Source organism: Nicotiana tabacum, chromosome 20 (assembly GCF_000715075.1).
Source record: "Nicotiana tabacum cultivar K326 chromosome 20, ASM71507v2, whole genome shotgun sequence".
Classification (NCBI taxonomy): Eukaryota; Viridiplantae; Streptophyta; class Magnoliopsida; order Solanales; family Solanaceae; genus Nicotiana; species Nicotiana tabacum.
The window spans coordinates 73,157,976-73,302,154 of record NC_134099.1 but is presented as its reverse complement, the minus strand read 5'-3'; the positions used below and the strand labels follow the sequence as shown (position 1 = coordinate 73,302,154).

At 40.5% G+C, this 144,179-nt stretch overlaps 2 protein-coding genes and 1 long non-coding RNA gene across 10 annotated transcripts; all 3 read right to left on the bottom strand.

Annotated features, from left to right (window-relative positions):
• Positions 1–77,465: 77,465 nt before the first annotated feature.
• On the bottom strand, positions 77,466–122,591 carry LOC107828636 (uncharacterized). 8 transcript variants are annotated; one of them, XR_012703666.1, is made up of 8 exons: positions 122,294–122,590; positions 120,124–120,180; positions 119,649–119,834; positions 119,466–119,555; positions 118,943–119,062; positions 118,749–118,827; positions 110,694–110,757; positions 105,231–105,639 (listed from the first exon to the last, which is right to left on the bottom strand). XR_012703666.1 is itself a non-coding variant. In XM_075240659.1 (7 exons), the coding sequence occupies exons 1-6, from the start codon at positions 122,459–122,461 to the stop codon at positions 118,804–118,806; spliced, it is 645 nt and encodes a 214-aa protein (XP_075096760.1). In that variant the 5' UTR covers positions 122,462–122,591; the 3' UTR covers positions 105,231–105,639; positions 118,779–118,803. The 8 variants fall into 8 exon arrangements, 4 of the variants coding, with proteins under 4 accessions (XP_075096760.1, XP_075096759.1, XP_016511472.1 ...); XR_012703667.1 differs by lacking the exons at positions 110,694–110,757; positions 120,124–120,180 and adding an exon at positions 77,466–77,563 and having other exon boundaries at positions 105,329–105,639; positions 122,294–122,568; XR_012703665.1 differs by lacking the exon at positions 110,694–110,757 and having other exon boundaries at positions 122,294–122,589.
• On the bottom strand, positions 120,964–122,287 carry LOC107828637 (uncharacterized). The gene is made up of 2 exons (XR_001657764.1): positions 121,886–122,287; positions 120,964–121,728 (listed from the first exon to the last, which is right to left on the bottom strand). It is a non-coding gene; the product is annotated as an uncharacterized LOC107828637 (long non-coding RNA).
• A 5,858-nt stretch (positions 122,592–128,449) lies between the features above and the next one.
• Positions 128,450–128,962, bottom strand: LOC107828635 (zinc finger BED domain-containing protein RICESLEEPER 4-like). Its single transcript, XM_075240205.1, has one exon. The coding sequence runs from the start codon at positions 128,960–128,962 to the stop codon at positions 128,450–128,452; it is 513 nt and encodes a 170-aa protein (XP_075096306.1).
• Positions 128,963–144,179: the final 15,217 nt, after the last annotated feature.

The window sequence follows — 144,179 nt, the reverse complement described above, 5'->3', positions numbered from 1 at the left end:
GTCTCCGTACCGATCCCTCAAACTCTACTAAGCTTGTCTATGAATTGTGAGACCTATGTAACCTAGGGCTCTAATACCAACTTGTCACGACCCGGATTTCCTGCCCTCGGGAGTCGTGATGGCGCCTACTAGTGAAATATAGGCAAGCCAACCAACTGAACTATTTACCTTATTTCCATTTTTAATCCGATAACAGTTAAGAGCCAACAATTAGATAACAACAGAATTGAATAAGCGAAAGGTTGCATTGTAAAGTTTTAATAATACTACTAATACCAATCCATAACAAATCCACCCAAGACTGGTGTCACAACTTCACAGACTGTCTAGGAGTGCTACAAATAAAGGTCTAAAAGAAATAAATACAACACTGTCTCCGGAAATACATGAAAGAAACAGGAATAGTAGATAGAAGGAGACACTAAGGCCTGCGGACGCTTGCAAGATTAACTCGGGTCGCCTGATGAACAAGAAACATCAATATCACTGCGGTCCGAAATCTACAGCACTGGGATCTGCACAAAAGAGTGCAGAGTGTAGTATCAGCACAACCGACCCCATGTGCTGGTAAGTGTCTAGCCTAACCTCGGCGAAGTAGTGATGAGGCTAGGACCAGACTACCAAATAAACCTGTGCAATATAGCGTACAAAATAATAGGAAACAGATAACAATGATGGCAACAATGATCAACCAGTGATATAAATAACAGACAACCAGAACACCATAAATTTTTCTCAATAAATAATAAATACAAGTGCAATCAATTAATCATGTCCTTCAAATATAAATCTTTCGCCTATAAATCCTTCAAGTAATAATCTCTAAGATAATATGCTTTTCAATAAATATATTTCGAATATATTTCCTTCAAATAAATATCTTTCAGATAAGCATCTTTCGAATATAATTCTTTCGAGTAAAGGTCACCTTGTGACACCTCATTTCATAATCATAAATAGTATAGGTCCCAGCCCACTTTCATATTTTCACGGCACCTCGTGCCCATATTTATGTCACAACCGCACGAACAACTCACGTGCCATTAAATAAGACCATAATATTTTTCCCGGCACCCCGTGCCCACATATTTCTGTCTCATATTGCACAACGATATTCTCATGTTACTCAGCTCATAGGTTCCATAACCCAATGCAATTAAGAATGTTCAAGGAGCCTCCTTCACTTAACATAAAGTAGAGTACAACTTCCAACTCAATTAGGAAATCAACAAGAAAAGATGAAGTTATTTTTAGAAATCATTTGATAAAGAAAATACCATTTTCAATTAAAGTACAATATCGAAGGAATCATTACCTTTAATACAAGAAACTAATAAATCAAAACATAGTAGAAATTCCCTTTTAAGTAAAGTACAACCTCAAACGGTTTAAGGAAACTTTAGTTGAGAAATCAATTGAGTTAAAAATGTAACAATTCTTGAAATTTGAAGTATTGAACATATTAAAAAAAATAAGGCGAAGTATTGTAAACACTATGGATCCCAACACAAAGGATCACAACAGTAAATGGATCTAAACAGTTAATATACTTGAATTGTTAATAATAAGTAAACACATCAAACAGAAAGTGCATGGCATCACCCTTCGTGCTTTAACACTCTCTCACCAAAACAATATACGGCATCACCCTTCGTGCTTTAACACTCTCTCACTAAAACAATACACGGCATCACCCTTCGTGCTTTACACTTTTCCTCACCCAAGCAACAAATACAAGGCAAATAGGGTAAGGGAATCTATAACATCGAAATAAAATCAAGTAATAACGGAAAATCAGTAAATAAACGTACAGGACAACATAACTCAATTAGAATCAGGAAAAATCAAGGACAAGTGCACGACATCACCCTTCGTGTTTTTACTCTCGTCCTCACCATAAGAATCAATATAAACTGCACGACATCACTCTTCGTGCTTTACACTCTTCCTCACCATAAAATCAATATAATCGACACGGAATTGTATATCGTGCAGCACGACATCACCCTTCGTGCTTTACCCTCTTCCTCACAAAATCATACACGGGATCATCCTTCGTGCTTTAACACTCTTTCTCACCCAAACAACAATCACAAGAAGTAAGGGCAAGGAAATACATGAAATCACAATAAAATCACGGTAAGGGAACAATAGTACAACAATCAAATCTCGACAAGGAAAACAACATCAAAACAATAACATCCCAGCAAGGGAGACAATATCATGATTCTCTCTCTCCTTTCTTCTTTCACGTTTACTTCCCAATTCTATTCACAACTTGAGCCAATGCTCTACAATGTTCAAAAATTCAATTCTCAACTTGAGCCAATGCTCTACAATGTTCAACAATTCAATTCTCAACTTGAGCCAATGCTCTACAATGTTCAACAATTAAATTCTTGAGCCAACGCTCTACCATGTTCAATTAACAATAATACTTCCACAAGTCATATTCCTCAATAGAAATTATCATATAGAGCATATACAATACGAAACGGAGTCATATTAATCAAAGTATAAGACTCACGGGCATGCTTGACACCAACGTATAGATACTCGTCACCATGCCTATACGTTGTACCAACAAATAACATATAACAAATAGGACACAACTCCTAATCCCTCAAGCTAAGGTTAGACCAAACACTTACCTCGCTTTGCAACCAATTCAAAATTCCAACAAGCCTTTGCCTTGCGAATTCTTGCCCGAAATTCTCAAATCTAGTCATAAATAATTCGATTCAGTCAATAAAAATTATAGGAATTAATTCCATATGAAATTCTACATTTTCCATTAAAAATCCAAAATTGTACTAAAAATTTGCTCGTGGGGCCCACGTCTCGGAACCCGACAAAACTCACAAAATCCGACAACCCATTCAACCACGAGTTCACCCATATAAATTTTATCAAATTCCGATAACAACTCGACCTCCAAATCTAAAATTTTCATTTTGGAAGATTTTGCAAAAAACTTGATTTTCTTCCATTTAAATCCGAATTAAGCGATAAAATAACCATTGATTTATGTAATATAAACACTTTCGAGTATAGGACACTTACTTGAGTTGAAATCGTGAAGAACACCTCAAAATCGCCCAAGAACCGAGCTCCAAAAATCCCAAAACGAAAATGAAGAAAATGAGCATTTTTGGTCCTTAAGTTTCTGCCCATCCGTCACTAAAAGTCCATTTTCGTCACTAAAAGTCCACCAAAAACAGTTTTACTAGCCATATTCAATCGATCATAAGTTTCTGTACAAATGTCCGAACGATGAATGGTTTAACTTTATGAAAGTAGAATCCAAGGGATACAACCTTTATGTTTTGCATATTTTCGGATTCCCTATATATTTCGAGATATAAGTTTCCAAAGTAGCCTCCTCGCATCGGAAATTTCTAGGAAATTTCAAAATACCTTTACCAGCCCTTATTTAATCGATCATAACTTTTTGTATAAATATTCAAATGCTTAATGGTTACAGTTTCTGGAAACTAGAATGCAAGGGCTACAACTTTTATATTTTGTATATTTTCAGATTCCTTATAGATTGCTAGATATAAGCTTCCAAATTATGTTCCTCGCATCAGAATTTTCGAACCTTGCTGTCAAAATCCAGCAAGTTAAATTGGCCTAAAAATGGTCCGAAACCACTCCGAAACTCACCCGAGCCCCTCGGGACTCTAACCAAATATGGCAACATGTCCCAAAATACAATACGAACTTAGTCGAGGATTTAAACCACACTAAACAACATTAAAATTTCGAATCGCGCCATGAATCGAATTATGAGTTTTCAATTCTTCTAACTTCTATATTCGATGCAAAAACCTATCAAATCAAGTCCGACTGACTTCCAATTTTGCACACAAGTCATAAATGACATAACGAAGCTATAAAAATTTTCAGAATTGGATTCCAACCCCGATATCAAAAAGTCAACTCTCGGTCAAACTTTTCCAAAAATCTTCTATTTTCCAACTTTCGCCAAAATGCGCCGAATTGTCCTACGGACTTCCAAATCCAAATTCGAACATGCTCCTATGTCCAAAATCACCATATGAAACTATTTGAATCATCAAAATTCCATTCCAGGGTCGTTTGCTCAAAAGTCAAATCTCCGGTCAAACTTAAGAAATCTTTAGCCTTAAATTTCTAGATTCCGTTAAATGGCGATAATTTGATCTAGGGACCTCCGAATTCGATTTCGGGGATATGACCAAGTCCCAAATCACGATACGAAACTACGGAATGGTCAAAACTTGGATCCGGGTTCGTTTGCTCAAAATGTTGACCGAAGTCAACTCAGTTGAGTTTTAAAGCTCTAATTCATAATTTAATCTATTTTTCATACAAAAACCTTCCGGAAAATTCTACGGACTGCGCACGCAAGTCGAGGAATTATTGATAGCGCTTTTTTTTTCAAGGTCTTAAAACACCGAGATGATTATTTAATTTAAAGATGACATTTTGGGTCATCACAATAGTAATATTAAATAATAAATAACACAATAACTATAAGAAAAGAATAAAAAGAAAAGAATTTGCGTAAAAATGACGTGATGAATCAGACATATTTGACTTTCAGATAAAAATAAAATGATAGTAAGAATTTTGTTAAAATAATATGATCTAATGTGCTCAAACAAGATAGATCACAAAAGGGCATGTTTAGTATTCTTTAATATTGACAGAAAAATGAAATGCAAGTACTAAAATCAAGGGGTTAGGTTAGTACAAATAAAAATAAAATAGGTTGTCCACTACGATTTGAACAATAATTTAATATCTTGCTTCATAATTAATATCTAATGTTATATAATTTTCATCTGAGAGGTTTATATTTTAAGGTTATTCACACATGATTCAAACAACCTACATACAATTTGACATGATTTATGTTCGCGTATCGCGTGGATACTAATACTAGTATCTTCTTAAGAGGTAAATTATTTTAAATGCAAATTTATCATAAACGTATATAAAAGAGAAAAAGACATTTTTAAGATCGAAATTCTAATTAATTTTGTTATGGATTTTTTTGAGTCATTCTACTCCCCAGACTCCACTTATGGGATAACACTGAGCTATTGTTGTTGTACTGCTTATCAAACAAAAACTTAGGAATTTTTTCTATTTACCCCTTTTTATTTACATTTTGAATTTTAAAAATGCTATAGTTTTACTTTAGATACAATTTAATTTATTTGAGAAGTGCCAAATTCATTTTAATTTGACGTAAGAAGAATTATTCTTACTTCTCTATAAAATTATATTTAGCGTTAATTTAACACCAAAACTAAGAATATTATAACTTATAGAAATTATTTATGGATGAATATATTATTGATAGATCTTCTTATCCTTCAGTCATGTACTACTTTTCAAAATATTATACATAAAAATTAACAAAGTTATACAACTGTTTTATAATGAATAATAGGTAAAATTAAAGTATAGCCATACCCACGCTATAATTGCGATGATCCTCTTTGTTATTCTATCTTCTTTATATTGTACAAGCTTGCTACATCAAAGATTTGCCTTTTTAATCTTCAAAAAAAAAAAAGATTTACCTTTTAAAGTTATTTCCTGAAAAGAAGTGTAAATATCTAAAATACTGTTCAGAAATATTAATACAAATAACACATTATGCTTACTCTGTTTGAACATCTAAATTAAATACAAAACCCACATACCGGTATTTCAATAAAGCATATGAAAACTTATTTGGGACAATATTTTTTTCGTTATAAAATTAGCTAAACAGAATTAACATTCATCACTTTTAAGAACTTACACTTTCCTTTTAAATTTTTATTTTGTAACTCATGACACATTTGTACTAATATTTATGTAAAAAAAAGTTATTCATGACAAGAGATACATGCGCATCGCGCATACCCTTAAAAAGATTTAGGCTTTATTAGCCCTAGAAAACACATGAGATTTAGTGGTACTAGATTCCACTTTCTATGTACCCCCGATAGCATGTACCCTGAATATGGGCGATTGTTTTAAGCTATTTATTTTTAACAATGTTAATAAAATATTTCCAAAAGTAGTATTATGGAGTTTGATAGCTTCTCATGGGCTCGATAAATCTATCTAGCAGATAGATATTACATGTAATCGCAAATAAATATCAAATTGGGAATATACGGCTAATTGACTATTACCCATTATTACTGAGCTAAAGAGAAAAACAATATTTATTAGCATATATAGTCTCTTTATAGTGATAATAATCAAATATACCTAGAAAGGATGACGTGAGAACCTAAATCTATCCCAAACCGAAAGTCTAAATAAAAAGGTATTTATTGTGAGCACGTGATTTTTGCCCTATATGAATTACTCCCATAAATTAAAATAAAACAATTTTTCCATTGTTTGCAATTTTGTGGATTTTTGAGGCATTTTCTGTTAATTGTTTACATATTGCCTGGGCATGTTTATTTTATTTAATTAATGAAAAAATACAAAAATACACTGCATTTGCATTTAGCATCTAATTTTGCATTCTTGAATTAATTGTTAATTTAGTGTTTTATAAAAATGGAAAAATCACAAAATAGTTATTTTTGCACTTTTAATTTTAATTTTTGAACTTTGTAGTTTTTCCTTTAATTAGTTTCATAATTATTTGGATTTAATTAATGCACTTTGGTAGGTCAATTTGATTTTTAATTTTAATTTAGGGTTTCATGTTTAATTTTGAAGAAAAAAAAGAGAAAAGAAGAAAGAATTAAAAGAGAAATGAATTAAAAAGGAAATTGAAATAAGAGGAGAAAGTCTGTTGGGCTAAATCCAATCAAAACCCTCAAGCCCAAGTTCTGAACACCCAAAACTCGTCCGATCCAGCCCAAAACCAGCCCCTCTACCCGGTCCACCCCGCCTGAAGGCTAATCGACGTCGTTACATCCTTTTGATTTGGACCGTTGATCTCCATTAATCTAACGATTGGGAACTATCTCCCCTAGCTATTTAACTGCCCTAACTCGTTGCCCCCTCCTCTCACTCATCTCTTTCCTTTCCCTTCCGTTTCAGAGAACACATCTCAACCCTAGCGCCGCCCTAGCTTCCTCCGGTGGCGGCGCCACCACCAAACCAACCCAAATTTACACCACAGAACCCCCTTCACCTCTTCATCCCGAATCCATAATCTTTTGCCCTCGAATCACCCTATACCTCGTCGAATCTTGAATCCAAGTTTGAACCCTAAAATCCCAAAACTTCTGAATCAAGATTTCGTTGAAGATTTTAGGTCTAGTTTGAGTTTATTTGTATGTTCTTGATAAGAACACACGATTGATATCAAATTAAGCCGAGAATTGGAAGGTTTGAAAACTCAATTTGAGTTCCTACTGTCCGAGTTTTGTAGGTACCTCCTCTTTTCTTTTGTTTAATCTTTCCCTCCTTTCTTTTTCATCATTTTTCTATCTTCTCTTTCTTTCTTTTCTTCTGGTTTCTTTCTCGTTTCTTCCTAGTTCTTCAGGGTCATGTCCTTTATGCATGTTAGTATTGACTTGCTTAATTAACATGATTCCATTGTTTGTGTTAGATTGGTTCGAACTTCTTTTATTTTTCCATTGAGCCCAAGACCTCATGAATCTTTATGACTTGGTAGGTCATTTAGGCCGATAAAATTTGTTTGTTGATTTCGGAATTTGGGTTTGTCATAATTCAATTGGACTTGGACCCTGAAAATTTGAAGTCCAAGATCTCAGTATACAGACCCATACCAAATTGATTTGGATCAATTTGACCCATGCTCTGTCCGGTTTCTTAAGGTAAAAAACGGGGGTCCTAAGAGGTAAATTAGGAAATCTAGGTGAAAGAATCTCATTCAACTGAATAGGAAGCTTCCTAGAAGTTGGGGAATGGGACTAGATTGAAAATCTGATTTTTACACTAAGGACTCTTAAGCAAAAACCAAAATGTAAAAAGGGTCTAATTGCAAATCTGACTTCTTTAAACTGCCCTAATGCCTTGCCTATAAAGGCACCTTTGCTTGGCATTCAAGGCGGATGGGGGAGGAGATTAAAACCACTAAAAAGGACCAAAACGACTGATTTTTTGAAAAAACTCTGAATTAACACTGAGATTCATCACATTTCTCTGTTGAAAAATAGCTCAAATGCTGCTTGGTTTAGGTTTTCTGATCCTCCCTATCAGCTAGAATTTTTGAAGCTGTTTGGGTTGGAAAAATTGTTTGATTCTGGGAATTTAAAAGCTTGATTTGAAGCTGTTTGGTTTCCGGGTTGCTGTTTCATTGCTGGAAATCAGAACTAGGTTTTGTTGCTGCTGCTTACTGAATCCTCATCTCTTTTTGCTTCCTTCTTATATTCAGGTACATGATTTCTGAATTCTACCTCCTCACGTGAAGCTTGATTTGAAGAATGAAATAAAAATGAAAGTTTGGAGCCCAACATTAAACCAGCTGTTCATAGTTTAGTTTAGTTCTTTTCCTGCCCACCGAATCCCTCTGTGCTTGAAATTACTTCATCTATTTCTGCTACTCTTTCAACATGTAATGGTGAATCTTGTATTACATTTTGTTACTTAAGCTCCTTCTGCTGCTAGTCATGTATTGTGAAAGTTGAAATTATGTCTTGGAAAGTTTAGTATCATGATTGGATTTGAGTGATAGGGAAATCCATGTAGTAGTTACTTGTTGGCTTCAGTTTTCTTTTCCATACTCATTTCGTAAAATAACAAATCCATGAGGTTGAAAATCTTAGTATGATTTTGGAGTTCAAGTAATTTGTATGATGGTTCTTTAGATTTGTTATTGTTTAGTATTTGGAAAGAACTAATTGGTTGGAAGTTCCAGGTCATGTTCGTAAGTTAGTTTTAGGTTTGAATTCAAGCATAAATAGGTGTTGATTTTATTGCCAGTGTATTTTAACGTTGAGCATATGTTTTAATATCTTTGGAAATTTCTTTACATCCCAACTAATTAGGGAAGTCTAAAGTTTATCATTGCTTCGTTGGGTGTAGTTGACGTCTTGTGGCTGGTTGGGGCTCGACCCTGAGTCTTGAGCCACAATTCTGACTTTGACAAAGATCTGGGCTTTACTGGGCCAATGCTTATTTTTCAAATAAAGAGGCCATATGAGTCTAAGGCAGACTCAGGTCCAAATCACGTTAGAAATTTAGAAATTCAGCTTTAGTTAATTTACTTAAATATTCAGTGATTCAGAAAATAAAATGTTAGTTTAATTACGAGTTCCATGTAATTTCAGCTGATGGATATCTAATGGTTTGTCTATGATTGTTGGCTTGTGAACGTTGGGCCTCAAGCCAGACCCAATTAATGCCCTTTAAATAATCCACCCTTTCTTTGAAAAGGTCTTTTTATTTTAGATCATAATAGAATCTCTGCACCATTAATATTTGGATGTTTAAGCTTCTTAAATAGTTTGAGGCGAGCCGTATTAAATAATACAAATAGTTATGGACCTCTAAATGCAGTTGAATTCCTTTTCTTAAATTTCGAATTGAGGCGCGCCACGCCAAACAAAAATCTCAAAATGCGTGGCCCTCGCTTAATTAACTTTAATCCTCTAAAAATTGAGGCGTGCCATTTAGCTGAATTTCCATGGCCCTCGCAGAGTTAAAAAAACGCGTAGTTGCTTTAAGCGCGTTATGTTAATAATTTACCTTCCTAAACTCGGGTGCGCATTTATGTGACCCAAATCCAAAATCTCAACAATGTTAAAATATGTCGAAGACCACGGGTGCATTTATGTGACATGGTTCGAGACGTGTTTTAATAACGTTGCAATCTTCTTAAAAATGAATAAAAGCGGTTAAGGTTGAAAATGCACATAGGTTTGAACATGTACTAAAATCAGATAATTAAGCCGAATATAACAGTTGAGCGACCGTGCTAGAACCACGGAACTTGGGAATGCCTAACACCTTCTCCCGGGTTAACAGAATTCCTTACTCGGATTTCTAGTTCGCGGACTGTTAAATAGAGTCATTCTTTCCTCGATTCGGGATTTGAACTGGTGACTTGGGACACCATAATTTATCCCAAATGGAGAATCTGAGTTTAATAAATAAATAATCCCATTTTCGATTGTCACTTTAAGTTGGAAAAAACTCCCTTATATACTCCCTTTCGGGGGTGTAGTGAAAAAGGAGGTGTGACAGCTCTGGCGACTCTGCTGGGGAACGAACCTAGAATCTCTGGTTCAGGGTTCAGAATTCGAGCTTAGAGGAATTGTTATATTTGAATTTATCTATTATCTAATTTTATTACATGTTTGGGCCTAATGTGCTAAATGTTGCTTTTACCGCTTTGATATTATCTGAACTGTATATAAACTGTTACGAAACCCTTCTCTTCCCATCTTCGGGGATGTGCTCGCTGGTCGAGACTCCCTATTCTGTTAGTGTCATACCTTGAAATAAGAAAGAGGCTCGGACAAGTTACTAAGCCGGATGGCCTTTTGATTCCCGGTACGTAGCCCCCTCCTCAGCTCAAGTTGCCCGCTCGGGTACACAGTCTAGTACAACATACCCAGGTTTTGAACTTAGAATAACTCAGCCTCATGCCGGATCCCTAGTAGGCACGTTTGTTTGCATCATGTGCATTTGACTTTGGAGACTCAACATCGGGGTTGGGTCTGTCTAGGACAGATGTACCCGAAATGTAAAGACAATTATGATGCATCTTACTTGCTACTTGTGCATTCATTTGCTTCGGATTTGCATGTCAACCGGCTTATAAGGAAAAATTAGAAAGGTTAATGAGATGGTTGAGAGGGATAAGTGCTCATTTTGAAAAACCAATGTCCCAAAACATACCAAAACTCTACTGAATTTTTGAAAAAAAACGAAAAAAAAGAATTTTGGGGTTTTAAAGAAAAAAAAGAAGAAAAGGAAAATCTTTGTGTTTTTTGGAAAAGGAAAAAAGAAGAAGTTGGTTTGTTTTTTTAAAAAAAAAATTGCCCGAACTACGCCAGTTTGATTCTCATAGGGTGTGAGATACGTAGGCAACCCTCATCGGGTCCAACTTCTTTTTGCAAAAATAGCCCAAAAGAAACAAAAATTTTACTTTTATTTGAAAATAATTAGGGTGATGCCATTCTTGTCAAAAATAGCCGAATGTCCCTAAAAGGGCGCCGAAAAGCTGCTTTTGCAAGAACAACCGCCTGTGGCCATTTTTCAAGGTTTTCACTGGTTATCCAACACAGCCTTAAAATTCTCGTCTCTGAGGTGCTGAAAGGCCGTATTTGCAAAACCGGATTTTATTTAATTTGAAAAAAAAAGTGTCAATTTGTTTTTGAGTCAATTGAATCGTGATTTTTGCTTAACCACCCTAATAAATGTGCAGAATGAGCACAAGTCAGAATTTGCCAATAACAATCGTGAACAAGATCCCTTTGGAGTTGCATATGTGGTGGGATGATCTGGGTAAATCGGGACAAGACACGGTCAATCTATACTTGGGAGGCCTCACTAGGTTGCTGAAGATTAATCCTAGGGGAGACATCATAAAGGCGTTGGTTACATTTTAGGACCCATCCCACAACGTATTTCATTTCTTAGATTTTGACCTTACCATAACATTGGAAGAAATAGACGGATATATTGGGAATCCCAAAATTCCTCTAAGACACCAGTACCTGATTGCTCCAAGGGCCGTAGCCGTAGACAGGTTCCTAGACTCTTTGAAAATAAGCAGGGGGTCCACAACCCAGACTTGGCAACTGGTTTTTGTACTTTGCAGTTTATATACAACAGATATGGTCATATAGAGGAGTTCAACAAGCCGAAAAATAAAATCTGCAACAAAGGAAACCGCCTTAAGTGGGAAGAACAAAGATGTTTTGCATTTATGGTGGTCTTTTTGGGACTTCTGGTGTTTCCTAGAAGAGATGGGAATATTGACATACGAGTAGCCGGGGTTGTCAGCACTTTGCTCACTCAGGCCAACAGCACCCTCGCACCCATGATAGTAGCTGAAATCTTCCGCGCTCTCACACCCTGCAAAGCCGGAGGAGACTTTTTCGAGGGGTGCAATATGTTGTTGCAGATGTGGATGATCGAATACTTATGCCATCGTCCACAATTTATGAGTTATAGGTCAACAGAGAAAACATTCATAGAAGAATTTTACACGAGGGCTGATGGGATCAGCTTGCCAGAGGGGGTCACAGAGTGGGTAGCGCGCCTCCGTTCCGTCACTGCAAACCGAACAGAGTGGACATTTGGATGGCTGCCTGTGGATGAGGTCATATACATTCCAGCCACCGGGCCGCATTTCCTCTTGATGGGACTCAGGAGTATCCAACCTTATGCGCCATATCGGGTTTTGAGGCAGCTGGGGAGATGCCAGATAGTTTTGAGAGATGAAAATCTTAGTGCCCAAGTAGTCGAGATCGGACTTAACGGTCAGTTTCATGAAGCAGTAGTCCGCCAAATTTGGAGCGAATGTCAATACTTAACAGCCAATACCTATGTACGTGATCGATCCAAAGGTGAGGTTTCACCAGGGTACCTTGCTTGGTATATGAGAGAAATTGAGTTTGGGAGGCCGGCCAAAAGACCTCATCTTCAGGAATTCGTCGAGGCGTCACAAGTGCAATGAGACTGGTTGACCAAAGAAAACGAGTACAGGGCTACCACAAGCAAATTGGAAAAACAAGTCAGGGACCTTCAGTTTGAAAATAGCTTGCAAGCAGCGGCAGACGAAGGTGAAAAGAAAAAGCTAGCCAAAGAAAATGAGGCCCTTCGAGCCCAAATTCAAAAAATGAAAATAGAGGCAGAGAACCCCGCCCGAAGTGCCAAAGATGAAAAACTCATAAATAACCTGAGGCAGAAAGTGAGTGACTATAGTTTTGATTTGAACAAAACAGAAAGTGAACTAGCTAGAGTTCGAAAGGAATTGGCTAAAAATGCAGATGAACGAGCATGCCTGGTTAAGCAGTTGAAAGAAAAGTACGATAATGAGGTCGCGAGATTAAAGAAAAGGGTCATCGCCACGGAAAACAAAATGATCAAATAGGCGAAAGACTTCAAGGTTGAAAGGGAACATTGTTATACAGCATTGGCACAATTAGAAATAGATTTGCAACAACTTCAGGAGCAGAATCATGTGGCTGAGCAAACTTTGGAAGCCAGGGCCCAGCAGATCGGACACTTATTGCAAGAAAAAGGTGTTATAAGAGAGAGAATTAGAACTATCGCCAATTACATTGTTGTGAAGTGCCAAGTCTGTGAGGATATGACTCGCACCACCTTCTTCGCGGTAGTGATGAAATTTGTTAAACAGATAATGAGTGACTTGGACCGACTTCAAAGGGATCTTGCATATAGGCCCGCGGTGAGACCGAATAATGTCCCGCAGGCACCAGGAGCATTAATGTATTCATGATTTTTCATTTGAGTCTGTATTTTCTTTTCCATTAGAGTCTGTCAGTTGTTTTGAGTCTGTATTTTTCTTTCTGCTGGAGTCTGTCAATTATTTTCGAGTCTGTCTTTTCTTTTGTTGGAATATTATAGTTTATTTTTGGAGTCTGTATTTCGTCTTTTCATCAGCGTCTGTTAGTTTCCTCTGGAGTCTGTTAGTTTTGAGTCTTCGTAATCAAAGCATTTGCTTTTTATGAAAATTGAAAATCCCAAAAATGTTTTATTTACTTTCACACTTATCTCCCAGAACTATGCTCGGTCTGATTCATGCGGGGTCATGATATGTAGGCAATCTCTATAGGATTCGACTATAAACAAAAGGAAAAAGAAAGTAAAAACAAGAGAGAAAAAGAAAAGAAAAGAGAGAATAAAATAAGAAAACTAAGAGAAAGAAGCAATAGCAAAACAAGAGGGAAATGAAAGGATAAAAACAAAGAGAAAGAAAGGGCAAGAGTGAAAACACGAAAAGTCGGGATGATGCAAGCATCCGATCAAATGCATAATAGAAACGGTTAACTGCTTAGGTGCATTCATTCCCCAAATGTGCAGTTACCAATCTGTTAAAGCCCTAATCGCTAACAAGGTTGTTGTTGATATATTGAGTCCAGGCAGGTGGTTAGTTAATTGGCATTCTGGCAACTCACTCCTACAACACCCAATCAAAAGACAAGTTGAACATGGCCAACCAAGAACCGGAGACAAGTATTGTTGATCCGTCAAAAGAGGCGGAAGAATTGGATATTAATGCGATGAAGGAAGAAATGTATAAGTTAAAACAGCAAATGACTGAAATGTACCAGGCCTGGGCAAAGGGTCATCCACCACCGGTTTATCCCGCTAACCCTGCGTATATCCCACCATCGGCCCAACCTCAGGAGCCTCCCATTGTGAACTCATCTCCAACCTTTCCCCTCTACCAACAATGCTATGGCACCATTTCTCATACTTCTCAAGCTCCACCACCCAAACAAGTCCCATACCCTCCTCCACCAGTCACTCCCGTTTTTGTAGCACCTCCACCTGTTGTATTATACCGATCTTCCAGTGAACCTCTATTCCAAACTCACGACAACCAGTATTATCCCCCTGAACCCACCTTCAAAGTTTCAGAACCGTACTCTTACACCCCTCATCTTGATCTCCCGGCAGAGACCGAGAAGCCACCCAAAAATCCCGAACATGAGGAGATGATCAGAAAGGTCAAAAGCTTGGAACAATTGTTTAGATATATGAGGGGGTTGGGAGGTCAAGTAAGTGTGATCTATAAGGATTTATGTCTGTTCCCAGATGTTCAGTTACCAGCAGGGTTCAGATGCCTAAGTTTGACCTGTACGACGGCATGGTGACCCAGTAGCACACTTAAGAGGATCTTGCAGCAAGATAAGAGGGGCAGGCGGAAGAGATGAATTATTGATGACATATTTCAGCCAAAGTCTGAGCAGATCGGCATTAGAATGGTATACCAGACAAGATCACAATAGGTGGTACATATGGGACGATTTGGCTCAAGCCTTCACCTGTCATTTTCAGTACAATCTTGAAATTATCCCAGACCGTCTGTCATTGACAAAGATTGAGAAAAAGCCTGGTGAGAGTTTCAGGGAATATGGATTCCGTTGGATGGAGCAAGCAGCGAGGGTTGACCCTCCGATGAAAGAAATGAGATGGTTGATTATTTCTTGCAAGCCTTGGAGCCCGCTTATTTTGGTCATTTGGTGTCAGCAGTGGGTAAGTCCTTTAATGAGGTTGTAAAAATGGGAGGCATGGTAGAAGAGGGACTCAAGTCTAATAAAATCATGAGCTACTCAACAATTAAAGCAACCACCCAGGCCATTCAAAACTGTACTGGGGTGTGCTCGGGAAGAAGAAGAAAGAGGATGTTGAGACAATTGAGTCGGGAGCTTGGGTCGGATCCAGGAACCTTCCATGTTACTACAACCCGCCTCGACCCTATTACCAAACTTACCCCCACACTCCATATAGTCCACCACAACACTACTACCCACCGCCAGATCCCTATTTTTCCGTCCATCACGCACAAACCTATACCCAACCTCCTGCTTACGCACAATGGCGTGCGCCAGCTCCACAAAATCTATACCCAGCTCCACAAAATACCCATCCACCCCAAGAGCCTATATAAATCCCCCTGGAACAGGTTTTCGGCCAAATCAAGCCTTTAAGAATGAGAGGTTGCAGAAGCAGAAGACTTTCACTCCATTGGGAGAATCATATACTAGTCTATTCCACAGATTGAGATAGTTGGGTATGTTGAATCCGATCGAGGCTAAACTACCAAATCCCCCTCTCAGAAATCTTGACTGCTCGGTGAGTTGTGAGTATTGTTCAGGGGGTCCGGGTCATGACACAGAGAAATGCTGGAAATTAAAAACAACTATTCAAGAGGTCATTGATACTAATCGGATTGAGGCCCAAGCTCTGGAGGCACCCAAAATCAACCAGAACCTATTGTCGGCCCATCATGAGACAAATATGATTGAGATAGTTCATAAAGGAAGGGAGCCTAAGAAGCCTTCACAAACTGTCATGATGATTCGGGCTAGTGAAGCCAAGCCGTTTGAAAAATAAACAAGTGAGAAGTCTGTGATCAAGTTGAACAGGGCAAATAATGAACCATCTGTGGAGGTCAAGAAAGGGTTCTCAAGTGACATTGCAGGAAAACATGAAAGAGCAAAAGTGGTTGTGCCAAGAGTGACGAACAAGCCTGTGGTAATTGTGAAGGGTGCCCGCACATATCCTGTCATTATCAAACCGGTAGCTCAATTACCGATAGTCAACAGCAAGGCAGTCCCATGGAATTATGAACGAGTGACAGTGACTTACAAGGAGAAAGAGGTTAAAGAAGAAGTGTGTGAGACCTATGGTTTGACTCGATCGGGGAGATGCTTTGCCCCCGAAGAGTTGAGAAAAGGTAAGACCTCCAAAGATAACCCTTTGGTAAAGAAAGTTGTGACTGAGGAAGAAGCAGAGGAGTTCTTGAGAAAGATGAAAGTGCAGGACTATTCCATTGTAAAGCAGTTGAGGAAGACACCGACTCAGATTTCATTATTGTCATTATTGATCCATTTAGAAGAGCACCATCGGGCTTTGATGAAGATCTTGAATGAGGCTCACGTTCCTGACAAAATCTCAGTAAACCATTTGGAAAAGATAGCTAACAAGATATTTGAGGTAAACAGAGTCACTTTTTTTTATGACGAGTTGCCTGTAAAGGGTACCGAGCACAATAAAGCCCTCTATCTTATGGTAAAATGCGAAGACTCCATGGTTACTCGTGTACTGGTTGACAATGGGTCTAGTGCGAACATTTGTCCCCTCTCCACATTGAACAAGCTAAAAGTGGACGATGATAGAATTCACAAGAACAACATTTGTGTTCGGGGGTTCGACGGTGGGGGCAAAGATTCAGTGGGTGATATAATACTAGATCTAACCATAGAGCCCGTTGAGTTCACTATGGAATTTCAAGTGTTAGATGTGGAAGTCTCTTATAACCTTTTGCTGGGGCGCCCCTGGATTCATGCTGCCAAAGCAGTTCCATCTACTCTGCATCAAATGGTCAAGTTTGAATGGGATCGACAGGAAATTGTTGTGCACGGCGAAGATAATTTGTGTGTTCCCAATGATGCCATTGTCTCGCTCATAGAGGTTGAAGACGACAAGGGACCATGGGTTTATCAGGTTTTTGACATGGTATCGGTAGATAAAATTCCAGAAGGGAAGTGCGTTCCAACTCCCAGGGTAGTTGCTGCATCAGTCATGGTAGCCGTTGAAATGTTGAAAAATAGTTTTGTGTCGGGCAAGGGGTTGGGTGCATCTCTGCAAGGTATCAAACAACTGGTTTCTCTTCCTAAAAACTTGGATACATTTGGTCTGGGGTTTAAGCCCACAATTGTAGACGTGAGAAGAGCCAAAAAAATGAAACAGAGAGCATGGGCCCTTTCGAAGCCAGTCCCGCATCTTTCCAGATCATTTGTCAGGCCTGGTACCAGAAAGCGCCCGGTGATGACGATTCCCAGTTCAGTGATTGATATGGATGGAGATTTGATTGAAAGGTTCGAGAGGATATTCGACGAAGTGAACATGTTGGAGGCTGGAGAGGGTTCGAGTGAGGCAGATGTGCAATTTGTTGGGCCCAGTGCAAAGATTAACAACTAGGAAGCTACTCCTCTCCCCACCCGGAAGGAGTTTTGGTAGTTTGCTTTGATTTTCTTTCAGTTTATCTGGATTATTCCAGGGTTGTAATTCAAATTCTATGTTCCGTCCGTTTGGATGTATAAACCTTGTTATCCTTAATTTCAATGAAATGCAATTTCCCTTTTTTCTTCCTCCCTGATAGCTTTATTTTTGTTTTTCTTTTCTTCCTTGTACAGTTCTTTTTGTGCTGGCTTCAATGATATGACATGCATGAGTAATCTCCGGCCCAGTCTTAAAAGCTAATCTAATTCTGAAATAGTAATTCAAGAAATAGAATGTGATGTTGAATTGGAATATGACGAGGATGAAGCCTTTGAAGAGATTAGTAAAGAATTAAGTCATTTTGAAGAAAAACTCAAGCCTAACCTGGGTGATACAGAAGCAATCAATTTAGGGGTCCAAGATAATGTCCGGGAAACTAAAATAAGTGTCCATCTTGAACCAAAACTCATAGAGGAGATAATTACAGCATTGTTCGAGTATAAAGATGCTTTTGCATGGTCCTATGATGACATGCCGGGTTTAAGCACTGACTTGGTGGTTCACAAATTGCCCATTGACCCGGCATGCCCTCCTACCAAGCAGAAGCTAAGGAAATTTAAAACTGATATGAGTGTGAATATCAAGGAAGAGGTCACCAAGCAGTTTGATGCAAAGGTCATTCGGGTCACTCGGTATCCCACTTGGTTAGCCAATGTAGTGCCTGTGCCGAAAAAGGATGGCAAGACCAGGGTGTGTGTTGATTATCGAGATCTCAATAAGGCAAGTCCCAAGGATAACTTCCCACTGCCGAACATCCATGTATTGATCGATAATTGTGCCAAACATGAGATTGGTTCTTTTGTGGATTGTTATGCGGGCTACCATCAGATCTTAATGGATGAGGAGGACACAGAAAAGACAGCATTCATCACGCCATGGGGAATGTACTGTTATCGGGTCATGCCATTCGGTCTAAAAAATGCTGGGGCAACCTACATGAGGGCAATGACGACCATATTCCACGACATGATACACAAGGAGATCGAGGTTTATGTAGATGATGTGATTGTAAAGTCCAGAAAGCAGTCTGACCATGTCAGAGATCTGAGAAAGTTCTTCCAAAGGCTTCGCAGGTACAATCTCAAGCTCAACCCTGCAAAATGCGCATTCGGTGTCCCGTCTAGAAAGTTGTTGGGATTCATAGTCAGCCACCGAGGTATTGAATTAGACCCGTCAAAGATCAAAGCCATCCAGGAACTGCCACCCCCAAAGAATAAGACCGAGGTGATGAGTCTGTTGGGGAGATTGAATTACATCAGCCGGTTTATTGCTCAGCTCACGACAACTTGTGAGCCCATATTCAAACTGTTAAAGAAAGATGTTGCGGTTAAGTGGATAGATGAATGTCAGGAAGAATTTGATAAGATAAGGGGGTACTTGTCAAACCCACATGTGTTGGTCCCGCCAGAACTAGGGAGACCTTTAATTCTGTATTTGACGGTCTTGGAAAATTCATTTGGATGTGTCTTAGGACAGCATGACATCACCGACAGGAAGGAGCAGGCCATATATTATCTCAGTAATAAATTCACATCTTACGAGGTTAAGTACACTCATCTTGAGAGGACGTGTTGCGCCCTAACTTGGGTAGCCCAGAAGCTGAAACATTATTTGTCATCTTATACTACTTACCTCCATCTCTCGCTTGGATCCGTTGAAGTATATCTTCCAGAAGCCTATGCCCATGGGAAGGCTCGCAAAGTGGCAGATTTTGCTCATAGAATTTGACATTGTCTACGTGACCTAGACTGCAATGAAAGCACAAGCGTTGGCCGACCATTTGGCTGAGAATCCTATGGATGAAGAATACGAACCTTTGAAGACATATTTCCCTGATGAAGAGGTAATGTGCATTGAAGAGTTGGAACAGTGAAAGGACAGGATGGAAACTTTTCTTTGATGGGGCCGCTAATATGAGAGGCGTTGGTATAAGAGCGGTACTTGTTTCTGAAACAGGGCATCATTACCGTGTTACGGATCAGCTTCGGTTCTACTGTACTAACAACATGGCTGAGTACGAGGCATGCATTTTGGGTTTGAGGATGGCTGTGGATATGGGTGTCCAGGAAGTCATGGTCTTGGGTGACTCGAACCTTCTGGTGCACCAGATTTAGGGAGAGTGGGAAACACAGGATTTAAAACTCATACCATATCTACAATGTTTACATGATCTTTGTCAGCGATTCCAATCAATAGAGTTCAGGCACATTCTAAGGATTCAAAATGAGGTCATTGAGGCTTTGGCTACTCTGGCGTCAATGTTACATCACCCAGATAAGGCTTATGTGGACCCTTTGCATATTCAAGTCCACGATCAGCTTGCTTATTGTAATGTGGTGGAAGAAGAGCTCGATGGGGAGCCTTGGTTTCACAATATCAAGGAGTACATCAGGATGGGAGTGCATTCAGTACAAGCCACAGGTGATCAAAAGAGAACAATTAGGCGGTTGACAAGCGGTTTTTTCTTCAGCGAAGGGGTTCTGTACAAAAGGACTCCAGATCTTGGACTGCTGAGATGCATAGATGCTAGGTAGGCTACATTTATTATGATCGAAGTGCATTCTAGAGTCTGCGAACCGCATATGAGTGGGTATGTACTGGCAAAGAAGATTCTCCGAGGAGGTTATTATTGGATCACTATGGAGCGAGACTGCATCAGTTTCGTGCGTAAATGTCATCAGTGCCAAGTGCATGGAGATTTGATTCATTCTCCACCATCTGAATTACATACAATGTCTGTACCATGGCCTTTTGTTGCTTGGGGAATGGATGTCATTGGACCAATAGAGCCAGCAGCGTCCAATGGGCACAGGTTTATTCTGGTGGCCATTGATTATTTCACCAAGTGGGTTGAGGCTAAAACATTCAAGGCTATAACCAAGAAGGCGGTGGCTGATTTTGTGCAAGCAAATATCATTTGCCGAATCGAGATACCGAAGGTAATCATCACAAATAACAGTGTTAATCTCAACAGTCATTTGATGAAAAAGGTATGTCAACAGTTTAAGATTGCGCATCGCAATTTCACACCATATCGTCCCAAGGCGAATGGAGCAGTCAAGGCAGCTAACAAGAACATAAAGAAGATACTTCGAAAAATGGTGGAGGGTTGTAGGCAGTGGCATGAAAAGCTGTCATTTGCATTGCTGGGTTATCGCACTACTGTCCGTACTTCAGTGGGGGCGACTCCCTATTTGTTGGTGTATGGAACCGAAGCAGTGATACCCGCAGAAGTGAAAATTCCATCCCTTCAAATTGTTATGGAGACTAAGATCGATGATGATGAGTGGGTCAAAACCCGCTTAGAACAATTGAGTTTGATCGACGAGAAAAGACTGGTAGGAGTGTGTCATGGCCAATTGTATCAACGAAGAATGGAAAGAGCATATAATAATAAGGTGCGTCCACGAAAGTTTGAAGTGGGTCAGTTAGTATTGAAACGTATCCTTCCTCATCAGGCCAAAGCAAAAGGCAAGTTCGCCCCAAATTGGCAGGGGCCATTCATCGTAACTAGAGTGTTGTCAAATGGAGCTGTGTATTTAATAGATATAGAAGGCAAGTGTGTAGAAATGGCCATCAATTCCGATGCGGTCAAGAGATAATATGTATGATTTTCTTTGGTTAATTTATATTTGTTTGTACTTGGCATATTTCTGAAGATTTGGAATGACGAAGGCATTTTGTTCTGCTATCTAAAACACTCTATCCTTTGTTGTCCCCCTTTAAGCCTATTTATTTTCTTTCATACCCCTCTTTCGGAATCAGTAGCGAATATCGGAAATACAAGCGTGAAAGATAAGTAAAGGAAGAAGAGAAAAAGAGAAAGAAAAAGAAAAGAGAAAGAAAAGAATGAAAAGAGAAAGAAAAGAATGAAAAAAAGAGAGAAAAGAAAAAAAGAAGAAGAAAAACAACAAAAAGAGAAAAGAAAGCAAAAGATGAAGAAAAGAAAGAAAAAGAGAAAACCACAACAACAAAGTAATTTCTATGACATGAACTATGTTCGACCTGATTCCTTTTAAGGATATGTAGGCAGCCTCACAGTTCAGTCCCATCAAAATAAAAATCCAAAAGTCCCCAAACAAGAAACTGGGGCAGAAGTTGTGGTTGTTGTAAGAAATCTGATTTCGAAAGTTGTAAATTTGAACCCATTAGAATTGTTTTTAGCCTTTTATACCCTTTCTATCTAATCCCATCCAAAAGTCACATTACGGTCCAAAGAAAGACCTTCCGATCAGTCTTCGAGAAATGCCAAGTCGAGCAGGTAGAGATGATTCATATCAGGGGCAACACTCTGGTCCAAACAAGGAAAAGAAATAAAAAATGAGAGAGTCTTATTGGTGAAAACCCTTATGGGCACCGTAAGGCGACGGGAGCCGAGAGAAATAAAAAATGAGAGAGTCTTATTGGTGAAAACTCTCATGGGCACCATAAGGCGACGAGAGCTGAGAGAAATAAAAAATGAGAGAGTCTAATTAGTGAAAACCCTCACGGGCACCTTAAGGCGAGAGTGAGTTGACAGATGAACGAATGAGAGAGGTCTGCTAGTGAAAACCTTTCAAGGCACCGCAGGATGAACAATGTCAGGATTTGGGTGAAGAAATCAGGTTATGGAAATTCCGGAGCAACAATGTATGGTAACTGAAAGTTGATTGGCGGGACAGATTAGGCCGATTAATCCGAAGTGCATGTCATGATCATTGGTGCCAGCTGCTCCACTCAGATAAGTCTCTTTTTCTTTTTCCTCTTCAGACAGTCTTCCAGTTTTGGATTTTCTTATCCTTACTCTGAAAATCATTGCATTTCATTTCTTTTGGGTTTATCCCTATAAGATGTTCCCAACGTCAGTTCTGTTTAAGCAAATGATAATGAATTTCAAAGCTCACTACCAGCTTCAAGATTACCAAGCACAGTAAGGCTAGAGCATACCAAAGATAGCATGATGTAAAGTGGGATAAAGTGCCAGCAAAAGTCCTATCGACAAAATGATTTAGTAATTTCATGGGAGATACAGAGGTTCAGTAAAAGGGGTCAGAAGAGTGAAATAACAGTTCGGGTATAGAACACTCGGGTCATCTAAAGTTATGGGGTTTTGAAATTCAGTCGGAAAGTCAAGCGGTTCAGGGCCAGTTTGGGGAAGCCAGTCAAAACAAAACAACGCAGCGGAGAGACTTTCAGCAAGAATGCCATCAATTAACCACCACATTTTAAACTGAAATTTTTTTTCTTAAGACAGGGGCAGGAAATTTCTGTTGTTTCGGAGAAACCCTTCGTGGAGAAAGGCAGTCACCAAACAGGTTTGATTTTTTATTTTCAGGACCCTCCTAAAAAATGGGACCTAGTTTAAAGTTCAGAAATAGCATAATCTAGCATAAATGTATCCCAACGGAATATAAGTTGGCTTAGAAGTTTGCATGTTCGAGATAGGATTTAATTAGGAGTTCCAGGACCCTCCTGAATAATGGGACTTAGCTTTAAGATTTCGATTAGATAACAATATTTAGCGTAAATTCTATTGCAAGGTAGTATAATTCAGCCATAAAAGTTGTCATTCGTAAGATAAAATTTGACTTCTAATTTTCAGAACCCTCCTGGATAATGGGGAGTAGTTTAAAAACCCTCTTAGATAACAAGAATTAGCAGAAGTCACACCTTTAGAAGATATAACGTAGATTTAAAATTGTCATTTAATTAAGAGTTGTCAGGACCCTCCTATATAACGTGACCTAGCTTTCAAATTCTTAGTAGCCTTTTATACCCTTTCTTTCTAATCCCATCCAAAAGCCACATTACGGTCCAAAGAAATACCTTCCGATCAGTCTTCGAGAAATGCCAAGTCGAGCAGGTAGAGATGATTCATATCAGGGGCAATACTCTGGTCCAAACAAGGAAAAGAAATAAAAAATGAGGAGTCTTATTGGTGAAAACCCTCACGGGAATCGTAAGGAGACGGAAGCCGAGAGAAATAAAAAATGAGAGAGTCTTATTGGTGAAAACCCTCATGGGCACCGTAAGGCGACAGCAGCCGAGAGAAATAAAAAATAAGAGAGTCTTATTGGTGAAAACCCTCACGGGCACCGTAAGGTGATGAGAGCAGAGAGAAATAGAAATGAGAGAGTCTTATTAATGAAAACCCTCACGGGCACCTTAAGGCGAGCATGAGTTGACAGATGAACGAATGAGAGAGGTCTGCTGGTAAAAACCTTTCAAGGCACCGCAGGATGAACAAGGTTGGGATTTGGGTGAAGAAATCAGGTTATGGAAATTCCGGAGCAACAAAGTATGGTAACTGAAAATTGATTGGTTGGACAGATTGGGCCGATTAATCCGAAGTGCATGTCATGATCATTGGTGTCAGCTGCTCCACTCAGATAAGTCTCTTTTTCTTTTTCCTCTTCAGACAGTCTTCCAGTTTTGGATTTTCTTATCCTTACTCTGAAAATCATTGCATTTCATTTCTTTTGGGTTTATCCCTCTAAGATGTTCCCAACGTCAGTTCTGTTTAAGCAATTTAGAATGAATTTCAAAGCTCACTACCAGCTTCAATATTACCAAGCACAGTACGGCCATAGCATACCAAAGATAGCATGATGTAAAGTGGGATAAAGTGCCAGCAAAAGTCCCATTGACAAAATAATTTAGTAACTTCATTGGAGATGCAGAGGTTCAGTAAAAGGGGTCAGAAGTGTGAAACAACAGTTCGAGTATAGAACACTCGGGTTATCTAAAGTTATGGGGTTTTGAAAGTCAGTCGGAAAGTCAAGCGGTTCAAGGCCAGTTCGGGGAAGCCAGTCAAAACAAAACAACGCAGCGGAGAGACTTTCTGCAATAATGCCATCAATTAACCACCACATTTTAAACTGACAAAATTTTTCTTTTGATTAAGACAGGGGCAGGAAATTTTGGTTGTTTCGGAGAAACCCTCCGTGGAGAAAGGCAGTCACCAAACAGGTTTGATTTTTGATTTTCAGGACCCTCCTGGAAAATGGGACCTAGTTTAAAGTTCAAAAATAGCATAATCTAGCATAAATGTATCCCAAAGGAATATAAGTTGGCTTAGAAATTTGCATGTTCGAGATAGGATTTAATTAGGAGTTCCAGGACCCTCCTGAATAATGGGACTTAGCTTTAAGATTTCGATTAGATAACAACATTTAGCATAAATTATGTTGTAGGGTAGTATAATTCAGCCATAAAAGTTGTCATTCATAAGATAAAATTTGACTTCTAATTTTCAGGACCCTCTTGGATAATGGGGAGTAGTTTAAAACCCCTCTTAAATAACAAGATTTAGTAGAAGTCACACCTTTAGAAGATATAACGTAGATTTAAAATTGTCATTTAATTAAGAGTTGTCAGGACCCTCCTGGATAACGAGACCTAGCTTTCAAATTCTTAGTAGCCTTTTATACCCTTTCTTTCTAATCCCATCCAAAAGCCACATTACGGTCCAAAGAAAGACCTTCCGATCAGTCTTCGAGAAATGCCAAGTCGAGCAGGTAGATATGATTCATATCAGGGGAAATACTCTGGTCCAAACAAGGAAAAGAAATAAAAAATGAGAGAGTCTTATTGGTGAAAACCCTCACGGGCACCGTAAGGCGACAGGAGCCGAGAGAAATAAAAAATGAGAGAGTCTAATTGGTGAAACCCCTCATGGGCACCGTAAGGCGACGGGAGCCGAGAGAAATAAAAAATGAGAGAGTCTTATTGGTGAAAACCCTCACGGGCACCGTAAGTCAACGGGAGTAGAGAGAAATAAAAATGAGAGAGTCTTATTAGTGAAAACCCTCACGGGCACCTTAAGGCTAGAGTGAGTTGACAGATGAAAGAATGAGAGAGGTCTGCTGGTGAAAATCTTTCAAGGCACCGCAGGATGAACAAGGTCAGGATTTGGGTGAAGAAATCAGGTTATGGAAATTCCGGAGCAACAAAGTATGGTAACTGAAAGTTGATCGGTTGGACAGATTGGGCCGATTAATCCGAAGTGCATGTCATGATCATTGGTGCCAGCTGCTCCACTCAGATAAGTCTCTTTTTCTTTTTCCTCTTCAGACAGTCTTCCAGTTTTGGATTTTCTTATCCTTATTCTAAAAATCATTGCATTTCATTTCTTTTGGGTTTATCCCTCTAAGATGTTCCCAACGTCAGTTCTGTTTAAGCAATTGAGAATGAATTTCAAAGCTCACTACCAGCTTCAAGATTACCAAGCACAGTGCGGCCAGAGCATACCAAAGATAGCATGATGTAAAGTGGGATAAAGTGCCAGCAAAAGTCCCAATTGACAAAATAATTTAGTAATTTCATGGGAGATGCAGAGGTTCAGTAAAAGGGGTCAGAACCCTCACCCTCCTACCAAGCTCCACCACCTACTTACCAATCACCTGCACCTCCCACATATCAGCCTACTTCGCTCAGATATTCCTAACCCGTACATGTCTATCAAGCCTACAATACTCAACCCTCTCACTATCAACCACCTCCCACTTGCCAAAACTTTCCTAGATCCCGACCAAACTTCGACCGCAGACCCCTCAAACAGTATACCTCCATTGCCGAACCAGTTGACCAGCTGTATGAAAGGCTCAAAGCTACTGGTTACATCACCCCTATCCCTGCCAAACCACTAGGGGTCTCAACAGTATCGGCGTAAAGCCCTAACATGATATCTAGCATGATTATAGCTCATTTACTTTATTACATAATGGAAACATGGATATCAATAATAAAGAGTCACTAAACGGTGCCATGAAATGAACCAGGTCGCGATTCTCATGGTGCACGCCCGTACGCTCGTCACTTGGCATGCACATCACCTCAATACTAACCACATAACATGTAGTTCGGGGTTTCAAACCCTCAGAACCAAGCTTGAAAGCATTAGTTACCTCAAACAAAGCAAAAATCCTACTCCACAATGCCCTTGCCTCTCAACTCGACCTCCGAACACCCTGAATCTAGCCACAAGCAATACAATACGATCAATTTATGCTAAAGGAATCAATTTCACAAGAAAAACACCAATTCATAGCCAAAATCCGAATTCGGCTCAAACCCGGCCCCTGGGCCCACGTCTCAAAATCCGACAAAAGTCACAAAACCTGAAAGCCCATTTACTCACGAGTCTAACTATACTAAATTCATCAAAATCCGACATTAATTGCCCCTCCAAAACCCCATAATTTACTCTCCAAATTCCCAAGCCCTAACCCCCAATTTTCACTTCAAAACCTCACTAATTAAATGGGAAATCTACGAGAAAACACCATTGCTAAAGATAGTTAGGCTCAAGAAACTTACCTCAGTGATAAACCTCGGATTCCCTTCAAAAAATCTCTTCAAAATCTCTAAAACCCGTGTTCAAAAATGTGAAAATGAGAAGAATTCCCGAAGTCCTCTATTTATACTTTCTGCCTAGTAAAACCGCACTTGCGGTACAAATTGCACGTATGTGGGTCCATATCTGCGGGTTTGCAGCTGCATACCAAGCTCCACTTCTATGAAAAATAACTTGAAGTCCAGTGTTTGCTTCTGCGATCAGTTGACCACATCTGCAGTCATCGCACCTGCGGTCCAAACACGCACTTGCGCCCTATAATCCGCTTCTACGACCATCACAGGTGCGGAAACTTCATCGCACATGCGTCTTCTCCTCAGCTCCTCCAATCTCGCATATGCGATCTCTTGCTCGTTTCTTCGGGCTCATACCTGCGATGAGACATCTGCAGGTACGATTATGACAACTGAATTCAACTTCAGCAATCTTCTAATTTCCAAACTTGTTCCATTAATCACCTGAAATCAACCTGAGGCCCTCGGGACCTCAACCAAACATACTAGCATATTCCACAACATCATACGAACTTAGTCAAGTCATCAAATCACCTCGAACAACATCAGATACATAAATTACATATGTATTCAAGCCTAATGAACCTCGGAACTGCCAAATTCTACAAACAATACCAAAACCTATCAAATCACATTCGAATGATCTCAAATTTTTCACACAAGTCAAAATAACACCACAAACCTAATCCAACTTCCGAAAATCCAATCCGACCGTGATATCAACATTTCCACTGCCGACCAAAATTGTCATAATTTCAACTTTCGCCAATTCAAGCATAATTCTACTACGGACCTCCAAATAACATTCCGGACGCCCTCTTAAGTCCAAAATCACCTAACAAAGCTAAGGAACGATCAAAATTCAATTCCGAGGTCGTTTACACATAAGTCAACATCCTGTCAACTTTCCCAACTCAAACCTTCTCATAAGGGACTAAGTGTTCCAACTCATCCCAAAATCACCCCGGACCCGAACCAACTAACTCGGTAAGTCAAATACAGTTGTAGAACACAAAAGAAGCAGGAAATGGGGGGTGGGGCTATAACTCTCGAAACGACCGACCGGGTCGTTACAACTTGTTGGTTTGATATAAATGATTATTTTTCCGTGTTGAGCTTTATTGTAAAGCGGTGTCATACACGTGTCTTAATTGCTGCATGATTTTGGTGATTCTATGGCCTAATTTACTCATGATAAATAGCATGAACAAGCTAGAACATGCTATAACCATCTTTTAGCCATATGATCTTTATTTGCATTCTTATTATCATGTCTGGTGCCCTTTTATTACATCATTTCATATACATATGCATAAGTTAGAGAGTTGGATGTTATGGAAATATTGAGGAATTTGGCACTAAGGACAGTGTGAGCAGATATTGGTTATCGATTATTGATGCTATTATGATTAGATTGGGTTTTGTGCTGCAACGATTGATTGGTGATTAAGATTGATCGGGTTGTACGACATAATGATTGATTGTTGATTATTAATTATAAAATGATTGACGTTTGGATATGGATTCGTCCCTCCGGAGTAAGTTGATTACACATGTTACCTTGGGCCCTGTGAGCATAGGCATCTGTGATTCTTTTGGTACTTGTTAGACACGTGCCTTGTGTCAGGCAAATGGATTTGTGCTGTCAGTGTTGATATTAGATTAGGGGTATGCATTGGAAGCTTAGACTCGTGTATTCACTCTTATATATGTTGATATTGGATTAGGGGCATGTATTGGTAGCCTAGACTCGTATGTTGGCTCTTATGTATGTTGATATTGGGTTAGGGGCATGCATTGATAGCCTAGACTCATGCATTGGCTCTTATACACATTGGATCTTGAGCATGGATATGTACATATCTTTGACTCATGCAGTGATTTGATATAATTGTTGTTGACATGAAACTTGTTTTGGTATAAGGATCGAGGTGTTGATATCTTAATATCTCTCTTTATATAAGCATGCCTAAATTCTTTAGAACTTGTATTTATTGATCTATCATATTCATTTGATAACAGAATGCTTATTTCTATATTTTATTTATGCTTTACTTAATTATTGGATGGATAGATAGTCGATGTCAATCACTCGCTACTACTTCTTCGAGGCTATGCTTGATACTTACTAAGTACCGTGGTTTTGTGCTCATACTATATTTCTTACATTTTGTGTCGGTTATGAGAATATTATTAGTGGTATCATTAAGTTGAGTAGGATCACTATATTGGAGACTTCGTCGTGAGATGTTGTACTTGATCCGATTCGCAACACATGGAGTCCCCTTCCCTACCTATCTATTTTTTGTTCATGTATTTCTTTTACAGACAAATGTATTTATTTAGTTGACTCTTGTTACTTTCATTAGATGCTCGTGACATAGTGAGACCAAGTTTCAGACAGTTGTGGTCATGTTTAGACTATGTCACAGATTATGTACTCATGTTATTGATTTGTACTTCATTTTGCTTTGTATTCATATTGTAAAAACAATTAATGGCTTAATAATTGGATCTTGTGATGTTGATTGAGTGTTGTCTTTCCTAGCAAGCAGGCTAAGCGCGATCACAACCTATGCTGAGATTTTGGATTGTGACAAGTTGGTATCAAAGTACTAGGTTCATATAGGTATCATGAGTCACGAGCAAGCTAATAGAGTCTTGCAGATTGGTATAGAGATATTTGTACTTATCTTCGAGAGTCTATAGGGCTTAGGAAACTTCCCTTTCTTGGTTCCTTATCATGGGACTTTATTATGTGTCAAGCCTATATATTCAATTCCTTTCTATTCACTCGTATGAGGGGTGGAGTACCTGGTATCGTGCAATTTTTTCTTGTTTCAATATCATACTATTATCGCCACCTTGTGGAGAGGTTTTCCATTTATAGCAGCCATGGTGTTTGTATTGCCCATAGGTTCAGGGCCTTATTCAGTATATTGTGATAGTTCATGCATGGGTCTCGATGCAGTGCAGTATGGTAGAGTGGTTGCCTATATATTACGACAGTTGAAGCCCCGTAAGGAGGACTACCTAGTTCATGATTTGGAGCTTGGAATTTGTTTCAGTGAAGGAGAGGCATTTGGGGCTATGAAAATCCTGGCCTTGGTTTATGGATTTATGAGATTGGGCATCTCTGAGCAGAGTTGACTTCTTGCTTGTGTGGCTGCACGGTTGTCTTTGTTGCGAGTATTAAGAATCGTCAGTATGTTAGTTTCTATTTGCTTGTCCTTAGGGATACGGTATTGCGAGCCAGTGCTAAGGAGGCGGTCCTTAATGCGGAGGGTGTTGTCACGATCCAATTCCCACTATAGACCGTGACGGTGCCCAATATCGCCGTTAGGCAAGCCAATGGTGACTATTCATTTAATTATTTATTTTATTACTTTTACAATCATGAATTTTAATAAATAAAAAAAGTAGGTGTAGAAGGACATGGTGATAAAAAGTATAAATAAAACGTAAGAGTGAAATGGTGATATAAATAGGCAAAAACCATAAACATCTACTAGGAACTTTTCCAAAATTCGTTGTTACAAGTGCACGAGCAATGTAGTAGAATATACAAACCACTACAACTACTGTCTAAAATGAAATAGACAGAAATATAAATGCAACATGAAGGAGACTCCGGTGCTACAAATCGGAGCAAGGGGGAGCAGCTCACCATTATGTCTCTGGATAATGTGGATGCGCGCCCGAATGGATACCAGATGTACCTGCCTCAGTACCTGCACAATTTGTGCAGAAGTGTAGCATGAATACATAAATCAACGTGTACCCAGTAAGTATCTAGTCTAACCTCAAAGAAGTAATAACGAGGGGACGACATCGACACTTACTGCTTGTCAATAAGTAAAGTACAAGAATTATAAATAGGCATGAAATACAACATTAACAATGGAATAAGAAACAATAAATAATGTGATTCTTTAAAAAAAATCAATTTAAAATTCCCAAATATCACATGTCATTTCAACAAATAAGAACCATCAAGAAAATATCAATTCTCAAGTCATGAAGGAAATATCAAGTATAATCGGACTCCTATCGATATTATGCACGAGTTATGCCGAGGTCGTACGGTCCGATCCATAGATGCATCTCAATATATATTGTCAAGACGTTCGGCCCGATCCACATGAATAGAGAAATTTTTCGGACAATGGGTCATACAATTACAACACCAGGAAAGGCACATAAAGAAGCATAATTTCTATCAACAATCTAATATTCCGCCAAAGCTCAAAGTAACGAATCTCGGCCTAACATAATCCCTAATCTAATTTCAATAATAAATTCAAGTAAATAAAATAACAAGTTGGGTTTAAATAATACAAATATTGCATGAAAGTCCTAAGTCTAGCCGGACATAAACATGATTTTACCTACATACGGACTCTCATAACTTCGTACGTACGTAACACCCATAATTATTAACAAATAATAATTTAAACACCTACGAGGATAATTCCCTTTTACAAGGTTAGACTACAGAATTACTTTGTTTCCAAGTCCTTTTCTCTGTCCTCAAACCACACTAATAGCCTCAAAATAATGCCTAACAACCCGAAACTAGTCAAAAGTCATACAAACTAATCAATATATGCTAAAAATCATAATTCATATATTAGAGCAATTACCTAATCCAAATTGGAAAATTCCTAAAAGTCACCTTCCCCTCCTCCCCGGGCTCACGTACCTGGATTCTGAAATTTTTTGTAGAATAATATTACCCATGATCTTACAAACTCAAATATATAGCATCTACTCAATTCTATAATCAATTTCTTGGCCTAATATCATTTTTACCAAACGATAGGTTTTCAACATAATCCCATAATTTCCACAATTTTTACGTTAAAATCTACCCATAATCTATGTACTAAACTCCATTAGGCATAAATCACTTACCTTCAATTGCTACATGAAATCCCTCTCCAAGGAGATCTAAAATCGTCCAAGAAATGAAAAAAATGAAGAAAATGTCCTAAGTACCGATTTTTAACAAGTGTTCTGACCAGTGGTCTTTCTTAGCAATCGCAAAGGCAAAATCTTCCAAGGCTCAAAAAAGCCTCTTCCCAAACCTGACCTAGTCCTCGCGATCGCGAAGGCTAGCCCATCCAAAGCATTGCGAACGTGACCTACCCTTTGCGCACGCGAAGGGGAACGACCTGCTGACCCCAGATCCAGTCCCTTCTTTGTGAATGCTGACCTGCCATGACCAACGTGAATGCCACAGGTCCTAAACCTTGATGAACACGGCCCCAGATCGCTATGGCAAAGAACAAAACACCCCTGCCCCAAATCCTTCATGCAAATGCGTGACACCCTCCGCATTTGCGAAGAAGGAAATCAGTAACAGAAAATTTGTTGTTTTGGACTTAACTTTGGGTGGTCTGAAACACACCTGAACCATCCGGGACCCCATTCAAATGTACCAACAAGTCCATAAGCATAAGATGGACCTACTCAAACTCTCGGACCACATAAAACAACATCAAACATAAGAATCACACCTCAAAACCAAATTAACCAACCTTTGAACTTCAAATTCTTCAACTAGCTTGGAATGCGATGAGGCATACATAGACAACTTAGAACTACGCCAAATTTTATGCACAATTCATAAATCATCATACGAACCTATTTCCAGGCTCGAAATCCTAGACGGACATCAATAATACCAATGTCTACTTCAAACCAAATTAATAAACTTTAAAACCTTCGAGGTGCCAAATCTCAACGTTAAGCGCTAAAATGCTCCCGGATCACTCAAAAGTCGATCCAAAATCATCATAAAGCCTATTGGAATCATCATACAACCCTATTGAAATGCTCCCAGATAAACAAACCCAAGTCCAAAATCATCATATAGACCTATTGGAACCATCAAATCCCTGTTCCGATATCGTTTACTCAAAATATTCACTCAAGTCAAACTTGGCCATTATTAGGGAACTAAGTGTTCCAAATTCAGCCCGAACCCTTCCAAAACCAAACCAATCATCCCTACAAGCTATAAAATAATAAAAGCATATACATGAAGTCTTAAATAGGGGAATAAGGATCTATAAAGCAAAACGATTGGTCGGATCATTATAGGTGTGTAGCAACTTCGGGGTCAGATTTGTGTCTCCAAGTGTCGATGGTTCGACAAGGATGGACCTTGAGGAGGTTCATAGTTTGTGGTATTTTGTTCACATGGATGACATAGAGATGTATCATGATTTGAGGCGGCATTATGGGTTGCAGAGGATGAAGAAAGAAATTATTTGGCATGTCTCACGGTGTTTGAGTATTCAGCAGGTCGGGAATGAGTATCAGAGATCGAATGGTTTAGTTCACAAGATGGTTGTAGCGATCTTGAAGTGGGAACATATCATTGTAGGTTTATGGAGGAGTTTCCACGGGTTTCTAGGAAGTTTGAAGTTATTTGGATCATTATGGACCATTAAGACTATTTTATTCTAGTGATGGCTTCTTACATGTCAGAGGGTTCAAATTTGACAAGGAGGATTTGCTTGAGCTACAAAGGGAATGTGAATGCTTGATTATCATCTTGGTTTACTATGCGGTTTTGAGCTCTGGATGTGTTGATGGATCTTTTGGTTGTTCATTGATAAAATGAAACAGATTCTTACAGCTTGTGGACGAGTGTGGACTCGGAAGATTGAATGATTACTTAATAGTTATATCCATGGAAAGATCATAGAAAGATTGTTTACTGTGAAAATGGTAACAACAATTAAATTTATAAATGGGATTCTAAAAATACGTGATATATTCTCGAGCTAGATTTTAGAGAAGTTGATGCTAATAACGTGAAGCTTAACAATGAAATACAATCTAAAACAAGACAATAATCAAACCGAAGGGGACTGTTGCCCGGATGAAAACCTAGCCGATAAGGACCTCGGGATCGGGACTCGAATAACGTTCGAGCTATCGGGGGCAACCGAGAATAGGAAAACAATTAAGGACACGATTAAGCAAGGCTCTTTATGGCCAAAGTTGCGCAATATAGCATGAAGTAAGTAAGAAGACAATAGATGTTAAAGTGGTCTCGAGCCAGTGAGAACGAACAAAATAGGAGAAAGAGAGAGAGATATTATTACTTTAGTGGAGAAATAGAGCAACATTATCCCTTTACAAAGTGGTATGGGTTCCCCTTATATAGGCGAGGGAACACAGTATGGTACAAATATATTGAGATTAAACACAAAGTACGGAGATGGGATGGTTTGACGTGATGCCTCGACATAGGCTCTGGATCGGTCGGGCCTGTCAGACATAGCCATGTGCCTTGGGGGCTTCCCCCTCCGTCCTGGCTTCGGTCTTCATTTCCTCCAAGTCGGGATCCAATGAGCCTCGAGGTCAGGAACTTGGTCGCGGCCTCCCGCCCTCGGGGTCCCGAGGCATGCTTTCGAAATGTCCTGACAGTGAGAAATTAAGTCTTCTAATTTCGCTGCATACAGATAGTCTCCGAGTTTCCCATAATGAAGAGATGGGAAATGATTCTGACACTTGACTCCTTGTTCTTCTTTCAGCGACGATGTACCGATGATGCGACTCCTGGCCTGAGTTTCGTGGTGATTGGACATCCACGGTCTCGTGTTTATCAACTACATTCATTGCACCCCTGATTCCTATTTTTCAAGGTGAAGGTACTGTCGTCGGCTTAATTTTCCATGGATGCATTAACTACATTTGTCGGTCAGCCTTCCAAATCTTAGATGGTCATGTCATATCTCCTATAAATGGGGGTGCCTTGGCTTTGATTTTTCTATCCCAGTGCTTTCGTTGGCTCGCTTGCCTTTCCCTTCTTATCATCTTCTCTCACCCCTGAACATCATGCTAGGGCTCTTGACCTTAAGCCCATTTGGAGGAGTTTCCTTAGACTGTGTTGTGGCCTTCTATCGGGGCTTCCCTTCGTCGAACATAAACGTGCAGTTTCGCTATTGTTGCAGTGGTCGGTATGTTGGCTCTTGCTGCTGCTGCTGGGCCGAGGTGATGATGGACGGGGAGTTAGTTTCTTCCTTAAGTAGATAGCTATTTGGATTATGCATCGCTGCTCACTCTCCTACCTGGGCCTGGTGTGGCACTTCATCCCTAGGGCTTTTTATTTCCCAAGGGATAAAGGGCACTACCAGCCGCTAAGGCTGGGGCCCGCCAAATCTTCAACCTTTGGCTTCGGCGGGCCATGTCTCTTTTCTTTACGTCCCCTCCTTTTCTTCTTCTTCTTCTTCTCTGGCGGGGATCCCTCGAGGGATTGAGCTGGGAACCTATGGGAGGTGGAGATCGAAGGAGTCACCCTCGAGGATATGTGCTCGAGGGTGCGGCACCTGAGGATGCTGATACCGGAGATGGACTCTTGAGGGCGGACCAAGCATCGATTTTTAGCGCTTGTACATCCTTTCATTCCTCTGCTTTGGGCGTAGACTCCTGTAGGCTTTTGCAAGTTGTATGTAACGACCCCTCGAGGGCTGCTTGTACACAAACTTTTATGAATAAGAATATACCCCGTTGATTTTTGCTTTCGAACTTTGCCTTGTTTCTGTTTGCTCTCATTCCCTTCGGGCCCTTTGAATGCTTTCTTTTGTTTGCTGGCTGCTGATATCGGGCTTAAGCGCGAGCGTCAGTCCCGATCTTCTGCTGATCGGCATAGCTCTCATCTGAACCCATCGTCGTACTTCAGACCAATCTTGGATTGATCTGATAGGTCCGGGCTATCGAGGTCATCCAAGTTGTATGGAGATCATGTGTCGAATTCTGGGGCCTTCGGGAATGATACCCTGGATGAAGGTCATCTTCGGGTACCCGGGGGCCCCTATTGATCTTGATGTAGATAGCCCCTTTAGAATGTATAGGCTAGACTTCTGCTGAGGAGTTTTCATGTATTCGGTCGCTTCCTCGGACCTTTGTGGAGCTTTCACAATCAGAGATTCTTGTGTTTATTCCTCTTTTCAGAAAGATGGGATCACGAGACTAGGCACTTGCCTTGTGTCAAGTGTTGGCGTTTAAAGCTTCCCAAAGTCCGACTTCTTTAGGCCGGGGGTTATTAACGTAGAGTGTTATCTCGAGCTCGGAGATAATACAAACGGCCCCTCGAGTATTAACTCTTTGTTGAAGGATGCCTTCTGGATCGGGTATTGACCCGTCGATCTGTATCGAGGCTATTGGCTTCCTAGGGCTTGCCTCGGGCAGGTGAATTGTTGTTTCTTCTCGCAAACATGTGGGGCGGCTTCAGCTTTTTTTGCAAGACTTCTCTAATTTTAGATAGCTGCCGTTTTGCTTTGGCATGGGGTACTTCATCTCTTTAGGCACAAAAAGTGTTGGTGCACACGCTTGCTTTGACCTGTTAATTTCATCATAGTCATGGAAACCACTTCGGGGCCGATTCGGTAGGGGACGGGGGGTGTTGCTCCTGGTGCTCAAGAACTGAGGGAGTTCGCTCTGGAGACGGTGTCCTTGATAAGAGAGGAACACCTGGAGATGGCAAGGAGATACTACGGGTGGAGCGAGGGAATAACACTGCAGGTGCTTTCCCCAGATGAGGACATTGCGGACTCCACCGATGGATTCTTGAGCGTATACCTATACCCTTTCGCATTTGGCCCCCCTGATAGGGTCGTGCTTGATTTTTGCTTGAAGTATCGGGTTACCCTAGCCCGGATCCATCTGTCGTTTTGGCGAACGGCATTGATGATGAGGTTCTTCGCGGAGAAAGTGGGGCTTGAATTCACGCTTGATCACATTGTCAGGCTATATCGGCCATTTCATCATCGAGGCCTGCTAACTCTAAGATGTCGCTCATCCAAGCCCTTTGTTATTGATGATAAGGAAAGCGGGGATTGAGAGTGGGCCAATTGGCTTATACGGGTCCGGATGATCGACATTATCCTTGTGGAGTTTTTGCCATTTCCTGAAGGGTGGAATTATGCATGTGAGTGAGGCGTTTGGCGCTTTTTCAGATTTCGCCTACAGCAAAAATTAGCTGAGTAATAATGTTGTCTTCCTTGTTGCAGCAACTTTGTGGATGTCGGGTGAAGTCCATGATCTGCCTGGCTGGGTCCGGAAGCTGGTGACCCATTCATCCTGTGACAAGCGCAGGTGGCGAGTTGTACTTCATACCGGATGGGGAGCGCAGCACCAAGGTATGTGTATATGCTGCCTTTGCCTTCCCTTCGTATACCCGAGGTAATATTTTCCCCTTCCATTAGTGCTGAATTCGTTGTTTGTAAATATAGGGCAGTTCCTTGGGATGGGGCACCCACAGTGTGATGGAGCCTTTAGTGGTGTTGGTCGGGCTCACATTTTCGAGGAAGGGGCGTTGCCTGGGTCCGATGCTCCCAGAGTGCCTGATTCCCGACCGGCAGTTCCTTTGGGCGAATACGCCGTGCCCGAGGTCGGTTCTTCTGGGACCACAGGGGCAAGATCAACAGGAGTGTGTTCCGACTTCGAGGAAGTCCGTTGGCTTCACTTTGTGGTGAGTTCATGTACAGTTTCCATGTGCCTCGTGCCCTCCTCCCTCTATTGAACCTTCCTTGTGCAGGCCTGTGATAGGCTTAGGTTTGAGATGCTCTATCAAGGGGCCAAGCTTCAGAAAATTCTGGATGAGGGGGAATCCCTTAGGCTCCTTAGCGAGGAGAAGGAAGTTGAGATTGCTGCATTGGCAATATGAGGCACACTGGAGCTCAAATTATGAGAGCTATTTGATGGAGAATGTAACTTTATGTAGTACGTGCTTCGCTCTTTTCTAACCTTAAGTCTAACCCCTTTAGTCATATCAGTTGCAAAGAATGGCGGAGGCTTTGGAGTACCTCAAAGGCGACGTCAATCGTGTCAGAGTTGCTTGCGGGGAGCTAAAAGCTCAAGTGTAGGCTCAAACTTTGGAAGAGATGAGTGCCTCAGCTAAGGTTCCTGCCTTCGAGGTCTAACTCCATTTGACTCATGACAACGCCAAAGTTCAAGCGAATATGATTGGGAAACTCGAATCTGATCTCTCGAAGGCCAGAGCTATGACAATTGATGTCCGGGCAGAAGCGGCACTAAGTTGAACCAAGGTTGATCGTGAGATGGCGATTCGTATGAAGAATGCTGCTAATGCCCAAGTCAAGCTGAAGCGAGCCCTCGACCGGGGGAAGAGGATCGAGAAATATGCTTGTTGTAGATCCTGAAGAAAGGTACTCGAGGAGGTCGGTGCAAGGGGCTTCGTCCTCTCGGAGGAATTGGCTCAAGCAAGGGTGGACGAGTGTGACTCTCGATTATTTCTTGTTGACGTTACAGAGGGCGAATTTGACAAGCTGTAGCCTTTTAGCATAGAGTGTGGCCTTTGCCATTTTGTCGCTTTGCCTCTGATATACGTAGGGTATGCCTGTAGATGGAGAATGTGCTTCTTCTTTTTCTGAACATGTAATATATAAGAAGAAACTTGAGGCTTTATTTCTTCTGTACCTTTTTCTGTTGTTGCTTTCGATCGGGCAGGCTGGTTTTGGTGTTTGGCGAGGTCCTCGTAGGTCCAGAATGGATCAGATAGACCCGGGGGCTCTTAAGTGCGATCCTTGGCACGAGTAGGTGCTGGGGCATCCGAGCTTGGCCCGGCATTTTAGGCTTAGTCTCTGAGTTGGGCTCTGGCTCAAGCCTTCTTGTCCTCAAATTTTGTGTGCCCGTGCGGGCAGGTAGTAATCGTTTTTATCTCTTGCCCTTGGGCATTTGCTGTTCCAACTGTTTTGGGTCTAGTCTTCGAGTTGCATTATGACTCGAGCTTCAATTGACCCTCAACCTCTTTCCTTCCTGTATGGGCGGATGATGATGGCCCTTTATGCTCTGGGTCGAAGTGACCTTATGGGCACGTGGCTCGATGGTTTACTCGGTTAGCGATAGTGGAACTTATGCCATGCCTTTAGGCATATTGTAGTTTTCGGGTCCAGTCTCCGAGTCGCGCTGCGATTCAAGCTGTAATCGACCCTTAAACTTCCTCGATTTCCTGGCTGGCGATAGTGGCACTCATGCCCTTAGGCATATTGTAGTTTTCGGGTCCAGTCTCCGAGTCGCATTGTGATTTGAGCTATAATCGACCCTTAAATTTCCTTGAGTTCATGGCCGACGATAGTGGCACTCATGCCCTTAGGCATATTTTAGTTTTCGGGTCCAGTCTCCGAGTCGCATTGCGATTCGAGCTGTAATCGACCCTCAAATTTCCTTGATTTCCTGGCCGGCAATAGTGGCACTCATGACCTTAGGCATATTGCAGTTTTTGAGTCTAGTCTCTGAGTCGCGTTACGATTCAAGCTGTAATCGACCCTCAAATTTCCTCGATTTCCTGGCGGCCAATAGTGGCACTTATGCCATTTGGTCATTAAGACCTTTCAGTATGTGGCCCGGAGGCTTGCATAGTTAACTATTTTGGATCCGGTCTCTGAATCGGGTTACGATTTAAGCTTATTTTAATCCTCAAGTTGTCAAAATTGTTTAGCTGGCGACAATGGCTCTTACGCTATTTGGTCGTAGAGACCTTTCAATATGAGGCTCGTAGGCTTGCTTAGCTGGCGACAATGGCTCTTACGCTATTTTTGCCTATGGGCTTTTTTGTAGGCTTTGTTTTCTCTTGTTAAGGTCTTTTTAGAGTATTTTTGCCTAACCCGTCGTCGTTTCCAGAGGAACCTTGTTTTCAAGTCATTGTCGGCGATGTTTTGAGCACCTCGTAAGGTTCATAGCTCATAGGTCGAGTAGATCGACGCTCTTGCGGTTTGGAGTCGATGCGGTCAGAGCTCATTTTTGCTTATTGAGGAAAGATTGTTTTAACCGGTTCTTTCCAATGTATATTTGAAGTAGTGGCCTGCGATTTTTAGCGACAGTCGAGCGTCCTCAAGTCGCGTTATTTTGGCTGTATCAGCCGTTTTGACCGTAGTCATGTGCATTTGTCCGTAGCCATTTTTATCCCAAGCGATAGTTTAGGCATTTACACTGAGGGTATGCCCTTTAGGGATTCTTACAAATGCGATGTATAGCATAAACTTCGGGGTTTTCATGCTTGTTGAGGTTTTACAGTTTGTCATGCCTATTGAGGTCTTACAGTTTGTCATGCCTATTAAGGTCTTACAGTTTGTATGATGTAGAATAAATCTGGTTATGCCAAGTCTGCCTGCTAGGGGTCTTATAGTTTCGGATTTCCAGTGCTCGGCGATTGGCGACAGTCATCGAGTTTGTTTAATCTTGAAGACCTCTTCTCGTGAACTCAGAGTTGCATTGTGAGGGCTTTGTGAGCCCAGGGTTCCGACCTTGGGGCCGCATGGGCGTTGAACTGTTTAAGTCTCCAAGTATCTCTGGGTGTATTCAGCGGAGAGGCATTTGCTGTGAATATGCCTAAATAGCCTTTTTCGAAGTATGAAATGCCGAAAAGATATTCTTTATTGTTTGGTGTAAATATAGGTTGTAAATACATGTCGTCTCGTTGTTGTGAGCTCGGCCCATGTGGGTGCGGCTCCTCTGATCATCTGATCCGTTTACATGATTCTGTTTTGAAACATAGCCTGCCATTTATTGGCCCTTCCGAGGGGACGGTGTCCTTAAGGGAAGGCCAATCGCATGTTGTCTGACTATAGAAGAAAGGCCCACGATTTCATCGGATCCTCTTTTGGGGGGTGTGGTGCTCTACTAATAATCTTGCTGGTGGGACCCTCTTTAGGTTGGAAGTCCGGTCGAGGGAAGAGAGCACGGTGGGCCCCGCAGAGGCTTCGGATCTCCAAGTGGAGTTAGAACTTACGAATGCCTCGGTTGACTGCTTGCATATAGGTTAGCAAAATAAAAGAAACAACAAGGGAGAGGAGTAGTTCTTCCCTGCTGCGGGATGTGTAGGCGACGTTTCGAGGTCTGGTATGTTTCTACCATTTTGAGGCGCGAGCCCTTAATACAGCCTTCTGCTGTGTTCAACTAGGCTTGGCCAAAGATGTGGTTCTGCTTACCCTTTGATCCCTTCGAGGTCGGAGGCATTGATGCCGACAATGGGTCATATGGTGAGGGATTTCCTCTCGTCGCGTGTAGCTCCTTGTCGAATACTTTAGTCCCACCTCTGTCGTGGAGTTTCATCCCTTTGGCGGAGTGTGGTCGAAGTCACCTCCGGGCGGTGTGCCCATTGTCATTTAAATGAAACGTCCGTGTTTCGCAGGCTCGATGTTCCAGCCCAAGCTCAAGCGGGCTGTATAAAGGGAGCGGCCATCCTGATTGTTGTGGTGATCGGCATCTGGAATCCATCAAAAATTCAAGGTGTGGGAGTGATTTGGTTCGTTAGTCCAAACCGCCCCATTAGCTTTGGCTTGACAACGTCGGTATAATTGATCGAACCATCTGCACTCATGAACAAATGTTTTATTTGAAATAGGTCAAATAAGGGAGGGGGTTACCAATCGCATTAATACGAGGCCTAGGCGAAATCTCGACGTCCCTTTCCTTGGATGCAAGGGTGTCATTTGGGTATATTCCTTGGACCCATCTTTCCCTGGTGATGAGCCGTTTCACTCTGCATTTTATGGATCTTTGAAGGGTGTCGCCGCCCCTTTACTGTCGTGGCAATATGTCGTGGCATGTCAGCTTCATTTTTCCTGATCTCCTTCCTCCCTTGGAGCTGGATCCGAGCCTGACCGCTCGATGATTCTCAGTGGCAATCTCTATTGAATAGCACAATTGTCGTTCTTTTGAGCCGATGACCGTGCACACCCTGCATTTCCTACGTCGGGCCATGGTTCTCTTGAAGGGGTCTTGGTCGAATAGGTCTGAGCCGCCTGGCATTCCTGGTTTCGCTTATGGTGATCACGATGTTTGGTATAGCAACGCTGAAATCGTACTCGACCGGGCGGGGTTTCCCTGCCAGTTATGCCTTGTTGAATATGGTTCTATTGGAGGTTCTTCGAGGGTGTTGTCCTCGGGCTATTTCCCTATTGTTATGAGGTAGGTTGCATCTCGAATCGTTCCTTCCATTCACAACGCATGGATGATACCTCCATCCGTTTCACATTAGCTTCTTTGGCAGGAGTCTGCTTAGATATACTGAACCCGAGGAGGTTCCTAGACGGTTGTCCATGGCCCCGATTCGTGGCTGGTGCCGGGTGTGGGCATCCAACCAGACTTCGGCTGGGTATCTGATCAAGCTTGCTTGAAATTTCCTAGAGTCATAGCACATGCTTCGTTCAGGCCTCTGGTGAAGGCCTGTGTTGCCCGATCGTCCAAAATCGGGAGCGATCTCATTCGTCCTATCAGGGAATGGGGTGCGGCTTCCTGCAGTATTTCATTTCTTCTTCGTTTGGTCTTAGGTGTATTGGGCCCTCTCGGTAATTCTTTGATGGAGTCGGCGCGTGCTTCCACGGAGGACCACGCTGGTATGGTAAGTCAGTCTCTAAGGTCAGGTGCCAAGCGGTGGCGCTGCATCATGGTTTCTTTCAAGATTTATTCTTCAAACTTCCTCAACGAGAAGGGCTCAAACTCATCATCTTGGAGGTCGCTACCTTTGAATGAGCTCGCGTAAGTGGTGGTGCGCCTGTAGGGATCTGAGGTCCTGTCGCGCCTAGGGGGTTTTGGCATTCCGGATTTTTGTAAAGCGAGTTCGGGGACCGTTTCCTTGGGAGACGGTTGCTATAAGAGCTTCCACGAACCTGATTCGATCCTTTCGAAGAGATTCCCAAGCATCCTCACTACAGTATGGTCGGTTACCGATCCGTCGTTACTTGATCTCTCGGGTACCAGCTCGATGTAAGGAGGTGTCTCCGGCGCTACTGCATTGGGAGTCTCCGGGCGACTTTGTAGCTGAGCGATAGCCAATTGTCGTGCCTGTAACATTTCAAAAATAACATGAAGAGTAAATTCCTGTTCTACCCAGGCCGGGGTTTTTTGAGCTTCCTATCGGTCAATGCGCTAGATGCTATCATTAGTGTGCGAGGCTTTGTCGACCTGTTGCGTGCCTTGCAAGCCCGCGTCCGCTTGAATCGACCTAAATGCGTTATCGGGGTCCTGCGGTGTCGCGCTAACCTCTAGAGCAGCCATACTATTTTCGCCATGGTTTCGGGGTAGTCGTTCTCGATTTTGCTTACCGATCCGTACATTGACCTGAAATCAAAAGATCTTGGTCAAGAAAAAGTGTGAAAGATAATGTGCGTTTGTGTGACGAAACTAGCAAGAAATAATCACTATTATTTTTAGCGACACGGTGGGCGCCAAACTGTTTACTGTGAAAATGGTAACAACAATTAAATTTGTAAATGAGATTCTAAAAATACATGATCTATTCTCGAGTTAGTTGTTAGAGCAGTTGATGCTAAGAACGTGAAGCTTAACGATGAAATGCGAGCTAAAATAAGACAGTAATCAAACCGAAAGGTCCTGTTGCCCGGATGCAAAGCCGGTCGATAAGGACCTCGGGGTGGGGACTCGAATTGAGCTCGAGCTATCGGGGGCAATCGGGAATAGGATAACAATTAAGGACACGATCAATCAAGGCTCTTTACGGCCTAAGTTACGCAATATAGCATGAAGTAAGTAAGAAGACAATAGATGTTAAAGCGGCCTTGAGCCAGTGGGAACGAACAAAATAGGAGAAAGAAAGAGAGATATTATTGCTTTAGTGGAGAAATGGAGCAACATCAGCCCTTTACAAAGTGGTATGGGTTCCCCTTATATAGGCGAGGGAACACGGTATGGTAAAAATATATGGAGATTAAACACAATACGGAGATGGGATGGTTTGATGTGATGCCTCAGCATAGGCTCTGGATAGGTTGGGCCTGTCAGACATAGCCATGTGCCTTGGGGGCTTCCCCCTCCATCCTGGCTTCGGTCTTTGTTTCCTCCGAGTTGGGCTCCGACGAGACCCAAGGTCGAGAACTTGGTCGCGGCCTCCCGCCCTCAGGGTCCCGAGGCATGCTTCTGAAATGTCCCGACAGTGAGAAATCAAGTCTTCTGATTTCGCCACATACAAAGATGCTGATTTCTGGTGAGGTTCCTATGAAGAGTTTTACCTTATACCTAGTGGAATGCTTGTTCTACGATATGAGTTTGGATCGCTTGAGTAAGACGGTACAACTGTCATGAGGTTGAGCATGCATTTGAGCCGATGATTTATGGATGTGTTATGCTTATTATCACATGAGCTTATATAAATTCAGCTAAATGATTGTGTGGGACTATGGTAGTTAAAAAGAAACGGTCATTATGGATTCTTGAAATGTGTGATGGTGGCTTAAAGCCAAGTTGGGGAGTTTATTATCGGCGATTGGGTCGTCTAGTCATGTGTTGTTATAGATGTTGGACTGAGGTACGTTTGGGGTGTCGTTATGACTTGAAGAGGATGACATCCAGGATGATTCGAGCAAGGACTTGTTGTGTGCGTGTTGTATTTTACCATAGTGGTATATAGATGTTGTAGAAAGTCAGGTCCGATATTCTTCTGTGGGGGTAGTGTGTAAGGGTAAGGATTCGCTCGGTTATTTATTTTGGAGTATTCATGTGCTAACATATCACTAATTGGCTATGTAATCGGGACTAGGATGAAGTGGATGACTCTCGATTAGATTCTAGTGGATTCAATATTCAATATGTGGTATCAGGGAATTTTTGAATTTGTGTGTGACTAAGGATTTGAGAATTTCATGTTTTTGTGAAAGAGACTTGGTAATTTCTATGTCATTATTGGTTTTGCGAGGCAGTGTTTGAGAGATGGAAGAAACACCTTCAGATTCATAAAAGGACTCTTAGAGCGGGTATTTTGGCTTGAGGTACTATCGGATGCATGAGGGAGAACAAAGTGACTTATAGGTCTCAGGACGATGATATTTCAGGTGGGGATCACTTGGGATGCGTTTTTGATTGAGGACCGTAGTGTATTAGAAATGGATAGTTGCTTTAAAGGTGGGTCATGAGTAATTTGAATAAGTTGGGTCAACATAGCAGCGATTTGGTTTAGCATGGTAATGGAAATAATTAGTTCCTATGGTATTATAGGGCTTTACAGGTATCTTTGTGGTAATATAGTTGGGTTTGGCAGTTTGTGTGATTGGGTAATCTAGAGGGATTCAGTTCGGCTGGTGTGGTTATGTGCATATGGGTTCCAAAGAGTTTGCGATGATTGTGGTCACGTTTACGGTTGATGTCTTCTACATGCATGGAAATATCTGGTGTGTGTTGTGATTTTTCCCTTAATTGAGCTTAGAGGAAGGTTTATGATTGATGGAGTGTGTATCCTATTCGTGATTTGAAGTTGATAATGGGGTTCTCATATTTTTGTGTAATAGCATGATAGATGTGGTGAGCTGCGTGGAATTGAGATTGGATGGCAAGGTTGTAGTTTAATTTTAAAAAGGAAGGCCATAAGTTCTAGACAGCATGAGAGATTTCAAATGTTTAAGAGTATGCTAGAACTATCCCGAGAAGGGTATGTGGTATGGAAGATGCATTGTGTATCATTTTGCGGATGCTTGACTAGTACTACAGAACTAGTATACAAATAAATGTTGATGTCTCGGTTTTCTTCTTGATGCGGGATATTTATGGAGTATTTCTTATAATGTGATTATGTATTTGTGACATGTCAGTCATTTAAGTGAGATGGGTAATGATCATGTATGGAGATTCGGGTACTCTCGCAGTTTGAAGATTCTATTACCGAGAGGAAGACTATTTCTCTAGTTGCGGGCTGTGGAAGTGTGTTTAGGATTGGACAGCTGATTGTATGTGTCATGGATAGAGTCATTGTTGACTTATGGAACGCAATTCATCTATTCTATTACGATCCAACTCATCTTGGAGGCCTATTGGTAGGCCTTATGAAAATGTGTATTCTATACCGGATTAGATTTGCTTATTCAGCACAACATTTCCTATGGGTTTTATTCATGTTCTGATCTCTTTCATGTGTTACTTCCTTATGGTATGGTGGATTGTGAGACGATTCTGCTATTCACACAAATGTTATCACCATATTTAGGCCTAGTTGCGATATATTGTCACGACCCCACTTCGCCCTCCGTGAACTATCGTGACGGCACCTAGTCTCTACGTCTAGGTAAGCCTAAACACATGCGGAAAAAGAAATAATTTGCGGAAAGAAAGTAATAAAAGCTGAGATAACAAAATTTAACAATGTTTAAGATGTCGCCTGGCATATAACAATACAATATTCTCAACCTAAGGGCTATACTAATACTGTGAATAGAAAGGGACTCTTCGGTCTGCGGACATGGTAGATATACCTCGGAGTCTCTGCAACAACGCCTCACCTTAAGTATGATAAGACTTAGTGGAAGTACATGGATCTGCACATGAAAAACATGCACAGAAAGGGCATGAGTACATCACAGCGGCACTCAGTATGTGCCAAGCCTAAGCTTGGTCGGGTAGTAACGAGGAAGGTAAGGGCCCTACTGAGGTTAAATGAAATACAAGGTATAATAGTGTAAATTAAGACAGTATAATAAGTGCAACAGTAAGAAAGAACACAGGATGGAAAGAACAACAACAACTATAATAGAGACGAAATAATCACGGAAAGGAAACAGCTCAACACAGAGATAACAACCGGGGATCTCCCAGGATACCGTCCTGTAGTCCCAAATATAAATATCCAGTGGATCTCCCAGGATACCGTCCCGTAGTCCAACTCATAATGCGTAGGGATCTCCCGAAATACCGATCCGTAGTTCCAAATGTAAATACACAGTACAGGGAAAATCTATTGGGTGCAGTCCCGTAGTGCCAATATAAAAGTGCAGGGGGATCTCCTGGAATACCGATACGTAGTCCCAAAGTAAACATGCAGGGGGATCTCCTAGGATACCATCTCATAGTCCCAAAGTAAACACACAGCAACAACAAGAAGGATACACAGTTCAATTCAAATTCCATACCAAGGTAAAACAGGTATTTTCTAGCCTAGCATGTTGCACATAATCCAAATAAGGCAGTTTGAGCAAGTAAGACAATTAAGTCAACTAGACATGCTTCCCTAAGCTAACAACAGGCATGAATTGCAAGTAGTATAAATAGGGGGAAAAACACAATTATAATTACTTAATGAAAATCGAATTTTTCAATAATTAACACAAGTACGCACTCGTCACCTCACGTACAAGGCATTTCAATAATCAATAATACCAAATCCTAAGGGGAGGTCCCCCACACAAGGTTAGGCAAGCTACTTACCTTGAACCATCTCAAAATCAACCTGAAACCACGTTCTTGCCGCGAGTACTCGATTCTAAATAACCCAAATCTATTCAATTCAATTGCATAATGTAAATATAACTTCAAGTAACTGATTCCAAAACTAAATTCTAAGCTAATGCACTAAATTAGTAAATTGACTGATATGCCCTCTGGGCCCACGTCTCGAAATCGGGTAAAATTTACATTTTCCGAATCCTCATACTCTCAGAAGTCTAACCATACCAAAATTATCCAAATCGAATGCCAAATCCTCAATCAAAACTCAAAATTTAGGTCTAAGAATTTTCCCCCAATTTTCATCCAAATTCCAAAATTAAATGATGAATTCAGGTTTAGATTAATGGGTTACCAGAAAAAAGAGTTAAGAATCGTTACCCAATCGATGTTTGTGAAAATTTCTCAAAACCTCGCTCAAATCCGATATCCCAAGCTCTAGTTTTGATAAAAATGGCCAAACCCTCGTTTTTGAAATGCTTAATACTGCCCAGGTGGTTGTACATCGCGATCGCGTAAAATGAGGTGCGATCGCGAAGAGGAAAATCTGATGGCTCATAAACTGGGCTATGTGAATGCGTTATGAATCAAGCAAACGCGGAAGAGGGAAAGGCAGGCTTACGCATTCGCGGATAGGACAATGCGAACGTGTAGAGGAAATGGTCACAGTACCTCCCCCCCCCCCCCCGCTCCTAGTTCTACTACGCGAACGCGAATAGAGGGATGCGAACGCGAAGGAAGAGAGGGCAAACTTCCGCGATCGTGAGCGAAAACATGCGAACACGAAAAACAATTAAATCATCCTCCGAAATTACACTACGCGAACGCGGAGGAAAGGGCGCGAACGCGATTTAAGGAAACCAGACACCAGCAGTTCTGCAATTTCAACAAGTTCCAAAATGACCCGTTGACCATCCGAAACACACCCGAAGCCCCCGGGACCTCAACCAAACATGCCAACCAATACTAAAACATCATTCAAACTTGTTCCAATTTTCGGAATGCTCAAAACAACATCAAAACACCAATTTTACATCGGATTCAAGCCTAAGAATTCCAAAAACTCTCAAATTACTCTTTCGATCAAAAATTCTATCAAACCTCGTCCGAATGACCTGAAATTTTGCACACACGTCACATTCAACACTACGAAGCTACTCCAACTTCCAGAATTCCATTCCGACCCTTAGATCAAAATCTCACTATCGAACCGGAAACTTCAAAAATTTAACTTTCGGCATTTCAAGCCTAAATTAGCTACGGACCTCCAAAACACAATCCGAACATGCCCCTAAGCCCAAAATCACCCAATGGAGCTAACGGAATCAACGAAATTCCAATCCGAGGTTGTCTTCATACTGCTCCGACTACGGTCCAAATTCTAAAGTTTAAGCTCTCATTTAGGGACTAAGTGTCCCAAAACACTCCGAAACTCAAAACCAAACATCCTGGCAAATCAAAATAGCAGAAACAAATACGGGGAAAGCGGTTAATAAGGGATCGGGGCGTAAATTCTTCAAACGACCGGTCGGGTCGTTACATCCTCCTACACTTAAACATTCGTTCATCGTCGAACGAGTATAGAGACATACCTGAAGTAGTGAAAAGATGAGGGTAACGGTTGCGCATATCCTGCTCGGTCTCCCAAGTCACCTCCTCGACTGGCTGACCCCGCCATTGAACCTTTACTGATGAGATGTTCTTTGACCTCAGCTTTCGAACCTGCATGTCCAATATTGCCACTGGCTCCTCAATATAATATAGATCCTTGTCCAACTGGACTGAACTGAAATCCAACAAGTGTGACAGATCACCGTGATACCTCCGGAGCATCGAAACATGAAATACCAGATGAACTCCTGCCTATCTAGGAGGTAAGGCAAGCTCATAAGCAACCTCCCCAACACACCGCAATATCTCAAAAAGACCAATAAACCTCGGACTCATCTTCTCTTTCTTCCCGAATCTCATAACGCCTTTCATAGGCGATACCTGAAGCAGAACCCGCTCTCGAACCATATAGGAAACATCACGAACCTTCTGATCCGCGTAACTCTTCTGTCTGGACTGGACTGTACGGAGTCTATCCTGAATCACCTTAACCTTCTCCAAAGCATCCTGAACCAAGTCTGTGCCTAATAATCTAGCCTCACCCGGCTCAAACCAACCCGCTGGGGATCTACACCGCCTACCATATAAAGCCTCATACGGTGCCAGAATGCTGGACTGATAGCTGTTGTTGTAGGCAAACTCCGCCAATTGTAGGAACTGATCCCAAGACCCTCCAAACTCAATCACACACGCATGGAGCATATCCTCAAGAATCTAAATAGTGTGCTCGGACTGTCCATCCGTCTAAGGGTGAAATGTTGTACTCAACTCTACCTGAGTACCCAACTCATGTTGTACGGCCCTCTAGAACCATGATGTGAACTGAGTGCCTCTATCTGAAATGATGGAAACTAGAATACCATGCAGACGAACAATCTCCCGGATATAAATCTCCGCCAGCCGCTCCTAAGAATAAGAAGTACACATAGGAATGAAGTGTGTGGACTTGGTCAGCCGATCCACAATCACCCAAATGGCATCAAACTTCCTCAAAGTCCGTGGGAGGCCAACTATGAAGTCCATGGTGATCCGCTCTGTCACGACCCTAAACCTGAACCCGATCATGATGGAGCCTCTCGTGAAGACAAGGCCAGTCAATTAAACCCATTTCACTTTTTAAACAGTTAAACAGTAATAAATACTCTAAGCATGAGTTAATAAACCGGAGTCTAAGCAAAAGATAGTATAATGTATGGAATACAGCCCAAACACAACCCGATACTAGAATGTCACAAGTCATGAGCATCTACCAACACAGAATATCCCAAAGTAACTACAGAGTTTAGTACAGAACTATGGACATAAAGGAAAAGAGATAGGGAGGAGCTCTGGGCTGCGAACGCCAACAGCTACCTAAAGACTCCTCGGATCCGCTTGAAGCTGGAAATGATCAGCACTCGGGAGCGGGACCAGCTACGCCTGAATCTGCACACAGGGTGCAGGGAGTAAAGTGAGTACTCTAACTCAGTGAGTAACAAATGTAAATAAAGACTGAAAGCAAGAAATCATATAAGGCACAAGGCATTCTATAATGAAGCAGTAAAACCATTTAAAAATAGTAAACCAGTTAAAAGATAAGCAAAATCCTTTTTCAACAAGTAAGCAGATAATTGACAAGCAATTAAGGAAAAATAAACACGTAAAGGTTCGCCCCTCGGGCACTGTATCAACAAAACCGCCCCTCGAACAACATCTCAGAACAATACCAGCCCCTCGAGCTCAATCTCACATCACAATGGGTATCCGCGCTCACTAGGGTGTAAAGACTCCTGGAGGGGCCCCTTACGGCTCAAGCGCAATATCAAGCCATCTCATGGCATCAACACTAGGCTCTCGGCCTCATATCAATCAAGACACCTTGTGGCATACATATCTCAGGCCCTCGGCCTCAAATCAATATCAGTGTTTCCTCACAACATATGCCCTCGGCCTTACTCAGTCAAAAATCCTTACAAGCCACTCGGGCAATAGTAAAACAGTGTTTCTCGGCCCAAACATCATTTAAAAATATCATTTAAGTATTAAAACTAAGTAAATATGGCTGAGTATTAAAATAGTGGAAAGTAACATGACTGAGTTCAAGTATAAAATCAAAACAGTGAGGAAAAATTAATAAAAATCCCCGAAGGGTTCAAATAGTTGGCACGAAGCCCAAATATGGCATTCAACCCAAATAATGATGATAGCAAATAGATTTCAATCAAATACGCAGTAAAATCCTCAATCAGGACGGACCAAGTCACAATCCCCAATAGTGCTCGACCCCACGCTCGTCATGAAGCGTGTGCCTCACCTCAATATAGCACTACGATGTGCACTCCGGGGTTTCAAACCCTCAGAACATCATTTACAATCATTACTCACCTCGAACCGGTCAAATCTCTAGCTCGTGATGCCTTATCCCCTTGAATCGGCCTCCACTCACGTCGAATCTATCCAAAATCAGAACGAGGACGTCAAAATATGCTAAGGGAACGATGCCCAAGCGAAAATAATCAATTTACAACATAAATACCGAAATTACCAAAACCCGACCCCCGGGGCCACATCTCGGAATTCGATAATTTTTACATCAATAGATTCCTTATCTACCCACGAGTTCATACATATCAAAAGTTCTGAAATCCGACCTTAAATGGTCCTTCAAATCCTCAATCAAAGGTCTAAATTTTCAAGCCCTTTTGGCTTAATTTCCATGATTATTTGGTGTAATTCACATTAGAATCGAGTTTTAAGTCCAAGAATCTTACCTCCAAGTTATTCCCCTTGAATCCCTCTTCAATCCCCTTCAAAAAGCTCCAAAAACGACCAACAATGGAAGAAATAAACTCCACATTCGCGGACAAGACGACCTTTTAAACCTTCTGCCAAGGCCTAATTTCCTTATTCGCGAACGCGGTCAAAGCCTCGCGTTCGCGAAGCACAAAAATTCCGTTGACCAAAACTCTTCTTCGCGAACGCGACCCCACCATCGCGAACGCGATGCCTCAGCCTCACCAACCTACGCAAACGCGACCAAGCCTCTCGCGAATGCGATGATTACTAATACGACCCTTCGTGAATGCGGAACTCCCCTTCGCGAATGCGAAGGCCAAACCTGATGCCTCCCTTCCTGACCCTTCGCGAACACGAGGGTCCACTCGCAAAGGCGAAGACCAAAATACATACAATAGCTGAAACCATTTTCTACAATTTTTCTTAACTTAAAATGGTCTGTTCAACCCTCCGAAACTCACACGAGGCCCCCGGGACCTCAACCAAAGGCACAAACATATCCCGATACCTTATGCAAACTTGTTCCAATCTTCAAAATACCTCAAACAACATCAAATCAACCAAAACACATCGGATTCAAGCCTAACTTTCTAAAATCTTCCAAATTTCGCTTTTGATCAAAAACACAACCAAACCACGTCCGAATGACATGAAATTTTGCACACAAATGACACAACGAAACTACTACAACTCTTGGGATTCCATTCCGACCCTTATATCAAATTCTCGCCTACCAACCGGAAATCGCCAAAAATATCAACGTCGCCAATTCAAGCCAAAATCTACTTTGAACCTCCAAAACATATTCCGATCGCGCTCCTAAGTCACAAATCACCTCCTGAAGCTAACCGAACCATCGGAACTCACATCCGAGCCCTCTAACATATAAGTCAGCATATGGTTGACTTTTCTATCTTAAACTTCCTTAAAAGAGACTAAGTGTCTCAAACATTACCAAAATTATTCCGGATTAGATCCAACCAACCCGATACCACAAAAAATGGATAACCAAGCAATAAGAAGCAGAAATGGGAGAAACGGAGCGGTAACTCATGAGATGACTGGCCGAGTCATCACATCCTCCCCAACTTAAACAAACGTTCATCCTCGAATGAGTCAAGAAACATACCTGAAACCTCAAACAGGTGAGGATATCTGCTCCGCATCTCCCGCTCGGTCTCCCAGGTAGCCTCCTCCATGGGCCGACCTCTCCACTACACTTTTACTGAAGCTATATCCTTTGACCTCAACTTCCGAACCTGACGACCCAAAATAGCTACTGGCTCCACATCATAGGTCAAATCATCATCCAATTGAACCGTGCTGAAATCCAGAACATGAGACGGATCCCCAATATACTTTCGAAGCATAAAAACATGGAATACCGGATGCACACTCGACAAGCTGGGTGGAAAAGCAAGTTCATAAGCCACCTCCCCAATCCTCCAAAGCACCTCAAAAGGCCCAATGAACCAAGGACTCGATTTCCCTTTCTTCCCAAATCTCATAACACCTTTCATGGGTGAAACCTACAATAGAACCTTTTCACCAACCATGTAGGACACATCTCAAACCTTCCTGTCAGCATAACTCTTTTATCTCCACTGCGCTGTATGAAGCCTCTCCTGAATTAGCTTCACCTTTTCTAAAGCATCCTACTCCAAGTATGTCCCCAATAGCCTAGCCTCATTGGGCTCGAACCAACCAACTGGACATCTATACCGCCTCCCGTACAAAGGCTCATATGGAGCCATCTGAACACTCGACTGGTAGATGTTGTTATAAGAAAACTCTGCAAGCAGTAGAAACTGATCCCATGACTCTCCAAAATCAATGACACAAGCACGCAACATGTCCTCCAATATTTGAATAGTGCGCTCGAAATGCCCGTCCGTCTGAGGGTGAAAAGCTATGCTCAACTCAACCTGATTACCCAATTCTCGCTGCACAAACCTCCAAAACTACGATGTAAACTGAGTGCCCCTATCTGAAATGATGGAAACTGGGATACCATGCAAATGAACAGTCTCTCAGATATAGATCTCTACCAACCGCTCTGAAGAATAGGTAGTACACACAGGAATGAAGTGCGCGGACTTGGTCAGCCGATCCACAATCACCCAAATAGCATCAAACTTCCTCAAAGTCCGTGGAAGTCCAACTACAAAGTCCATAGTGATCCTCTTCCGCTTCCACTCTGGAATATCTATCCGCTGAAGCAAGCCACCCGGTTGTTGATGCTTATATTTCACCTACAGACAATTGAGACACCGAGCTACAAATCCCACAATATCTTTCTCCATTCTTCTCCACCAATAGCGCTGCCTCAAATCATGATACATCTTTACGGCACCCGGATGAATGGAATACAGCGAGCTATGGGCCTCCACCAGAATCAACTCTCGCAGCCCATCCACATTGGGCACACAAATTCGGCCCTCCATCTTCAAAACCCCATCATCTCCAATGGTCACATCTCTAGCATCATCATGCTAAACTCTGTCCTTAAGGAAAAGCAAGTGCGGATCATCATACCGGCGCTCTCTGATGCGATCATATAAGGAAGACCGAGAAACCACACAAGCCAATACCCGATTGGGCTCTGAAATATCTAACCTCACGAACCGATTGTCCAAGGCCTGAATATCAACTGCAAGAGGTCTCTCCCCAACTGGAATATATGCCAAACTCCCCATACTTACCGCCTTTCGGCTCAAAGCATCAGCCACCACATCGGCCTTTCCCCGATGGTACAATATAGTAATATCATAATCCTTAAGCAACTCCAACCATCTCCGCTACCTCAAATTAAGATCTTTTTGCTTGAACAAATGCTGAAGACTACGGTGATTAGTGAACACCTCACAAGATGTGCCATACAAGTAATGCCTCCAAATCTTCAACGCGTGAACTATGGCAGCCAACTCCAAATCATGAACAGGGTAGTTCTTCTCATGGGGCTTCAATTGACGAGAAGCATAAGCAATAAATATACCTCCCTACATCAATACACAACCAATACCAACTCTTGAAGCATCATAATACACGGTATATAAACCTGAAGCTGATGGAAAAACCAACACTGGAGCTGTGGTCAAAGCTGTCTTGAACTTCTGAAAGCTCTCCTCACACTCGTCCAACCATACAAATAAAGCACCCTTCTAAGTCAACTTGGTCAAGGGCGATGCGATAGATGAGAATCCCTGAACAAACCGGCAATAATAACATGCCAAACCAACAAAGCTGCGAATCTCTATGACTAAGGACGATCTGGGCCAACTCTGAACCGCCTCTATCTTCTTCGGATCAACCTGAATACCCTCGATGGACACCACGTGCCCCAAGAAATCCACTAAACTAAGCCAAAACTCACACTTGGAGATATTTGCATAAAGCTTCTCCTCCCTCAATATCTGCAACACAACTCTCAAATGCTCCGCGTGCTCCTCCTGACTATGCGAATACACCAGAATATCATCAATGAAGACTATGACAAACGAGTCAAAATAAGGCCAAAATACGTTGTTCATCAAACGCATGAACGTTGTTGGGGCATTAGCCAGTCCAAAAGACATCACCAAGAACTCATAATGACCATATCGGGTCCTGAAAGTTGTCTTAAGAATATCCGAGTCCCTGATCTTCAACTGGTGATAACCTGAACGGAGATCAATCTTGGAGAACATTCTCGCTCCCTAAATCTGGTCGAATAAATCATCAATGCGAGGCAAAGGATACTTGTTCTTAATTGTTACCTTATTCAATTGCCTATAATCAATGCACATCCTCATTATGGCATCCTTCTTATTTACAAATAGAACCGGCGCACCCCAAGGTGACACACTAGGCCGAATGAACCCTTTATCAAGGAGTTCCTGAAGTTGCTCCTTTAATTCCTTCAGCTTCGTTGGTGCCATACGATATGGCAGAATAGAAATGGGCTGAGTGCCCGGCACCAGGTCAATACCAAAATCAATATCCCTATCCGGTGGTATGCCCAGCAGGTCTGCAGGAAACACATCGGGAAAATCCCTCACAACTGGAACAGAATCAACACTAGGAGTCTCAGCACTGACATCTCTCACAAAGGCTAGATACGAAAGACAACCCTTCTCAACCATACGCTGCGTTTTAAGAATGAGATCACTCTACTGGGAACATAATCAGTCACACCTCGCCACTCGATTTGTGGCACGCCCGGTATAGCTAATATGACTGTCTTAGCATGACAGTACAGAATAGCACGACATGGAGATAGCCAATCCATGCCCAAAATGACATTGAAATTCACCATACATAATAATAAAAGATCCACACGGGGCTCCAGACCCCCAATAGTCACCACACATGACCGGTACACACGGTCTACAACAACAGTATCGCCCACCAGGGTAGATACATGAACAGGTGAAGCAAGAAACTCATGAGGCGTACCCAAATAACGAGCAAAGTATGATGACACATAAGAAAAGGTGGAACCGGGATCAAATAATATAGAGGCATCTATGTGACAGACTGAAATAGTACCTGTGATAATAGCATCTGAAGCAATAGCATCGAGTCTGCCTGGAAGTGCATAGAAACGGGCCTGACAGCCACCTGAGCAACCTTCCCCTCTGGGGCAACCTCTAGCTGACTGACCGCCACCCCTAGCTGGCTGGGCGGGTGGTGATGAATTAACTGGAACTAAAGCCAATGACTGACCCCTCTGCTGAGATGAACTCACAAGATGACGAGGACACTGCCTCCACATATGACCCATCTCACCACACTCATAACAACTCCCGGGTGCTGGAGAAGGGGACTGAAGGGAACCCCTCGCACCGGAGTGACTAGCAGATGCACTGGGCATAGAAGATCCCTGAACTGATGGAGCACGGGTTGAACTCTAAGCTGGAAGGGCACTAAGTGATGACTTGCCCTGATGAGAACTGTGAGAACCATAACACGATGATGCCCCACGATAACCTGCGCGAGCTGGCTGAGTATGCCTGAATAGACGGCCTCTGCAGTGCTGAAACTGACCTCTCGAAGGAGTACCACTGTAACTACCAGATCCTCGAGGCCTCTTGGCCTCCTTCTCCTCTCGTTCCTGGTGACGAACAGACTCAATCTCACGGGCAATACCCACAACCTCCTCGAAAGTAGCACTAATCACCCTCTCCCTGGTCATGAGAATACAAAGTTGATAAGTGAGGCCATAAACAAACCTCTTAATCCTCTCTCTATCTATAGGAACCATACAAATAGCATGACGAGATAACTCGGAGAACCTCATCTCATACTAAGTCACAATCATCTCTCCCTAACGCAACCACTCAAACTCTCTACACAGCTCCTCTCTTCGAGACTACGGCACATACTTCTCTAGAAAGAGAATGGAGAATCACTGCCAAGTAAGGGGTGCTGCACCAACAAGCCTACGCCTCTCAAAAGCCTCTCACCAAGTGAAGGCAGCTCTAGAAAACTGATAAGTAGTGAAAGCAACCCTGCGGGTCTCCAGAATACCCGTTGTACGAAGCATCCTCTGGCACTTATCTAAGAAACCCTAGGCATCCTCGCCCTCTACACCACTGAAGGTCAGAGGATGCAATCTACCAAACCTCTCTAACCTACCCTACTCATCCTCCGGCATAGCAGGAACTACACAGTCTTGAGCAACTGCAACCGGCTAGGTTGGATGTGCCCCCGGTGTCTGAAGTACCTGCACGAACTGCTCAAGTGTGCATGCGGCGGGAGTCTGATTGCCTCCCCCGGCCTGAGAAGTAGTTGCGGTTGTAGTGGCTAAAACCGCCTGAGCTAGGCCAGTGCAAACTGATAAGATCTGAGCCAAGGCCTCCTGAAGACCCGGAATTACAATGGACACAGTTGGTGCATGAGCTGGTGCTGCTGGAGCGTCCATAACTGGGACCTGATCTTGAACTAGGGCGGCTGGTGGATCTGCAGGTGCTACCCTGGCTAATGTGCGGGCCACACACCTGCCCCTACTGTGATCACGACAGCGTCCTCGACCTCTAGTAGCCACAGCTGGTGGTACTAGTGGTCGTCCATCGTGACCGGTAGCGCGTGTCCTCACCATCTGTGAGAGAATATACTAACAGAGGTTTAATACTCGGATCAACAAATTCTCACGACAAGAATTTCAAGAATATGAAGTTTTTCCTAAAGGTTCCACAGCCTCTCGAGGATAAATACAGACGTCTTCGTACCGATCCGCGAGACTCTACTAAACCTGTTTATGACTCATGAGACCTATGTAACCTAGGATCTGATACCAACTTGTCACGACCCTAAACCCGAACTCGGTCGTGATGGAGCCTCTCATAAAGATAAGGCCAGCCAACTAAACCCAATTTACTTTTTAAACAATTAAACAGTAATAAACAGTCTAAGCATGAGTTAATAAACCGGAGTTTAAGCAAAAGATAGTATAATGTGCGGAATAAAGCCCAAACACAGCTTGATACCGGGGTGTCACAAGTCACGAGCATCTAACAACACAAATATCCCAAAGTAACTATAGAGTTTAGGACATAACTAAGGACATAAAGGAAAAGAGATAGGGAGGAGCTCCGGGCTGCGAATGCCAACAGCTACCTAAAGACTCCTCGGATCCGCTTGAAGCTGGAAATGATCAGCACTCGTGAGCGGGACTAGCTACACCTGAATCTGCACACAGGATGCAGGGAGTAAAGTGAGTACTCCAACTCAGTGAGTAACAAATGTAAATAAAGAGTGAAAGTAAAAAAATACGTAAGGCACAAGACATTCTATAATAAAGTAGTAAAACCATTTAAAAATAGTAAACCAGTTAAAAGATAAGTAAAATCCTTTTTCAACAAGTAAGCACATAATTGACAGGCAATTAAGGAAAAATAAACACGTAAAGGTTCGCCCCTCGGGCACTGTATCAACAAAATCGCCCCTCGGGCTCAATCTCACATCACAACGGGTACCCGCGCTCACTGGGGGTGTACAGACTCCTAGAGGGGCCCCTTACAGCCAAAGAGCAATATCAATCCATCTCGTGGCATCAACACTAGGCTCTCGGCCTCATATCAATTAAGCCACCTCATGGCGTACATATTTCAGGCCCTCGGCCTCAAATCAATATCAGTGTTTCCTCACAACAAAGGCCCTCGGCCTTACTCAGTCAAAAATCCTTACAAGCCACTCGGACAATAGTAAAACAGTGTTTCTCAACCCAAACATCATTTAAAAATATTATTTAAGTATTAAAACTGAGTAAACATGACTGAGTATGAAAACAGTGGAAAGTAACATGACTGAGTTCAAGTATAAAATCAAAACAGTGAGGAAATATTAATAAAAATCCTCGAAAGGTTCAAATAGTTGGCACGAAGCCCTAATATGTCATTCAGCCCAAATAATGATGATAGCAAATAGATTTCAGTCAAATACACGGTAAAATCCTCAATCGGGACGGACCAAGTCACAATCCCCAGTAGTGCTCGACCCCATGCTCATCATCAAATGTGTGCCTCACCTCAATATAGCACTACGATGTGCAATTCGGGGTTTCAAATCCTCAAAACATCATTTACAATAATTACTCACCTCGAACCGGTTAAATCTCTATCTCGTGATGCCTTTTCCCCTCAAATCGGCCTCCACTCGTGTCAAATCTATCCAAAATCAGAACGAGGACGTCAAAATATGCTAAGGGAATGAAACCCAAGTGAAAATAATCAATTTACAACATAAATCCCGAAATGACCAAAACCTGACCCCCGAGCCCATGTCTCGGAATTCGATAATTTTTTCATCAATAGATTCCTAATCTCCTCACGAGTTCATACATATCAAAAGTTCTGAATTCCGACCTCAAATGGTCCTTCAAATCCTCAATCAAAAGTCTAAATTTCCAAGCCCTCGTTCTTCAATTTCTGGCTTAATTTTCATGATTATTTAGGTAGAATTCACATTAGAATCGAGTTTTAAGTCCAAGAATCTTACCTCCAACTGATTCCTTTTTAATCCATCTTACGACCAACAATGGAAGAAATAAACCCCACCTTCGCGGACAAGATGACCTTTTAAACCTTCTGCCCAGGCCTAATTTCCTTCTTCGCGAACGCGGTCAAAGCCTCGCATTCGCGAAGCACAAAAATCCCGTTGACCAAAACTCTTCTTCGCGAACGTGACCCCACCATCGCGAACACGATGCCTCAACCTCACCAACCTATGCGAACGCGACCAAGCCTCTCGCGAACGCGATGATTACTAATCCGGCCCTTCGCGAATGCGATGATTACTAATCTTGCCCTTCGCGAACGCGAAGGCCAAACCTGACGCCTCCTTTAGTGACCCTTCGCGATCCCGAGGGTCCACTCGCGAACGCGAAGACCAAAATACCTACAATAGCTGAAACCATTTTCTGAAATTTTTCTTAACTTAAAATGATCAGTTCAACCCTCTGAAACTCACCCGAGGCCCCCGGGACCTCAACCAAAGGCACAAACATATCTCAATACCTTATCCAATCTTGTTCCAATCTTCAAAACACCTCATACAACATCAAATCAACCAAAACATATCGGATTCAAGCCTAACTTTCTAAAATCTTCCAAATTCTGCTTTTGATCAAAAACCCAACCAAACCACGTCCGAATGACCTGAAATTTTGCACACACATCCCAAATGACACAATGGAACTACTACAACTCTCGGAATTCTATTCCGACTTCTATATCAAAATCTCGCCTACCAACCGGAAATCGCCAAAATATCAACTTCGCCAATTCAAGCCTAAATCTACTCCGAACCTCCAAAACTTATTCCTATTGCGCTCCTAAGTCACAAATCACCTCCCGAAGCTAACCAAACCATCGTAACTCACATCCGATCCCTCTAACACATAAGTCAACATCCGGTTAACTTTTCCAACTTAAACTTCCTTAAAAGAGACTAAGTGTCTCAAACCTTACCAAAATCATTCCGGATTCGATCCGACCAACCCGATACTACAAAACACGGATAACAAAGAAATAAGAATCAGAAATGGGGGAAACGGAGCGGTAACTCATGAGACAACTGGCCAGGTTGTCACACGCTTCCACTTTCACTCCGAAATCTCTATATGCTAAAGCAACCCACCCGATCTTTGGTGTTCATACTTCACCTGCTAATAATTGAGGCACCGAACTACAAACCAACTATATATTTCTTTATCCGCCTCCACCAATAATGCTGCCTCAAATCCTGGTACATCTTCGCGACACCCGGATGAATGGAATACTGCGAACTATGGGCCTCCTCTAGAATCAACTCCCAAAGCCCATCAATATTGGGTACACAAATCCGACCATGTATCCTCAATGCCCTGTCATCACCAATACTCACATCTCTGGCATCACCATGCTGAACCTTGTCCTTGAGGACAAGCAAATAAGGGTCATCAAACTGATGCTTCCTAATACGATCAAATAATGAAGACCGAGAATCCATGCAAACTAGAACCCGACTAGGCTCCGAAAGATACAATCTCACAAACTGGCTGGCTAACGTCTGAACATCCATCGCCATGGGCCTCTCCGCTGCCGGTAAATAAGCCAAACTCCCCAAACTCTCTGTCCAGCGACCTAAAGCATCGGCCACCACATTGGCCTTGCCCGGGTGATACAAAATAGTGATATCATAGTCCTTCAGCAACTCTAACCACCTCCTCTGGCGCAAATTAAGATCCTTCTACTTGAGCAGATGCTGCAATCTCCGGTGATTAGTATAAATCTCACAAGGCACACTGTACAAATAATGATGTCAGATCTTCAAGGCGTGAACAATAGCAGCTAGCTCGAGATCATGGACAGGATAATTCTTCTCATGTACCTTCAACTGTCTGGACACGTAGGCAATCACCCTACCGTCCTGCATCAAAACCGCTCCAAGGACAATCCTCGAGGCATCACAATAGACAGTATAAGACCCTGAACCTGTAGGCAATATCAAAACTGGGCTATAGTCAACACTATCTTGAGCTTCTAAAAGCTCGCCTCACACTCTTCCATCCACTAGAACGGAGCACCCTTGTAGGTCAGCTTTGTCATAAGGGCTGCAATCGATGAAAACCCCTCAACAAAACGATTGTAATAACCTGCCAAGCCAAGAAAATTGCGGATCTCTATAGCTGAGGATGGTCTGAGCCAACTCTGCATTGCCTCCACTTTCTTCGGATCCACCTTTATCCCCTTACTATAAACCACGTGGCCCAAGAATGCCACGGAATCCAACCAAAACTTACATTTCGAGAACTTAGCATATAACTTCTTCTCTCTCAAAGTCTGGAGCATTGTCCTCAGGTGCTGCTCATGATCTTCCCAACTCCAGGAGTACACCAGAATATCGTCAATAAAGACAATGACGAACGAGTCAAGATATGGTCGGAACACACTGTGCATCAAATGCATAAAGGCTGTTGGGGCATTGGTCAGCCCAAATGACATAACAAGGAACTTGTAATGACCATACTGAGTCCTGAAAGTAGTCTTCGGGATATCTGGCTCCCAAATCTTCAACTGATGGTAACCTGAATGCAAGTTAATCTTAGAAAAAACTCGTGCACCCTGAAGTTGGTCAAACAACTCATCAATACGAGGAAAAGAATAATGGTTCTTCACTATAAATTTGTTCAACTGGCGATAATCAATACACATACGCATAGAACCATCCTTTTTCTTTACAAACAAGACAGGAGCACCCCAAGGTGATACACTGGGCTAATAAAACCCTTATCAAGCAATTCCTGTAACTGATCCTTCAACTCCTTCAACTCAGGAGGAACCATACGATACGGAGGAATAGAAATGAGCTGAGTGTCCGACAACAGATCAATGCCAAAATCAATATCTCTATCAGGCGGCATGCCCGAAAGATCAGTTGAAAAGACATTAGCAAAATCCTGTACTACTGGACTGAATTAACTGAAAGGGTATCAATACTGACATCTCTCACATAAGCTAGATACGTGTCACACCCTTTCTCAACCATATGTTGAGCTTTAAGGAAAGAAATAACTCTACTGGGACTGTGTTCTAAATCACCCCTCCACTCAACACACGGTATACCTGGCATAGCCAGCGTCATAGTTTTGGCGTGACAATCAAGAATAGCATAATGGGGCGACAACCAGTCCATGCCCAAGATAATATCAAAATCTACCATGTTGAGCAATAATAAATCAACTTTGGTCTCAAAACCACTAAGAGAAACCAAACACGACCGATAAACGCGGTCAACAATAAGAGAATCTCCTATAGGAGTAGAAACATAAACAGGGGAACTCAAAGAATCCTGAGGTACTTCCAAATACGGAGCAAAATAAGAAGACACATAAGAATAAGTGGAGTCTGGATCGAATAGAACTGATGCATCTCTGTGACAAACTAGGACAATACCTGTGATGACAGAATCGGAGGAAACAGCCTTGGTACAAGAAAGAAGGGCATAGTATCTGGCCTGGCCTCCCCCTCTAGGGTGACCTCTACCTCCTCGACCTCCACCTCTAGCTGGTTGAGCAGGTGGGGTAGCAACTGGAGCTGTAACCATAGCCTAAGAACTCTACGGGGCATGATGTGGCTAAGAAGTCTGTGGAGGTTCATCCCTCCTAAGTCTGGGGCAATCCCTCACCATATGGCGTGTGTCACCACACTCAAAACAAGCTCTGGGAGGATGTGGCAGTTATGACTGGCTCGGGTCAGGTCTGCTGGACTGACTACTGAAAGCACCCCGCGGAGGAGGCACACTAGATACTAGAGGTGCATAATAAGGCTCCTGAGGCCTAGGAGGAGCTAGAATACCAATACTGGAAGAGCTAAATGAACAGGGCGACTCATATAACCCCTACCATGATGACCTGCAGCTGGGGCACGGCCACCAGAATAATGTCCCTACTCTCGAGACCACTTGGCCTCCCTCTCCCATCTCTCCCTAGGATGCATACCCTCTATCCTCCTAGCAATGCTCACCACCTGCTGATAAGAAATATCCATCTCCAACTCATGAGCCATGTTAGACCTGATGTTGAGAATGAGCCCCTCAATAAATTGGCGAACCCTCTCGCGAATAGTAGAAACCAAGGCTAGGGCATGTCTAGCCAAGCTAGTGTAATGGACAGCATACTCTGAAATAGTCATAGTACCCTGGTGCAAATACTCAAACTTTGCGCGCCATGCGTCCCTGAGGCTCTGAGGAACAAACTCTCTCAGGAACATATCTGAAAACTGAGTCCAAGTTAGTAAAGCTGCCTTATCCGGACTGTCTAACTCATAGGTACGCCACCACTCATAGGCGGCTCCTTGAAGTTGAAAGGCAGTGAAAACAACCCCACTCGATCCTGATATACCCATAGTGCGGAGGATACGGTGACACTCCTCCAAAAATCCCAAGGCATCATCTGATGCTATCCCACTGAATATAGGAGGATCATACTTCTTGAACCTCTCAAGCCTCCGCTGCTCATCCTCTGAAGCCGATGCCCTATACTCGGGCTGATCTGGGATTGTAGGCTGTATAGGAATAATCTCTAGAACCTAATCAACATGCTCTCACTACTTAGGAGTGCGAGCGGCGGGAGTCTGTGCTCCTCCCCCGGCCTGAGATGCAGTTGCAACAAGGGGAAGCAACCCTGTCTGACCCAGAGTGGTGTACATGCTCTTGAACTACGCAAGAGTCTCATAAAGTGCTGGAGTAGTAGTAGCAGTAGGCGTATTAGGTGACTGGACTCTGGCTAGAACTGCTGGTGGTACCTCGGTGGCAGCTCGCGTGGGTGCTCTAGCTGCACCACGTGCGTGTCCTCGGCCTCTACCCCGACCCCGGCCTCTAACAACTGCAGTAGGGGCGCGGGTGCCTAATCATCTCGGGTAGCACGTGTCATCACCATCTATGAAAGAATAGAAGACAGAAGTTTAGAGTTGTGATATCAAAAATCTCGCACAACAAGGAAATCAAATGAAGTGGAATTTTTCTAATAGTTACATAGCCTCTCGTAGATAAATACAGATGTCTCTATACCGATCCGTGAGACTCTAATAAACCAGCTTGTGATTCATGACTCCTATAAACCTAGAGCTCTGATACCAACTTGTCACGGCCCCACTTCGCCCTCCGTGAACTATCGTGACGGTACCTAGTCTCTACGACTAAATAAGCCTAAACACATGCGGAAAAAGAAACAATTTGCGGAAAGAAAGTAATAAAAGCTGAGATAACGAAATTTAACAATGTTTAAGATGCCGCCTAGCAGATAACAATACAATATTCTCAACCTAACACTCCTAAAATCTGGAACCCCATGAATCACAAGCTAAGAGATTACATAAAAAGCTCTTACTCCATAAATGTCTATCAATAAGGAAAATACATAAGGGCTATACTAATACTGTAAATAGAAAGGGATTCTTCGGTCTGCGGATGCAGCAGATATACCTCGGAGTCTCTACAGCAGCACCTTGCCTCAAGTGTGATAAGACTGAGTGAAAGTACATGGATCTGCACATGAAAAACATGCGCAGAAAGGGCATGAGTACACCACAACAATACTCAGTAAATGCCAAGCCTAACCTCGATCGGGTAGTGACGAGGAAGGTTAGGGCCATACTGAGGTTAAATGAAATACAAGGTATAACAGTTTAAAATAAGATAGTATAATAAGTGCAACAGTAAGAAGGAACACATGATGGAAAGAACAACAACAATTATAACAGAGACGATATAATCACGGAAAGGAAACAACTCGACACAGAGATAACAACCGGCGATCTCCCAGGATACCGTTATGTAGTCCCAAATATAAATATCTAGTGGATCTCCCGGGATACCATCTTGTAGTCCAACTCATAATGCGTGGGAATCTCCCGGAATAGTGATCCGTAGTCACAAATGTAAATACATAGTACAGGGGGAATCTACCGGGTGCAGTCCCGTAGTTCCAATATAAAAGTGCAAGTGGATCTCCCAGAATACCGATCCGTAGTCCCAAAGTAAACATGTAGGGGGATCTCCCAGGATACCGTCCTGTAGTCCCAAAGTAAACACACAGAAACAACAAGAAGGATACACGGTTCAATTCAAATTCCATACCAAGGTAAAACAGGTATTTTCTAGCCTAGCATGCTGCACATAATCCAAATAAGGTAGTTTGAGCAAGTAAGACAATTAAGTCAACTAGACATGTTTCCCCAAGCTAACAACATGCTTGAATTGCAAGTAGTATAAATAGGGGAAAAAACACAATTATAATTACTTAATGAAAACTGGATTTTTCAACAATTAGCACAAGTATGCACTCGTCACCTCACGTACAAGGCATTTCAATTATCAATAATACCAAATCCTAAGGGGAGGTCCCCTACACAAGGTTAGGCAAGCCACTTACCTCGAACTGGCTCAAAATATACCTGAAACCATGTTCTTGCCATGAGTACTCGACTCCAAATAGCCCAAATCTATTCAATTCAATTGCATAATGTAAATATAACTTCAAGTAACTGATTCCAAAACTAAATTCTAAGTTAATGCACGAAATTAGTAAATTGACCGAAATGCCCTCTGGTCCCACGTCTCGAAATCGGGTAAAATTTATATTTTTCGAATCCTCATACTCTCACAAGTCAAACCATACCAAAATTATACAAATCAAATGCCAAATCATCAATCAAAACTCAAAATTAGGTCTAAGAACTTTCCCCCAATTTTCGTCCAAATTCCAAAATTAAATGATGAATTCAGGTTTAGATTAATGGGTTACCAGAAAAAAGGAGTTAAGAATCGTTACCCAATCGATGTCTCTGAAAATCCCTCAAAACCCCGCTCAAATCCAAGCTCCCAAACTCTGGTTTTGATAAAAATGGCCAAACTCTCGTTTTTGAAATGTTTAATACTGCCCAAGTGGTTGTACATCGCGATCGCGTAAAATGAGGTGCGATCGCGAAGAGGAAAATCTGATGCCTCATGAACTGGGCTACGCGAACGCGTGATAAAGCACGCGAACGCGAAAGAGGCAAAGGCAGGCTTACACGTTCGCTGACTGGACAATGCGAATGCGTAGAGGGAATGGTCACAGTACCCCCCGCTCCTAGCAGCTCTGCAATTTCAACAAGTCCGCGAATAGAGGGATGCAAACGCGAAGGATAAGGGTGCAGACTTCCGCGATCGCGAGCGAAAACATGCGAACGCGAAGAACAATTAAATCATCCTCCGAAATTGCACTACACGAATGCGGAAGAAAGGGCGCGAACGTGATTAAAGAAACCAGACACCAGCAGTTCTGCAATTTCAACAAGTTCTAAAATGACCCGTTGAGTATTTGAAACACACCTGAGGCCCCCGGGACCTCAACCAAATATGCCAACCAATTCTAAAACATCATTCAATCTTGTTCCAATCTTCGGAACGCTCAAAACAACATCAAAATACTAATTTTACATCGGATTCAAGCCTAGGAATTCCAAAAACTCTCAAATTACGGTTTCGATCAAAAAGTATATCAAACCTCGTCCGAATGACCGAAAATTTTGCACACATATCACATTCAACACTACGGAGCTACTCCAACTTTCGGAATTCCATTCCGACCCTTAGATCAAAATCTCACTATCGAACCGGAAACTTCAAAATTCAACTTTCGGCATTTCAAGCCTAAATTAGCTATGGACTTCCAAAAAACAATCCAAACATGCCCCTAAGCCCGAAATTGCCCAATGGAGCTAACGGAACTGATAGAATTCCATTCCAAGGTCGTCTTCACACTACTCTGACTACGGTCCAAATTCTAAAGCTTAAGGTCTCATTTAGGGACTAAGTGTCCCAAAACACTCCGAAATTTAAAACCAAACATCCCGGTGAATCAAAATAGCTTAAACAAACACGGGGAAAGCAGTTAATAGGGGATCGGGGCGTAAATTCTTAAAACAACCGGCCGGGTCGTTACATATATGAGTGGGATGGCGCTTGAGATGTTGCTTTGCTAATTGCAGCGTAGATGTGCTTGCCTTTCGTAGCATTATTTAATATGCTCCCCATGGTTATGTTTATGCACCTTACGTTCTTGTTGTTGATATACATATGTTCGAGAGTATGAGAATTATGGCCCAATGGTTATTGTTGAGATTGGTGTGGATCGGGTGGCATGCTGACATGGGTACATGTGTGGATCGAGTGGTATGCCGCTACAAGAATATGTCTGGATCCGATGGAACGCTGCAACAGATTTATGATGGATACGATTCCTTGGGATTATTTCGTGTGTTTTACTCCTTCTTTGTGGGATGAGTTTATAGCATTATGCTTTTGTTGTTATAGCTGTTATATTTGTTGGATAGTTCTCATACTTGGGTTCCATTCCCATTAGTGATAATACTTGAGTAGTTATTTTATAGCGTAAATATCGTGTCATATGAGGTTCTCGATGTTATCTGCTTGGGTGAGACGAGCTCATTAGATCTAGAATCAATGCAATCGGATTTGTATAAGGTATGTTTCGAAAAAGAATATCACTAATTAGCTCGGAGTTAGGTAGTGGTTTTTATTGAGCGAGAGAGCTCTACGACTTATTGATTTGATGGGCGATTATGAGTGTTGACACTAAATTTTGACATTGCGTATTTAAATTAACTTCTGCAAGCTTCCTAGTTAAAAAATGATAAAATACAGTTTTTTGCACATTATTTAGCTTTAATGCAATTTATTGATATTTGTTCTTATTTTCACAAAATATAGAAATTTTTATCATTTTATTGCAATTAGTTAAATACTACCATTTTGTGTATGTTTTTAATTTCAAACAATTTATTTATAGTTGTCCTATTTCTCAAATATGACGATATTCTATCATATTTTATTTTCAAAAGGATAAAAATATAATTAGTACAACATGGTTATAGTCATTAATATTTTTAAATAAATACTACAAGATTTCTTAATTAAATAATTATTTTTTAATGTATAGTACAGTCTAGCAATTACATGGAAATCGGTAGAATAAATTTAAAATAAGGATCAAATTCAGTCAAACCCAATATCCCGTCAACACTTGATGTGACTTGACATGAATGACAAGATATTTGACTTAATGTAACACCCCGTACATTCGAACTAGGTGTGGATATATTAAATAGGTATTAATTTTATATTTAGACATATGAAGTCCTAGAGGGATGATTATGGGTGAAAATAGTTGTTTCAAAATCAAGATGGAAAGTGAGGTGCATAAGATTTGACAAAATCGACTAAGTTTGCAGAAGGTCCGTCTTCCAGCATGGTTTAGTGAAAATATTTAAGGAATTTGGAAAATCTCAAAGCATGAAAGTTGTATGCCTTTGAAATAGCTTTCCAACTATATATTATGGAGCCCGAACGGATCTCTATGAAACAAGTTATGCGTGCTTTACCAAATAGTACGCGCCTCAAGCGCGGCCGCGCTTCTTTTGAGGCAGTGTTACTGTCGTTTTGCGTGGTCAGGTCTATAGGTGTGCGGGCGCGCTCAGGGGGGGTTCGTTTTAAAGCCCTACTTCGTCCCCCACAGCTCCAAAATATAAAAACTTGCTCTAGAAAGGGGAACTCTCAAAAACCTAACTCCTTAAGGGTCCTTCCACCACCCAAGGCAAGTTCTAATGGTGATTCTAAGTTAATTTCAATTTCCTAACATCTTATTAACATGAGTAAACCCTCCAAATCATTAGATATTTGATTGGGGTATCATTGTTGAGAGAAGGAACCCTAGAACTCGAATTCAAGAAGATTGAACGTCAAGAAGGTAATATCTTCACCCTCTAATTGATTATAGCGTTGGATTAATGATTGTAGACTACAAGTTCATGAGATTTGAGATGATGAATTTGATAGAAAAGCATGAACAATTATAGGTTTAGCTTGTTGATTATTGATTATTGGTTAAGGGTGTTGTTTATCTTATGGATGAAGAAGAATGATATTGATTATAAGAAATTTGAGATCTTAGAATTTATCTAGGATCAACAGAATGGCTTGTTGGGCATAGATATACCGCTAATAAGGACTATGAAGCTTTATGTCACCAAGTATTTGAGAAAATGCTTAAGTGGCTAAAACGTGAGAATTATTGCTAATATGGAATCCATTTGACTTGTATTGATATAGATTAAAGTTGAAAGGGTTGGCGAATGTTGTATTACGCTCAAGAGCAGCAAGTTAAGGTATGTGAGGCTAACTGTCTATGTTTGGAAATATTAGTGATTCTCCCTATACTATATTACTTTTACCACGTTATCAATTGCCTCAAAAATATAGTTAAACCTAGTTCCTTGAATAGTTGCAGAACTTCTATTCTCTAGTTTCATAACTCGTTCATAACTTTCATTCTGAATGTTGTGAGCTCAGTTCGTATTCAATATAGAATTGGGTTTGATATCCCTGAGTCTCAGTATAGCTTACTCATCATGTCATAAAGAGTTGAAGTTTCAGTGTTCATAATCAGTTCAAGAATACATGTCTCAGTCTAGTCCTATTCAGTATTTCAGTATTATGTAACTCAATGTGATTCAGCATTCAAGTATCATGTAACTTAGTATGGTTCAGTATTTCATAATCATGTATTTCAGTATGATTCTCAGTTCCTGAATGTTGAACAACTGTATTGGGGCCTGAGGCCGCAGTTTATGCTTTATGCATCTTTGGGCCTAAGCTGAATGTTGACACCTGCATTTGGGCCTGAGGCCGCAGTTTATGCTTTATGCATTTTGGACCTGAGGTCACAGTTATGTATACGTATACTTGGGCCCAAGGCCGCAGTTGTGCACATATATATATATATATATATATATATATATATATATATATATATATATATATATATATATATATATATATAAAGGCCTGAGGCCGCAATTTATTTGTTCAGATAAATAGGTTGTTCATCATTCAGAAGAGGGAGTATTCATATCCTTACTTCCTTTGTTCAGTTCAGTTATCAGCTATCATTTCAGTTATCAATTGTCATTTCAGTTATCAGTTATCAGTTTAGTTATTAGTTATCATTTCAGTTTCAGTTTCAATAGTTACCATTTCAGTTATCAATTTTAAATTCTCAATTATCAGCTTGGTTTTAGTTTCAGCATTTATAATTCTTTCTTTAAGTTGTTTTACATACCAGTGCAATTCAAATGTACTGACGCACTTTTTTCCCGGGGCCTGCATCTCACGATGCATGTAATGATTTGCAGGTTGATGATTCAGAGCGCTAGGATTCTCGTACCAGCTACTTGGTGATCCCCAGTTCTTTCAGGGCATTATCATTACCTTATAGTTGTCAGTATTTTCAGACAGTCAGTGTTTTTAGTACTTCATTAGAGGCTTCATAGACTAGAGTAACAGTTAGACAAAGTCTCAGACTTTTCATGTTAAGCAATGTTGGCTACATATATGTTTCAGACTTGTTTTAGTATTTCCGCACTTTGATTTATATCATCCAGACTTTCAGTATATCAGCATGTGTTAGTTTATCTTCCGCATTCAGTATGTTATGATATCACATGTTAATTCAGCCAGCCAGTTGGTTCGATCGGTCACATGTAGTTAGGCACCGAGTGTCGTGTTATGCCCAAGCCCAGGTTCGGGGCGTGACAAAGCTTGGTATCAAAGCACTAGGTTCAAGAGTCATAGGGAGTCTATGAAGCCGTGTCTAGTGGAGTTTCCTTTATATGTGTGCACCAGCCACTCATATAAATGGTTAACTACCAAGACATCCAAGATTGTCTCAGTTCTTTCAACTCTAGATCGTGCCATGAAGCTTAGAGCAATAGTTAACCTTCTCTTCCTATCGAATGCCCAAACGACGTGCGGGAAAAAACTCAAGTTCTTAGAGAAGATTATTCCAATTGGGGTATAATTATGGAGTATAAGTTGGTAACAAATGAGACATGAGATGATGTTAAAAGTAGGATACAATGGGTAGTAGTACAGATTAGAGCATAACCTTATCAGAAAGTACAAAAGAAATTATCATGTCTTATGGTTATCAGTTTACCTCAGTTACCAGTTATACAGTCTTTCAGTTAGCAAGTTTATGGTTATTCAGTATGCCAGTTATTAGTTATTCAGTTACCAGATCTCCAATTTTCATTGTATCAAAATTATGGTGACTTGTGAGTAACAGTGATGCATATGGGTTCTTAAAGAAAATGTAAGTAACAATGGTTATAGCGAAATCTTCACATATTTTAGGTCTGGATTAACACCAAGACTCACCGGATGGTGCAGTAAGTGATTTATCATATGATGGTATACTCTGAAGAATAAGTTTGTGTATGGTAATCGTATGTATTTTACCTCAGAGAGCAATTTCTTTTAATTTTTAGAAATGGAGCCACATGTGGGATGATGATAGTTTAGATGTTAGACCCTAACATTGGTCACTATAATTTGGATAGAAAAGAGCCTAAGGGCAAAATACCTAGGAGTCATGAATGATTGTTATTATCAGGGATGTATTTTTCGTACGACTCATGTATATGACTAAGAAGACATGATGTACGAAATAAGAACCAAGAGCAGCCGATATTGAATTTCAGGGAAAGATTTTAAGTTGTTTAGGGTTATTCAAATCAGAACTAGAAGTACCACGTTAGTAAGTTACTATAAGAAGCAGTTATTGATGTAAGATAAAAGATATGGCAGTTCCTCCTTAGGTTATGTGACTAAGTGATTACCGCATATGTTTATATTATGATATGATTTTGTATTATATAGAAAGTTTGGAGTTAGATATTCAAATTTCGTTTAAGGCATATGAATTCCCTATGTGTGATCCATGCACATAGTTTAGAAGAAAAAAAAGATAGTGTGCGGAAAAAGAATATGGTCAGATGATCAGGGAAGTTAGGAGTAACCTTATGATTCACTTTAGTTATTCAAAGCAGGAGAAGAAAATATGATGCTCGCAAGTGGTTAGTAAAAAGGATAGAAGTAAGTTTTGAGTTGATACAGTGAATTAGCAATTTCAGCAGAGCTAGTAGAGGTACAATTTGATGCACTTAGCCAGGTTAACTATAGTGAGTGGATGACAATTTGAAATACCGAACGTGTGTTAGAACCCAAAGAGTTTAAGTTAAACATGAAGTACAGTGATAGTGGGGAAAAAATCAGTTAGGCAGTGAGAGAGTAAACTGCAGAAGAATAGCCTTTAAGAGTTATCGAAAAGGGGTTTCCTCAAGATTGACAGTATGAGCAGAGTTAAATTATTAAGAGTGTGTATAATAGTTGTGAATACATTAGCTTTCCGTTATATGAATAATTTAGTTTTTCCAAGAAAAAGAAGAAGATTTCTCAGAAGTAAGTTGGAAGATTAGTCGTCATTGACATAGAGTGCAAAGAATTGCAGAAAATAAGGAAACTTATTTGGATCCCAAAAAAAGGGAAGAATCCCCAAGTATAAGACCTTTGGTCTAAGGGGGTGATGTGAAAACCATCAGTAAGTCCAGATGGAGATATGAAACTCAAATAGTTAGCATGGAATATGAAAAACAAAATCAGTTCGGTATTGAGGGAAATTTGTATAATTACCATAGGGATTATGTCTAACATGTGTAAGAAACACAAAGTGATTAGAATGATCATCGAGCTTAGTTATTGATGATAAAGTAATCACAAAAAGGCTGTAAAACCATGCCTATTTATGTGTTATGAGGTTAGCGGCGTTGCATGTGACTCTAATTTTAGAATACAAGTCAAAGACTTAGCTCGCAACAATGCTATAAGTGTCTTCAGGAAGTGCTTAAGAAGATAATCAAGTGTGGGAATTATATCTCATGATTGAGGTAGATAAGACAACTCTGGTGAAAGAAGTTCATCGCTTAGCCTAGTTAGGAGTTTGATTTATGTACTCCAAAGATAGTAGAGTTGTTGTCTAGAATATGAATTGTTCCCCTTTAGTAGCCGAAGAGAAGGAGAAACAATGTGATGACCCCTATGTGTTACAGTTGAAAGAGGAGACTCACAAGTATAAGACAATGGCTTTTGAATAAGGGGGGATGATGGTACTTTTGAGGTACCAAGATGCATTGTGTGTTCCAGACATAGATGGACTTAAAGAGGGAAGATCATGTTAGAAGCCCATAATTCCAGGTATTCTTTCCATCCAGGTTCCCCAAATATGCATCATGACCAAGGAGATTTATTGGTTGAACGACATGGGAAAAAAACGTCGCAGACTTTGTGGCCAATTGTATGAATTGTCAGCAAGTGAAAGTCGAGCAGCAGAAAGCCTAGTATTTTATCAAAAAATACACATATTTTGAGTGGAGATGGTAAATATGGAATTTATAACGGAATTATCTAGCTCATTTTAAAAGTATGATTTGATTGAGTGATTGTAAATTGACTTACCAAGTCAGCACACTTCTTGCCAATAAAAACTACATATTCAGTAGAAGATTATACCAAGTTGTACATTCAGGAAATCGTTTGATTGCATGGGACTCAGTTTTCCGTCATTTCAGACCGTGATGCTCAGATAAAATGAATTAGAAGTTCTTTCAGAAAGGATTAGGCACAAGTTTTTCATCCTTAGAAAGATGGCCAGGCATAGCGCATTATTCAAATAGTTGAGGATAAGTCCTTGATGTTAAAAGTAATTGGGATGATCACATTCCTCGCATTGACCTTGCTAATAATAACACCTACCATTCTAGTATCAAGATAGCACTGTGAAAGACTCTGTATGGGCGAAGGTGTAGATCGCCAATTGGTTGGTTCAAAGCTGGTGAAGAGGAGTTATTGGGACCAAATTTGGTCTATCAGACTATAGAAAAATTTAAATTGATTCAAGAGCGTTTGAAGACGACTCTGAGCCGCCAAAAATCCTATTTGAACATGCGGCATAGAGACCTAGAGTTTCAAGTTGATGATTGGGTGTTTCTAAAAGTTTCGCCTATGAAAGGGGTTATGAGATTTGGGAAGAAGGGGAAGCATAGTCCCTACTATATTGGGCCATATAGAATCTTGCGAAGGATCGGTCAATTAGCTTATGAGTTGGAGTTGACACCAGAATTTGTGGCTATACAGCCACCGCTTCACGTGTCAGGTTATAACATTCATGTTTCCAGTACTCAGATACTCATGTCAGTTCAGTAATCAGATACTCATGTCAGTTCAATACTCATGTACTCATGTTAGTTTAATACTCAACTACTCATGCCGGTCCAATACTTAGATATTCATGCCAGCTTAGTACTCTGATATTGATGTTAGTTCAATTCTCAAATATTCGTGCCAGTTCAATATTCATATACCTATGTTAGTTCAGTATTCACGTATCCATGGCAGACCAATATTCAGTCAATGGAGTAGTCATTTAGTTCAGTATCTCAACAGTTCAGTAATCATGTAACCATTCAGTTTAGTATGCAAGTGTTAATGAAATTTCATGTTTCCACCATACCCATTTAAGGTCTGGAGTTAGCAGAAGTTACAGTCAGGACAATCATTCGAGGACGAATAATCCCAAGGGGGAGATAATGTAATACCCCGTACATTTGGACTAGGTGTGGATAAGTTAAATGGGTATTAATTTGATATTTTAGACATATGAAGTCCTAGAGGAATGATTATGGGTAAAAATAGTTGTTTCAAAATCAAGATGGAAAGTAAGGTGCATAAGATTTGACAAAATCGATTAAGTTTGCAGAAGGTCCATCCTCCATCAAAGTTTAGTGCAAATGTGTAAGGATTTGGGATAACTCAAAGCATGAAAGTTGTAGGCCTTTGAAATAGCTTTCCAACGATATATTATGGATCCCGAACGGATCTCTGTGCAAAAGGTTATGTGCGTTTTACAAAACAGAATGTGATATACGCGCCTTGAGCGTGCCTCGAGCGCGGCCGCGCTTCTTTTGAGGCAGTGTTACTGTCATTTTGCGCGGTCAGTAGCGCGGTCAGGTCTACAGGTGCGCGGGCACGCTCATGGGGAAGTCCTTGTTTTAAAGCCCTACTTTGTCCCCCACAACTCCAAAACATAAAAACTTGCTCTAGAAAGGAAAACTCTCAAAAACCTAACTCCTTAAGGGTCCCTCCACCACCCAAGGTAAGTTCTAATGGTGATTCTAAGTTAATTTCAATTTCCCAACATCTTATTAACATGCTTAAACCCTCCATATCATTAGATATTCGATTGAGATATCATTGTTGAGAGAAAGAACCCTAGAACTCGAATTCAAGAAGATTGAACGTCAAGAAGGTAATATCTTCACCCTCTAATTGATTATAACGTTGGATTAATGATTGTAGACTACAAGTTCATGAGATATGAGTTGATGAGTGTTATCTCTTTGCATGAACAATTACATGTTTGACTAGTTGAGTGTTGATTATTGGTTAAGGGTGTTGTTTATCTTATGAGTGAAGAAGAATGACATTGATTATAAGAAATTTGAGACTTTAGAATTTATCTAGGATCAACAGAATGGCTTGTTGGGAGTAGATACACCATTAATAAGGACTATGAAGCTTTATGTCACCAAGTATTTGAGAAAATGCTTAAGTGACTAAAACATGAGAATTATTGCTAATATGGAATCTCTTTGATTTGTATTGATATAGATTAAAGTTGAAAGCGTTGGCTGTCACACCTCCTTTTTGCGCGCCCGCCCCGAAGGGTTAAATGCGCGAGGGAGTTTTTCCAATTTAAGTGACAATATTCGAAATGGGATTATTTATTTAATTTAGAGTCGCCACTCGGGAAAGGTTTGGCTTTTGGTGTCCCAAGTCACCGGTTTATCTTGAATCCCAAATCGAGGAAATTTTCGACTTTCCAAATGAAGTCTACGAACCAGAAATTCTAAGTAAGAAATTTTGTTGACCAGAGGGAAGGTGTTAGGCACCCTCGAATCCCGTGGTTCTAGCACGGTCGCTTAAATTGTTATAATGGCTAAATATCTGATTTAAATACATGTTATGACTTATGTGCTTTTATTAAGTTTAAACCGCTTTTATTATTATCATTTATTTTTTATAGAATTGCAACGTCGTGAAAATGCATCTCGAACCACGTCACAATCAATGCACCCGTAGTTGTTAACATATTTCGACTCCGTTGAGATTTGAATTTGGGTCACATAAATGCGCACCCGAATTTAAGAATGTAATTTAATTAAGTCGTGCCTAAAGAGTCTAACGCGTTATTATCTTTGAGGAAGACCGTGAAATTCGCTAAACAGCTCATCCCAAATTCTAAGTATTTTTAATATGTACATTTATGAGGGCCCGCAGTTTGGAAGTTTTATTTGGCGAGGCGCAATTCATTTATTTTAAGGATATCCCAAAATGTCTACATTTCTATTAAACTCGTCTCTAAAAAAAAGAAAAAAAAAATCCTAGTTCATTGCATGCTAAAGAAACGTGACATATTAATGGCTAGATCAATACAAGTGTTAATGGAAAAGAATATTACAAAGATTGAAATTTTAAGCAAGATCGAGGTTGACAAGATGATACATTCGAATAAGATTAATTATCCTAGAACTGGGCTAACTCCACAAACCAATAATTACCTGGGACTATTTAAAACTAAAATTACCCTTAATTATTAATGCTTATCCAAAAATCTATTAGATCTAAACGCTAAACCTTCTTGCTAAATTCATGCTTATTAGATTGATGCTCTTAACTTGTTACATTGATTCGTGCTCCCAAAAATGTAAACCTACTGATTCTATTAATAGTCGCTTTATTTAAATGGCGGGCCAATGCCAGTATTAATTACTACTCTACGTTATTGAGACTGTATTGAAACAAGGAATCCAACAAGAGAGCTGACGTATATCGCTAATCAGTTGGTATTAACTAACACAATATGAAAATTTATGTGAGATACATATTTCTTAAAATCAAACTAAACCGGGCCATAACAAATTTAAACAGCCCAAAGGTCCGACAGGGTACATACAGACACCTATTAGATTATGCATTATACCATCATCGCCAGCTAAGTTAAACTAAATTTCTAAACACATGGTATACATCTAATCAATATAACAGCATACTACTTAACAGTCCACATTGGTTCGAGTACGCCCCAATTTATACGAAACAAATACGATTAGAATGAGCCCAAGCAAATACAAACTAATTGAATCATTTTATACTATTGCTACATCTTAAACACAGATATTGTGAAAGCAGGTGAACGTTTCATTTCTTTGTTTATTTCGACTCAACTTCCAATTCAAGCTTACATCAACCCATAGTTTCAGAAGTGTGTACCTGGAAACGTTTACAATTGAAGAGAAAAGAAGTCAGCAAAGCAGCAGCAGTACACAGGCAATAGCAAAGGCAGCAGTTCCAATAGCACCAAATACCCCAGAAATATACTTAAAGGAGGCTCGAAGTGATTTGTGAAACCCGACAGCAACTAAACAAACCAAACAGAATCAACTTAACTTGAATTTAGACCAAAACTGGACAAATAGATAGCCAATAGGTTCCAACAAATTGAAATCAGTCGAGCAGACCAATGTCAGCTACTGGGACTTGACACTAAACCAGAACTCACTGAAGTAGTGTTTTGTTGCTTTTGCTATCAACTATTTTCAAAGCCTCTCTTCGATGCTATGTCAACTCTATCTACTTCTTCCAACTCAACTCTCGTTCACTCTTTCTTCTCTTCTGTTTTTCAGTCTTTTTAGCTTGTGTATCTCTGTATCCTGTGTATTCTGTGTATCTCTCTATGTCTATTTCTGTTTTTCTTCTTTCTGATTTTTCAGAACTATTTTTGATTTTCAGAACTATACTTTCTGAACTCTCCACTGTCTCTTTCTGATTTCTTTATCTCTCTTTTAACTCTTCCTCCCCCCAAACCAGTGAAAACCTTCTGTTTTTATAGCCTCTCTCAGCCCATTCAAACATCCTGTTCAAACTAAACCCCCTCCCATGTTCTCCTCCTGTTTTTCCACTCAAAAGAATAAAATAAAAGCCCTTCCCATGAGATTCCCCTGACAGCCCCTTTTTCATTGTTAAAGTGGTTTATCATTTGTTAAACTAAGCAAACATGGTCAGCAGGAATATACCCTGATAGCACATGATGTCCAATTAACCCTAATTCATTAAAGAACTACAAATTGTCGTGCTTTCTGACTTCCTAAATCTAAAGTGAATAAATAAGGCTAGTAGTCTCTATCTTATGTGCACAAACAGGGTCAGCACATCAATATCAATCCAAACTAGGCTTTGTTTCAATTCGAAACTAGTATGAATTCATATGTACATATATTCAGCAGAATCAACTAACAGGAAACTCTGAATCAGGGAATGTCAACAAAATCGGCACCAAACAGTTCGAAGGGAACAAATAAACTATAAACAATTAATCGACGAAACTTAATTAATCGACTACGTAGTGTATAACATACGACTGGCAACAAACAATCAGAACCAAATAGGCAGACTTGTGATTTCAATGGTATTGACAAAATAGGGGCTAAAAGGAAACTTAATTAATCGACGAAACTTATCGAATCGATTACACAACCTATTATATACTTGAACAACGAACAGGAATAATTCGACCAAATAAAAGGTCTGATTTAGAGAAAAAGAAGAACAAAGCGAAGAAATTGGAAATAAAATCATTCTAAACAACGAACGAACAACAAACAAACAAACAACAATGGATCAAACGGAAAGAAACAAAAGAATACCTCAAGTAAACTAGGTGAAACGGACCCGAACTCAGACTCGACCTTTTTGAGGTCGAACGGATCTTAATCAAGTGTTCTCAACAGAGAACACTTTGACTAAGGTCTATTAGACCCTCAAACTTCTGCTAATTAGGACAAAATCCTGATTTCTGGATTTCTAGGGTTCATGGGGCTCAGATTAGGGGTTCAAGTTTTTCTGGTTAGATTCGGACCAAACCAAGCCTGGTTTGGTCACGGGGGAGGTCAGGGGAGTACCTGGCATGGATTTGGGGGGGTTTGGTGTAGGTCGAGGTTTGGTTCGAATCTTCGAATGAAGATTCGAGAATCTAGGGATTGATTCGAACTAAAAGGTTTGTGGATTTGGATTCAGGGTGGTTGAGTGGTCCTAGGGTGTTAAGATGGTGGCCGGCGGCGTTGATGCCGTCGGGTTTCAAACGGAAGGGGACTAAGGCGGTTAGGGTTTAGACCCAGGTCCGTCTCTGAAATGAGAGAGACAGAGGAACAGTGAGAGGAGGGGGGTCTGGCTCGGGGGTGCTGGGTGAAAGGGGGTAAGCTTATATACGGGGTGAGTGATTTGATATTGGCCGTTGGATCGCCAATGATCAACGGCCGTGATCTTTCCACTGAAGGGAACGGTGTCATTTGGTCTCATGCTGGGAATGGATCAAGCCGGGTTTCAGTGGGTTGGGTCAGGTAACGGGTAAGGGAGATGGGACGAGGGCCGTCAGATCAACTTGGTTTGAACGGCTGAGATGGGTGGTTCTTGAAACGACGTAGTTTTGGTATCAAACTACGTCGTTTGGTGGACTGGGAGAAGGGTCTCTTGGACCGGCTGCCTTGGGCTGCTTTTGGGGCTTTTGGGCCTCGAAAAAAAACTGGCCCAATCCGATTTTTAGACCAATTTGCACTCTTTTCTTTTATTTTCTAATTTAAAACACAATAACTAATTAAAGTAAAATTAAACACATATTAATTAATACTTAACACAATTATCACACACATATTAAAATATTTAAATAGGTAAAATCACACCATGGCAACAAATAGAATAAAAGATGCATATTTTGTTATTTTCCTTTTAATAACCGAATTATGGTTTAATTACACACGACATATGTTTTTTTGTATTTTTGTTTGATAAAACTAAATAAAAACGGACAAGACCACAAATAACTACCAAAAATGCCACGTAAATTCCAAAAATTATACAGCAAGACCATTTGTTATTATTTTTGATTTCTTTTGGAGTAATTGTCGTGTAAACAAAAATCACGTGCTCACAGCTGCCCCTCTTTGTCCGAAAACATGAAGAGTTTTCGTGCAAAGATAAAGTGAGCGGATATGAGCGATTTTGCCCATTGGACTACTCCATGTGAAGCACATTTTGAAAGATTTGACCGAATCTTTGCTTCAAAGATTTCCTACATATCCTGGGCTAAACACTAATCAGGTCAATGTAGTTCGGGAAACTTTGGTAGCTGGGGCTACCATGGGATTGCAATGCTTACTGTTACTGGTGTCGTTGTTACAGGTCAAGGGAGTTTTTTCCAATTAAAGGACAATCGAAACGGGATTGGTTTAATTATTTCGAAGTCGCCACTTGGGAGATTTAGGGTGTCCCAAGTCACCAATTTTAATCCCAAATCGAGGAAAATAATGACTCTATATTACAGTCTGCGTACCAGAAATCCGGATAAGGAATTCTGTTAACCCGAGAGAAGGTGTTAGGCATTCCCGAGTTCCGTGGTTCTAGCACGGTCGCTCAACTGTCATATTCGGCTTGATTATCTGATTTTATACAAGTGTGAACTTATGTGCAAAATTTAACTTTTAACCGCTTTTATCATTCTATTGTTTTTATCAGGAATTGCAACGTTGTGAAAATGTATCTCGAACCGCGTTACAATCAATGTACCCGTGGTCGTCGACACACTTTGACTCCGTTGAGATTTGGATTTGGGTCACATCAATGCGCACCCGAGTTTAAGGAAATTAAATTATTAAAGACGCGCCTAAAGCGACTAGCGTATTTATTTTGGGTAAGACCGTGGAATTTTACTAAAACGGTCCATCCCGAAGTCCAAATAATTTTAAAAGCAGATATTTACTGAGGGCCCCGCAATTTGTATTTTTATTTGGCGAGGCTCGTATCGTTCTTATTTTTAGTGAACTTGCAACGTCATGGACATGCATCTCGAACCACGTCACAATCAATGTACCCGTGATTAGAAACACATTTCGACTCCGTTGGGAATTGGATTTGGGTCACATAAATGCGCACCCGAGTTCAAGAAGGTAGGATTTATTAAAGCGTATCCTAAAGAGACTACCGTGTTGTTATTTTAGGGGGGTTGTGAAATTTGCTAAACAACCCATCCTGGAAACTAAATGCTTCAATAATATACATTTAACAAGGGCCCCGCATCTGCGCGTTTTGCTTATTTTCATCGAGGCTCATCTCGTTCTTATTTAAAAGGATATCCTATACAACTACGTTTCTTGTCTTGTTTGTCCTTATCAATTGGAAACAGTAGATAGTCCTAATTAATTACATGCTTGCAAGTTGTTTGTAACAACATTCAGAAATGCCTAAAATCAGAAACGAGGCTATCTGAGCAAATAATCACGGGCCCAAATCCAGCCCGAGCGTGATTGGCCAGACCTGGGCCACTGCTTGTTCGAAGCAAGCCGGCTTGGCCTGTTTTGGCCTGAACTCGACCTTTGTGAGGTTGAGGCCCTGAATTTGTGTTCCTGATCTTAAAACATGGTTTAAGAGTTATATGTAGCAATTTATTGGAAAGGAAAGAACTTATCTACAGTGTACGAATTTCATGCTTGGCATACATTACAGGCTTATACTACACCTTTGAACTAAATATGAGATACAAACTACTGCCTTGGGCATACTCTCATCACCAACCTATACGCACATTCTAGCATTCAACTACCATGCATTAACATTTATAGGCATGAAGACTACCTCTTGTACCCAGAACAAAAATGTAAAACTATTACACATTGCATGAATTTTTAATGTAACACTCTATATCTATAAAAACATTCTTCAGGTCTTTCATTTACATTCATGCTCAAATTTCCGGCTACATCTGACAGTGTCTTAGGTGTGTACCTGGTATAGAGGAACAGAAGAAGAAGGAAATGATCAGCTGGGCAGTATGCAGTAAACACAGCAACAACAGATACACAGCAACAGCACAGCAACAACCAACTAAACCCAGTGTTTTCCACAGCCACAGACAACCAACAATAATTCCCAGAACAAAAGAAACCAGCAAATAGTCGAATACCAAAACAGTAATCCCAGAAAAACAGAGTGGGAAACAACAGAGATAGCAGAGTGTTCAATGCAGCAACACTAACAGTTCAACAATCCCAATCAGCCCAGTTAACGCAAACAACAAAACCTGGCCTAGACAGCTTGACCAATATGAATCCTTACACAACTTTTGGACAGTGTTTGGTTACAGTATTTACTGGGACTCTCTTATGTTTTCAGTCTTTTTTTTCAACTCCCTAGACCTCTCTTCAGACTAAAAGCTTTTCAACCTTTTTCTTTCTCCCTCTTTGAAAACTAAAAATCCAGCCCCCTTTTAAGTTCTCAAATGGCCTATTTATAGGCCAAATGAACCAGTGCAGCTGAGCTGCCCTCGTGCTGCGACTTGCAGCCTGCCCATACCCTGTTAAACCCATGCTTGGGCATCTTTTGATGCCAGCCATTGGTTCCCCACGCCTGGTTTTAATCAAGAGTGATGGGCTCATTTTATTATTCATTTTAAGCCCCATACCCTTGTGTCTTATTCCCCATTAGTATTAGTTTAATCTTAATTAGTACCCTACTTGTCAGCTTCATTTAAACTAACCTTTTCTGCCCTTTTCAAACACCCCAGAATACCCCTGCTTAACCTTGATTATTACTGCCCTGCCTATTGCAGCCTCAGGGCATTTTTGAACTGATGAAAGTTCAGATTTAAGACTGCCTGGACTGAACCTTTTCAGTCATTTTTACAATGCAAACCAACCATTTTAAACAATGCTGGGGCATTCAGTTAGTGGCAACGTTCAATTAGTCATGCGACATTATTAGCTCGTTCGATTCATTAGTTATAGAAAACTAATCAACGATATTTATCGAGTCGACTATACTAATTATAGCAGGTAATAATCAGTCGCTCATATAAACAATACGTTCAGGGACCTAAAGGGCATCAGACAATTTTGTGTTCAATTACTGGGAACCTATATAAGTTTATTCATGCGACGACTATACTAATCGGACATGCTTATCATAGGATACATTTAAATCATACACAGAAAACAATCGACCAAATAAAAGGTCTTTACAGATAAGAAAGAAATTAAGAAACTATCAGAAAATAACAAACTATTATCACAAAGCATGCTAATGACTTAATCAGCAGTTGATATAAACGAAAAGGGAAAGAAAACTTACCGACAAAGTTTAAAATCAAAACGGACCCACATCAGACTCAACTTTGACCACTTGAGGCCGAACAAATTTTAACCAGGGTGTTCTCACATGAGAACACCTTGGTTAAGATCCATTGAACCTCAAATCCCTCTCAAGACTGGCTGAATTCCCCAGGTGCATGTGTTCTGAGGTCTGGATTTTCAGATCTGGATTTGTAGGAGTTGTGGGTAGATTCGGACCAAACCAAGCTTGGTTTGGTCACGAGGAAGGTCAGGGGGGTGTCTGGTATGAAGATGGGGTGGTTTGGCGTAGGTCCGGGTTCGACTCAAATCTTCAAACGAAGATTCGAGACGAGGGAAGGTGATTCGAGGCAAGAGGGTAACAGATCCATGTTCAGGAGAGTGAGGGGGTCTTGGGGTGTTCAGGAGGTGGTCACCGGCGTTCGTGCCGCCGGCTTTAATGGCGAGGGAGACGGGGGCGGCTAGGGTTTCTAATGGGAGGTCCGGGTTTGAGCTTGGGGACGAAGGGGTGGGGTGTTGGTATAGGGGGCGTGGGTGTAAGGGAAGGTTTATATATGGTCTATGGGATTGGATCTGAGCCGTTAGATCAGATGATCTCAACGGCTTGGATCTGAGGGTAAGAACTGAGACGGGGTCGTTTGGTAGTTAAACGGGGTCGTTTGGTTTAAGTGAGGGGTTGGGTCAGATTTGGGTCGGGTTTGAACCTGGGTTATTGAAAGTGATCCTGGACCGTTGGATTGGATTGATTGGAACGGCTGAGATGGATTGGCCTGAAACGGTGCCGTTTCAGGAGATGCCTGGGCAGCCGGATTTGGACTGGGCCTGAGTGCTGGTTGGGCCTGTTATTTTGTTTAATTTTTGGCCCAAACCGATTTCCTTCACTTTTGTTTTCTAATTTCATTTTTTCTTTTAAAACAAAAATAAAAATAAAAATAATAAATAACGAAATTAAAACTAAACAACAATGCAACATTTTAACACAATTATCACAAAAATTATTTAAGTAAGTTAAAAACCTAGAACAAACGATGCACACATATATATATATTTTTTTTGAATTTTCTTTTACTGACCGAATTATGGTTTAATCATACATATTTTGTATTTTTGTTTGTTAATGATTAAATGCAAAAATGGACAGATCCACAAATGACTAACAACACATGTCACGAAAACTCGAACAATTGTACAGCGAAACCATTTGTTACTATTTTTATTTTCTTTTGGAGCGATTGCTCGTAAAGCAAAAATCACGTGCTTACAACAACTACTTTAACTGGCCTCCTTATTACAACCAAAGGAAATTGAAACTGAACTAACTATTTATGCATGTCAACCGCTAGTTACAAGATTCCTATCTATAATTCTTTTGCAACTTGATCTTAGGTCTTAGCTGATTCTGCTTGTAGACTTCGATCCGAATCTTGATGCTCGCAAGTTGTAGGCGCTTGTTTATTTCTGCAGTATTGAGTGAAACGGGATTGGCGGAGCTCTGGACTTTAATCAAATTTTGGAGCGATCCGCCGTTTGTTTGTTCCAGTATTTAGGAACATCTTCTCTTTTTGTTCTTTTCTTCTTTTCTTTATTCAAGATTGAGACTCATCCCATAGGTCATCTCGATCCATGCGCCTCGAGGTCAGACCTGCTGAGACAAACAAAACAAACGAACGAAGTTTTTGCCCCAGTTTCACTAGGAAAATTTCGTGAGTTAATTGCCATAATAATCTACAGCACTGATGCGGGGATAAAAAAACTCTAGTCTGCAAAACGCAACTCAGGGATTGGAGCCCTAATGTCGCCAAAGGTAAAAACGCTCAGTTCAGGGATTGGAGCCCTAATGCTGGCTAAATGGAAAAACGCTCAGTTCAGGGATTGGAGCCCTAATGCTGGCTAACAGAAAAATGCTCAGTTCAGGGGTTGGAGCCCTAATGCTAGCTAACAGAAAAATGCTCAGTTCAGGGGTTGGAGCCCTAATGCTGGCTAAATGGAAAAATGCTCAGTTCAGGGATTGGAGCCCTAATGTTGGCTAAAACAAAACGCTCAGTTCAGGGGTTGGATCCCTAATGCTGGCTAACAGAAAAAATGCTTAGTTCAGGGGTTGGAGCCCTTATGCTGGCTAACAGAAAAATGCTCAGTTCAGGGGTTGGAACCCTAATGCTGGCTAACAGAAAAAATGCTCAGTTCAGGGGTTGGAGCCCTAATGCTAGCTAACAGAAAAAATTCTCAGTTCAGGGGTTGGAGCCCTAATGCTGGCTAACAGAAAAAATGCTCAGTTCAGGGGTTGGAGCCCTAATGCTGGCTAACAGAAAAAATGCTCAGTTCAGGGATTGGAGCCCTAATGCTGGCTAAAACAAAACGCTCAGTTCGGGGATTGGAGCCCTAATGCTGGCTAAGTGAAAAAGTGCTCAGTTCAGGGATTTGAGCCCTAATGCTGGCTAACAGAAAAATGCTCAGTTCAGGGGTTGGAGCCCTAATGCTGGCTAACAGAAAAATGCTCTATTCAGGGATTGGAGCCCTAATGCTGGCTAAATGGAAAATGCCGGGGATTCTAACTGACCCTCTTTTTTTTGAGTTTTTCTTCTTACTTCCTTTTTTGTTTTTTCTTATTACATTTCGTTTAGTAAAATGCAGGAGAGAACTTTGGGGAAACTTCCCTTTTGGGTCGATTCCTTATTGCAAAGCCGTTTCTTGCACTTGTGCTTTTCTTTTTGGGCGGCACCTGCTTTTGGACGGCTGCCCCGGATCAAACCTGTTCCAATCTTCCAAACAAAGAACAATTGTCAGTTTGAAAATGGTGGTTGGTTCGGTGACCTTGATTGTTCCAATTGCTTTGTTGCGTCCTTGTTCCTGTTGAGAAACTCCGCCATTGATTGGATTCATAGGTAAGATCCCTTTAGGCTGTTCAAACTCGCGTTCCCGGATTCTGTGATGATTTGCCCGTGTAAGGCTTTGGTTCTTTCATCCCATTCTACTTGGGTATTTTTACCGAGGCAGACTCAGTGGGGATTTTTATTGGGGAGACTCTGTGGGGATTTTTACAAGGCAGACTCGTTGGGGATTTGCTGGGGCAGACTGGGATTTTTACAAGGGGAGACTCTGTGGGGATTTGTACAAAGGGAGACTGGAATTTTTACAAGGGAGGACTCAGTGGAAATTTTTTTTTTTTGTGTGGGTGTGTGTGGCTTTACTTCGAATGCAGCCAACATCATGATCCATCGGGATTGTTAAATCGTACCACTGAAGCGGGGTATTTACTTCTCATGAAATGGAGCTCCTGTGAAACCGGTCCTGCCACCTATTCTTTCCAGTATATCTGGAACTTGGGGTTAAAAATGAAAGAGATTCAAAGAAAAGTAAAACAAAGAACGGAGAAAGCAATTTTTAGAAGAGAAGTATCTCTTTCGGGATAAGAAAGACTTATCTGAGGAAAAACATGCTGACTTTAGATTGACATGACATGCTTTTTGGACTGGACGCCTGACCTTCACGAACTTGTATTTCCTCATGAACCAAAACGGATCTATGTTTCCAAACCGGTGGAACTTTGCCAAGACTTTCTGACGCGGAATCATCTTTTCGGCCGACAGCGCCCTTTGCGGGTTTTCATAGTCGACCTCTATCATTTTCTCTTCTTGTCGTCGCCTGATAGCACTCTTTGCGAGTTTTTACTAAACAAGCTCTCTCATTTTCGATTTATCTGCTCCCGTCGCCTTACGGTGCCCGAAGGTTTTCACCGATAAGACTCTCTTGTTTTATTTCTCTCAATTTGAATGTGCCGGCCTCCAATCATGATGTCTCTCGGCTTCCCCTACCTTTGGCAATTGATCCGAAGGACTTGTGCTTGGTAAAAGAATGGTAGATGAAACTGCAAATTCTAAGCCGTTTGGTGTGCCCCAGTTTCAATTTCAGGGTAAATGGGATTTTATTGTTGGTGTGACTGAACCCCAGAGAGAGGCTGCCTACGTATCCTTTCGGAATCAAGTCAAACGTAGTTCAGGCTCAAACAAATATTTTTTTTTTCTTTTTTATTTTTGTTTTTTTGTTTTTTTTTTATAAGGTAGCCAAAGAAATGTAACCGGCTCAAAAGGCTTGTGGAGAGTGTTTATAATGTTTGGGTAGTGGGAACAAATCCTTCATCATCTCAAATGTGCCAAGACATCACCGAAGTAAACATCAAACATAGTACCTTTTGACTGCATCTGCATTCACTGCTGTTTCAACGACATTTATCGAGTCGACTATACTAATTATAGCAGGTAATAATCAGTCGCTCATATAAACAATACGTTCAGGGACCTAAAGGGCATCAGACAATTTTGTGTTCAATTACTGGGAACCTATATAAGTTTATTCATGCGACGACTATACTAATCGGACATGCTTATCATAGGATACATTTAAATCATACACAGAAAACAATCGACCAAATAAAAGGTCTTTACAGATAAGAAAGAAATTAAGAAACTATCAGAAAATAACAAACTATTATCACAAAGCATGCTAATGACTTAATCAGCAGTTGATATAAACGAAAAGGGAAAGAAAACTTACCGACAAAGTTTAAAATCAAAACGGACCCACATCAGACTCAACTTTGACCACTTGAGGCCGAACAAATTTTAACCAGGGTGTTCTCACATGAGAACACCTTGGTTAAGATCCATTGAACCTCAAATCCCTCTCAAGACTGGCTGAATTCCCCAGGTGCATGTGTTCTGAGGTCTGGATTTTCAGATCTGGATTTGTAGGAGTTGTGGGTAGATTCGGACCAAACCAAGCTTGGTTTGGTCACGAGGAAGGTCAGGGGGGTGTCTGGTATGAAGATGGGGTGGTTTGGCGTAGGTCCGGGTTCGACTCAAATCTTCAAACGAAGATTCGAGACGAGGGAAGGTGATTCGAGGCAAGAGGGTAACAGATCCATGTTCAGGAGAGTGAGGGGGTCTTGGGGTGTTCAGGAGGTGGTCACCGGCGTTCGTGCCGCCGGCTTTAATGGCGAGGGAGACGGGGGCGGCTAGGGTTTCTAATGGGAGGTCCGGGTTTGAGCTTGGGGACGAAGGGGTGGGGTGTTGGTATAGGGGGCGTGGGTGTAAGGGAAGGTTTATATATGGTCTATGGGATTGGATCTGAGCCGTTAGATCAGATGATCTCAACGGCTTGGATCTGAGGGTAAGAACTGAGACGGGGTCGTTTGGTAGTTAAACGGGGTCGTTTGGTTTAAGTGAGGGGTTGGGTCAGATTTGGGTCGGGTTTGAACCTGGGTTATTGAAAGTGATCCTGGACCGTTGGATTGGATTGATTGGAACGGCTGAGATGGATTGGCCTGAAACGGTGCCGTTTCAGGAGATGCCTGGGCAGCCGGATTTGGACTGGGCCTGAGTGCTGGTTGGGCCTGTTATTTTGTTTAATTTTTGGCCCAAACCGATTTCCTTCACTTTTGTTTTCTAATTTCATTTTTTCTTTTAAAACAAAAATAAAAATAAAAATAATAAATAACGAAATTAAAACTAAACAACAATGCAACATTTTAACACAATTATCACAAAAATTATTTAAGTAAGTTAAAAACCTAGAACAAACGATGCACACATATATATATATTTTTTTTGAATTTTCTTTTACTGACCGAATTATGGTTTAATCATACATATTTTGTATTTTTGTTTGTTAATGATTAAATGCAAAAATGGACAGATCCACAAATGACTAACAACACATGTCACGAAAACTCGAACAATTGTACAGCGAAACCATTTGTTACTATTTTTATTTTCTTTTGGAGCGATTGCTCGTAAAGCAAAAATCACGTGCTTACAACAACTACTTTAACTGGCCTCCTTATTACAACCAAAGGAAATTGAAACTGAACTAACTATTTATGCATGTCAACCGCTAGTTACAAGATTCCTATCTATAATTCTTTTGCAACTTGATCTTAGGTCTTAGCTGATTCTGCTTGTAGACTTCGATCCGAATCTTGATGCTCGCAAGTTGTAGGCGCTTGTTTATTTCTGCAGTATTGAGTGAAACGGGATTGGCGGAGCTCTGGACTTTAATCAAATTTTGGAGCGATCCGCCGTTTGTTTGTTCCAGTATTTAGGAACATCTTCTCTTTTTGTTCTTTTCTTCTTTTCTTTATTCAAGATTGAGACTCATCCCATAGGTCATCTCGATCCATGCGCCTCGAGGTCAGACCTGCTGAGACAAACAAAACAAACGAACGAAGTTTTTGCCCCAGTTTCACTAGGAAAATTTCGTGAGTTAATTGCCATAATAATCTACAGCACTGATGCGGGGATAAAAAAACTCTAGTCTGCAAAACGCAACTCAGGGATTGGAGCCCTAATGTCGCCAAAGGTAAAAACGCTCAGTTCAGGGATTGGAGCCCTAATGCTGGCTAAATGGAAAAACGCTCAGTTCAGGGATTGGAGCCCTAATGCTGGCTAACAGAAAAATGCTCAGTTCAGGGGTTGGAGCCCTAATGCTAGCTAACAGAAAAATGCTCAGTTCAGGGGTTGGAGCCCTAATGCTGGCTAAATGGAAAAATGCTCAGTTCAGGGATTGGAGCCCTAATGTTGGCTAAAACAAAACGCTCAGTTCAGGGGTTGGATCCCTAATGCTGGCTAACAGAAAAAATGCTTAGTTCAGGGGTTGGAGCCCTTATGCTGGCTAACAGAAAAATGCTCAGTTCAGGGGTTGGAACCCTAATGCTGGCTAACAGAAAAAATGCTCAGTTCAGGGGTTGGAGCCCTAATGCTAGCTAACAGAAAAAATTCTCAGTTCAGGGGTTGGAGCCCTAATGCTGGCTAACAGAAAAAATGCTCAGTTCAGGGGTTGGAGCCCTAATGCTGGCTAACAGAAAAAATGCTCAGTTCAGGGATTGGAGCCCTAATGCTGGCTAAAACAAAACGCTCAGTTCGGGGATTGGAGCCCTAATGCTGGCTAAGTGAAAAAGTGCTCAGTTCAGGGATTTGAGCCCTAATGCTGGCTAACAGAAAAATGCTCAGTTCAGGGGTTGGAGCCCTAATGCTGGCTAACAGAAAAATGCTCTATTCAGGGATTGGAGCCCTAATGCTGGCTAAATGGAAAATGCCGGGGATTCTAACTGACCCTCTTTTTTTTGAGTTTTTCTTCTTACTTCCTTTTTTGTTTTTTCTTATTACATTTCGTTTAGTAAAATGCAGGAGAGAACTTTGGGGAAACTTCCCTTTTGGGTCGATTCCTTATTGCAAAGCCGTTTCTTGCACTTGTGCTTTTCTTTTTGGGCGGCACCTGCTTTTGGACGGCTGCCCCGGATCAAACCTGTTCCAATCTTCCAAACAAAGAACAATTGTCAGTTTGAAAATGGTGGTTGGTTCGGTGACCTTGATTGTTCCAATTGCTTTGTTGCGTCCTTGTTCCTGTTGAGAAACTCCGCCATTGATTGGATTCATAGGTAAGATCCCTTTAGGCTGTTCAAACTCGCGTTCCCGGATTCTGTGATGATTTGCCCGTGTAAGGCTTTGGTTCTTTCATCCCATTCTACTTGGGTATTTTTACCGAGGCAGACTCAGTGGGGATTTTTATTGGGGAGACTCTGTGGGGATTTTTACAAGGCAGACTCGTTGGGGATTTGCTGGGGCAGACTGGGATTTTTACAAGGGGAGACTCTGTGGGGATTTGTACAAAGGGAGACTGGAATTTTTACAAGGGAGGACTCAGTGGAAATTTTTTTTTTTTGTGTGGGTGTGTGTGGCTTTACTTCGAATGCAGCCAACATCATGATCCATCGGGATTGTTAAATCGTACCACTGAAGCGGGGTATTTACTTCTCATGAAATGGAGCTCCTGTGAAACCGGTCCTGCCACCTATTCTTTCCAGTATATCTAGAACTTGGGGTTAAAAATGAAAGAGATTCAAAGAAAAGTAAAACAAAGAACGGAGAAAGCAATTTTTAGAAGAGAAGTATCTCTTTCGGGATAAGAAAGACTTATCTGAGGAAAAACATGCTGACTTTAGATTGACATGACATGCTTTTTGGACTGGACGCCTGACCTTCACGAACTTGTATTTCCTCATGAACCAAAACGGATCTATGTTTCCAAACCGGTGGAACTTTGCCAAGACTTTCTGACGCGGAATCATCTTTTCGGCCGACAGCGCCCTTTGCGGGTTTTCATAGTCGACCTCTATCATTTTCTCTTCTTGTCGTCGCCTGATAGCACTCTTTGCGAGTTTTTACTAAACAAGCTCTCTCATTTTCGATTTATCTGCTCCCGTCGCCTTACGGTGCCCGAAGGTTTTCACCGATAAGACTCTCTTGTTTTATTTCTCTCAATTTGAATGTGCCGGCCTCCAATCATGATGTCTCTCGGCTTCCCCTACCTTTGGCAATTGATCCGAAGGACTTGTGCTTGGTAAAAGAATGGTAGATGAAACTGCAAATTCTAAGCCGTTTGGTGTGCCCCAGTTTCAATTTCAGGGTAAATGGGATTTTATTGTTGGTGTGACTGAACCCCAGAGAGAGGCTGCCTACGTATCCTTTCGGAATCAAGTCAAACGTAGTTCAGGCTCAAACAAATATTTTTTTTTTCTTTTTTATTTTTGTTTTTTTGTTTTTTTTTTATAAGGTAGCCAAAGAAATGTAACCGGCTCAAAAGGCTTGTGGAGAGTGTTTATAATGTTTGGGTAGTGGGAACAAATCCTTCATCATCTCAAATGTGCCAAGACATCACCGAAGTAAACATCAAACATAGTACCTTTTGACTGCATCTGCATTCACTGCTGTTTCAGGATCATTTCCTTCAATATCGCCCAGATACAATGCGCCGCTCGGCAATATCTTCCGGATGATGTATGGGCCTTTCCAATTAGGAGCAAATTTTCCTTTCGCTTCCTGGTGATGTGGCAGAATGCGCCTCAATACTAGTTGACCCACTTCAAAATTCCTGGGTCAGACTTTCTTGTTGTAAGCACGGGCCATTCTTTGTTGGTACAACTGCCCGTGACAAACCGCAGCCATTCGTTTCTCGTCAATCAAAGTCAACTGCTCCAATCGAGTCTTAATCCACTCGCTATCTTCAATTTCTGCTTCGACAATGGTTCGGAGCGAAGGAATTTCTACTTCCGCTGGTATTACAGCCTCGGTCCCATACACCAACAAATAAGGGGTTGCCCCTACTGAAGTGCGTACTGTAGTGCGATATCCTAGCAATGCAAAGGGTAACTGTTCATGCCATTGTCGGGAACTCTGGATCGTCTTCCTCAAAATCTTCTTGATGTTCTTGTTTGCTGCTTCAATAGCGCCATTGGCCTTGGGCCGATAAGGAGTGGAGTTCCTATGCGTTATTTTGAACTGTTCGCATACATCCCCCATCAAATGACTGTTCAAGTTCGCCACGTTATCTGTGATGATAGTTGCGGGAATACCAAAACGACAGATAAGATTTGAATGTACAAAATCCACTACAGCCTTCTTAGTGACCGATTTGAGAGTGACAGCTTCTACCCATTTCGTGAAGTAGTCGATAGCAACCAGTATGAATCTGTGTCCATTCGAAGCCTTCGGCTCGATCCGACCAATGACGTCCATGTCCCAAGCAACAAATGGCCAAGGTGCAGACATGGGATGCAGTTCCGTGGGAGGTGCATGAATCAAATCACCGTGCACCTGACACTGATGACATTTTCGAACGAAGCTAAAACAGTCCTTTTCCATGGTCATCCAGTAATAACCATCTCGAAGGATTTTCTTTTCCAAAACATAACCATTCATGTGGGGCCCGCACACTCCTGCGTGTACTTCTTGCATGATTCTTCCCGCCTCCTCGGCGTCAACACATCTTAACAAATTGAGGTCCGGGGTCCTTTTATACAATACCTCGCCGCTCAAAAAGAAACCTCTTGCATGCCGTCTGATAGTCCTCTTTTGATCTCCAGTAGCATGTTCGGGGTATTCTTGTGTCTTCAAGAACCTCTTGATATCATGGTACCATGGCTGTGTACGCAATCCTGCCTCGATTATATTACAGTAGCCGTGTCTTTCCCTGATTTGGATTTCCAAAGGATCGACGTGGGCGTTGCCTGGGTAGGGTAACATTGAAGCTAAGGTAGCAAGTGCATCCGCTAGTTCATTGTGACACCGCGGGATGTACCTGAACTCTGTTGACTTGAAATGCTTGTTGAGGTCCTCCACGTGCTTTCAGTAAGCAATAAGCTTGACATCCCGAGTTTCCCATTCGACTTGGGCTTGCCGGATAATCAGGTCAGAATCCCCCATAATCAATAAATCTTCAACATCCTGATCGATCGCCATATGCATGCCCATGATGCAGGCTTCATATTCAGCTGTATTGTTCGTGCAGAAGAAATGCAGTCTAGCTGTAGCAGGATAGTGTTGGCCAGAGGGTGAGATCAAATTGCCCCAATTCCTACACCTTTAGCGTTTACGGCCCCATCAAAGAACATCTTCCAAACATGAGCGCTTTCCGAGGCTACTTCTATGGTGTTTATTTCTTCATACGGAAAATAAGTACTCAATGGTTGGTATTCTTCATCAACCAGGTTTTCGGCTAGATGATCTGCTAACGCCTGGGCTTTCATTGCCGTGCGGGTGACATAGACTATGTCAAATTCGGTAAGCAAGATTTGCCACTTGGCCAGTCTTCCCGTAGGCATTGGCTTCTGAAATATGTACTTCAAAGGGTCCAACCTGCTTATGAGGTAAGTAGTATGAGCTTGGAGATAATATCTCAATTTTTGAGCAACCCATGTCAAAGCACAACACGTTCTTTCCAACAAAGTATACTTGGCCTCGTAGCCGGTGAATTTCTTGCTCAAGTAGTATATTGCCTGCTCCTTCTTTCCGGTTATGTCATGTTGCCCGAGGACGCAACCGAAAGAATTTTCCAAGACTGTCAGATATAAGAACAGGGGTCTTTCTGGCTCTGGCGGGACCAAAACTGGGGGATTTGAAAGATATTCTTTGATCTTGTCAAAAGCTTCTTGACACTCACCTGTCCATTTGATCGTTGCATCCTTCCTCAATAGCTTAAATATGGGCTCACACGTGCTAGTCAGCTGGGCAATGAATCGGCTGATATAGTTTAACCTGCCCAATAGACTCATCATGTCTTTCTTCGTTCTTGGGGGAGGTAGATCTCTGATAGATTTTATCTTTGTTGGATCTAGTTCGATACCTCTCCTGCTTACTATGAAACCCAAAAGCTTGCCTGATGGGACTCCGAAAGTGCATTTGGCCAGGTTCAGCTTCAAGTCGTACTTCCTCAGTCTCTCGAAGAATTTCCTCAAGTCTTGGATATGATTGTTCCGAGTCCTGGACTTGACTATCACGTCGTCCACATACACCTCTATCTCTTGATGCATCATGTCATGAAAAATGGCAGTCATGGCTCTCATGTAAGTTGCCCCAGCATTCTTCAAACCGAATGGCATGACCCGATAACAGTAAGTGCCCCAAGGTGTAGTGAAGGCAATTTTCTCGGCGTTTTCTTCATCCATCAACACTTGATGATATCCAGCGTAACAATCTACGAAAGACTGTATCTCATGTTTGGCGCAATTATCAATAAGGATGTGGATGTTGGGCAATGGGAAATTGTCTTTGGGACTCGCCCTGTTCAAATCTTGATAATCCATGCATACCCGAGTCTTCCCATCTTTTTTCGGCACTGGAACTACATTCGCCAACCACGTGGTGTACTGGACTACTCGAATTACTCCCGTCTTCAACTGCTTGGTGATTTCTTCTTTAATCTTGTCACTGACATCAGTTTTGAACTTTCTCTGCTTTTGTTGAACTGGAGGATAATCAGGGTGAATTGGCAATTTATGCACCACTAGATCAACACCTAATCCCGGCATGTCATCGTATGACCAAGCAAACACATCTTTAAATTCAAAAAGGAGTTGAATTATTGCGTCTCGCATTTCCTCGTCCGTGTGAATGCTTATTTTGGTCTCTCGGATTTCTTCAGGAGTTCCCAAATTAACCGGTTCGGTGTCATTCAGATTCGGCTTAGGTTTATTCTCAAAATGTTCCAGTTCTCGATTTATTTCCCTAAAAGCCTCTTCTTCGTCATATTTTGATTCTTGGTTCATTATTTCGCAATTAAACAGCTCGTTGTGATCTGGGCGTGAAGTCCGCAAGCATGTCATATTATTTAAAGCCGCATTATTATAACTGAAAGAAAAGATAAAGGAAAAATAACAATAAATCAGAATAAAGGAAAAATGAGAGAACACTGATTTTTATTTCTTGGAATTCGGAAGATAAAAAAGTTTATATTTCAGGAATCCAAAAACAAAAAACTGAAGGAAAAACATCTGATTTACATCCTAGGGATAACTCGTGATGCAGGAAAGGTGGCAGGACAGGCCTACCCGGACTCCTGTCTAGTTGGGAACGGCGTGGCCTCCCAGTTTCGAAGTTTGGCGTTTGGCCCTACATATAGCATCTCAGCGGTGCCTGTGCCTTCTCCTGGTTGAACCATGTGAGCTTCGTAGAGCATTCCTCTCATTACCCCACATATCTCCTCGATCTCTTCGGCCGTGAAAACCTCATCGTCTTCTTCTTCGATGTATTTCGGTCCGACGAAAGTCTCGTATAAATCTGGCAATGGCCGAGGCAGTTTCCAACCCTCATTTTTCCTCTTCCTTGCCCACTCTTCATCTTTTGGAGTGGGTTGAAAACCTATCCCAAAAAGTTTCTTGGTGGAAGGCAAGGTGATGGGTTCCGTTATTCCTTGCAACGTTCGTCCAAGCCCTTTCCCTGGCCTGAATCCGTGTCGGATCATTTCTTTAGCCACCATGATTGAGGCGTTGGACAAAAAGGTTGGGGGCAAGGTCTTCCTTCTTCATACTGCTCTGCTAGCACAACTTCGAAAGCCTGATAAACCGTGTGCTCGCTCCCTTCCCTCGCTTCAAGATATGGGATGGATGGGTCCCGATAAATAGACTGTTCGTCTTCTCTGTGGACCACAATTTCCTGATCTTCGTAATCAAACTTCACCATCTGGTGAGAGTGGAAGGCACAGCCCCTGCCGCATGAATCCAAGGTCTGCCGAGGAGAAAATTGTAAGACGTATCCATGTCGAGCACCTGGAAAGTTATGTCAAACTCCACTGGTCCTATAGTTAATACCAAGTCTATTTCCCCTAGGGTGTCCCTTTTGACGCCATCAAAAGCCCTTACGCAGACATTATTGGGGCGGATTCTTCCAGTCCCAATTTCCATTCTCTGCAGCGTGGAGAGCGGACAAATATCAACAGCTGAACCTCCATCCAACATTACCCGCTTAACGTAGTAGTCTTCGCATTTAACTGTCAGATGTAAGGCTTTGTTGTGAGCTGCTCCCTCTGGAGGTAAGTCGTTCTTGCTGAAAGAAACCTGGTTAATTACGAAGAACCTCTCCGTCATTCGTTCCAGTTGTTCGACTGAGGTCTCAGCCGGTATATATGCTTCGTTCAGGGTTTTGAGCAAGATTTTTTGATGTTCGGCCGACCTCATCAGTAGAGATAGCACAGATACTTGGTCGGGGCACTTGCGTAACTGATCCACTACCTCGTAGTCGGGCATTTTCATCTTTTGGAAGAAAGCTTCCGCTTCTTCAACGCTTACAGGCTTCTTTGGTGGGAAGCGTTTTTGTCTGGCGTTGTTTAACTCTTAAGTGTTTGAATACCTCCCAATGAAAGTATTCTCCAGAAGTTCTCCCGTGACTTCTCTGCCTTTGTACATAACCAATGTTCTTTGATAGTTCCACGGTACTGTGGACGGGTCCGTCATTGGCTTCTGTGGCATGCGTCCGATAACCACTGGCTCATTCAGCCGAGGTGGTTGAATCGTCCCCCAGACCACATAGGCCCCCTTCGGTATGTACATTGGTTTTCCCTTTTTGACTTCAAATCTCTGAGGCTTCTCTGCTTGACCTCGTGGAATGTAGAGAACTTCATTCCTCACAGGCACCATCGTTAATGTCGTTGTCTCGACCTTCTCTTCGGGCTCAACCTTGACAGCACTAGCCCTCTTTTCCCCTTTCTCTAGCTTCGGGGTGGTTTTAGGCTTTTTCCCTGCATCGACGATGGCGATTATAGCTTTTAAAGCAGGATCAAATTCTTTGTCCTCACAAATCATTCCAATCAACGGCCCGTTATTGTGGGCGGGCAAGGGATTGTTGGTCACATTTGGGACCTCCTCGTCCCTTAGTACTATCTTCCCTTGCTCTATTAAGTTCTCAAACTACCCTTCTCAAAGCCCAACAATCATTTGTATCGTGCCCTTCTGCTCCTGAATGATAAGCGCACCTAACACCGGCTTTGTAAGCAGTTGATGCCGGATTGTGCCTTGTCTGAGGGACTGGCTGCAGGAAACCCATCTGGACTAGCTTTGGGAACAAGGTAGAATATGGTTCACCGATAGGTATGAAAGTCCGTCTTCTAGGTGGTTCCTGAGGGCGGAAGTTATTTTGAGGGGGCTGAGGATTATAGTGGTTCCGGTAGGGAGGCTGATTTCTATGAGGTGGAGTTTGGCCTCGATTGGCTTGCTGTGGTGGATGGACATAGGGCTGGGCATTCATGACCATGTAGGGTTGTGAAGCATAAGTCACATTTTGGTGGGGGTAGTAATGATGTGGGGTTCATTCTGGAAAGCGGGGCCTAAGATTACGATATTCCCTCGCTTCTGATGCTGCCATAGACGTTTCTTCCTTTTTATTTCCTCTTGCCATTCCTCCGGTCCCGCTTTGGACGGCTTGGGAGGTTGACCTTATGGCTACTTGACTTAAGATTCTACCCGTTTTCAAACCATTCTCTACCATCTCCCCGATCTTGATCGCTTCCGCGAAAGGCTTTCCCATGGCTGACATCATATTCTGGAAATAGTCTGATTTTTTGGACTGGAGGAAAGTAGTGACCATTTCTATCTCGTCCATGGGAGGTTTTACCCTTGATGCCTGCTCGCGCCATTTAATGGCATATTCTCTGAAACTTTTCGAAGGTTTCTTCTTCAAGTTTGACAGAGAATTTCTGTCTGGTGCAATGTCAATATTATACTGAAATTATCTCACAAAATCTCTGGCGTGATCATCCCATATATTCCATCGAGATATGTCTTGGTCCATATACCACTCTGAGGCTATTCCTATCAGACTTTCCCCGAAGTATGCCATTAATAATTCTTCTTTGCCGCCGGCTCCCCTCAATTGGTTGCAATACTTCTTGAGATGAGCAATGGGGTCGCCGTGCCCATCATACTTTTCAAACTTTGGTGTTTTGAAACCCACGGGTAGGTGCACGTGAGGGAACATGCATAGATCGGTATAGGAAACACTCTTTTGCCCACTTAAACCTTGCATGTTTTTCAAACTCTGCTCAAGGCTCCTCATTCTTTTTGCCATCTCATCTTTTTCAGCAGTTTTGGGGTTTTGATCCTGCCCAGGTGCAAACTCGTATTGAGGTTGTTGAGGATGAGTGCTGGTGGTGAACCGAGTTGGTTCTAGTGAGAAGGATGGTGCTTGAAATGTGAATGAAGATGAGTCAAGATTCGGCCTGTGTGTAGAGGGTTGTGCCACGATTGGACAGGGAGGTGCAGTGAATATGTTCGTAGCTACATCTGTTGTTGACATCCGGGGATAAGAATCAGAGGGTGATCTAGCAGAGTGGGCTGAAATGGCCGGGTACCCGAATGGGGTAGTTGGATAGCTTATGGGGACGTTGGAAGTCCCACTTGTCCTGGAGAACAACTCAGGGAACCCAGGGATTATACTTGGTGGCTCTTTTCTGTTATTCCAGTCATCCAACATTTCCAACATGCGAAGCCACAGGATTCTGTTTTCCTCAGCAGTTGCTGACTCGGGCGTCAGGACGACCGAGATTGAACTCTCCTCAGAGACAGGAATTGTCGGCAAAGGTATTTTTGAAGACATCTCTATGCTTCCCTTTGATCTTATGAAGTAAGTGTGAATACTCCCTCTCGACTTAACAACGGGTAACTGAACACTCCCTTTCGACCTCGTGAAGTATGAATGTGAGGCCAGACCTCCACCAAACCAACCACCTTTTCTAAAAACCTGAAGGACTCAGCAGCAAACAAAAGGTTAGTTCAAAACAAATAACAGATAGGTAATCTCACGTTGGGGCATGATGCACCTATACAGTTAAGTGAATTTCTACATGTTTGCAACAAGGACATGCGTCATTCCGGCTTCTCTTAAGGCTTCCCTTTATTTATCATTTTTTTTGTTTATTTATTTATTTTATTTTATTTTGTTATTTCCTATCATTATCGTTTTCATTATCTGCAGTTAAAAATGTGACCGGATCCAATGAGGATTGCCTACGTATCAAAAAGAGAAGTGTAAAAGAAGCACACATTCTATTACTGAAACAATCTATTACAAACTATCATTTACGAAAAAAAAGGGAAAATAACAGGCCTTGAAAATAGTACAGACTCAACAGCCTAATACACCTTGATGCAAAAGATAGACCGACTCGACATATGAATCCATTAAGGTTCCGAGAATTGGCGCCCGCGGGGCATCGTTCGGCCTTGCCGCGGTCTTAGGTGTGAGGTCCCTTTCAAGTTGTTCCAGCTCATGCATGGTCTGTTTGACATAAATTATCACTGCCGAGAGAACGGTAATGCTAGTCATGTTTTCACATCATAGACACCTTCTGATGATGGCATGGGTAATGGTCTTAATCTTATCCCTAGTTTGCCTTCTTTCTTTGAGTAGGTGCTCTATTTGATCCTTACGGGCTGTCATAACCCGAGAATCCTGGAGGCATTGATTTTGTCATTGCTGAATTTCTACTTCCATCTGGGCTAAAAGCTTGCGGCAATGTCTATTTTCAACTCCAAGGGTTCGGGTTTGCTCAAACGCTCTGTCCACCTTTTCCTTCAGATTGGCAATGGTTCGCTCGTGATCCCTTTCCAACTGCCGCAGGTGCCAGTTACGCTTTTCTGTCCTTCTTGCCCAGTGTGCTTCGAGCCCTGCTATGGTATTTTCTGACTCGCTCCGGCACTCCCCAATTTCTATCTTTAAAACTTTTATCAATCGTTCATCCGACCGGCTCCTTTGCTGGTTATCAGCATCTATCCTTATCTGTTTAATCTGGGCCCTGAGCATCTCGTTTTCCTGGGTCAACCTGTTCTTTTCTCCCAGATCGGTAGCAACTTGCACGTTGTGCTCATATTTCAGACCTTCAACTTGTTGCTTCAACTTGCTGATTTTGGTACGATAGCCTCTTTCTTTTGCCAACCAATCCCACTGCTTTCTTTCTTCAACTTCAGGATGTGGGGTCTTTAAGCCGGCCTTTCGTGTTCAAGTTCTCTTCTGTACCACGCAAGGTAACCTGGCGCCATTTCGCTTTTGGCCCGATCCTGCACACAAGTATCCGCCTTCAAATGTTGACATTCATTCCAGATCTGGCGGATTTTTGCTTCAGGAAATTGTCCGTCAGGGCTAATCTCAATTGTTTGAGCACTAAGATCTTCCTCGTGTGGTACTATCTGGCATCTCCTGAGTTGCCTCAAGACTCGGCAGGGCGCGTAAGGTTGAATGCTCTTAAGTCCCATCAGTAGAAAGTGAGTTCTAGATGCTGGCATATACATGACCTCATCAACAGGCAACCATACCAGTGTCCACTGTATTTGGCTGGCAGTGAGAGTCTGAAAGAATGAAGTCCATGTCATAACTCTTTTGGGCAGACTGACCTCCTTGGTTCTCGCGTAAAACTCTTCTATGCAAGTTTTCTTTGAGGAACCATGGCCCAAAAGCTCGGAACGATGGCAGAGATGTTCAGTCATCCATATTTGTAGCAGCAAGTTACACCCTTCGAAGAAATTCCCCCCGGCTTTGCAGGCTGTGAGAGCTCGAAAGATATCGGATACCACCATAGGCGCGAGAGTACTGTCATTTTGAGTGAGTAAAGTACTGACGACCCCGGATATTTTCAGATCAATATTTCCATCTTTCCTCGGAAATACCAGAAGGCCCAAAAATGTTATCATGAAAGCCACCCGTCTGTGCTTATCCCACTTCTGACGACTACCTTTGCTTGCATAGCTTGTTAATCGGATTATTGAATCCTCCTACATGATCATACCTGTCGTATATGAAGCATGGATTACAAAAACCGGCGGCCAAATCTGGGTTATGGACCGTCCTGGGTATTTTTAGTGAGTCTAGAAATCGATGCATCGTGACAACTCTTGGGGCAACCAGGTATTTTTGCCTTAATGGAAGTTCAGCATTTCCGATGTACCCAGCCATTTCCTCTAGAGTCGGGGTGAGTTCAAAATCAGAGAAGTGGAAAACATTGTGCGCTGGGTCCCAGTAGGTGACCAAAGCTCTTATGATATCTCCCCGAGGCTAGATTTCCAATAAACCCGTGAGACCTTTCAGATATTTCTTGACCTCATCTTGCCCTTCAGCACCTAGATCATTCCACCATAGCCGTAACTTGACAAGGATTTTAGTCATTATCAAAAAGTGTTCATTTTGCATTGTGCTCATCCTGCACATTTATTAAGGTGACTTTAAACAAAAATAATTTGACTCGAAAAAAAATATTTTGACGACATTTTTTTTTAAAAAAAAAAAAAGATCCGATTTTCGAACACGGCCTTTCAGCACTTCGGGGATGAAGATTTTAAGGCTGTGAGGGTCAACCGATCAAAAAAACTCTAAAAGATGACCGAAAGTGGCCGTTTATGCAAAATCAGCCTTCCGCCGTCCCTTTCGGGAATATTTGGCTATTTGACAAAAACAAACACTTAATTTATTTATGACTCTCTTTTTAGTAATGAACCAGCATGGGGAACACGGCCTCACAGAGCCTTGGGGACGAGGATCCTAAGGCTGTTGGGCAATTTGGTCAGAAAAAAAAATTAAAATGACCAATAATGGCCGTTTGTGCAAAGTCAGCCTTCTGGCGTCCTTTTCGGAAACATTCGGCTATCCTTGATGAAACGGCATTACCCGACTCATTCATGACGAAATTAAAATTCTAACATTTTGGCTACTTTGAAAAGCGGAGGTTGGACCCGATGAGGGTTGCCTACGTATCTCATACCCTATGAGAATCAAACCGGCGTAGTTCGGGTCGATCAGGCGTAGAGGAAATAAACTAAACCCCTTCTGAATACAATCTTTTAAAGAAAAGGAGAAAATATTTTTTCTGGATTTTTATATTTTGTTTTGTTTTTGTTTTTTTATTTTTATTTTTGAAAAGAGATGAAGACTAAAGAAATATTTATTCTTTGAACTTTTTTTTTTTTACCTAATTGTTTTTGAAATTTCGAAAAATCCTTTAAGGAAGTATTTGGACTATTAGTCTGAATTTATAAAAGAGATACTACAAAAGAAAAAGAAACAACATTTTTTTGAATTTTGAATTTTTCCTTTTTTTTTACTTTTAAATAAATATATATTTTTTTTTTTGGATTTTGAAAGTGATTAAAAGGATTTTTTTTAATATGTTTTTTTTTAATAAATCAAACTAAAAGACAAATTTTATTTTCATTTTTTCTTTTTTTTTTTTAAGAAAATTCCGGCGAGGTTTTGACACTACTTGGACATTGGTTTTTTTTTCAAAAAAATAAGTAATTATCTCCCTACGCTGCTATTTTCTTTTTTCTTTTTTTTAAGTTTTTTTTTTAGAAACCGATCAGCATGCAGAACTGAAGCAACGCAAAACAAACGGGATGCAGCAGGATGATCTTTTCATTTCAGGTTGCCTGTCCTAGACGGACCCAACCCCTGTGTTGAGTCCCCTATGTCAAATGTAACATGATGCAAATAAGCGTTCCTACTAGGGATCCGGCGTGAGGTTTTGCTATACTAGGTTTATAACCTGGGTGTATGTTCTAGACTGTGTACCCGAGCGGACAACTCGAGTCGAGGAGCGGGCTACGTACCGGGGACCCGCGAGATCTTCCGGCTTTGTAACTTGTCCGACCTCTTTCTTATTTTAGGTATTGACACTAACAGAATAGGGAGTCTCGACCAGCGAGCATCTCCCCGGAGGTAAGAAGAGAAGGGTTTCGGCACAGTTTATATACAGTTCAGATAATATCAAAGCGGTAAAAGACAACATTTAGCACGTTATGACAGAACATGTAATAAAGATCAGATAATAAAGCCAAATATAACAATTATTCTAAGCTCGAATTCTGAACCCTGAACAAACGTTCTGGGTTCTATTCCCCAGCAGAGTCGCCAGAGCTGTCACACCTCCCTTTTGCGCGCCCGTCCCGAAGGGTTAAATGCGCGAGGCAGTTTTTCCAATTTAAGTGACAATATTCGAAATGGGATTATTTATTTAATTCAGAGTCGCCACTTGGGAAAGGTTTGGCTTTTGGTGTCCCAAGTCACCAGTTTATCTTGAATCCCAAATCGAGGAAATTTTCGACTTTCCAAATGAAGTCTGCGAACCAGAAATTCTAAGTAAGGAATTCTGTTGACCCGAGGGAAGGTGTTAGGCACCCTCGAATCCCGTGGTTCTAGCACGGTCGCTTAAATTGTTATAATGGCTAAATATCTGATTTAAATACATGTTATGACTTATGTGCTTTTATTAAGTTTAAACCGCTTTTATTATTATCATTTATTTTTTATAGAATTGCAAGGTCGTGAAAATGCATCTCGAACCACGTCACAATCAATGCATCCGTAGTTGTTAACACATTTCGACTCCGTTGAGATTTGAATTTGGGTCACATAAATGCGCACCCGAATTTAAGAATGTAATTTAATTAAGTCGCGCCTAAAGAGTCTAACGCGTTATTATCTTTGAGGAAGACCGTGAAATTCGCTAAACGGCTCATCCCAAATTCTAAGTATTTTTAATATGTACATTTATGAGGGCCTACAGTTTGGAAGTTTTATTTGGCGAGGCGCAATTCATTAATTTTAAGGATATCCAAAATGACTACATTTCTATTAAACTAGTCTCTAAAAAAAAAGAAAAAAAATCCTAGTTCATTGCATGCCAAAGAAACGTGACATATTAATGGCTAGATCAATACAAGTGTTAATGGAAAAGAATATTACAAAGATTGAAATTTTAAGCAAGATCGAGGTTGACAAGATGATACATTCGAATAAGATTAATTATCCTAGAACTGGGCTAACTCCACAAACCAATAATTACCTGGGACTATTTAAAACTAAAATTACCCTTAATTATTAATGCTTATCTGAAAATCTATTAGATCTAAACGCTAAACCTTCTTGCTAACTTCATGCTTATTAGATTAATGCTCTTAACTTGTTACATTAATTCGTGCTCCCAAAAATGTAAACCTACTGATTCTATTAATAGCCGCTTTGTTTAAATGGCGGGCCAATGCCAGTATTAATTACTACTCTACGTTATTGAGACTGTATTGAAGCAAGGAATCCAACAAGAGAGATGACGTATATCGCTAATCAGTTGGTATTAACTAACACAATATGAAAATTTATGTGAGATACATATTTCTTAAAATCAAACTGAACCGGGCCATAACAAATTTAAACAGTCCAAAGGTCCGACAGGGTACATACAGACACATATTAGATTATGCGTTATACCATTATCGTCAGCTAAGTTAAACTAAATTGCTAAACACATGGTATACATCTAATCAATATAACAGCATACTACTTAACAGTCCACATTGGTTCGAGTACGCCCCAATTTATACGAAACAAATACGATTAGAATGAGCCCAAACAAATACGAACTAATTGAATCATTTTATCCTATTGCTACATCTTAAACACAGATATTGTGAAAGCAGGTGAACGTTTCATTTCTTTGTTTATTTCGACTCAACTTCCAATTCAAGCTTACATCAACCCATAGTTTCAGAAGTGTGTACCTGGAAACGTTTACAATTGAAGAGAAAAGAAGTCAGCAAAGCAGCAGCAGTACACAGGTAATAGCAAAGGCAGCAGTTCCAACAGCACCAAATACCCCAGAAATATACTTAAAGGAGGCTCGAAGTGATTTGTGAAACCCGACAGCAACTAAACAAACCAAACAGAATCAACTGAACTTGAATTTAGACCAAAACTGGACCAATAGATAGCCAATAGGTTCCAACAAATTGAAATCAGTCGAGCAGACCAATGTCAGCTACTGGGACTTGACACTAAACCAGAACTCACTGAAGTAGTGTTTTGTTGCTTTCGCTATCAACTATTTTCAAAGCCTCTCTTCGATGCTATGTGAACTCTATCTACTTCTTCCAACTCAACTCTCACTCACTCTTTCTTCTCTTCTGTTTTTCAGTCTTTTTAGCTTGTGTATCTTTGTATCCCTGTGTATTCTCTGTATCTCTCTATGTCTATTTCTATTTTTCTTCTTTCCGATTTTTCAGAACTATTTTTGATTTTCAGAACTATATTTTCTGAACTCTCCACTGTCTCTTTCTGATTTCTTTATCTCTCTTTTAACTCTTCCTCCCCCAAAACCAGTGAAAACCTTCTGTTTTTATAGCCTCTCTCAGCCCATTCAAACAGCCTGTTCAAATTGAACCCCCTCCCATGTTCTCCTCCTGTTTTTCCACTCAAAAGAATAAAATAAAAGCCCTTCCCATGAGATTCCCCTGACAGCCCCTTTTTCATTGTTAAAGTGGTTTATCATTTTATTAAACTAAGCAAACATGGGCAGCAGGAATATACCTGACAGCACATGCTGTCCAATTAACCCTAATTCATTAAAGAACTACAAATTGTCGTGCTTTCTGACTTCCTAAATCTAAAGTGAATAAACAAGGCTAGTAGTCTCTATCTTATGCGCGCAAACAGGGTCAGCACATCAATATCAATCCAAACTAGGCTTTGGTTTAATTCGAAACTAGTATGAATTCATATGTACATATATTCAGCAGAATCAACTAACAGGAAACTCTGAATCAGGGAATGTCAACAAAACTGGCACCAAATAGTTCGAAGGGAACAAATAAACTATAAACAATTAATCGACGAAACTTAATTAGTCGACTACGTAGTGTATAACATAAGACTGGCAACAAACAATCAGAACTAAATAGGCAGACTTGTGATTTCAATGGTATTGACAAAACAGGGGCTAAAAGGAAACTTAATTAATCGACGAAACTTATCGAATCGATTACACAGCCTATTATATACTTGAACAACGAACAGGAATAATTCGACCAAATAAAAGGTCTGATTCAGAGAAAAAGAAGAACTAAGCGAAGAAATTGGAAATAAAATCATTCTAAACAACGAACGAACAACAAACAAACAACAATGGATCAAACGGAAAGAAACAAAAGAATACCTCAAGTAAACTAGGTGAAACGGACCCGAACTCAGACTCGACTTTTTTGAGGTCGAACGGACCTTAATCAAGTGTTCTCAACAGAGAACACTTTGACTAAGGTCTATTAGACCCTCAAACTTCTGCTAATTAGGACAAAATCCTGATTTCTAGATTTCTAGGGTTCATGGGGCTCAGATTAGGGGTTCAGGTTTTTCTGGTTAGATTCGGACCAAACCAAGCCTGGTTTGGTCATGGGGGAGGTCAGGGGAGTACCTGGCATGGATTTGGGGGGGGTTTGGTGTAGGTCGAGGTTTGGTTCGAATCTTCGAATGAAGATTCGAGAATCTAGGGATTGATTCGAACTAAACGGTTTGTGGATTTGGATTCAGGGTGGTTGAGTGGTCCTAGGGTGTTAAGATGGTGGCCGGCGGCGTTGATGCCGCCGGGTTTCAAACGGAAGGGGACTAAGGCGGCTAGGGTTTAAACCCAGGTCCGTCTCTAAAATGAGAGAGACGGAGGAACAGTGAGAGGAGGGGGGTCTGGCTCGGGGGTGCGGGGTGAAAGGGAGTAAGCTTATATACGGGGTGAGTGATTTGATATTGGCCGTTGGATCACCAATGATCAACGGCCGTGATCTTTCCACTGAAGGGAACGGCGTCGTTTGGTCTCATGCTGGGAATGGATCAAGCCGGGTTTCAGTGGGTTCAGGTAACGGGTAAGGGAGATGGGACGAGGGCCGTCAGATCAACTTGGTTTGAACGGTTGAGATGGGTGGTTCTTGAAACGACGTAGTTTTGGTATCAAACTACGTCGTTTGGTGGCCTGGGAAATGGGTCTCTTGGACCGGCTGCCTTGGGCTACTTTTGGGGCTTTTTGGGCCTCGAATTTTCCTAAAGAAACTGGCCCAATCCGATTTTTAGACCAATTTGCACTCTTTTCTTTTATTTTCTAATTTAAAACACAATACCTAAGTAAAGTAAAATTAAACACATATTAATTAACACTTAACACAATTATCACACACATATTAAAATATTTAAATAGGTAAAATCACACCATGGCAACAAATAGAATAAAAAATGCATATTTTGTGATTTTCCTTTTAATAACCGAATTATGGTTTAATTACACACGACATATGTTTTTTTGTATTTTTGTTTGATAAGACTAAATAAAAATAGACAAGACCACAAATAACTACCAAAAATGCCACGTAAATTCCAAAAATTGTACAGCAAGACCATTTGTTATTATTTTTGATTTCTTTTGGAGTAATTGTCGTGTAAACAAATCACGTGCTCACATTGGCGAATGTTGTATTACACTCAAGAGCAGGAAGTTAAGGTATGTGAGGCTAATTCTCTATGTTTGGGAATATTAGTAATTCTCCCTACACTATATTTCTTTTACCACGTTATCAATTGCCTCAGAAATATAGTTAAACTTAGTTCCTTATAGTTGCAGAACTTCTATTCTCTAGTTTCATAACTTGTTCATGACTTTCATTCTGAACGTTGTGAGCTCAGTTCATATTCAATATAGACTTGGGCTTGATGTCCCTGAGTCTCAGTATATCTTACTCAGCATGTCATAAACAGTTGAAGTTTCAGTGTTCATAATCAGTTCAAGAATAAATGTCTCAGTCTAGTCCTATTCAGTATTTCAGTATTATGTAACTCAATGTGATTCAGCATTCAAGTATCATGTAACTCAGTATGGTTCAGTATTTCAGTATGATTCTCAGTTCCTGAATGTTGAACACCTGTATTTGGGCCTGAGGCCGCAGTTTATGCTTTATGCATCTTTGGCCTGAGGCCGCAGTTATGTATACGTATACTTGGGCCCGAGGCCGCAGTTGTGTGCATATATATATATATATGACCTGAGGCCGCAGTTTATTTATTCAGATAAACAGGTTGTTCATCATTCAGAAGAGAGAGTATTCATATCCTTACTTCCTTTGTTCAGTTCAGTTATCAGCTATCATTTCAGTTATCAGTTGTCATTTCAGTTATCAGTTATCATTTCAGTTTCAGTTTCAATAGTTATCATTTCAGTTATCAATTATAAATTCTCAGTTATCAGCTTGGTTTCAGTTTCAGTATTTATAATTCTTTTTTTCAGTTGCTTTTCATACCAGTGTAATTCAAATGTACTGACGCCCCTTTTTCTCGGGGCCTGCATCTCACGATGCATGTAATGATTTACAGGTTGATGATTCAGAGCGCTAGGATTCTTGTACCAGCTACTTGGTGATCCCCAGTTCTTCCGGGGGATTATCATTACCTTACAGTCGTCAGTATTTTCAGACAGTCAGTGTTTTTAGTACTTCATTAAAGGCTTCATAGACTAGAGTAACAGTTAGACAGAGTCTCAGGCTTTCATGTTAAGTAATGTTGGCTACATATATGTTTCAGACTTGTTTTAGTATTTTTGCACCTTTGATTTATATTATCCAGACTTTCAGTATATCAGCATGTGTTAGTTTATCTTCCGTATTCAGTATGTTATGATATCACATGTTGATTCAGCCAGCCAGTTGGTTCGCTCGGTCACATGTAGTTAGGCACCGAGTGACGTGTTACGCCCAGGCCCAGGTTCGGGGCGTGACACTTAATAACACATGTGATGTGACATGACATCCCCTTATCCAACGGCTAAACCTTCTACCCAACGGGTAAAGACTATTATTTTGTCTTCCCCTATAATCAAAATAAATTATACTGATATATAAGCATACACGGATAAAATAAGAGAATACACAGTATTTGGCACATGATTTTCGCCCATGGTTTCAATGGATAAACCTTCTACCCAACGAGTAAAGACCATTATTTTGTCTTCCCATGTATGCCAAATAAATAACACTGATATGCATGCATAAACAGATAAAGTAAGAGAATACACATGTCACGATCCATTGTAGGATCATGACCGGCACTTAGGAGACAGTGCACCTAAGTAAGTCTCATCGGTATTTTACAGAAAATTGGACACATAATCAGTCTATGCATATGTTTCCGGTAACATAAATCAATTTAACAAATCAATAATAAACTCGATAAATATTGTATCATAGAAAATATTTATATTTGGGAGGTTTCCAAGAAAGGATCATATAATCTGTAGCATTGTGTGGACCCCTTCGTAAAAAGAGTCAAATGTAGTTGGAGGTGCCTACTCAAGGAAAAATTATAATTGTACACTAGTTCTACCTTCCTACCAGCGAGGGCTATAACTCTAATCGGTAATCTTTAAATACAAGGTGCACAAGGTCTAAAGAACTCGCCATTAGCTATGGCATCCTTTAAAGTCTCCTCCCATTTATACTTTTCTTTATAAACAGTAACTATTCATACGAAAGCATTTTCAAAATAGTACATGGCATTTCAATTCTTATCAAATCATGTAATCCCATTTTGGTAACAGTAATCATATCTCAAAAAACGGTAAAACATGTCTAGTAACAGTAAGAACATTTTAAATAACTGTAAACATCTCAAGTAAACTGTTTAGTACCATATCAAGTAAAGAACTTGTCCCACATGAAATTTCAGACATTCAGTAACAAATATTATTTTCAAAATCGTGTACAAACCATGCAGGTAAAAAAATACAAGTTGCGGTAAGATTACTACTCACAGTACTCGTGCCGAAATACCAAACATGTCACCTCAAGAAATTGGTAGGACTTCCTTCAGTCAATCTATAATCACATCATATTGATCTAGTGTTAGCTTACTTGTATAAGCTTATTCGTAACTAATTCAGAATATCCCTCTTTAGGTTTTAATTTTTGATTCTCAATTTGTCAAGTTGAATTTTGTCCATGCCTCTAAAAATAATCCTCTGCCTTAATTGTATTCTTTAAGTCTTTTTAAATTTTTGAGACTAAGGAAAGTTGTTGTAGTAGATATATGCTTCGAAATATTTTTTAAAGATTCTCATCCTTGTTTAAGCATTAATTGCTCATGTCTTTATCAAGATAGATTTCTATAGTGAATTATTCACTCAAACATACTCCAGTACTTCTATTTCTTTGTGGCATTCAATAATCTATTCACAATCTATATAAAATGTTAGATTTACAGGAAAATACTAATTAAAAATCTGATATTTTTTTTCAATTGATCATCAAATATAAAATCTAGTTTCTTTCTTTTTAATGAGCATCCGTGCATCCAATTCAATTAGAACTCACTAAGTTACCAATATCATTATGTAACTGAAATCATGATAAATCAAAGATACACAAATCAATGGAATAATAAGATATACCTTGAATTTAGAAATAACAATGGTTCAGAATAATTATATTGAAGCACCAAGTTGCTAGCAGCTATGGAACTCTGCTTGATTTTTTCCCTTACTTTGGAACTAGAAGCTCTCATTTGTTCCAGTGGGCTTTTGCCCATTCTTTTATTTGACTAGGTTTTATTTAATTTTTTTCCTTTTTTCCCTTTTCTTATTCTTTTTTTTTGTTTTTATTTAATTAGTTTGCTAAATGACCAATGTATCCTTATTTTAAAATTTTGGAATATTACATCCTACCACCTTATAAAGATTCAGTCCCCGAAATTAACTCAAGTACGTACTTGTAGATTGAAATAAATGGGGATACTTCATTTGCATATCTTTTTTACTTCCCAAGTAGCTTCTTCAATGATATGATTTCTCCATAAGACTTTAACGAACATAATTTCTTTTGATCGTAGCTTTCTTACTTGTCTATTAACAATAGCGGTATAGATGATGCTTCAAGCACCTGAGATGAGCCCGATATATATTTTCTTAGCATTGAGACATGAAACACTGGATGAATAAAAGACAACTCAGGAGGAAGTGCCTAATGATAAGCCACAACTCTCACTCAGTCTAGTATCTCATACGGTCCTATAAACCTGGGGCTCAACTTGCCTCCTTTCCAAACTGCATCACACCTTTTATGGGGGAGACTCGTAGGAACACTTTGTCCCCAATTGTGAACACTAAATCTCTTCTTCACTTATCTACATAAGACTTTAGTCTACTTTGAGATGTGAGTAATCATTGTCCGATAACATATCCTCCAAGATCTGTATAGTACATTCAGACTGCCATGTCTGTGGATGAAATGCAGTACCAAGATCTACTCGTGTACCCAACGCTTCTTGGAAAGATTTCCAAAATCGTGAAGTAATTTGTGATCCTCTATCATAGATGATGGAAACTGGAACTTCATGAAGTCGGAAAATTTCGTTCATAAATATCTGTGCATACCTCACTCCACCATATGTAGTCTTCACGGGCAAAAAGTGTGTTGATTTTGTCAATCGATCTACAATTACCCACACATAATCATAACCTCTAAGGGTACGGGTTAGGCCAGTCACAATATTTGTGGTAATTCTTTCCCACATCCATTTTGGAATCTCAATTTGTTGTAGTAGTCGTCCTAGGGGTCATTGATGCTCAGCCTTGACCTGCTGACAAGTCAAACAACTAGAAACAAAGTTGGCAACATCATTCTTCATGCCTTCCCACCAATAAAATTACTTCAGGTTATGATACATTTTTGTGGATTCAAGATGTATAGTGTATCTAGAGTTGTGGGCTTCTTCAAGAATAGCCCGTCTCACCCCATCTACATCTGCTACACATAGCTTGTCACCCGTTCGAAGAACACCATCCCTTCCAACAATCATATCCTTGTTTTTACCAGCTAAGACCTCATCTCTGTATTTGCATAATTGCTCTTCCTCATATTGGTTGGCCTTAATGCGCTCAACTAATGAAGACTTAGCCTGAACACAAGCCAACAATGCCTCTAAATTTCCGACACTAAATCTGACACATGTACCCACTAGTCTATGCATATTTTCAATCAAAGGTCTCCTTGCAGGAACTATATGTGCCGAACTTCTCATAGATTTTCTGCCCAATGCTCAGCCACCACATTGGCTTTTCCAGGATAATACAAAATAGAACAATCATAGTCCTTGAGCAGTTCCATCCACCAATGTTGCCGAAGATTCAAATCTCTCTGCTGAAAAATGTATTGGAACTGCATATGGTCAGTATAAATCTCACAAGTTTCACCATATATGTAATGCCTCCAAATTTTTAAAGCAAATACCATTGTAGCCATCTTCAAATCATGTGTATGATAGTTTTACTCGTGCTTTTTTAATTGTTTCGAAGAATAAGCTATAACACGACCATTTTGCATGAGAACACATCCTAATCCCACCGAGACATCACAGAATATTGTAAATCCTCCAGAACTCGATGGTAAGGCTAATATTGGTGTGGTTGTCAGACACATTTTGAGTTTTTGAAAGCACTACTCACATTCTTCGGTCGACTGAAGCTTTGCATTTTTCTATGTTGGCTTAGTCAGTGGCGCTGCTGTTCTGGAGAAATCCTGCACAAAACGTCTGTAATAGCTTGTGAAGCCTAAAAAGTTACGAATCTTTATAGGAGAAGTAGGTTTGGGCCATCTCTGCACAGCTTCTATCTTCTTGGTATCTACCATAATTCCATCTTTGGATACAACATTCCCCAGAAATGTTGTTGAGTCTAGCCAAAATTCACACTTTGAGAACTTAGCATAAATCTGACGTTCTCGCAATGTCTGCAACCAATAATTCATCTTAACTTTATTGACCCACCAATAATTAAGGGCATAGCGCATGCATAATACGCGCTACATATATAGTGCCTATTATGCATGCGCTAGACCCTCAATTATTGTACTCCCGGGACTGTTTTTTTTACTTATTTAAGGAGTTTCAAAATTTAGTAAAAATCCATTCAGGATCCTTCAGGTCTTCCGAAATATTTGTTGGTTAACTTATTTTGCATTTTGTCATAATGTTCGAAGAGCGAAAAATTAGGGTTTCATTATATTGGGGGGGTGAGGTTGTGGTGGAGAATAACTCAGTACGCTATACTTGTTCTCCACAGTGTCATGTTAAGTTGCCACTTCCAATGGAGTATGATAGATTGGTATTGTTATTATGTAAAAAATGAGTGAGGAAACGTTCAATTAATATTACAGTAACCGGAAAATATTCGTATTCTGTTACTCCGCAAGGGGTTGCTTGTTATGCTGAGTTTAACATCGAAAACGATAAAACTCTGACAGATTTTTGAAAACTCCGGATGAATACCGGGAACTTCTTGTGATAAAAATGTTAGAACGCCAAGGCTAAAGACGTCTGCAATATTGAGGTTCCGCAAAATAGGGATAACCCTCAATCATGGGGTGATTTTTTGGAGCAGTTTTATCCGAGCAGGTTCCGTTTGAAAGAGTTTGGCCAGATCCAAACTTATCTCCACGGGCGAATGAGGAACGAAGACATAATTTCTCTTCAAGTTTACATAATCCACAAGTCGAGTGGTAAACTTCAATTTTCCTTTGTATTACGATATATTTTTTTTATGTATTGTATTTGTATTAACACTCATATATTCCACAAGGGTACCGGCCAGATATGAATTTTACAAGTTATGAACCAACGGACAGTTGGAACATGCCTAGTTTTGGTGTATTGGATCATGGTGGTCCATCCGGGAGTCATCAGTAGGATATCAACAGATTATGATTTGTAAGTTAAGTGATAAAGTTTATATGTAATATTTGGATGAATTTGAGAAACTCATTATTTTATTAGTTGTGCAGTGAAAACTTAGCAACTTGAAGGTCCTGTCCTTGCTCAATTGCCCGAAGACGATATATGTAATCGGGATTTGGCAGATGCGCAGAGTCAGGAAGATGATAGTGATTATGAAAACAATGCCAATGAGTCTGGAGATCACACACCCTTCCCTGATGAGGGTGATGATGATGAGGACGAGAATGATGAACCTGATTTGACGAGGGAGCATGATGCCACCAATCAGCATGCTCCATATATGCAGACTCCACCTCCCGTTAGACCGAGATTGTACGAGTCCCATGTGTCGTTTCATTCAAGGGAGATTCCCTACCTTGATCAGTTACCTAGTATGCCGAATGTGGATGCCCTCACAAGGGATCTTGACGACATTCGGACAACAATGTAGGATGAATCTAGACCAACGGTGCTGTCAAAGATTATGCTTTTTGATAGCGCGACTAAGCAGGGCGATACGAATGTATAGCATAAAAGAGTGTCGTGGTTCATGAGTCATCTCCTAAGCCCAAACCTAATATAGATTGTGGACGTAAAATTTAAGGCATTTTTTACTGTATGTTATAATCATGAAAAGAATTGACTATGTTTTCACCTGCAGCAATGGTAAAAAATCGGCAACGTCTCTCTAGGTGCCCATGCACACCCGAAACATCTGCCTATACAGGTAAGCTAGAACAGTTGCACCCCAACTGTAACAAGATAAATCATCTAGCCACTCCAGAAAATGTAGACATCACAAGCTGACTAGGTTTTTCAAAGTGTTCGGGAACAATATACCACCAAACATCATCAGCAGCAACAGTCTCGTGTGCCGGTCGATATCCTCTAGTGACGAATCATTAATAATCTCCGCATCCATCACCACCAAATGTTGCCGAACGGGCGTCAGCTGCAATCAACTAGCCCAACTCAATGCACTCGACTCCGCTGGCTAGAAACCGGTAAGCCGCTGCAACACATGAAGGTAATCTACTCCTGTATAGTCTCTAAGAGCATGCGGGTAAGCTACAGGTATACCATCAACAGGCAGCCCGAAAAGAACCTCCACGTCCAGTCAAGCGTGATGGTAGCCTCGTCGATGGGTAGATGAAATGTGTGCATCTCCGGTCGCCACCGCTCTATCATAGCCGTGATCAATGTTCAGTCGAACTGCGACTGGCCGATCTCTATGATCCTGTAAAAACTCGTATCCTGAAGGCATCTAACTATACGAGGATGTAGTGGGTGGTCCCTAATGAACTCCCACATATCGTCTATACATCTGGGGCGGAATATCTGGGACAAACACTGCCCATCCCAGATGTGTGAAGACCTATGATTGCCTTGTAGCAACAGTAGCTCTCGAGATGCAGGTCCAGGATGCACAGGGGGAACCTCCATGATGATGTATGTAAATTGAACAATATTAATTAAAGTATTTTTCTGTTTAATTATTTAACATCTTTAAATATGTTGCAATATCTTTTATATTAATATTTAATCAATAATTTTTCTATATTATTACTTAGGTTGATACATTTTCTATATTATCATTTTATATGTTAGTTTCTTACTCAGCTATTTTTGGGTATAATAGAATTGAATAATTAATTTTTATAACTATACATGATATAATTAATAAGTATTCATATAAAAATACTTAGTTTAACAAATTTCTTATATTGTTGTTTTTTATGTTATTTTCTTACATTTTTTTGACTAAAATTCGAGAGGGCTTATGTTTGAACAATCATCTTTTTTTAGATATTTTTGGGGTTAACAGAGAATTAAATAATTAATTTTAATAACTAAAAAGATATTTTAGTAATTATTCATATAACAAATACTTAGGTTGATAAATTTCCCATATTAATATTTCATATGTTAGTTTCCTATATTTTTATACTAATTGAATACTCTATCTGAGTTTGTTAAAGAGGGCACGTATTTTTTATTCTACACAAAGGAATCTTAAAGAGCACTAAAGTAACACTACTCTAAATGGCCATAAACAAAGTCAACTACCATAAGCTAAAATTTATTATTAGTTTTCCTACAATAAAGGGCACTACATAACAATTAAGGGCACAACATAACACTAAAGGGTACTAAACAACAGTGAAGTCACATATTAATATATGTACAACAAAAAAAATCACATATAACAATAATTATTTATAAAATAATAATATATATTTTTTTAGTAATTTTTTAGCATGTAAATAAACTAATCCAGATAAAAAATAAAAAATTAATTAAATCACAAAACGATCACAAAAAAACATACACCACAGTAAAAAAATAACTAATAAGCATTTTATATACATGAGTTTTACCAAAAAGTAAGTCGGAATACCTCGATTTAAAGTCTTTTGAAATGTGAAAGTTTGATGATTTGGGGGCCGAAACGAGCAATAGACGAGATCCACTACACGACAACGCCTTGGATCCGATATTAGCTTGCTAGAATACAAGACACTTTTTGGGGGACGAGTGGGCTCCAATGAAGTTTTATTGCTAAAAATATTGGGGGGGGGGGGGGGACTGATTTTTTAACTTCTGCTTCTGTCTGATCTGGGAAGGAGACGGGCCCGATATTTTATATAGGTATAGCGCATATATAGGATGCGCTATACCTACCTGTCTTTTCAACTTCTAGCATAGCGCATCCTGCATATGCGCTATATGTAAACTTTGCCAGCCAATTTAAAGTTCAAATTTAGCGCACCTTAACGGACAAACGTGCCGTTACGATATAACACGGCGAAAAACTGCATTATGTATAAAATGGTACTCAGTTGTTTTTTATCACCTATTTTTATTGTTTGAGTCCAAAAAGACAACATTTTGGTTCAGGGTTCCTTGGCTGAGCCATGCCGATATGAACGACTGTACTTTAGAAAGGTCGATATCTCCCTTACGACCAAATAATTTAGGCCCAAATTAAACAAAAGAACTATGGGTTATAGAAGACGACCAATAAATATCATGTTTAAAGCTCCTACGCTTTTCAAGAAAATCTTAAATAAGCCCTTAAGCCATTTTTAGTGTCACTCAACTGCCTAAACTTTTATTGTGGTAACACACAACCCACTCCCCTCAAGTTCTACTCATAAAAATTATCTTAGAACAAGAGAGCAATTTAGATTTTTCTTATTATCAGAGGGGCTCAAATATTTCTATCCTCCTATGTGTTAGCATCCCCTAACTTTGAAAAGGAAATTCTGCCACCTTTCTAGCATAAAGAGAGGAGAAAAATATTCTTTAAACCCCTAAATTTAACTATTTATATTAAATAAAAGTGATGGAAAGGGTTAAAACAAAACAAAAGTTCACGGGCTTGAGTGAGCTAATAGTGGTAACCGCTTGCGAGAGACATTTTTAAAAGTTTTAAGGGCTTGCCTTTAATACCTTTAGGGATCGTTTGGTACATGGGATAAGGATAATGATCCTGATCTAGACTTTGGGATTAACTTTATCTCATGTTTGGTTTGGGGTATTAGTTAATCCCGAGACAACTTTTACACTAAAATGGTGGAATTAGTTATCCATATAAAAGGTGGGATAACTAATCCCATGGGATATCCCACAATTGTATCAAACGACCCCTTGTAAGCCTCGGAACTAGTTCCAAGATCAAATTACACAAACAGGTATTATAATGTAATTCCTAAACCTCTGTTAGTATGGTCAAGATTGAGCATCAAGAATAAGAAAACATATTGAAACATGGAACTACATTTGAATGATGTGTGGCCAGCACGACATGCAATTACATTTGAGTTATCCAGAAATATACTTCCAACAGAAATTGGAAGATAAGAATGGGTCAAAATATATCTACCATGTCCAAAATGATGCAAAGTAAGGTGGTAATCATATCCAACTCCTAGGAGATTAAAGCTTCTCCATGCAAAATACGTCTTTCCCACTTGTCAAAATATATGTATCAATCTTTTCAGCCTTAAAGGCAATCTTTCAACTAAACAGGGAGTAAAACGAAGCAGAAACCATCTACCTTAGCATTGTGTGAATTAACATACATATGAAAGTACATTACCTTCTAGTCAAGGAGATTAGAGAATCATACCACATTTGATTGTTGGGGTACACAATTACGATCTATCTGATATTTGTACCTACAAGTTTAAGAGCGATGATATAGAGAACAGTCAATGTTGCAAGCTCGTGGTGACAAGGAATATCCTATAGAGAGAGAAAACTATCAAAACCCAATTCTTTTGCTAAACTCACATCATCAGACAGTTGGCTCCTTACAGAGTACATTGACTTCAACATTGTTTCTAAAGTGCCTTTGGTCAACTGGAACTGCACATCCCTTTCTTTGCAGCTAGATTTTGCATCACCTTGAAGCTGCATGGAACAGGCTTTAGAAAAACTATTAAAAGCACAAAACTTTCCATTTGTCACATTAAAATGAAAAGACAAACATGAAAAGCAAAGTCACTATGCTCTTTCCTGAAAGTCAGAAGCCTGAGGCCAAAAAGGAAATAAAATGGAAAGAACTCACTTTTCTTTGCTAAATAATGATTGCTAATAGACACAACCCAAGGAATGAGTAAGGCTTGGTATGGAACGGCTTAATATATGACCAATCACATAAGAAAGCAGTCCATAAATGTTAAGCAATTGATTTTTTTCATCATAGGAGTGAAATACCATGGAAATTCTTCTTCTCTTTCTCCAGATTGACATGCCAAGATAGATAACTTGTACCTTTTTTATAATGGTACAAAAGTAGATATATCATTTGTACCTTTAAATTTGTAATTGCTGCAGGGCCTCCAATTTCACTGCCCTCATTTCCCCTGCTCCATGTCATTGCTCTCAGTTGAGGCAACATGACCTGATTGTGGATAAGATTCAACTTTAGTGTTCCATTCTTCAGCTAGATAATACTACATGCATTACTGCTGAACCTATTGAGACAGTTTCAGACCCGGTCATTAGCTGTATATTCTTTAGCTATATCTTCACGCCACTCCTTTTGAAATTTTTGCAGTAGAAGTGTTAATAATCTTTGTAACTCGGGTTGGACCTCAGCAGGAAACAACTTTTGAATTTCATCCTTCTTGGCATTCTCATAAACACATTTGCGAATCAAAATACGAAGGCACACCAGAAGCTGCAAAACAAACATGTAAATATGATGGCTGATATAAGAATCACATTACTTGAAGTAATTTTTTTTTTTGAGAATGGTAACAGTTATCACATTACTTGAAGTAATTCCCATATCTTTTTATTTCTTCCCTTTTTTTAATAAGTAAACTTTTAATAACTAATGTAAGAAACTTCAGGAATGAAACCAAATAAGCTCATTATGCAAAATAGAGATGACTATAGATTACAGATTAAATTTTACATTCTTACAACTAATAAAACAAACATTTGTATATGATACTTAGACGTACACAATATTCACATAGAGAAAATTCCAGCAACCTGATCACCGCCTGCACAAATTTAACCTATATAAAACACAAAGTAGCACCAACATAAGGAGGAACCAGGCTAATACCTGAAGGTGCAGCTGTTCTGAACTTTACATCAGAATATCAGTATTCCTCCAAAACTATCATTCTCATATGCAAATGACGAAACAATAAGGAATGATTCATTTAGAGAAAAACAAAGTTGCTAAAACAATGTTCATCCTTTCGTAGCAATGGGCTATGCTTAAAGGATGATAAAAGTTACAGAGACTCAGTAGATGCTACTAAACAAATGCAGTTGAACGCATTTGTAGAGAAATCTTCATGTTGCAAATTATATTCCTTCTGAAAAGCTGTAAAATGCAATAATTTATCTTCACTACATTCAGTTTCTAGCTTTGCCCAGATCTTCTACAGAGCCCATCGACAAGTACAATCTCACGGGGTATACAATGGCGATAGTCCTAGAAAAACACACTGCACGTTCTATATGCTACCATGTAGTACTAGATGTTGGAGATATTGCATTTTAACATTAAAACTAATATTATCCATTTGCATGACTTTACATTTTAATGGTATAATGGTGAAAAGTAGTCATATTTTCTTGTATGACTCTTGAAACCACTATCTCATGATCTATCCATTTATTACCCTACTAAAAGTTAAGTTACTAGTCTTTAACCCATGATCTCGTGTTCATACAATTTTATACTCACCTAATTCTTATTTATTATATGGAAGAATTTCTACATGTATAAATAGGAGACTTTCTTCCTTGTGGTGATGCACCAAAAGGTTTTGTTCAGTACAGAAGGGTCACTGGAATTAAATTCCTTAAATCTGTAGGGAACCTAAGAATTCCAACATTACATCAATGCCAATCAAAAGAAGCATTACACCATATTTTAAAATTCTGAATAAATCTATATTTCACAATAGAATGTTCTCCTTCATGCACTCAATAGACTTTGATTCCTTTCAAGGTATTAACCACATGAATCATAAAACAGAGATGCTTCTCAAATCTTCTTCTACTTCTTTCTCAGTGGCCAACTTTTCCAACTCCTTAAAGTCTGCTTGACATTGGATGGCATAAAACAGTGCATCCCATACAAATTCAAAATCATGCCCCGTATTTTCCAAACATACTTGCAAACAAAAAAAGATGATTCATCGACTCCCTCTTCCCCTACAAATATAACACTGGATACATAGGTTAAAGCCCCTGCTCTGCAACTTATCTTGTGTCAAACAAGCTTCGCCTGATGAATCCAACCAAACATTCTTTGCTTGGAGCCTCGGATTTCCATGTTATTATCCAAGCCATTCCATGTCGTCTTTAGCCAACTTCCTTGTCAGCAATTGATAACAAGATTTTACAGAAAAGTTGCCATCTTTAACCCTTCCAACAAACAGAATCCCTTACTGATCTGTCCAGCACAATCCCTTCAGCGTTCTCCAGTAAAATCCTAACTCTTCCAATTTCCGAGTCATGAAAATTTCTTCTAAACTGGAGAATGGGGATTCCAACTTTTGCCATCCCAGCAATCTGCAATCGCACAGCTTTTGTAAACTGCTGAGCTGTAAAAATCAGAAAAGGCATTAGCTAAGGTGGTTTTTCCCCATACCACTTGTCTCCCCAAAATTTAATTTTCCTCCCATTTCCATTTGTAAGCTCTTGAAATTCACCCCATAAACTATTGATAAATTTTGAAAAAGCAGCACCAAGTGAACATACAACTAGAGTGGTGCATCCGAAGTCCTGTAGCCCATATTTGCATTTCATAACCTCCTTCCAGTGTTCCTCTCTCCAATATCGCATCTCGAAAACCATTTGAGCAATAAACTTTTGTTGTGAAATCTTAGGTTTCTGACACATAAACCTCCATATTTTTTGCATAGCAACACCTCATCCCATCTTATCAAATGCCTTCTTAATTCCCCTCCCATAAGAATATTGAGATACAGTTGTGCAAAAAAAAAAGAGTGGTGAGAAGGAAAAATAAAGTATGACTTAGACAAATTCTAGACTAGTTGTTAAGTTCAGCATATGATTACGTATTAGCAACAAATTAATTTCATCTGCTACCGAACAGATATGAAGAAAGGTGGAAGGAGGAAGTATATGGAAGAGAAGAGAACTTACAGGGTCGAGGTCAGAATCATTAGGAAGCTGAAGCATTTCGCGGAATATTTGGCGGTCGGCGGCATCAAGCCCTGTCTTGCGAGTTCTCCACAGAGCTTCAAGTATATATTCTATTGATTCCTTCGAATTGGCTCTCCCCAACAGCGCTAAATGCTTCCACACGCTCATCTTCCTTCGTTGCTCCCACTTGAAGGCGTCAATTCAACCTAGCTGGGCCCTATTGTTAAATGCTGTGGACTTGGGGTGATGGACACAAAAGCATAGAGGAATGTCCCAAAATTGGCGGTATTTAATTATTTCGGAATCGCATACACCTCTTTAGGACCGGATTAAATTATTCATCCAAGTTTATGGGATTGTCTCTTTTTTTTTATACGCTGGATTTATTATTAAGCAGTAAATTAAATAGAGTTATTACCGTGCCAGACTAATTTTAACGAAATAATTTCTAATAAGTCTTTGCAGAAAGTAGATAAAGCAAATAAAGTTGGTTCACTCCAAAAGTTCTCGTCACACTCAGCGTTAGTATGCGAGTTACAGTTGCTCCCAAACTGTGTTAGTCTGTGCGCCACTTGGTTTCTTTCCCGGTAGACATGCCTAACATTCGGCTGTCCTAGTGCGTTGAGCAGGAACCTGCAATCATGGAGAAAATTAGCATTAGTTTTACCGTGGGATTTGTCGTTTAAAAGGTTTAGTAATACCTGGAAGCTTATTTCCACTATGATCGGAATTCGATTTTTTGTGAAAGCAAGTTCCAATCCTTTTAATAGGGCGAGAATTTTTGCTTAGATAGTGACGAGGCCATTATGTGGCATAAAAACCCATTAATCCAATTTCCTGTGGAATCTCTTATGATTTCACCTACTCCTCCAATGTTGGAGTTCTTTTGGTGTGCACCATCTATATTGAGTTTATAGAGATTTTGTGGCAGGGTATCCATTTTATTGGAATTTTTGTTGTTATGAAGTGTTTGAAGTTATGGGTTGTTAGGCATAGTTCATTGCGTGTAAAACGATTTTTATGCTATCAATGTGTGTTGAGAAGTTATTAAAGATGTTATGGTTATAGTTTAGCTAAATATGTCAAAGGATAATTGGTGTGATAATGGCCAACGAGATTTATGAGTTATTTGGAAGTATGATGCTCTTAGTAGAGGTACAAATATCCTTTATTCAATCTAATTGGTTTGAGTGTTGAGTTGCTATGTTTAACTCTTCCCATATTGTAGTTGTTTACCCTCAAAATCGGATAATAATTGAATTTATACGCGATTTTAAGGATACGTGATCTAACTTGATACAAATTGAGAAATCATATTAATATTAAAATTAATGATAGAAAAATAAATGCAAACCACACAAGTTGAACAATCTTGGTCTTGAAGGTTGGTCACCTCCAGTCAAAAATGCCTTAATCGATATCGGAACAGAATGATGAGATAATAAGAACTGGCAATAACAGTATATTGCTTTGGGATGCGTATTACAATGTGTCCAATGAATTATCAGACCTCACTTTATGTAGTAGAGGAGTCCTGCTCATTTCTATAAAAGGTAAAAATTTCTTGATTTGCTAATTGCCGGTTCCTTGTCGATATGCGCCAAAATTCCTGCCGTAATATCTATCCGGTCGCGGATATTTTGGTCTTCCGTTTGTTATTTTCGAGCTCGCTCGAGGCTAAGAGGCTGTCATCATAAGGCAATAGAGGCGCACAGGAGTGATTATATAGCCAAGGCATATACGCAACACTACTGTAGTTTTTGCCCCCCTTAATTGTACTTTTTCTACGTGGTTTTTTTGGTTTTTATTATTAATAAAGTAGCTACTAGGCAACCTGCCTAGTAGTATAATTTGATATAAAAAAACTTTAAAAATTGGAGAACTATGGTGTTCAAGTAAAAATAAGGACATTTTGCTAAGACCATTAAAAATGGGGATATTTTGCCAAGACCACCCCTTTGGGGGTTACGCTTTGTTAATTTCAGGTAGACTTGTGGGATGACATTTGGGATAGGTCACCTGGCCCAAAAAATTTCCTGGGTTAGTCACTTTTCGGGAAAGTTTAGCTAATTTTTTAAAGGAATTTTTACATCTTATAGAAAATCTTAGTACCCTATTTATTTTAAATAAATACCATTTTAAAATATTACATTCTATAAATACCTTTTATTCTTTATAGAAAAAAAATTTAAATATAATTACATCCTATAGCAAAGGTTAACACCTTATTTATTTTAAATAAATACCATTTAAAAAAATTATATTCCATAGATACCTTTTAAGGTTTATAGCAAAATATTTAATTTTGGTTATCTCCTAGCCATAAGCCACTAAATACGCTAATCAGTTGCACTATTTTCTTTCTCTCTCTACTTTGATATATCACATTCTCTTCCCCCATCCCATTAAAATTTCCGATCTCCTCCTCCTTCCACCGATTTTCTTTCTATCCCTTCCCACTTTCCCCTCCCTTTATACGCTAATCAACTTTTTTTCATTATTTTTGCTTTGTCTTCTTCTGGAATTGAACTGCAGTAGAGGAGTTGGCGGCGGCTTATGAAGTTCAAGATTCTGATCATTTGAGTAGTACTCAAAATTTTGAGTAGTACTATGGGGCAAACAAGAAGTTCAAGATTATGGTGCAAACAAGAAGTTCAACAACAACAAAGGCTATGGTGCAAACAAGAAGTTCAAGATTCTGATCGTTTGAGTAGTACTCAAAATTTTCAAGATTTTCATCAACTTCAACATGGGAATATTGCTCATAATTTCAAGTACAGCGAGGAGATGGCGGCAGTCGTGGAAAGAGGATTCGGTTTCGGAGATCCACTAAGTGACGATTTCTTTCTTTCGCGATGAAGAAGAACATCTTTTTAAATATATTTCAATGTAATTTCAACGTATTACGCTGTATTTTTATGATTTTCATTGTATTCATTGTAATTCAATATATCTCGTTGTATTCCATGTATTTTATTGTATTCTCTGTCTTTTTTTCATTGTATTTCAATGTATCCCGCTGTATTCTATGTATTTCATCGTATTCACTATCTCGCTATATGCCATAAATGTATTCATACATTTTTTTTATTAATATAATTTATGTATTCAGATGTATTATATGATTTCTCTGAAGATTGTTATGTTTTGGGGGGTATTTTTTGGTTGAGAAACTTTTTTATAACTGAAAATACAAATTTTTGTGTGTTATAATTGAGTTTGTTGAGTTATATTAGGAGTCTATTATGTTAATTGATTCACTTTCCGTTTTAAAAACAGTGTAATCCCCTATTTCACGCCGTGAATACAGTCGAATACAATAATCTGTCCAGTTGTAATCCAATATTTCACTCCATGAATACAGTCGAATACACTCGAATACAACAACCGATTAGCTGGATTTCCCTGATTCACGCCTATTTTTGCTACTGTATTCATGAATACAATAACTTAAATACATCAAATACATCTTATAATCACATAAAAGATATCTATAATCCATAATATAGCAAATGATATCTATAAATGTCTAATTACTACTAAAAGATAGTGCTTTATGAAAATTTCCCTTTTTTAAATGAAGTACTAAATTAGCCAATGGATCGAATTAAATTGATGCTTATATTGGAGCTCGAAACTTTGCAAGTAAAACTCTAGCGTACTATGCTAGAGTTTAAAAATCAATTACATTTGAAACTCCAACATTATATGTTTGAGTTTGAAACTTTTAAAGGTGAAACCCCAATATACTATGTTGGAGTTTCAAACCAATTCTTAGAACAAAATTTATGCCGCAATATCAAAATATGTGGTCTGTTATAAGGATTTCATATTCACTAATTAAAACTTAGTTTTTCAATTTGCAGTTTTATGTAAGCGCAACAATGATAACTCAAACATAGGACCAGATTAACTCAATAAGGAACAACAAATTTCTCGTTCTCGTTATCTAAGCACAAAATCCAAATCCTTTCACTGGGTTTCGTATATAACTAATATGCCTCCAATGGATACATCATTCAAGTATATCTCAAGGAGATGAAAACAAAGGCCAAAATGATAGTTGGTAAAGATTATGTGGATTTGTCGGTCATCTCCCCTGCTTTGAAGTTCTGGCGGGTTAATCATTTACTAGTGCAAAATTCAGGAATGAATTTTGATTTTTTAAATTACATTGTACTTCAACAATTAATAACTGTTGCTTCATATCATTCAAAATCCAGGAATTGTTCCTGGATTTTGAACTATAAATGTTTAACGTCTAGTAGACATTCCTAAACAGACTTGTATTTCCGCATTAATGAGTGGCTACTTTGCCAATTCAATTTAATAGGTGGTTAAAGTGTAACAGCCGATTCAAAAAATGACTATTTATTACACCCTCCGTTTCAGTGTACGTGAACCTGTTTGACTGGGCACGGAATTTAAGAAAAAATGAAGATTTTTGGAATGTGTGGTCCTAAATAAGTTAAAAGGAGCCAGAATATTTGTGTGATTTTAAAAGATTCTCATTAAGAGTAGAATTGTAAGTTTAAGCTAAAAAATTTTAAAATTTAAAAAAGGGTCATTCTTTGTGGAACAGACCAAAAAAGAAATAGGTTCACGTAAACTGAAACGGAGGCTAGGGTGTACTTTTTTTACCACAGCAAAATTTTAAATTTAACAAGTTTCATGGGCACAATTTTTAACTTTTGAAAGTTTGCACATTGGTCAAGTGACCTATCTTACGACTTTCAACTTTTGACCTTGAAATTTTACTTATTCTTCTGGTGACCTATTCCAAAGGCGAAAAGTTAAAAGACGCTCGTTTATGGTGTCCTATTTCTATCATTTTTTATTGTGATAATTGGTTAATTACGTCGGAAGGATACCTATTTTATTTAATTTTTTTGCCTTATGCGCCGATTTGACATACCACATCGACTTCAGTAAATAAATAGATTACTTTATTATTTCAGGAGTGCATACATAGGCACCACCCGCCATGTTGTGTTACCATTGCAACAAATAAACTGATTTATAATTTATAATTGCTAGAAAAATTAAAAGAGGGTCCACGTGATAGGAAGTGACAACTTCAGATGCTACTATAAACGCATGGCATGTAGAATAAATGGTCAGAATTCCAAAACTATGCCATATCTTAAGGGTGATGAGCAATGACATAAGCAAAAGGTAGTTTAGGTAAATCACTCAAAAGTTTATACAGTAGCTACAGTAAGATTCTTTTTTGACCAATCCTATTACTCCATTGTAATTGAACTGACCAAAATACCCTCTGCATGTTGACAAAGAGGTGCCTGCTTATCCTCTCTTATATAATAGTAATGATATGCACATCTTAACCTATGACTGTAGGGTTGTGGTAGACTCAACAAGCTTTCACCCGGCATGAGTGGCTAATTTTTTCTTATTTGAATTATTTTTGGAACAGAAGATGATTATTATTTTTTCTCAAGAAGTGTCATATGCACTTGTTCTTGGTAAAACTTCAGTAGTTTCATGTGTTTAGAGTATATTTTTTTAAACAATAGTTTATTACAATTTATTTTGCTCAATCTCCTACCAGCCTTGAATTCTTGACCTAGTGCGCGTGGAGTAAACTCCCTTAATTAGGGGTGGACATCGGTCGGTTCGGTTCGATTTTGAATATTATCGGTTTTGCCTATCGGTTATCGGTTTACAAATATCATAACCCGATAACCAAACCGATAAGATATTGGTTATCAGTTATCGGTTAATCGGTTATTGATCATTATCGGTTCGGTTATCGGTTTACCCGATAAGGTAAAACTAAAACTAAGAGTGCTGAACGCTGAATATTACCTAAAATTACGAGTGCTGAACGCTAATATTTGTACAAAGTAATATTTGTACAAAGTTTACTGGAAGCTGCTATATATGACACTTCAAGGTAAGGACCAAAGCTGCACACAAAGCTGCACATAGAACAACAATTCAAAGCTGCACATAGAAAAATTAAACACATATTGCCAACACCCATAAACAGATCCCAACTTTCACAATCCATAAACAACACACAAAGCTGTACAAATATTACTGTGTATATTATACACTGTATAACAGAAAACTGCACAGAAAGCTGCACATAAAACCAACATTTCTCACAATAATTTCAGTTTAAAGTTAAACTTCTCACTGAATAATTTCAGTTCTACGTGAAGGAATTCGAAAAAAAGGTTGTGCAATTTTCATAAAATTCATAAAACCTTCCTTTCCAACAAAGCTGAAAGGAAGTTCATCAACGATCACCATACGACACAAAGCCTTCCTACATTGTTCTTGATCAAATTTCCAAGGAACAACGACTACATCACCCTTATTACCCCCCGGAATAGGGTTAAAGCCAAGTTTTGATTGACTTTTTGCAACATCTAAAGGCATTTTTAAACACTTGGCCATATGTGTAAGGAGTGATTTCGTACCATTATCTTTTGAATCGGCAAAATATTCTCTTTTGCAATGTTTACAAACACCCTTTTGATTTCCTTCCGGATCAATAATTTGGTCGAAATATTCCCATGCAACAGACCTCTTTTTTCTTTGTTTTTTTGCTTTCGATTGAACTGATTGAGATTGTGATGTGGCATTTGAATTAGAAGCTCCACTTTCACCAATCACCTTATCAATCATGATATTTTCAGCCATGTTTTTGTGTCACTGTGAATTTGATTTAAAAGAAATCAAGCAGCGATACAACATTTTAGGAAGAAATCAAGCAGTGTAGTATCAAGCAGTGTAGTATAAATCAGTATTCAATAGAAATCAAGCAGCGATACCCTGTGAATTTGATTTAAAAGAAATCAAGCAGCGATACAACATTTTAGGAAGAAATCAAGCAGTGTAGTATCAAGCAGTGTAGTATAAATCAGTATTCAATAGAAATCAAGCAGCGATACCCTGTGAATTTGATTTAAAAGAAATCAAGCAGCGATACAACATTTTAGGAAGAAATCAAGCAGTGTAGTATCAAGCAGTGTAGTATAAATCAGTATTCAATAGAAATCAAGCAGCGATACACTGTGAATTTATACAACATTTTAAAAGAAATTAAGCAGCGATACAACATTTTAGGAAGAAATCAAGCAGTGTAGTATAAATCAGTATTCAATAGAAATCAAGCAGCGATACACTGTGAATTTATACAACATTTTAAAAGAAATCAAGCAGCGATGCAACATTTTAGGAAGAAACCAAACAGTGTAGTATCAAGCAGTGTAGTATAAATCAGTATTCAATAGAAATCAAGCAGCGATACACTGTGAATTTATACAACATTTTAAAAGAAATCAAGCAGCGATACAACATTTTAGGAAGAAATCAAGCAGTGTAGTATCAAGCAGTGTAGTATAAATTCAAGAAACCAAACATTTTAGGGAAACCATTTTTCGAGCTTCATAAAAAAGGAAAATATGCAAAAATTGATTTCTAAGATACCAAACTAAGACGAATTCAGAAATGGGATATGAAACACTAACCTTAGTGCAACGCTCTGCCGGAAAAAGATATACAAAACTGAGTTTTGACGGGCTCAGTCGTGTGGGCGTGACTGCGTGAGTCATGAAGCAGAGAACTGGTGAGGGCTTGACTGCTTCAGCCGTGTGGCCGGTGGCGGACTGGCAGAGAACTGGTGAGGTTTGACTTCTGAGGGTGAGGACTGAGGACTAAGGGCTTGACTGAGGGCTTGAGTTGAGCTTGACTGAGGGCTTCAAGCACAGGACACTAGGACAGGAGTGAGTGAGGATATGAATGACAGCGGCGGAGAAAGAAAAACTGAAAGCACTATATGAAATAATCAATAATGAAAATGAAACCCTAGTATTAGTGTATTACTAGACTAAAAGGTAGACTAGTAAATTAGTAAACCCTTATTGGGTTATCGGTTTACCCAATAACAGAATTGATAAACCGAGCCCGAACCGATAACCCAATAAGAAATTTTTTTTTACCCGTTACCGAACCATTAACCCAATAACCCAATACCGATAACCCAATAAGTAATTAACGGTTCGGGTTATCGGTTTTACCCGATATATGCCCACCCCTATGGTCAAACACCAATTGCTGCTCAGAAGTGTCTTTATTTTATTACAAAAGGTATTGATGGACTTTACTTGTGCTCGCTAAAAACTAAACCTGTTGAACGAGTTGGGCCAATCCGTCAACGACCCGGTTCGACCAGGTATAGCTCGAGTCAGCCCAGTCCGGTAAGAGGTGGGACATGATGGGTTATATCGGGGGGTTGGTCCGGACAGGGGCATGCCTTTTTTCATTACCGGTGTAGTGGAGCACGGTTGGCCCGATAAGGAATTACCGGTTTCTTACTGACGAACGCAAAATACAACACAAAATTAATGCTCACTAATCAAAGATAATATAGATTAATTAACGTCCCTACAGGGATAGGTTTAAAACAGTGTTCGAATAATCTCTAGTTGATTATTATCCAGGAAAATTAACACTTGATTTGATGACTATTACTACGATTAACCACTAAAAATTAAGCAAATAGCAATGGATCACAAAAGACAGAAGATGAGCAACAAAGAATATCAATGAGAGAAATATGGGTATTTGATAAGATAGGTGCAAGATAACTGACTCGGGATCTAATTCTTGAGTTAATTCACTCTATAATACGGTTGATTCTCACGAATTCAACTGATAATTAGATTACACTTGAAGTTAATGTTAATCTTTCGATTAAACGTTAATTTCAGTAATTAATCCAATTGAAGCACGGTAAACAATTGTAATAATAAAATAATGGTTATGATCTAAAGGGTAACTTCTCATGAATATTTTCCTATTTTCTAGTTCGATTAACAATTCAAGAGGCTCTTTCGATTACCTACTTGAATCATGAAATTAAACTAGAGTATAAGATGTAAAGCAATTCAATATAAAGCTCCTCTTTCGATTAAGCAAAATAAGACATAACTCCACAATACGAATTAAAACTCCATTAGTTAATTCTAACAATTATCAATAATTGAATCCCTAATCAAGTTATCAAAACAGCGTATCTGTCAACATCTTAATGAAAATTACTCCATAGCAATGGATTATGACATCTCAATAAGATTCAAAAATAAAGAAAACATCAATTCTAGTAATTCGATATACACTCTCGTTTTGCACTGATTGTAGGTTGAAATATTGATGAATTCTTGAGTCTTCTTGTCTTAGTTGGTTCTCCAATCTTTCGTAGGTCAAAAGTCCCTTAAAACGTATTTTCAGTGTATTTATACCAAATAGGAATGAACCCAGGCGAAACTACCCTCTTTGAGCCAAAGTAGGAAAACCTGCAAACTTATTAGTCTTCATGTGTCGCACAGAGCGTCGCAGCCTGCGTCGCATCAGTGTTTTTTTTTACTCAGTTGCAAACTCTCTAAACTCCGCATGTCTAATAGAATTTTACCTTAGTGCATTGCACTATGCGTCGCCGGCCGCGTCTCAACAATGATTTTTCTTGGTAGGTCAAAGAAACCCAGTCTCTGAACTTGTCAAACTTCTGACGCATATTTGCACTAATGCTTCGCACACTGCTACGCTCAGTACGTCACATTAGTGCATTTATTCTGGCTTTGCACTTTCTTCCCACTTTCGTATACAATGCATGTTCACGAGCCCCAGATGCGATCCCGGTTTAATTCTTTAGATTTTACTCAGATTTCAAAGCTTCAATTATTTGATTTAGCTCCAATTTATACTTTTAACTCAGAATCATTTCCTACAAGGCATAAAACAAATAATAAGTGCAAATTACTATTGTTTAAGCTCAAACACACATAAAATGCAGTAATTTAGAGTTTAAACTACAGCTAAAATACTGGTTTCTAGCTTATCATCACTTACCGGGTTCTAGCCCGGTAATGATAACTTTTAAAAAAAATTAGATCGTTGCCAACGGTCAAAATCTGGGAAGACTGTTGGCCAACGGTTCTTTTTGCATAAATGGACATTTCGGCCTACCCTCGTTAGAAAAATAGCGCTCCACCCCTAATAATTAATAAATTACAATAATAACCTCTTAAAACTATAAATATTACCCATTTTCTTCATTTTTCTCATAACTTTCTCTCTTCACCTCTAATTATTCTCTACATTCTCTCTTGATTATTGCTATCAATTAATTGCTATTTCAAGTTTTTATTTACGGTAGCCACTATAAAATTCCAATTATCAAGTGGAAGTGTGGTATTATATTATCAAGCGAAGTGTGTACTTATCAAGTAAATTGTGTTATTATCAAGTAAAGTGGGTTTCAAATTTTAAATTTGTGCAACATCCCAGTACACTCGTTTCATCTCTTTATCTTCTTTGTTGTTTATTTTTTTATTTTATTATTTAAAATTATTTATTATTTTTTTTAACTTAATTTGCATAATGAATATATTTAGAACAACCAAAAATGTGTACTAGTAAGGTTGGTAGTGATAAGAGTAAAAAAAATAAAAAGTGTCTCTTCTAATAGTTTTATACATGTTTCTGAAAATTTGCCTGAAAATATAAATGTAGACTATGTGCAACTATAAGAAGATTATGATATAGATGATAAATTAGATAATTTTAAGTCATGTGATAACCTTGAAACACTACCACATACATTTGGTGCTGCTAGTCAAACTAACAGGGGTGGCGGTAGTATGGGTAGGCCTCCTCTCCCTGTTAAGAAGAATCGAAGATTGAGAAATAAGTATTGAAATTTTTTTTACTAGACTAGAAGAAGATAAGAATTATGTAAGATGTAATATTTGTCAAGAAGTTTATAAACATGAGACCGAGGGTAAGCAAGGGAGAACGGGTCAACTTCGTAGGCACATACTAGATAACGACCTATTGTATGGGGTACTGATAAAGAATTAGCCAAAATGATTATTTTAGGTTATTTACCTTTTAGTTTTGCTTTTTCACCATATCTTGTTACTTACATTCAACGAATTTATAACCTTTTATTTAAAGGTATTTCTAGAAGTACTTGTAGAGCTAATATTTAGGCTTGTTGAACAATATCAGACATATATTTGTTATTTGTTTGCTAATCTTTCTTGAAGAGTTTCTCTTACCTCTGATATTGGTCGTGTTGTTAATGAAAATAATTATATAACTGTTATATGTCATTGGATAGATGATACTTTTGTAATGCAAACGTATTATTGCTTTTAAATATGATGAAAATCAAAGTCATACTATCCATGATGTTATATTGTACAATTTTGAAGAAAAAAATTCGTGTATGTCTTTTGATAATGCTTCTAACATCAATGTTATTATTTCACTATTAAAACTGCAGTTATGCTCACCACTTCCTGAAATATTTCATGTTAGGTGTGCATGCTATATTTATAATTTAAATGATAAAAGTGACCTTGAATTATTTAAAAATGAGATTACTTTAGCAGAAGTGGACGTGCAGCTTGATACACAAGTCATCCATAAGAGAGATAGTTTTAAATATCTTGGGTCTATAATACAGAGTAACAGGGAGATTGACGAGGATGTCGCACATCGTATGGGAGTGGAGTGGTTAGAATGGATGCTCGCTTCTGGTGTTTTGTGTGACAGGAATGTGCCACCTAGACTTAAGGGCAAGTTCTACAAAGTGGTAGTTAGACTGGCCATGTTGTATGGAGTCGAGTGTTGGTCAGTCAAGAAATCTCATGTCCAGAATATGAAAGAAGCAGAAATAAGGATGTTGAGATGGATGTGTGGGTATACTAGAAAAGAAAAGATTAAAAATGAATATAGTAGGGACAAAATGGGTGTGGCTCATGGGGAAGATTAGTTGTGGGAACCGAGGCTGAGATAGTTCGGTCATGTGAAGAGGAGAGATTATGATGCCTCGGTTAGGAGGTGCGAGAGGTTGTCCATGACGAATTAGAGGAGGGGTAGAGGGAGGCCTAAGAAGAACTGAGGTGAGGTGATTAGGCAGGACATGGCTCTTGTCACGACCCAAAAACCCGACCTATCGTGATGGCGCCTATCGTGAAACTAGATCAGCCTCAACTCAATAATCCAACACCACAATAGTGTTTTTTAAACAATAAATACGGAAGCGAAAATTCATTAAGGAACATTTTTGAAAATAAAATAAAATCCAAATTTCGATACAACTGCCCAAAACCGGGGTGTCACTGGGTTCAAGAGCGTCTAGAGGAGAAAATAATCTATAACAATGTTTAAATAAAATAAACTGAAATACATCTAGAGATAAAGAAGGAGAGTCAAGGCCTGCGAATACCGTGCAGATACCTCAATTGTCTCCTAAGCCTGCAGCCTCGATCAGTGACTGCCACTGGGACCAAAAGTATCTGGATTTGCACACAAGGTGCAGGGGACACAGATATCAATAAGAAAGAGTCATTACATGGTGTCATGGAATGAACCAGGTCACGATTCTCACGGTGCATGCACGCACACTCGTCACTTGGCATGTGCATCACCTCAATACTAACCACATAACACATAGTTCAGGGTTTCGAACCCTCATAACCATGTTTAAAAGCATTACTTACTTCAAATCGAGTAAAATTCTACTCTGCAATGCCCTTGCCTCACAACTCGGCCTCTGATCGCCTCGAATCTAGCCACAAGCAATACAATACGATCAATATAGGCTAAAGGAATCAATTCCATAAGAAAAATACCAATTCATAGCCAAAATCCGAAATCGACTCAAACTCGGCACTCGAACCCACGTCTCAAAATCCGACAAAAGTTACAAAACCCGAAAGCTTATTCACTCACGAGTCTAACAATACCAAATTTACCAAAATCCGACCTCATTTGGTCACTCAAAACCCCCAAAGTCCACTCTCCAATTCTCAAGCCCTAAATCCCCAAATTTCATCTCAACACCACACAATCTAGGTGGGGAAAACAATAGGGAAACAAGATTTATAATAAAAAATGAGTACAAGATGCTTACCTTTGTAATCCCCACGAAAATCCTCTCCAAAATTGCCTAAGCCTGAGTCCAAAATATTGAAACAAGACTAAAATCGAGAACCCTTGTTTTTAAATATCCTGCCAACGTTTTTCGCATATGCGACTCATTTATCGCATCTGCGGAACTGCTTTTGCGGACCAAGTTCTGTTTCTGCAGTAATCATTAAAAATCTAGCCTTCGCTTCTACAATCAGATGGCCGCATCTGTGGTCATCGCAGGTGCGGAAATACCATCACACCTGCGGTCCAAACACGCACCTACGTCCCATAAACCGCTTCTGCGGTGCTTCTGCCCAGCTCCTCCAATCTCGTATCTGCGGACTCGCACCTGCGATGAGACATCCGCAGGTGATTATGACAGCTGAGTTCACCTTTAGCAATCTTCCAATTTCCAAACTTGTTCCGTTAAACATCTGATATCAACCCGAGGCCCTCGGGACCTCAACCAAACATACCAACATATCCCACAACATCATACGAACATAGTCCAATCATCAAATCACCTCGAACAACATCAAAAACATGAATTACACACGGATTCAAGCCTAATGAACTTCGAAACTTCCAAATTCTACAAATAACACCAAAACCTATCAAATCACATCCGAATGACCTCAAATTTGGCATACAAGTCAGAAATGACACTACAAACTTACTCCAACTTTCGGAAATCTAATCTGACCTCGATATCAAAATTTCCACTGCCAACCAAAATCGCCAAAATTCCAACTTTTGCCAATTCAAGCCTAATTCTACTACGGACCTTCAAATCACATTCTGGACGCACTCCTAAGTCAAAAATTACCTAATGGATATAACGTAACCATCAAAATTCCAATCCGAGGTCGTTTACACATAAGTCAACATCCGGTCAACTTTTCCAACTTAAACCTTCTCACAAGAGACTAAATGTCTCAACTCGCCCCAAAATCACTCCGGACCCGAACCAACTAATCTGGTAAGTCAAAATATAGCTGAAGAACACAAAAGAAGCAAGAAATGTGGGAACGGGGCTATAACTCTCGAAACAACTGGCCGGGTCGTTACATCCTCCCCTCTTAAACAAAGTTCGTCCTCAAACGGGTCTGAAACATACCTGAAGTCTCAAATAGGTGTGGATATATGCTCCCCATCTCCCGCTCGTTCTTCCAAGCAGCCTCCTCTACGGGCTGACCTCTCCACTGCACTTTTACTGAAGCTATATCCTTTGATCTCAACTTTCGGACCTGCCGCTCCAAAATAGCCACTGGCTCCACATCATAAGTCAAATCACCATCCAACTGAACCGTGCTAAAATCCAAAACATGAGATGGATTGCCGATATACTTCCGAAGCATAAAAACATGAAATACCGGATGTACACCCGACAAGCTAGGTGGCAAAGCAATTTCATAGGCCACCACCCCAATCCTCCGAATCATCTCGAACGACCCAATAAATCGAGGACTCAACTTGCCCTTTTTCCCAAATCTGATAACACCCTTCATTGGTGAAACCTTCAGCAAAACCTTCTCCCCAACCATGTAAGATACATCACGGACCTTTCTGTCGGCATAACTCTTTTATCTTGACTATGTCGTGCGAAGCCGCTCCTTAATCAATTTCACCTTATCCAATGCATCCTAAACTAAGTCTGCGCCCAAAAGCCTAGCCTCACCCGGCTCAAACCAACCCACTGGAGATCTACACCGCCTCCCATATAAAGCCTCATACGGAGCCGTCTGAATACTCAATTGATAACTGTTGGTGTAAGCAAACTCTGCGAGTGGCTGAAACTGGTCCCATGAACCCCCAAAATCAATGACATAAGCGCGTAGCATGTCCTCCAATATCTAAATAGCACGCTCGGACTGTCTGTCCGTCTAAGGGTGAAATATTGTGCTCAACTCAACTAAGTGCCCAACTCTCGCTGCACGGCCCTCCAAAACTGTGATGTAAACTACGTGACTCTGTCTGAAATGATAGTAACTGGCACTTCATGAAGGCGAACAATCTCTATGATGTAAATCTCAGCCAACCGCTCTAAAGAATATGTAGTGCTCACAGGAATGAAGTGCACGAACTTGGTCAGCCGGTCCACAGTCACCCAAATAGCATTGAATTTCCTCAATGTCCGTGGAAGCCCAACTAAGAAATCCATGATGATCCGCTCCCACTTCCACTCTGGAATCTATATCTGTTGAAGCAAGCCACCCAATATCTGATGCTCATATTTCACCTGCTAACAGTTGAGACATCGAGCTACAAACCCAACTATATATTTCTTCATCCTCATCTACCAATAGTACTGTCTCAAATCCTGATACATCTTCGTGACACCTGGATGGATGGAATACCGCAAGTTGTGGGCCTACTCTAGAATCAACTCCCGAAGCCCATATACTTGGGAACACATATCCGGCCTTGCATCCTTAATACCCCGTCATCACCAATGGTCACCTCTCTGGAATCACCGTGCTGAACCTTGTCCTTGAGGACAAGCAAATGAGGATCATCATACTGACGCTCTCTGATGCGATCAAACAAGAAAGACCGAGAAACCACACAAGCTAGGACCCGAATGGGCTCTAAATTATCCAATATCACAAACCTATTGGACAAAGCATGAACATCAACTGCAAGAGGTCTCTCCCCAACAGGCAGGAATGCAAGACTACCCATACTCACTGCCTTCCTACTCAAGGCATCTTCCACCACATTTGCCTTTCCCGGATGGTACAAAATGGTAATATCATAGTCCTTTAGCAGTTTCAACCATCTCCGCTGCCTCAAATTGATATCCTTCTGCTTGAACAAGTGATGGAGGTTGCGATGATCAGTAAACACCTCACAAGACACACAATAGAGATAATGCCTCCAAATCTTCAACGCGTGAATAATGACAGCTAACTCCAAATCATGAACAGGGTAGTTATTCTCATGGGGCTTCAACTGACTCAAAGCATAAGCAATCACTCTACCCTCTTGCATCAAAAAACACCCAATGTCGATCCGAGAAGCATTATAATATACGGTATAAGAGCCTGAAGCTGATGGTAGAACTAACACTAGAGATGTGGTCAAGGCGGTCTTGAGTTTCTGAAAGCTCGCCTCACACTCATCCGACCACCTGAAAGAAGCACCCTTTTGGGTCAATTTGGTTAAGGGTGATGCAATAAATGAGAAACCCTGAATGAACCGGCAGTAATAACCCACCAACCCAAGAAATCTATGACTCTCTATGGTCGAGGACGGTCGGGGCCAACTCTAGACCACCTCTATCTTTTTCAGATCCACCTGAATACCCTCACTGGACACCACGTGCCCCAAGAATGCCACTGAACTAAGCCAAAACTCACACTTGGAGAACTTAGCATAAAGTTTCTCATCCCCAACCACTGCAATACAATCCGCAAATGATGGGCATGCTCCTCCTGTCTATGAGAGTACACAAGGGTATCATCGATGAATACTATAACAAATGAGTCGAGATAAGGCTGGAACACACTGTTCATAAAATGCATGAACGATGCTGGGGCATTGGTTAGCCCAAAAGACATCACAAGGAACTCATAATGACCATATCGGGTCCTGAAAGCTATCTTAAGAATGTTCGAGTCCCTAATCTTCAACTGGTGATATCCTGACCTCAAATCAATCTTGGAGAACACTCTCTCTCCCTGAAACTGGTCAAATAGATCATCAATGTGAGGTAAGGAAGACTTGTTCTTGATTGTGACTTTGTTCAATTGCTTGTAATCAATGCACATTCTCATGGTGCTATCCTTCTTCTTTACAAAAAGGAACGGGTGCACCCCAAGGTGACACACTAGGTCGAATAAACCCCTTATCAAGGAGTTCCTGAAACTGTTCCTTCAATTCCTTTAACTCTGTCGGTGCCATATGATACGGTGGAATAGAAATAGGCTGAGTGCCCAGCACCAAATCAATACCGAAGTCAATATCCCTGTACAGCCGTATGCTACACAGGTCTACAGGAAACACATCCGGAAAATCCCTCACCAGTGGAACTGAATCAATAGAAGGAGTCTCTGCACTAACGTCCCTCACAAAGGCCAAATAAGAAAGACAACCCTTCCCAACCATCCGTTGGGCCTTCAAGAATGAAATCACTCTATTGGGGACATAATCCGACTAACCTTGCCACTCAATCCGTGGCACTCTAGGAATAGCCAACGACACTGTCTTAGCATGACAGTCCAGAATAGCATGACACGGAGACAACCAATCCATGCCCAATATCATATCAAAGTCAACCATACTAAGCAACAAGAGATCAACTCTAGCCTCCAATCCCCCAATAATTACCACACACAACCAATATACGCGGTTGACAATGATAGTATCGCCCGCCGGAGTAGATACATGAACAGATGAAACAAGAGACTCGCGGGGCGTATCCAAATAATGAGCAAAATATGATGACACATATGAAAAAGTGGAACCGGGATCAAATAATATAGAGGCATCCTTATGGCAAATTGAGAAAATACTATGATCACAACATCTGAAGCAATAGCATCTGGTTTAGTAGGAGTGTATAGAAATGGGCCTGACCGCCATTTAATTGCCCCCTCTAAGCGACCCCTAGCTGACTGACCTCCACCCTGAGCTGGCTGGGCGGGTGGTAAAGTAACTGGTGCTAAAGCCGAAGGTTGACTCCTCTGTTGGGATGAACCTCCCATAAGGCGGGGACAGAACCTCTTGATATGACCCAAATCTCCACACTCTAAGCAACCTCTACCGGCCACTAGCAATGGGGACTAAAGGGAGGCTCGAGCACCTGGATACCCGATAGAAGGATGAGGCATAGATGAACCCTGAGCTGATGGTGCATGAGACGAACTCTAAGCTGGAAGGGCACTGAGAGATGAGTGACCCTGATGTGAACTGTGAGAACCATGGCCAGATGATGCACCATGGTGAGTTGGACGAGCTGTCTGAGCATGCCTGAAGGGACGGCCCCTGCCGTGGTGAAACTGACCTCCCGAAGGAACACCACCAAAACTATTAGATCCACGAGGCCTCTTGGTCTATCTCTCTACTCGTTCCTGGTGCCGAACCGACTCTATATCCTGAGCAATGTCAACAACCTCCTCAAAAGAAGCACCAAACACCCTCTCTCTAGTCAGAAGAATCTGCAGATGATATGTGAGGCCATCAAAGAACCTCCTGATCCTCTCCCTATCCGTGGAAACCAACCAGATAGCATGACGAGCCAACTCAGAGAATCCCATCTCATACTGCATCACAGTCATATCATCCTAACTCAACTGCTCAATTTGCTTGCGCCGCTCCTCTCTGCGGGACTGCAGCACATACTTCTCCAAGAAGATAATGGAGAACTGTTGCCATGTAAGGGGCGCTGCACTAACTGGCATACGCCTCTCATAAGCCTTCCATCAATTGAAGTCAGCTCCAGAGAACTGGAAAGTAGAGAAGGAGACCCCACTAGTCTCCAAAATACCTGTTGTGCGGAGAATCCTCTGACACTTATCCAAGAAACACTGGGCATCCTCGCCCTCTGCACTGCTGAAAGTCAGAGGCTGAAGTCTACCAAACCTCTCCAATCTATTCTGCTCATCATCAGGCATGGCAGGAACCACCTAGTCCTGAGCAGTTGCAACTGGTTGGGCTGGTGGTGCCCCGGTGTTTGCAGTCCCTGCACCACTGCTCAAGAGTGCGGGCGGTGGGAGTTTGAGCACCTCCCCTGGCCTGAGAAGTAGTTGCTGCAGCCGGAACAAAGACCGCTTGAGCAAGACTGGTACACATAGTCAAAATCTAAGTTAGGGCCTCCTAAAGGCCTGGGATAATAATAGGCACGACTAGTGCCTAAGCTGGTCCCGCTGGTGCATCTACAATCGGAACCTGATACTAAACTGGGGAAACTGGTGGGTCTGCAGGTGTTGCCTGCACCCCTGCCCCTTCCACGGCCTCTACCACGACCTCGGCCTCTTGCAGCCCCAACTGGTGGACTGGTGGTTGTTCGTACTGACCGGTAGAATGTGTCCTCACCATCTTTGAGAGAATAGAATAACAGAAGTTTAGTTACCAACATCAACAGGTTCGCACGATAAGAATTCAAGAATGTGAAGTTTCCTAAGGGTTCTGCAGCCTCTCGAAGATAAGTACGGGCGTCTCTATACCGATCCGCAAGACTCTGCTAAACCCGCTCATGACTCGTGAGACCTATGTAACCTAGGCTCTGATACCAACTTGTCACAACCCAAAAACCTGACCCATCATGATGGCGCATATCGTGAAACTTAGGCAAGCCTCAACTCAATAATCCAACACCACCATAGTGTTCTTTTTAAACAATAAACACGGAAGCAACAATTCATTAAGAAACATTTTTGAAAACAAGATAAAATCCAAATTTCGATACAGCTGCCCAAAATTGGGGTGTCACTGAGTTCATGAGCGTCTAGAGGAGAACATAGTCTATAACAATGTTTAAAGAAAACAAACTGAAATACATCAAGAGATAAAGAAGGAGAGTCAAGGCCTGCGGACGCCGTGCAGGTACTTCAATAGTATCATAAGCCTGCAGCCTCAATCAACGATTGCCTCTGGGACCAAAAGTGTCTGGATCTATACATAAGGTTCAGGGGGTAACATGAGTACACCAACTCAGTAAGTAACGAGTCCAAACTATGGACTGGAAGGTAGTGACGAACTCAACCTCAATAGATATTATAGAAACAACGTACAGAAATGTAGGCATGCTTTCAGTTAAATAAACAGCTCAAAGTAATAAGGTAAATATAGATCTGAACAGTTTAAGATATGTAACTCAACTCCCTTTACATGCCAATGCATCGACTGTATGAAATGCACAATTTGCTCCCACTCTCAAGTGCTCAACCACTCAGTACTGAATATGGCCATCCGGCCCAGGAAACTCCATCCCGGAACATATACAACATTGACTGTAAGTCACTTAGTACTGAGGAAAAAGGGCAATCCAACCTTGTGGAGAAATCCATCTCTAGGTATATATAATTACTCAACCACTCGGTACCGTATATGGCCATTCCGCCTAGGGAAATCCATCTTGGAACATACTCATCACTGAAAATAAGTCACCCGGTACCGAGGAAAAAAGGGTGATCCAACCCTGTGGATAAATCCATCTCCATATATCAATACTTCGGACAAATCCATGTCCAGGGAAATCCATCCCTCAATAATATCATCCACGCCCATTGAGGTGTGCAGACTCCGAAGAAGCTCCTACGGCCCAAGCACTATCACAATCAATATAACCGCTGCGACATGTAGTCCGATCTCATAACCGTCACTCATAATCAGGCTCTCGGCATCACTCAGTCATCACTCTCCAAAGTCTCACCCATGGGCTCCCAATATTATGGAAACTAGCCCGGAAACAATGATATGTTATGCCAATAATAACAACTGAGACTGAGATAAGATATGAAATGCATGAATATGACTGAGTACAAAATAACAGAGAAATCAGTGAGTTCACAGCAAGAAACGACCACTAGGGGTCCCAACAGTATCGACGTGAAGCCCTAACATGATATCTAGCTTGTTTTACATCTCGATTACTTTATCACATAATGGAGACACAGATATCAACAAGAAATAGTCCACTATACAGTGCCATGGAATCAACCAGGCCACAATTCTCACGTTGCATGCCCGCACACCCGTCACTTGGCATGTGCGTCACCTCAACACTAACCACATAACACATAGTTCGGGGTTTTTGAACCCTCATAACCAAGTTTGAAAGTGTTACTTACCTCAAATCGAGCAAAATTCTAATCTGCAATGCCCTTGCCTCATAACTCGGCCTCCGAACGCCTCGAATCTAGCCACAAGCGATACAATACGATCAATATAGGCTAAAGGAATCAATTCCACAAGAAAAATACCAATTCATAGCCAAAATCCGAAATCGACTCAAACTCGGTGCTCGGGCCCACGTCTCAAAATCCAACAAAAGTTACAAAACCTAAAAGCTCATTCATTCACTAGTCTAACGATACCAAATTTACCAAAATCCGACCAACCTCATTTGGTCACTCAAAACCCCAAAGTCCACTCAACAATTCTCAAGCCTTAAATCTCCAAATTTCATCTCAACACCACACAATCTAGGTGGGGAAAACAATAGGGAAACAAGATTTATGATAAAAAATGAGTACAAGATGCTTACCTTTGTAATCCCCACGAAAATCCTCTCCAAAATTGCCTAAGCTTGAGTCCAAAATATTGAAACAAGACTAAAATCGCGAACCCTTGTTTTTAAATATCCTGCCAACGTTTTTCGCATATGCGACTCATTTATCGCATCTGCGGAACTGCTTTTGCGGACCAAGTTCTGTTTCTGCAGTAATCATTAAAAATCTAGCCTTCGCTTCTACAATCAGATGGCCGCATCTGTGGTCATCGCAGGTGCGGAAATACCATCACACCTGCGGTCCAAACACGCACCTACGTCCCATAAACCGCTTCTGCGGTGCTTCTGCCCAGCTCCTCCAATCTCGTATCTGCGGACTCGCACCTGCGATGAGACATCCGCAGGTGATTATGACAGCTGAGTTCACCTTTAGCAATCTTCCAATTTCCAAACTTGTTCCGTTAAACATCTGATATCAACCCGAGGCCCTCGGGACCTCAACCAAACATACCAATATATCCCACAACATCATACGAACATAGTCCAATCATCAAATCACCTCGAACAACATCAAAAACATGAATTACACACGGATTCAAGCCTAATGAACTTCGAAACTTCCAAATTCTACAAATAACGCCAAAACCTATCAAATCACATCCGAATGACCTCAAATTTGGCACACAAGTCAGAAATGACACTACGAACTTACTCCAACTTTCGGAAATCTAATCTGACCTCGATATCAAAATTTCCACTGCC

What these genes read in the sequence shown, in the direction of transcription:
- LOC107828636 (XM_075240659.1), bottom strand. Translation starts at nt 122,461, where the DNA reads ATGAGCGTGTGGAAGCATTTAGCGCTGTTGGGGAGAGCCAATTCGAAG. An exon ending in ATGATTCTGACCTCGACCCT is followed by an intron (nt 120,181 to 122,293) that starts GTAAGTTCTCTT and finishes TGTTTTATATAG; the next exon opens with GTTAAATTTGTGCAGGCGGT. An exon ending in TTTCTCTATGTGAATATTGT is followed by an intron (nt 119,835 to 120,123) that starts GTACGTCTAAGT and finishes TTTGTTTTGCAG; the next exon opens with CTTCTGGTGTGCCTTCGTAT.
- LOC107828635 (XM_075240205.1), bottom strand. Translation starts at nt 128,962, where the DNA reads ATGGCTGAAAATATCATGATTGATAAGGTGATTGGTGAAAGTGGAGCT.